The 142,507-nt window shown below is 36.8% G+C and overlaps 13 protein-coding genes and 1 non-coding gene across 21 annotated transcripts; 8 read left to right on the top strand and 6 right to left on the bottom strand.

Annotated features, from left to right (window-relative positions):
* Window positions 1–2,486: 2,486 nt before the first annotated feature.
* LOC121746472 (calcium-dependent protein kinase 17-like) lies at window positions 2,487–4,840 on the top strand. The gene is made up of 7 exons (XM_042140310.1): window positions 2,487–3,429; window positions 3,530–3,682; window positions 3,761–3,876; window positions 3,951–4,118; window positions 4,208–4,335; window positions 4,428–4,527; window positions 4,606–4,840. Exons 1-7 carry the CDS (start codon window positions 2,646–2,648, stop codon window positions 4,705–4,707), a joined length of 1,551 nt encoding a protein of 516 aa, XP_041996244.1. The 5' UTR covers window positions 2,487–2,645; the 3' UTR covers window positions 4,708–4,840.
* Window positions 4,841–5,208: 368 nt separating this feature from the next.
* Window positions 5,209–10,083, bottom strand: LOC121749038 (dihydropyrimidinase-like). The gene is made up of 13 exons (XM_042143653.1): window positions 9,887–10,083; window positions 9,585–9,755; window positions 9,255–9,306; window positions 8,318–8,587; window positions 7,990–8,201; window positions 7,347–7,467; window positions 6,832–6,919; window positions 6,665–6,743; window positions 6,270–6,357; window positions 6,148–6,188; window positions 6,005–6,057; window positions 5,762–5,918; window positions 5,209–5,658 (listed from the first exon to the last, which is right to left on the bottom strand). The coding sequence occupies exons 1-13, from the start codon at window positions 9,980–9,982 to the stop codon at window positions 5,464–5,466; spliced, it is 1,623 nt and encodes a 540-aa protein (XP_041999587.1). The 5' UTR covers window positions 9,983–10,083; the 3' UTR covers window positions 5,209–5,463.
* Window positions 10,084–13,459: 3,376 nt separating this feature from the next.
* Window positions 13,460–13,544, bottom strand: TRNAM-CAU. Its single transcript is given in 2 exon segments — window positions 13,460–13,495; window positions 13,507–13,544. It is a non-coding gene; the product is annotated as a tRNA-Met (tRNA).
* Window positions 13,545–16,858: 3,314 nt separating this feature from the next.
* Window positions 16,859–17,959, bottom strand: LOC121747462. The gene is made up of 2 exons (XM_042141496.1): window positions 17,885–17,959; window positions 16,859–17,657 (listed from the first exon to the last, which is right to left on the bottom strand). The coding sequence occupies exons 1-2, from the start codon at window positions 17,938–17,940 to the stop codon at window positions 17,051–17,053; spliced, it is 663 nt and encodes a 220-aa protein (XP_041997430.1). The 5' UTR covers window positions 17,941–17,959; the 3' UTR covers window positions 16,859–17,050.
* Window positions 17,960–25,213: 7,254 nt separating this feature from the next.
* Window positions 25,214–26,532, top strand: LOC121747585. The gene is made up of 2 exons (XM_042141659.1): window positions 25,214–25,353; window positions 25,718–26,532. The coding sequence occupies exons 1-2, from the start codon at window positions 25,304–25,306 to the stop codon at window positions 26,319–26,321; spliced, it is 654 nt and encodes a 217-aa protein (XP_041997593.1). The 5' UTR covers window positions 25,214–25,303; the 3' UTR covers window positions 26,322–26,532.
* Window positions 26,533–37,363: 10,831 nt separating this feature from the next.
* On the top strand, window positions 37,364–38,473 carry LOC121747159. Its single transcript, XM_042141152.1, has 2 exons — window positions 37,364–37,512; window positions 37,621–38,473. Exons 1-2 carry the CDS (start codon window positions 37,466–37,468, stop codon window positions 38,240–38,242), a joined length of 669 nt encoding a protein of 222 aa, XP_041997086.1. The 5' UTR covers window positions 37,364–37,465; the 3' UTR covers window positions 38,243–38,473.
* A 4,331-nt stretch (window positions 38,474–42,804) lies between these two features.
* LOC121747954 (F-box protein At2g32560-like) lies at window positions 42,805–48,374 on the top strand. Of its 4 annotated transcripts, none has more exons than XR_006039389.1 (7): window positions 42,805–44,431; window positions 44,526–44,605; window positions 44,736–44,914; window positions 45,531–45,605; window positions 46,471–46,912; window positions 47,050–47,139; window positions 47,359–48,374. XR_006039389.1 is itself a non-coding variant. In XM_042142133.1 (5 exons), the coding sequence occupies exons 1-5, from the start codon at window positions 43,766–43,768 to the stop codon at window positions 46,656–46,658; spliced, it is 1,188 nt and encodes a 395-aa protein (XP_041998067.1). In that variant the 5' UTR covers window positions 42,805–43,765; the 3' UTR covers window positions 46,659–46,977. The 4 variants fall into 4 exon arrangements, 1 of the variants encoding a protein (XP_041998067.1); XR_006039388.1 differs by having other exon boundaries at window positions 47,288–48,374; XR_006039387.1 differs by having other exon boundaries at window positions 47,050–48,374.
* A 16,642-nt stretch (window positions 48,375–65,016) lies between these two features.
* LOC121746944 (Holliday junction resolvase MOC1, chloroplastic-like) lies at window positions 65,017–68,937 on the top strand. Of its 2 annotated transcripts, none has more exons than XM_042140906.1 (6): window positions 65,017–65,585; window positions 65,993–66,098; window positions 66,508–66,560; window positions 67,372–67,503; window positions 67,727–67,799; window positions 68,526–68,937. In XM_042140906.1, exons 1-6 carry the CDS (start codon window positions 65,154–65,156, stop codon window positions 68,621–68,623), a joined length of 894 nt encoding a protein of 297 aa, XP_041996840.1. In that variant the 5' UTR covers window positions 65,017–65,153; the 3' UTR covers window positions 68,624–68,937. The 2 variants fall into 2 exon arrangements, with proteins under 2 accessions (XP_041996840.1, XP_041996841.1); XM_042140907.1 differs by lacking the exon at window positions 65,017–65,585 and adding an exon at window positions 65,631–65,855.
* Window positions 68,938–70,137: 1,200 nt separating this feature from the next.
* Window positions 70,138–80,513, top strand: LOC121747903 (GDP-mannose transporter GONST1-like). Of its 3 annotated transcripts, none has more exons than XM_042142054.1 (10): window positions 70,138–70,315; window positions 70,875–70,990; window positions 77,169–77,400; window positions 77,529–77,668; window positions 78,415–78,544; window positions 78,893–78,991; window positions 79,510–79,664; window positions 79,769–79,885; window positions 80,109–80,206; window positions 80,291–80,513. In XM_042142054.1, exons 3-10 carry the CDS (start codon window positions 77,179–77,181, stop codon window positions 80,332–80,334), a joined length of 1,005 nt encoding a protein of 334 aa, XP_041997988.1. In that variant the 5' UTR covers window positions 70,138–70,315; window positions 70,875–70,990; window positions 77,169–77,178; the 3' UTR covers window positions 80,335–80,513. The 3 variants fall into 3 exon arrangements, with proteins under 3 accessions (XP_041997988.1, XP_041997987.1, XP_041997985.1); XM_042142053.1 differs by having other exon boundaries at window positions 70,875–70,993; XM_042142051.1 differs by lacking the exons at window positions 70,138–70,315; window positions 70,875–70,990 and adding an exon at window positions 76,054–76,574.
* Window positions 80,514–85,293: 4,780 nt separating this feature from the next.
* Window positions 85,294–90,390, top strand: LOC121748020 (hydroxymethylglutaryl-CoA lyase, mitochondrial-like). 2 transcript variants are annotated; one of them, XM_042142227.1, is made up of 9 exons: window positions 85,294–85,689; window positions 86,862–87,054; window positions 87,242–87,386; window positions 87,755–87,934; window positions 88,081–88,161; window positions 88,244–88,407; window positions 88,754–88,890; window positions 89,568–89,683; window positions 89,917–90,390. In XM_042142227.1, the coding sequence occupies exons 2-9, from the start codon at window positions 86,888–86,890 to the stop codon at window positions 90,160–90,162; spliced, it is 1,236 nt and encodes a 411-aa protein (XP_041998161.1). In that variant the 5' UTR covers window positions 85,294–85,689; window positions 86,862–86,887; the 3' UTR covers window positions 90,163–90,390. The 2 variants fall into 2 exon arrangements, with proteins under 2 accessions (XP_041998161.1, XP_041998163.1); XM_042142229.1 differs by lacking the exon at window positions 85,294–85,689 and adding an exon at window positions 85,886–86,063.
* Window positions 90,391–92,155: 1,765 nt separating this feature from the next.
* On the top strand, window positions 92,156–94,868 carry LOC121748021. Its single transcript, XM_042142230.1, has 6 exons — window positions 92,156–92,307; window positions 92,851–92,901; window positions 92,979–93,021; window positions 94,080–94,120; window positions 94,410–94,469; window positions 94,570–94,868. Exons 1-6 carry the CDS (start codon window positions 92,242–92,244, stop codon window positions 94,627–94,629), a joined length of 321 nt encoding a protein of 106 aa, XP_041998164.1. The 5' UTR covers window positions 92,156–92,241; the 3' UTR covers window positions 94,630–94,868.
* A 232-nt stretch (window positions 94,869–95,100) lies between these two features.
* LOC121747949 (isoleucine--tRNA ligase, cytoplasmic-like) lies at window positions 95,101–99,083 on the bottom strand. Its single transcript, XM_042142122.1, has 2 exons — window positions 98,470–99,083; window positions 95,101–98,325 (listed from the first exon to the last, which is right to left on the bottom strand). Exons 1-2 carry the CDS (start codon window positions 99,001–99,003, stop codon window positions 95,317–95,319), a joined length of 3,543 nt encoding a protein of 1,180 aa, XP_041998056.1. The 5' UTR covers window positions 99,004–99,083; the 3' UTR covers window positions 95,101–95,316.
* A 4,104-nt stretch (window positions 99,084–103,187) lies between these two features.
* Window positions 103,188–124,852, bottom strand: LOC121747601 (proteasome adapter and scaffold protein ECM29-like). Its single transcript, XM_042141670.1, has 35 exons — window positions 124,532–124,852; window positions 123,702–123,869; window positions 123,526–123,615; window positions 123,253–123,389; window positions 123,053–123,143; window positions 122,808–122,890; window positions 122,594–122,700; window positions 121,971–122,123; window positions 120,894–120,958; window positions 119,762–119,849; window positions 119,589–119,667; window positions 119,358–119,466; window positions 119,218–119,277; window positions 118,991–119,109; window positions 115,353–115,731; window positions 115,095–115,279; window positions 114,937–115,009; window positions 113,735–113,885; window positions 113,449–113,618; window positions 112,915–113,262; window positions 112,150–112,317; window positions 111,753–112,046; window positions 111,307–111,483; window positions 109,753–110,016; window positions 109,084–109,182; window positions 108,693–108,877; window positions 108,057–108,392; window positions 106,756–106,909; window positions 106,501–106,611; window positions 105,685–105,852; window positions 105,068–105,158; window positions 104,020–104,181; window positions 103,813–103,925; window positions 103,672–103,731; window positions 103,188–103,568 (listed from the first exon to the last, which is right to left on the bottom strand). Exons 1-35 carry the CDS (start codon window positions 124,733–124,735, stop codon window positions 103,374–103,376), a joined length of 5,436 nt encoding a protein of 1,811 aa, XP_041997604.1. The 5' UTR covers window positions 124,736–124,852; the 3' UTR covers window positions 103,188–103,373.
* Window positions 124,853–132,957: 8,105 nt separating this feature from the next.
* On the bottom strand, window positions 132,958–135,280 carry LOC121746815 (blue copper protein-like). The gene is made up of 2 exons (XM_042140750.1): window positions 135,004–135,280; window positions 132,958–133,657 (listed from the first exon to the last, which is right to left on the bottom strand). Exons 1-2 carry the CDS (start codon window positions 135,179–135,181, stop codon window positions 133,158–133,160), a joined length of 678 nt encoding a protein of 225 aa, XP_041996684.1. The 5' UTR covers window positions 135,182–135,280; the 3' UTR covers window positions 132,958–133,157.
* Window positions 135,281–142,507: the final 7,227 nt, after the last annotated feature.

The raw sequence follows: 142,507 nt of genomic DNA, 5'->3' as shown, positions 1-142,507 counted from the left end.
AGCCCAGCAATAGCCCAGCCATAGCCTAGCCACTGCCACATCATCAGCACTAAAAATCCTCCTGCCACATCATAAATAGCCCAGTCATAGCCTAGCCACATCATAAATAGCCCAGCCACATCAATAGCCACATCACTAATAACAATTATATAAAATGACATAATTAACAATCACACAATATACGGAATTTAATTTACGAGACATATACGGGAAAAGTTTAATAATACTATTAAAATTTAAAAAAGTACAATAATTTAAAAAAAGTACATTAATTTTTTTAAAAAATACATTAATAAAAAAGAGTGACAATTCACTCCTCGTCTCCGTCGTCGTCGCCTCCGTCGCTGTCGCCTCCGTCGCCACCATCGCCGCCGCCACCATCGCCGTCGCCTCCGCCGCCTCCGCCGCCTACGCCGCTGCCGCCGCCACCGGTCTCCCTCCGTATAGCCTCCAACTCGTCCTGCAGGCTCATGAGCAAGGTTTGAAGCACGCTCTTCTCCACGGGATCCGTCGCCACCCGCCTAGACCTCCTGGGTGGATTGGCCAAGGGGGGATGCCGACTAGACCTCCTGGGAAGCCCCGGCGTTCCCTCTCGCCGCCTGCTGAGCGCGCTTGCGCCCAATCGGGCGAGGTCGGCCACCGACCGAACGCGGTGTGGGGAACTCTTGCGTCGTCTCGGGGAGGTCGTGGGAACCTCCGCTGCTGCCGCTGTAATCGTCGGTGTAGTTCAGTCGTTGCTTCTTCGGCCAGCCAGAGTCGACACCTACTCGAAACTTCTCGGACTCGCTCAGTACAAGATAGCAGTTCCAGTAGGTGAAGTCCTTGTATAAACCCTTCAGTGGGAAGGCTTTCTCCGCTATTCTCCTGCAGTCATCCTCCGTTTGGCCACTGCTCATCATGCGGAGTGCGTTGGTGTACAAACCCGAAAATCGGGAGACCGCCGCCCTGATTGGGTTCCAGCCCTTCCGGCAATCCTCCCCGTTGCGGGGCCTCCCCTCCGGGCAAAATCTCTGGTAGGCTGCTGCTATCTTGCCCCACATGTTGACGATCCTTTGCTCGTTCGAAACGAGAGGATCGTCGCAAACACTCACCCACGCCTTGATGAGCGTGACGTTCTCGTCGTCCGTCCACCTCCTCCGTACCTCCTCCTCACCCAGCTGCGACGACTCGCCGACCTTCTTCTTGCCCTTCTTCTTTGGGGCGCCACGCCCCGGCACTGCCCCCCCCCCCCTTGAACTAGAGTCTCCGGAGCTCCGAGAGTATCAAACCCCAACTCATCTAAGGAGAAACTATCAAACCCCAAGGGTGTTTGGGTCGATGTGTGCGAAGACCCAGTCGAAAAATCAAAACTGGGGCGATAGACATCCCCCGCCGTCGCCGGGGACCCCCCCAGGAGTCCCCTGTGTAGCCGGTACGACCCTCGGAGTCCCCTGTGTAGCCGGTACGACCCCCGGAGTCCACTGTGTCGCCGGTACGACCCCCGGAGTCCACTGTGTCTCCGGTGCTCCCCCGGGCATCATCTGCATCCCGGGTACCCACCCCGGTATCGGCGGAAACCCCTCCCGGTGGATTCCCCCCCATTGGGGCCCCGGGCATCATCTGCTGCCACGGGTACATGTTGTAGTACCCGGGCACCTGACCCCATCCACTTCCCACAAGGATCGTCGGAGTTTGTGACACGCTACTCCCGGAACTAGGCTCGTTGTTGAGATCCATTTCCCGTTGTTGATCTTGAACAGAAATTAAGATAGAGAGAGTACTCGTTAAAACAAGTGGTGCGAATGAAAATGACGAGCAAAGCGCGTATATATAGTGTTTCGGAAAAAAAAATTTAATTTTCGCGCTAGGCGGTGCGCTGGGCGATCCGGGCGCTGCAATAGCGCCGAACGGACCGCCCAGCCGACCGCCCAGCGCCACATAACCGCCCAGCGCTGCGCGGTTTCTCTCTCCACTCAGCCGCTGGGCGGCTGCAATAGACCGCCCAGCGAACCGCCCAGCGCCGGCGCTCGGCTGGGCGGTCGCTGGGCGCCTATTGTGGATGGTCTCATACACTGCATCTAAAAAACGTGCGTTATATCGATATACATTTTGCAACTAATTCACTCTCAGTTCAAAAAAGCAGGTTAGGTCACGTAATCAAATTAAAGCATGCCTAATAATCAAGAAATTATTGCAGGTATCAATATCATCTCCATCTTGTAATCAAGAAATTATGCTAATTTGATATTGCCGCCAAGTATGCCAACTTCAAATCCACTTGTAATTAGGAATCCAAATAATGCAAACAAAAAATAGTTATACATGTTACATCTTAAAATCATATATGGGCGGTGATTAGTAATTACTATATTGGGATAGGTAGAGAGATTTATTAATAGTGATTATAATGAGAGGTGGTTAGATAAGAAAAATGAGAGAGAAATTAGAAGCCAAAATGTGGGATGGAGAATAGCCTCCGGAAAAATCGTAGGAAACACAAAAATATTGTGTTGTTAATGAAAAAAATGTAGGGAAAAAGGAGAAAGGGAGAGTTGGTCCTGTAATCTCTCGAGTAACCGTTGCATGCATATGCATATCTCTCAAGAGACCCTTTACCCCCAAAGACTACCTTGTAAGTTTCCCCGTTTATAAAAAGAATTCATACAATGGGCAGCTGCTGCTCCCGGGGCTCCGAAGAAGATGCTCCGGCAGAGCCAAATGCAGAGGGAGCAGCCACCGCCACCGCAGCCACCACCACCCCGCCACGGTCGCAGGGTGCACCCAAGAACGCCCCCGTGGGGCCCGTCCTGGGGCGTCCCATGGAGGACGTCCGCAACGCCTACACCATGGGGAAGGAGCTGGGCCGCGGCCAGTTTGGCGTGACCCACCTCTGCACGGACAAGCACACGGGCGAGCAGTTTGCGTGCAAGACCATCGCCAAGCGCAAGCTGGCCAACAACGAGGACGTGGAGGATGTCCGGAGAGAGGTGCAGATCATGCACCATCTCACCGGCCAGCCCAACATCGTCCAGCTCAAGGGTGCGTACGAGGACAAGCACTCTGTGAACCTCGTCATGGAGCTTTGTGCTGGTGGCGAGCTCTTCGACCGCATCATCTCCAAGGGCCATTACACCGAACGCGCCGCTGCCTCCCTCCTCCGCACCATCGTCCAGATTGTCCACACCTGCCATTCCATGGGGGTCATCCACAGGGATCTCAAGCCCGAAAACTTCCTATTACAGAGCAAGGATGAGGATGCCCCCCTCAAGGCCACCGACTTCGGCCTCTCCGTCTTCTACAAAGAAGGCCAGGTCTTCAAAGACATTGTTGGCAGCGCCTATTACATCGCGCCTGAAGTCCTCAAGCGAAGATACGGCCCTGAGGCCGATATTTGGAGCGTTGGCGTAATGCTCTACATTCTTCTATCCGGAGTTCCCCCTTTCTGGGCAGGTCAACACACAGATCAATTGATAAGATGTCAATACGAAGACATTTGAATGTCAACTACATTTAGTTACAGAATATAATCTCATTATTATATACATTACAGAATCGGAGAATGGAATCTTCAACGCCATTCTACGAAGTCACGTTGATTTCAGCTGCGATCCATGGCCTAACATTTCAAATGGAGCAAAGGACCTAATCAAGAAGATGTTGAACCCAGATCCCAAGCAACGCCTTTCAGCATTCCAAGTGCTAAGTATGTATATATATACACATTCATAATTAAAAATGCTTCTCTTCTCAACTGCGTTGTCGTCGTCTGTCTTATTTCAAGATCATCCGTGGATCAAGGAGGATGGAGAGGCTCCTGATACTCCACTAGACAACGCTGTTCTCGACAGACTCAAGCAGTTCAAAGCCATGAACCAGTTCAAAAAAGTCGCGCTCCGGGTAATCAAAATTGAAGTGTCAAATCATATCTCAATCCTCAAATCTGTGGTGACAAACCTTTCTTGGATGAGCAGGTCATCGCAGGCTGCCTGTCGGAGGAAGAAATCATGGGACTGAAACAGATGTTCAAGGGAATGGATACAGACAACAGCGGAACCATAACACTTGAAGAGTTAAAGAAAGGATTGTCCAAGCAAGGCACAAAGCTGTCTGAATATGAAGTCCAGCAATTGATGGAAGCTGTAAGATTACTACCATGCTACTTGATTTTAATTTGTGTCATCCATCCATCCATCCATCAATCTACACTAATTGCTAATAATGGACACAGGCTGATGCTGATGGTAACGACACCATAGACTACGAAGAATTCATCACAGCAACGATGCACATGAACAGAATGGACAGGGAAGAGCATCTCTACACAGCATTCCAATACTTTGATAAAGACAACAGCGGGTAACGTATCATGTTACGAGACTAGTTTCTTTTTATCATGCGCGAACGACGAAGGGATAAACCTAACACCTCTAAAATTGTATTGCAATAAGGTTCATCACCACAGAAGAGCTGGAGCAGGCTCTCCGTGAATTCGGCATGGATAATGGGAAGGACATAAAAGATCTCATACAAGAAATCGATGCTGATAACGTAACTAAAGCACAAAACCTTCTTCATCATTGAAATGCAAGTAGATAAATTACCTTACCTCATCATGAATATTTGCAGGACGGGCGGATCAACTATGATGAGTTTACGGCCATGATGAGGAAAGGCAATCCAGAGGCAGCAGCGAATCCCAAGAAACGGAGAAACAGCATCTTCAGTTGATAGAGCTATGGAACATGTTGAGCTTAAAAGAGATGAAAAATAATTTTCAACTATATATATAAAGCCTCAAGCACTTTACACAGACTGTTCTACAGAATGGGAGATGATACTAATGGAACATGATCTTTTTTTACGAACTTTTTCTACAACCATTGGTTGAGAGGCAAATAACGTTCCTCACATAGAATAAAAAAAATCCATTTATACACACATATCACACTTGGCTTACGGCTCTCTCTCTAAGTTGAAAATAGAAATGGGGGAAGGGAGAGAGATGTATGTACACATATATATATGCATTTGTTTTTGTATGTATAGTAACCAAAACTATTTTACAGAAGTCCAACTTATTTCTTTTTTAGATAATTACATTAATTTTTGCAGATTCATAATGTTGGTTAATGAAAATTAGGATTGTGTAAAATAACTTCATAATGGCATTAAGAACAGGTTTTTGAAGCCAAGATCCAAATTTTTCATTAACCATCATAAGCCAGTAGATACCTAACAAACTCAAATTAATTCCATCTGCATCTTCAATATCAGAACTTAGGACTGACATTCACAAGCAATCCTGGCAATCCTGACATTCACTCAAACAAAATTACACACATACATTAAACTCTGTATATATAAGCTCTCAACTGCTTCAACAGAAAAAGATTTATGAACATTGTAAATAATGGGAGAGGACTTGTAACTTGTTGCTTAATACTTGTACATAAAAATAAAAGTTTCAAGTGCAGAACCAGAAGCTCAAGTTGTGTGGATGCTGCTTCGCACCACAGGAGCTCGTAGGGAAGATAAATACATGGCGTCCGCTCTTTCCAATCCTTCAAACAAATAGTTGAAAGGCGCCATTTTGATGTATTTTCCCCAGCCAGGAACAGCCTTCAGTTCCTCCTCCTCCCAAACGACCATTCCTCCAGCAATTGTTACTTCCACTTTCCCCTTCAAGAAATTAAGGAAACATTGCTTTTAACAACTTATGTATTCCATAGCTTATAAGGCGCACCCATCATGCAGTCGAGACAGAATTACGAAAAGATTTTACCTTGCCTCTTCTTCCCTCATAGACATTTGTATCTGTTCGATAGTGGTGGGATTTCGCGCTGATCTCAAAGCTTGAATTCGGGTTCAAGACTATTACGTCCGCATCTGACCCAACTAGTATTGCGCCTTTTTTGGGATATATGTTAAAAATTCTGGCACTGAATGGGAGCAAAGGTTACAACTTAAAACTTAAGAGACAATTCACAACTGTTGGAGTTGATTACTGGCGAAAAGTAAAGCATACCACTCTGCGCTCGTCACCTTAACAAATTCAGTGACAGATAGTTTTCCAGATGCCTGAAAGTTCAAGATATATATAAATGCTGAAAGTTCAAGATATATACTGTACTATTAAACTATGAAAAATGGATATAATGGCAAACATACCACCATTATATCCCAAACCAGATGCATTCTCTCCTCAAGACCTGTAGGACAAGGGCGAATCAGATGAAATAGAAAATTATCCATCTTTTAAAATGCACAAGTATTTTAGAAAATGATGGTACCATTGACTCCATTTGGTATTTTTCTAAAATCATCAATACCCATGGCTTTCTGGGTTGAGTTGAAAGTGCAGTGATCTGTTCCGACAAGCTGCAACATGTTTGAGTGATACAATACTTAGGTAGAGTAGAAGAATTAATGACAACTATCAAATCGAAGTGATGATCAGAACCTTTAATAGATGATACAACATCAACATTGAAATCACATAGTATGATTTATTTCAAAAGCAAACTGCAGAGCAGATCCCACAAATATCAAGGTATTCAAATATCTAAATACAAATATTTTTACATATCTTCTTGTGTTTTGCTAGTTGACAATTACCCTTAGTATGCATATCATAATTTAAAGGGTATGCCAAAAGATCAGAAGTCAGATAAGAGAAAAAAATAACCTGTAAAACCCCAGTTGAGAGAGCTGCTTGAAGAGCTTTACTATGTCCAGGTCCTCTAATAGGTGGACTCATGACATACCTGGAACAAAAGGAAATCGAAATGTCATACGATAGAAAGGTGTAGAAAAATATAATCTAATTATTTCTGGAAGAAGGAAAGTTCTTGCTTTGCTGCTGTGTGAAAATCAGAGTCCCATAGGACAGAATCATCCAGTTCTAGTCCTGAAACTACTGGCTCCCCAATAACCTTTTGACCTGCAAGTGTGAAACAAAATAATGTACTATATGTCTCTTTTGTAGATCTGGTGATAATAGAGAGCATGACCAGATCAACAAGAAGGGTGAAGAATGGAAACAGCACAAAATTGAAACTGAATATGAGCACACAGTTTAGCAAAACATGAAAGAGAGCAAAGTGCGCTACAAGATAAGAAAAGACAATCGAAGTATGAGAACCGAACAACTAGGTAAAATTGAATATGTCAGTTTCAGGTAAGGCTGAGAAAAATGACTGGAGTACTGACTTACAAGATGGACTTGATGACTAAATGAGAGTAACCTAAGCTGGATCACGTTTGTAAATAGCTCAGTCAAGAACATTAAGTTTCTCAAGAATTGAACAAACTAGCTGATGATTTCACGTTTGAAAATACAACAGCATTTACATATAAGTTCAACAAACCTGATTTTCGAGCTCTAGCTATTTCTTCCATTGCATCTATGCTCATCACATGGACAACATACAAAGGAGTGTTCACAAAACCAGCCAAACGAATAGCTCGGCTAGTTGCCTCACCTTCTAGCTGCACAGTGGTAAAACGAATCAACTGACTGAGGACAAAATGGAGAAGTTTATTGATGCCCATGAACTAGTAATCAGCCCGACATGTAAAAAGTGATTCAATCTAACACTGTGAACTATTATTAAATGATAGAACAATCTAGCCATAACCTGATGCTAAATAAGTACCACAATCCGAACTCTATAATTTTACTGCTGAATCGGTGAATCTTATTAAAGTTTAATATTAACTTTCAGAGTATCTTTCAATCTCCTCACAACCGCTAGCATGGAAAAATGAAGACTATTAAATGCCTATTGTCATATCAAACTTGTTATGCTACAAGCTACAAGCTACCATCTATGATCTATTTATTTTGAGGAAATCCCTGATAAAATGAATTTCCGGAAAGTAAAATAATGTATATATAGCTTGGAAGAAAACATAATCTTAGCCTCAGAATTTACACTTGGCAAGCTATTCTAAATAAAACCAAAAATATAATACTTGATAGTAGTATAATAAAACCTAAAATGGATTTACCGCTGGTGGCCTTGAAAGTGCATGACCCTCAGGACCTGTAATGCCAAGTTCTATCATTCGTGTTTGTCCTTCAAACACAGCATCTCCATTCTCTGCATGAACCATGGCTAAGGCACCAAGAGCTTTACATTTTTTGAACCCCTCAAGCAGAAGTTCATCACTGATCATTAGAGAACCCTTGTATGCCATGAAAAACTTAAAAGAATTAATTCCTGTACAGTGCAAGAAGAATGAGTTATTCAGTTTATTGAAATAGCACTTGAGTGAGATAACAAATTGTCTTTAATGATTCAAAAGTATAACCGGACATAGGGATAGGGGGGCATACCTTTTTCCTTAACCATTATCTCCATTTCTCTAGAAACAGTGTCATCCCATTTTGTGATTGCCATGTGAAAACCATAATCCATGGCTGACCTTTCTGCCTTCCTTACATAAGCTTCATATCCTGCTGATAAGCTTCCATTCACGGGTATAACAAAATCAATGTGCATTGTGGTTCCACCGGCTAATGCAGCAGCCTGCCCACTGAAGAAGTCATCAATTGTCTCAGTGCCCATGAACTCCATTGCTAAGTGTGTATGTGGATCAATTCCTCCTGGCACCATCAAAGGCGGACATTACAGGGATAATAAAATTACTAGACTTTGTAGACTGTACTAGCCTCATAAATGTCAAAGCTCTTACGTGTCCCAAGCATCCAAAGTTCACAACAAATTTTAAGAACATAATTCATTATTTCTGGTAGAGACAGCTTTATGAGCTACATTATAGAAGAGGGGTGTTGCTTTATGTACTATGATAGCAGTGGTAATGAATTGGGGAGGGAAATCAAAATGGGCATTATACCGATTGATCATGGGGAGTTGTAACATAGATAATGGAATCAGAAACTTTTAGACACCACACCCAATATACCAAGCAACACTAATGGCAATGATTCCCACTTGATTTCATTCTTTAGTATGATCACCTCGCCAAGCACCGCCTAAATAAGGATAACTAATTACATGATTCACACCACCGACTTAAAGGAAAGCAATCTATCCAGCCTTGATCAATCAGGCAGAAAAGCTACTTGTGAACACACACTTGCCGAGCCGGACACTCCCTTAAAACTCACACTAACAGAGCCGGACATTCATTTCTGTATCAGAATATAACTAGCTCCTTGTATGTATATCAATCCTAAACTGCTGAAAAATATTATGTAGATCATCAAAATTCTTTTGGGATACCGTCACAGCTTTCGGTTGCGAATATACCTGGCATGACATACTTGCCAGTAGCATCAATAATCTTAACACCATCTGCAACCTGCAGACCCAGGCATAAACTTTCCTTATGTATTTATAAACATTAAGCTACATATCAGGGAAAACTGAGTTCTAATTAAATCTTCTCAGCCTTCATTATAATTATTCAGCCAACTTATACAGTTAGTCATAAAAACAATCCTTGAACAGTGAAAAGTGAGTTCTAGATTCACTTATGTAAAACAAACTTCTCCAACTATAAAACTAGATACAAATTTAATTTCTATCCATATCAATTTCCAAAATTGAAATCACATGGAGATTTAATGATGCCATTACCACGATATTCTTCTGTACTGCAGCAATGATGCCATCCTCAATATATACATCAGAAACCTCTTTATGGTGAGCGTTCACTACAGTTCCCCCCTTAATCAATATCTTCGACGTAGGCGCAGTAGCAGCAGCTCCACACGCCAATTTGCCATACTCAGCCCCAGCATCACAGAACTACACAATTCAATATCACAGAAAGAAGAAAATCAAAGATAAAAGAAGATAGACACATCAAATTGCAAAACCCCTTCTCTGTTGAAACTTAACTAAGATGATCGGTAGCCAAATTTAAAATCCAAATATACCTGATTGATGGATCCACATAACGGCGAGATGAGTGAAAGGAAGAGGATGATGAGGAGATGGGGTGAAGGAGCTCTTTGAGCAAGAGAAGAGTCCATTTTTGGTTGTTTACGAAACTTGATTTCCGATATGGCAATGGAAATCTGCTACCAGTTTGACTTGTTGAGAATGGCAATCTTCATAGTTTGCTTTTAGTGTAGACTTTTAGCATTTGCGGTTCCTTATTTTTAAAAGGATAAATTGCCCAAAATAGAAATAGGCTGAATTTCATTTTGACTAAAGTTTCATTTTAATCCTTAACATATTGCGATTTTTTTATTTTGGTCCAAAACATTATCTTTTGAATTATTCAGTTCCTCACATTTGAAATCGGATCACATTTAGTCCGAAATGGACGGAACAGTTAAAATGTAACGGTCAACATTTTAAATCGATTTTGACCGGATTAAGAGTTATAATTATGTTTTATTAATGTCTAATATCTAATTAACCTAAAACTTACACGCAAGTTAAACAGAGCAAGAAACAACTACATAAACAGATGAAGATGCTCAAAAAGAAGGAAAAAAAAAAGGTTACTCCATGAAGATAAAAGAAACATTCATTCAAAACAAAAATATACAAATCACAAACTAAAAACTGCCAAACACCATCCATATATTTGATTCCCAACAAATATCTACAAAACCTAATTCACAAACTACCCCTAATCCCTTCACATAGCAACAGCCCTCCTCGCCCTCTTAGACTGCTTCGCCTTCACCGGACTTGCCGCCTTCTTCACAGGCTTTTTCGCCGCTACCTTCTTCACCACCTATGCCTTCCTCTTAGTTCCCACAGCAGCAGCCGCCTTCGATTTTTTTGTGGCAGGTGCAGCAGCTTTCTTCGCAGCAGGCTTCGTCGCCGCCGCCTTCTTTCCGGCATCGGATAACTTGTATGAGGCCTTGATTTTGTTTAATTTCCCCTTCGCAGCAGAATTTTTGAGTTGGAGCCCTAGAATCTTCCTGAAATTGGTCGGTAGAACATATTTGTGCGCGTCTTCCATGTACTTCGCAATCGCGTAAGGGCTCGAACTACGTTGGAATCGCCGGCGAGAACCTGGGTTGAATCGCCGGCGAAATCTAGGGTTCCAAGCGTTCAAAGTGAGAGATTGGGGAGATGGACATGATTGAAGAAAGAAGCCGATTTGTTTTAATTTTGTGAAGAAAGAGGCGTTGATTGGAATTTAAGTGAAGAAAAAACCCTAATCGATTGGAATTTTGTGAAGAAAGAGGTTCGAAGTGTTATGGACGATTGGAATTCAAGGCCGTAGGAATTATAGATTGGATTTTTTTATTTTGATTTTATGTTTTAATTTCATGTTTTATTTTGATTTTATGTTTTATTTTCGATTGGAATGATGTTTTATTTTGATTTTATGTTTTAATTTCATGTTTTAATTTTGATTTTTGTTAAATTATTTTAATTTTAAATTTTTTTAGTTTTAGGTTAATTAGATATTAGACATTAATAAAACATAATTATAACTCTTAATCCGATCAAAATCGATTTAAAATTCGTTGACCGTTACATTTTAACTGTTCCGTCCATTTCAGACTAAATGTGATCCGATTTCAAATGTGAGGGACCGAATAATTCAAAAGATAATGTTTTGGACCAAAATCAAAAAATCGCAATATGTTAAGGACCAAAATGAGACTTTAGTCTTTCATTTTTCATCAGTCTTATTAAAATAGTACTCCATCCGTTCCATGTTAATAGAGATATTTCTTTTCGGCACGGAGTTTAAGAATAGTGTGTTAAATGGATAAAGAAAAAGAGAGGATTACTTTTTGCCAAAAATAGAGACGACCAAATTAACTTGAAACTTCCAAAAATAGAAAAATGACTCTATTAACATGGAACGGAGGGAGTATATATTCAGTGGAAACCTTTTTTTTACTTTATCATTTATGGCCCCACTATCTACTATTATGTCAACAATTTTTTTTTTCTTTCTATCTTAATTTACCAACCACGCGTTAAACCCGTTACCTAATTAGCTTATTTTTATGGGACGAAGGGAGTATATTTTAGCCTATATTTAACGATTCTGTTAAAAAATTATCAGTAAACACCATTTTGACAAGATTAGTAAGTTCAGCATCATTCTAAAGAAAAGAATATATATCGACATTCTTCTCATTTTAAATTTTAATTTCAATGCATTTAAGTTACTAATCTGGTCAAAATGATGTTGATCGTTAATTTTTTTTATATAATCGTTAAATATGAACCAATACTTGCTTAGGACCAATTTAATGTGTACTATGATCAAAGTGTTTTTTTTGGCAAATGTAAACCAATTTTGAACTTTACTCTTTTTATTAATCCTCCAACTTTTATAAATAGCCAATTATATCATAAAATATTACTTAGACAAAACGTTTGACTTATTAAACAACATCGTTTTGTATGGATTTGGGGAAATTATATTTGATGTAATTGACGAAAAATATCATGAAGACAATACGTCTGACTATTTAAATAACGATGTTTTATAAATTAAAAGTAGCTGTTTAGTCTTTGCCTTTGTCTTCATCATCTAGCCTTTGTCCCAAAAAACCCAATAGGTAATAGGAGTGTTAAGTGTGGCACTGCCTCGTTCCACAGTTAACACCCCTATCTATGCATTCGCCTTATACCTTGTTGATTTCTAAACTCAACTACTTAAAAAGTTAAAAATAGCTTTGTTGGAGATGATGAGCAGTTGCATCATCAACTTAAAATTAGTGGTGGATTTTTGGATTAGCATTGAGTAATTCATGGCGAAAAAGCAGCCACATTTACACTACATCAGGAGGGTGGCGTTTTGATTTTTGTGGGTGGCTTTTGATGACTTCCTCATTGAGCATAGAAGCGTCTGACCGTAGCACACGATCTAGTTATGTAACAGATGATTTTTGAGGTATACATGCAAATGGAAATGATTTGAAGGAAAAAAACGACCTTTTTCCGGCACAAAACCAACTATTTTCTTTGATGATTTTGAAATTCTTTTTTGTTTTTTATCCGAAAATTCATATTCAAATTTAAACTGAAAATTGACGGTTTAGATTCAAAACCCTAACCTTAATCACCAAAACCGGCGGGTTTGAATGGAACCAAAATCACTGGTTCTGTGGTTCAACAATTTTAATCGTGGCAAGCTTGACGGGTCGAATACAGTTCAACAGAAAATGGGACCCTAATCGATGGTTTCGCCGATTTTTGAAAGCATGCATGTCTAGCGGCCTCAACTCTAGGATATAAACATTGTCATATAATTATATGATATGCATCCGATTATTTTATCAAAAACTCAATAATGTGCTAGTGATGTCTCGCGGGAAATTTGTTGAAACAATATGGTTATCTTTTTTATTTCTCAAAAATCCCTAATAACTTTAAGTCAAAATTGGAGTATCACACGTGTTTAGGGATAAAGATCAATTAATCTTTTTTATATCAATATCACATTACAATTTATATTAAGTAATATTTTGTTAAGAATGTCAAACATACTACCTTAAAATAAGAATTAAAAAAAATAAAATTGGGGTGAGAGAGGCTCGAACTCTCGACCTCAGGATTACTCAGGAGCTATGAGACCTACGCGCTAGCCAACTGCGCCACCACGCCTATGTTTACATGTTCGATGTATTTGGATATAGTATTTTGCATTTCTTCAATAAATCTCCATATTAATGTATTATTAGTTCAAATCCTAATATAGAAGAACATTAATTGCAAGTTCTTCAAATTTTGCTTCAATAATTTGCATGATCTCTAAGGCCTATAACTAATGTAGCCTTTACAGGGCTGCCAAATGTATTTAACCTATATATTGCGTGTGACGCAAAATGCTTATTTGTTCAAAATACTACGTACAAACATGATTGACTAATTATATCCTGGGTTTTATTTTTTTTTTTACATAAACATCATGTATTATGTGTATAAAATCAGTAATTCAACTTCATACTACGATAAATTCATTAAAAAATCATGTAATTTGAAGACAAATTTTGAAAACAATGTGTATATAAATATGAGTAAAAAGATTAGTTATTGCAATGAAGTTATGATAGATTCATGATTTGGATCAAATATTCTATGATGAAATCTAAAATATCCAGCTAACGGGAGTCACTCGATGCGTGCTCCATGTGAAAATCAAATCGACGGGTTGCACTTTCTATTCTTGTTAAGTGCAATCTATTTTTAAATAGTACCCCATGTATTGGTGTTCAATTTTCTAGATAAAATAATAGACAGATAATTTATACAATTAAGTTATGGGATTATTTAGTAGAAGGGGGTTGACTGTGACTAACTATCACATCATGACTATCCATCTAGGATTAAGTGATGAGCTTCAATCTCATGAACCAATACAAATTTAATCATGAGATATAATCTTGCAAACTGAACTTCCCTATATAGATCAATTTAATCAATATGAAGAAAACTTTGAGCTGAAAATATTGTCAATCAATTTGGGCTATCCAAATTCTAAACTTAAAACTTTTATTTTTAATTTCAGGTAAGTAAACTATATTCAAATAAGTAGTACATGCGATGGGTGCAACAATGAGTTAGAAACTCAATTTCCTTAACCAAAACTTCTAAAGGGGATACATTTGAAATCCAAAAACTCAATGAGATACATTTGAAATCCAAAACCAATAACCATATTGATCTATAGCCAATCAAGACTTGATCGCACCTGAACATATTCTTGAACACAATTTAATTATATTGAAACATCAACAATATGTCAATGACACGTCCATATTTCGTTGTATATGTTTGTTTGTATTTTAATTCATATAAATTTTAGTCCAATTCTAAAAAATAGTGTCGCACAATTTTGAGAAAGGTCACCAGCTCCTGCAAATAAAAAAATCCAACCTTTTCCTTTCAGTGTGAGCAAGTCGCAATTAAGAAATTAATAGATAGTAAGGTTAAATTTTGTGTATATATGGATGGCATTATACTTATTTTAACTACGAATTATTTTAGATTGCAGAATATATCCCCGAATATCATGTTCTAAGAGCAGCCTCATCGTTAAATTGTCTGACGTTGTACATGGTACAATAGTCATGAATCATGATTGGGCTAGCCTCATCGTTATTAATCATTAATAATGGTTGGAATTTAACGAATGATGAATTAATTTTTTTTAATATCACAATCAGATACATATTCAGAACTTTTGAGTTAAAAAATGCAAGTTGTATCATACTCTTAAAATACAAAATAACACTAACATAACAATTATCATGTTACAAAAAACGCTGGAGCATTTAATATTAAAGTCATACGATTCAAAATACAAAATGACACTCTTATTTTGTAACATAACTAAACTAACAATTCATGTTAGATAAAAGTGACTACAACATATCCGCAAAACAAAACAATAAGAAATACGAACTACAGGAAAACAAAGGTGACAAATTAAATTTTAAATTCATAGCAAAGCATTAAATATAATTGAGATAAAAATAAAATTTCAATAAAAAAATGCCAAACTGTCTAAGATCTAAAAAGATAACAGAAATATAAAATACAAACTATCTAATAAACAATTGAGATAATGAATAAAATGCAATAAAAGTGCAAACTATATATTACATAATTTGTACCATCCCATCTGATTCATTTTGTTATTTTGATCATCCCAATTAAAGTGATGCATTTTTTTGTTTTTTTTTTAAAAAAACCAACACTTTTTATTTCTCTTATTTTATTATCTCTCTTATTTTTTTCCATACTATTTATTTTTATTATTTTATTTAACTACTACTACACAACACTTACTAAAATTATGTACCCAAAAAAAGCTCTTCAATTAAGGCGGGACAAAAGAACTAAAAAAACATGGCAAAAGTAGTGAGAATTGAACTTGAGTATTGAAGAATTCAGATGGTAGTGTTCTACCACAAGACCATTAAAAAGATAATTTAAAACATGTTTCTTGATACAACAGAATGAAATGTGATTTTTTTTTATTTGATGGAATGTATGAAGGAATGAAATAAAAACACAAAGAAAACAAAGAAATTATCATTTAATTCATCCTTACCTTAATTCTATATCTATTTAAATTATACTATATCCTCAGATACTAATATTTTATTATTGTACTCCTTATTTCTAAAGTGTACGATTTCACCTCGAAAGAAGATTCCTTAGAAACTACTGTACTTCATATTCAAAGTCACAATCGAACATCCTAATTTTTGGGTAAGAATGAATGAATCGAATAACATCCAATCGCCTTCCATTAAGTTGAAATAATTTCCTTAAATCTCTACATTTAAAACATATCCTATCATGATTCGATGGATTTTATAATAATAGTAGTTGTGATTTTATTGGTGTACTTAGGCACTTGCTTTAGATATTAGTAATTGGTAGTACACATTATATAGAAAGGGTGGATCCGACTTCTATAAGTTGGAAAGTGCTGAGTAAAAAAACGCCATTTTACTTGACTGGGCACCTCCGACTTCTCATCCGCCGCGGCCATCGCTTCTATCTCCGTTTTCGACATCAATTTTACTAGTGCCATAGCTGATTTTTAGTTTTACTAATGTGTCTTCAGTAGTATTTCTTTTTGATCCCCTCTATATTAACTGCACCACTTCATTTTTACCACTTTTAGTAATGAACCTCATACCCCATCAACTCATTCTTACTCAAATTTATAAGCAAAACTCACGTTCTATCAACTTTTTCAATTAACTTTTTATTACATATCTTAAAACTAGCATCTGGTTACAGTGTAACACATAGTGGGAGATGTGAGTACTATTTAATAAAAGAGATATTGGCGTTAAATATCACGAAAACATCCAATAATTATGTTTTTTCTCACAAAATTTAAACTTGACATATAATATCACGAACTTAAATAATTGATAATTTTTCCACTGGCGACAAAATCCGAGCACATTCAATTTGTTATTATATCACATAAGATATGATTATATCTTAAAAATGACAAGAGTTGAATTTTGTATAATAGCTGACAATTACTTTACACTTGATTACACAGCTAAGCAACTAAACCAATTGAATTGAATACAATAAAAACTAACATTACGTATTATAATCATCAATGTTAGGAATTGGAGTCAAGTAGTAGCAGTAACAGTAGCAGTAGGAGAGGGTTGAGTCTGCACGAAAAAGAGAGCACGTGCAGCAGTGACAACATAAATGAGCAGCCCCGACCCCACAAATAAGAGGAGCACCACCACCGCCTGCACCGGCCTTCCGCCGCACGACAGCGACCCCAATTTGACCCTTATGAAATCCACGATCGACAGCGTCAGGAAGGTGCACCCGAGGACCGATCCGACTGCGGAGGCCGAGAGGCAGTACTTGAGGTGGTCCACGTTGATGCTGGCCCTGTGCGGATCGGTGGGGTCCATGCTGTTGCGGAGGTTGATCTGCAGCTTCAAGCTCTGCGCCACCAGCGACGAGAACAGGAAGAAGCTGAACGACACCACTTCGAACACGATCAGCCTCCTCACTGTCTCCCCGCTCGTTATGCACGACGCGCTCCCCACCGTCGTCGCGTTCTCCGGGACGGTCATGGAGAATCCGATGAACAGCGCCATCGTGAAGAGCGAGTTCACGCTCACTATCCCGTCCAGGGCCGTCACGTGGATGCTCGTGTTCTTCCCATTGTCTGCCACGGCCGCGGCCACCGGGGTGCTTTTATTCTCTTGCATTTCCAACCTGAGTGAGGTTGTTGAGTTAGTTTCAGCAGTAAACGCAGACGATGCCGAAAGCATCATTCTAGGGTTTTATTGCCCCTTATTAGAAATAAGAGTTGTTTTTGTTTTGAATTATATTTTTAATTAACTGATCATAATATTTACGTTTTCAAGAAACTAGTATTCATCAATTCAGTCATTCTATGTACGTTTCTACAATTATGTATAGAGAGACTATAGTATGATTACCCATCTGAAGTTGGATCATTGGAGACATGGACGATGGTGAGAGGCCTTTTGCTCATTTTTTGTAACTTAGTAGTATTTCAATTTGGTTATACATTTCAACTTTCAACTATTATTTATATAGGACAAAGTTTGGTGTAGTTTAGGATTGGACAAACATGTCTTTCTTGGAAATCATCATTTTAGAAATAATGACCAAGTCTTAGTCTTTTAAATAAAAGTTACTACTACTTTCTACTTTAGCTTTCGGCATTCTACTGCTTAATTAATTAATTAAACAAATCAGGCATGACTAAATCTCATCTTATTAAACGCGTAGGAATTATGTGCACCAGCACATTGCGCTTAATTTGAACACGTTCCTGCAATTTATGTTATACTATCTCCCTCGTTCCGTGATTAATTGTCCTACTTTAACTTTACCGAGTTTTAAGAAATGCTCCCTCTGTTTGTAATTAATAGTCATAGTTTACTATTTTAGTCTGTTAGGATCCTGATTCACTTTACTATAAATTAAGTAGGATCTATATTCCACTAACTCATTTCACTCACATTATAAAACGTTAGTATATAAAAATTGGCTCACATTACACGGTTTTCCACCTACTTTCTTTTATATTTCTGAAAATTCGTGTCGAACTCTACTGAATTCCTAATCGCTGACAGAGGGAGTATGAAGGAATATTGGTGAGAAAAAGTTAGTGAGATGTAAGTCATCTATTTATTTATGATAAAATATGAGTAAGAGAATAAGTGGAATGTGAAGTTCATTTGTCAAAAATAGGAAAAAGAAAAATGAGACAGTTATTTGTGGACGAATGCATAATAAAATACTACTCGTATGAGACAATTATTTGCGAACAGATGAATTTATTATTTTATTTCAAATTTAAAAGTAATTATGTGAGTAAAGATTTAACATACCTATCAATTTTAGAAAAAAAAATATTGTTCTTGGTGTAAATAAATTTACTTTTAATTATGAGAAGTTCAAGTTCTTGAACCGGTCACCAACTCACATATAGAAAAAAAAAATAGTACTCCCTACGTCCCAAGATAAGCGACTCGCTTCTTTTTTGCCTAATTTTGGAAAAATGATACTATAAAATAGTTAGATTAGAGAGAGGGAGTAAAGTAAGAGAGAGAATTATGTAGATGAGAGTCTTCTCTACATAATTCTTACTCTTACTTTACTTTTTCTCCGCTTCAACTATTTTATACTACTATTATTTTTCCAAAACGAGTGCGAAAAAGAAGCGAGTCGCTTATCTTGGGACAGATGGAGTATTTCCTTTCTTTTTACTATTTTCTCTCTTTCTAATATCGACCAGCTGCACATCAAAATTATTCTCAGCACAATATATTTTTAAATTGAAGTTAGTCAAACTTTCATTTTAATTAACTTGTACTTTCATATATATAAGTCCGTTTCCTCAATTGGCAACTTGCAATTAAGAAATGAGTAAATGAGTAGTCAAGTTTGAATTCTTATGCATATTGATCCGTGCATATCAAAACGAATTTTATGATCTTTCGTGTACATAAATATGACGATAATTTATATTGAAAATGTATCCTTGATGAAATTGCACGTACGTCTCCATTAGAATATAGATATATAGCAAATATAGTAATTTTTGTTAAGACACGAGGGGAGTAGTTAATGTTTAATTGATAAACTAAATTCCGTAATAAATTATATGTTCAAGAATTAATGTTGAAGAACAGCCAAGGCTGACGATGCAAGGCTGGCTTTTAGTGGTTAAACTATATTATTAATTCCATTAATTAATTTGACTTGATAATGAAATCTTTTGTTTTATGATAGTCATGTTTATATTTTGGAAGCGATCGGCTGATTGGGCTTAGTCTCATTATTATCCAGTAATATATACTCCGTACAAAAATATTAAGTGATTATATATATAGAAATGATTGTCATGTTTATTTTCTGGATGTATTCACTCCATCTTTTATTAAGACCAACATGAGTTTTAAGAAATGTTAAAAAAGTTAATAGAAAAATTGGTGGAATATGAATCTCACTTTTATATAAATGTAAGTGAAATGAGTTAGTGGAATATAAGGCCTATTTATCATTTATAATAAAAGTGAAAGTGAACACTTAATGAGGGACGTGCTGAAATACAAAAGTGGACACTTAATGGGGGCGGAGGGAGTACTATTTATTTGAAGAAATAGAAATTTAAAAATTGTATATTCCAATTTTGAATTTATTAATTCTATTAATCAAAATTTGAAATATAATTATATATCATATTTTGGTGTAATAAATTCTTACTACAAAATTTAAAAATATTATACACAATTAATATTAAAGGAGAAAATAAATAATATATGAACATATGATAATAATACATGAGATAAGACCAAAAATAATGGATTATAAAATCTCATACGGATTAAAAGAAGTGGCACCTCAACTTGATTGAACGGGTGGATATTTAAATACACACGAAAATGAAATCTAATACTAGTAATAACAAGATAATATATACACATACAAATAATGTACTTCTTATAGATATAAAGTTTACCGTAACAAACAAAATCTTATCATGATTAGTCAAATAATGAGATGAATCATATATTCAATCTACCAAACTAACATAATTAAATTCTACTACGCATAGTTTGATTATGATATCCAAAATCAAATCTAAGTGGTCAGTGCACTCATTCTTGATATGAACCAACTATAGCAGCAAGCTCATACTTAATTTATTACAATATCAATTAGTAACTAATTGATATGAACCAACTATAGCAGCAAGCTCATACTTAATTTGTATGCAAATGAGCAAAAAGAAAAAAAAAAGTGATTAATATGATGGATTGGAATCAGAAGATCTTGATTACTGACAAATATATATTGGTGTATTTGGGGAAGAATATATCAGTATTAAATATTTAAAACTTTTTGTTATGTGTTGGTTTTCAGATAAAGAACAAATTATTCGAAAGAATAATTTTGTTCGAACCTGGATTTTGAATATTTTAAGGATTCAATGAGAAAATTAAGGGAATCTTGAGATTATGTGATACGATTATTATTATTATTATTATTATTATTATTATTATTATTATTATTATTATTATTATTATTATTATTATTATTATTATTATTATTATTATTATTATTATTTAGTTATTTAATTATGGATTTGCATATCTTTTTCATATCTTTTGTCTTGCTCATTAAGTTAGTATCCACTATTATAAATAGTATACATTGTTAGTCATTTTGATCATTTAAGAAATATCAATTATCCTTCTATTTTATTTTCTCTTACACTCTTTCCTTTCAAACGTGCAAAACGCACAAAACCCTAATTTTGACACCGGATTGATCGACGGGCAAAAGCTCCCGCGACGTTCGACGCAAAATCTACGAGTTAAGGAACTTCAATTGTTAAGGATGAAGTTCCTTAACTCGTAGATTTTGCGTCGAACGTCGCGGGAGCTTTTGCCCGTCGATCAATCCAGCGGCATAATTAGGGTTTTGTGCGTTTTGCACGTTTGAAAGGAAAGAGAGTAAGAGAAAATAAAATAGAAGGATAATTGATATTTCTTGAATGATCAAAATGACTAACAATGTCCACTATTTGTAATAGTGGATACTAACTTAATGAGCAAGACAAAAGATATGAAAAAGATATGCAAATCCATAATTAACTAACTAAATAATAATAATAATAATAATAATAATAATAATAATCGTATCAACTCCCCCACGGTTGAAATCCACCTTGTCCTCAAGGTGGGCACCATGAAGCAACGATGAGTATCGAGGAATCCTCCTGGGTCAAACATACACCGAATAGTTGAGCGTCTCCCTGCATCAATGCGTCCATGAATGCTCAAGCATAGAGTGTCATTTTGCAGAGGAATCAACCGGGCTTCGGCGTCGAGGAAAGTTGATCGATGATTAATACTTGTAACATCACCAACATGCCAAACCACATATACACAGGCAATTACCTTCTTTATATCCTCAATGGAACCATCTTCGTCCTCTTTCAATAAAAAAGAATCAATCTTGTTGCTCAACATTGTAATATCCAACCTGTTATGCTCTACCACATGTATAGGTTCTCGGCAAGTAAAAACAACATTACATGGATCATCTATGTCATCTTTACTACCATAAATTGGTCCACTAACATCAACACTAGAATGAATAACATCGTTTTCCCCTTCATCATTATCAACGACAATTAATTCCATCGAGTCATACCCGAAATTGGAGTCGCATGACAAAGATATTGTGGCTGGTGGAGGCGGGATAGCACCGACAACAGGCAGCGAGCTTCTAGATGGATCGTGATGGAGATCAGCTGGGGCGGCGACGGTCATCTGTGGTATGGGACACGATACCGGCTCCGTGTACATGACACTGGCTATAGGGTCTGGTGGAGGTTGTGTCGCGGCGTGTGGATCGCCCAGGCAGCGTTTGTTTGCATCCATCCGAGACGTCAATTGCTTGACAGTTGTAGTCAAGTGCTCAAGCTGTGAAACCAAGGCAGCCAACTGTAGGTTCGGTTCTAAATTCGGCGTCACCGGATCACGTGCCATGCCGAGAGGCTCTGAACCCGGATATGGCGGTGGTTCCGGTAAATCGAAGCCCGTATAGGGCGGCTGCACAGGCAGCTGGTCAACAGCCCGTTGCTGGTACGCTCCTAGTTGGTAGTAAGGATTCACGGTCGGCTCGTCAATATTAGGATTCGAATGCTGAGGCGGTTGATAAGACTGAGAGTATCCCTGCTGCGTGCACAACCTTGGCGGGTCCCAACAAGAGGGCGGTGGTGGCGAGTACAAATCTGGCTCGTAGGAAGATGGTTGCTGATACGCAGTTTCCTGGCGCAGCCATGGCGGGTCCCAGGAAGTGGGTTGACGGGATTGGTAGGGATGGTGTTGTGGGTGGAGTCTCCCATCCTGTGGATATGGATATGATGGTTGTTGATCTAACGCTCTGTTCGGATGGAGCAGGTGTTGAGATACGGGCTGCCATGAGTGGTAATCCGCCTGCCGGAGTTGATATCCTGTGTAGCTGTACGACATGTAGACAACGATTCGAAGGAAGAGATCACGATGAAAGCACCAATTGTTAACGATGAAGTTCCTTAACTCGTAGATTTTGCGCCGAATGTCGCGGGAGCTTTTGCCCGTCGATCAATCCGGCGTCAAAATTAGGGTTTTGTGCGTTTTGCACGTTTGAAAGGAAAGAGAGTAAGAGAAAATAAAATAGAAGGATAATTGATAGTTCTTGAATGATCAAAATGACTAACAATGTCCACTATTTATAATAGTGGATACTAACTTAATGAGCAAGACAAAAGATATGAAAAAGATATGCAAATCAATAATTAACTAACTTAATAATAATAATAATAATAATAATAATAATAATAATAATAATAATAATAATATCATTATGTATTCCGATAAAGATTTAACTAAATTGTTACTACTATTTGTTTTTCAAGAAATCAAATGGTCATAGTTGGATTCATTACTAGTATTTTTCAAGAAATCAAATGATCATCCAAATCACTTTCAAATTTATTATATACTACTATAAATCATTGACCATTTTTTTTATTAATGTTTTCTTAAATTATAGTAGTACACTAAAATCTAACGGAGCCGTGAAATTTCGGAATATATTCTCATTTTTTTTAATAATTCTTGAATATTTATGTACACGAAAGTTCACAAAATTCATAATTAAATATGTATATATATATGAAATTACCATCATGTGTTAACATCGTTATAGTATTTCTTATTTAATGGATCTTTGAACGGGAATATATTCTCAAATTCAAACAAAATACTTTATTGTCATATTTATGTACACGGAAGTTCATAAAATTCATAATTAAATATGTATACACGCGGAATAAACATAATTATATTTATATTTGTTATGGTCTAAATTTTAGAGCGATTCATAAATTTTATTTGAACTTTAGAAATTGTAGATAATGGTTTCATTCATTAAAGGTTCAAGAGTGTCCCCATTTACACTTCGGTGCTCAACTATGAAAAATCCAAACATTCAAAGAAAAATCTAAATTATATTAATCTGAATTGATTTAAAGATCTGAATTTTGAAAGTAAAAAAAATTCCGATCTGAATCAAAAGTCTGAAAATCTTAACAAATTTTAAAATTTTGATTTGGTTGCGTTTAAAAATTTGGTTTTATTTTTTTTTAAAGGTGATCAATAATGGTTTTCATTATACCTGTGAACCCTTAACCTATTAATTAGAGGAGAAATGTGTTACCAACTAAACTACATTTTCAAATATTTGGTTCTTAGATATTTTGTTTTTTCTTACCCGAAATTGACATGTGCTTGATGACGTGGCGTGGAAATTTGTTATGAAATACCTGATTCAAAATATGGAATTAATCAATTAATAAACTCCTTAAACTTAAAATGTTGTTTTACTCTAAATGGAATATGGAGTTGCCACTACTTCAGAGCTTTGTTTTACATTTTTGAAGGATTGGTTATTTTGCAAATTGTTCCAAAAGATCGAGCCAAATACTACAACTAACCATTCTCATGCATCCACCATTAGGTTGCAATAGTCAATAGTACGTCTATAAAGTGTGTGTGAGTTGACCAAGAGGTAGAGAAGCTAATACCCGAGGCTAAAGGTCACAGGTTCGAGTCCACCTCCGATCGAGCACCAAAAGTGCTCGCAAATTATTGACAATATTTCTAGAACATTGCGAGTGACAATAAAAAGCACATAAAGTTCATATTTAAACACATACACTCAACATATGTATACTATACGTTTGAAAATTTTAATCCTACGTGGCTAGCTGTGAAACCTATGTGACTTAGTTTAAAGTATACTTGAAACGATGTTGTTTCTATGACCTAATTCTCACATTCAACGTTAAATAATGTGTGCCTAATAGGATAAAGTATACCTCGCAGATCTGTCGAGTTTGAAGAATGACCCGTCATGAAAAATTGACACCAATCTATAAGTTTGTGATATTTGAAATCACTTTCAAAGTCAGTGGAAAACACCAAAATTCACCCAAAATTTATAATTTTTAAAACCAATATCGCAATATAAAATAAAAATAACAAAAGTAAATCCCATCCTTTTACTTATAATAAATGGATTTTTTTTTTAACATACAGCTAGCATCAGAAAAGTCCTACACGCCACATTTAGAACTTTTGACATAGAGCCTCATATCATGTAAACTCCAAAAAATAATGTATTACTATTAATATCCCCAACCCATCGTTAATCAGACAAATAATTAAACATATAAAATAAGGCGTGTCACTTCCTTTATATATAGATATGGTACATTAACGGCAGATATCGATCGCATATTTGGTACTATTTGAGAAACAAATACCATCATGAACAAAAGTGGTTCTATCATCTCCTCTGATCCAATTTTATTATACGGGTAACTTTAATTCATTTATATCCTAAATATAAGCATATATTGTGATACTGAATATGGTGCATTTCAAGCGGTAGACGCATGCTGAAAACGCGCTAAAAATACTTTCTGTGTCGTAATGACTTGAAATTCGCATCAATGGATGCTAATTTACTGTTTTTCTGGACTTATTTAATTTTCAAGTTTCGTTTTATTTATTTTTTTAGGTTTTTAGAGTTTTTAGTCGCTTATAAACAATTGTTGTATTTATTTTAAATTCAAATTTTGATTAATAAGATTATATATATTTTTCTAAAAACTACTACTATTTCTCTTATTACTTCCTGGTTCAGTCATTTTTGATACGTTTTTTTTAAATATTACTTAGATTGGAAAGGCAAGAAAATCCCAGCGACGCCGTTGCCACCTCCGTCGACGCATCCGAGAGCGGGAGCAACACGACGAGCATCCACGTGACGGCCCTCGACGGCATCGTGAGCGTGAACTCGCTCTTCACGATGGCGATTTTCATCGGGTTCTCCATGACCGTCCCGGAGAATTCGACCACGGCAACGAGCGCAGCGTGCACCACGAGCGCCGAGACGGTGAGGCGGCTGATCGTGTTCGAAGTGGTCTCATTCAGCTTCTTCCTCTTCTCGTCCCTCGTAGCGCAGAGCTTGAAGCTCCAAATCAACCTCCGCAACAGCATGGACCCCACCGATCCGGACAGGGCCACCATCGACGTGGGCCACCTCAAATACTGCCTCTTCGCCTCCGCCGTCGGATCGGTTATAGGAAGCGCCTTCTTGATGCTGTCGATCGTGGACTTTATAAGGGTGAAGCTGGGCTCGTTTTCTTGCGGTGGAAAGCCGGTTTACGCGGCGGCGACGCTGGTGGTGTTTGTCGGCGCCGGAATGCTGATTTATGTGGTGACTGCTGCTCGTGCTGCTTTCTTTGTGCAAAATAATCAGCCTCTAACAACCAACCCCTGATGCTGATTTTCATAAAACAAAAATACTACTCCCTACGTCTCCTAAAAATAGGAACTTAAGAAAGAAATAGAAAGAAAAGTGTGTTAGTGGAAAACGGCGCATGGTCGTTCTTAGTGTGTTCGGGTTGTTTATAAATATGAAATCCTAAGCATGTATTGTATGATTTCCATGTTTTGGTTCTCGTCTATGTGATTATTTCAATACTGGTTAATTATGTTTTTCTAGAGAATATAATCCGGTAATGGCCCTAACTTCAATGTCTCTTTAACTTGGAGTAGTGAGTTAACATATATAGATAAGAAACTCTAGGGCTAAAACCAATTGGGAGTAGTCCGGGGTGGATCTTGTGTGTTGAATGTTCGTAGAGGCCAACCTCAAGCTTACTATGTGTCTTGTAGGAGTGAGAGGTTGGTGAGTAAAGCCTTGGAGACGTGACCAGCTTATTCTAAGCGAAAAATTCCACGATAAGTGATCAACTACATGTGAGCGTAAAATCAACACGATTCCGATAAATAATGGGAAGCAATTAGAAAGTAGGATTCATATAAACAAACAACCCGAAACGAGGTAAGAACAATCTTTGCCATCATTCATGTTCTCTTATCGTCTTTAGATTACTTTTTGTTTTTTGTACTTTTCCAATTTCAAAACCAAAATAAACTAAATTTACTTGGATAATAGTGTGCAATCCAAGGGATGGTACTTTGAGAGAGGGAGCCCTACATTAGGGATCTTCCAAACAACGCTCTCGAGACACATAAATGCATATGAATCAAATAGTACTAAGTTAATTGGTCTTCGAATGTTATGCTTGGATCATGAGACTATTTTTGTCATTTCCGAGCTTTTACATTCATTAGATTAGCTACTCAATTGAATGCATCTTTACATTGTTATGATATACAAGAGTTGAATAGCAATTGTGTGAATTGAGAGTGGACAACACATTAATCAATATCATCCAATATGAGTGATGTTATGTGTGAAAATATAAATCTTAAAAGCTTTTATGAGATGTGTACTTATACTATATGAAGACTTTGAGCCTAGCATGCTACCTACGGATCATGTGCATTTGGGAGAAGACATGATCTTACCTTGATGATATCTTAGTAACTCTTGAGACCCTAGTTGTTATAGTTCATGGATTGATCAACCACCCAATTGGCATAGAGTCGTTGTTATTCAATTCATAGATTTCTACTCCCATTTGATAGTGATTTTGTTTTTGTTGTTCTTTTGATTTTATTTTTTCCTATTCATTATAGAACCTATCTCCTTTGGTTGTCTATATATCGATCGAGATTTATTCTTAATATTCAGGTCTTGGTACTATAATATTTTATGGATATGATATTATTTAGTGGCTATGTACTACACTAGCCAAATTACACTTGTAAGGTAATTTGCTTGTTAATATTTAAAGTGAGTCAATATGTAAGAACAATTGTTTAGCCGGATGACCCGTCCTGAAAAAATTACACAAATTCTTAAAGTTTGTGATATAATTGACTTTTTTAAGTTGACAGGGAAAATTCATAAAATTGCCTAAGTTGGTGATATAACTGATATTACCCTTAAATTAATATGCACGCACTACTTTATTTAATCCAACAATTACTAATTGGTTACTTATGAGACTAGCCCAATAAGTCAATTCCTTCTAAACGTAAACATGACTTTTATAATTAAGGCGCAAGATTTCAATATCAAAATTTATATAGTAGTATTATTTATTTGAGGTATCATTATCAACTTTTTTTAGCTAAGCAATTTAATGATATCATGCATACAGTGATACAGCTACTAGCTACCATTCTCATATATAATTAAATTGATGAATATACTGTTTGTTTTCGTTGAATAAGTGCATGTACAATTCAGATGAGTAAATTCCACATGAAAAGAAAATTATTTGAGAGGAAAAGATTACCATCACATGAGAGAGTAAGATAAGAAAACATCACACCCTACGAAATATCCCACAAACCAACAAAACGAACGCTACTTCAAGGGGGTCTGAATCATACATTAATTATTTTAATAATTTATATTGTAAAAAGAAAATATACATTTCTGCATAATACAACACATCATGAGTAATATTTATTTGAAACAAAATTGATATTTTTAAAAATTACTTTATATATTTTGAACTTATCATTTATACTATAGTAATAGTCTATCTTAATTTAATAAAGAGTGAACTGCAAAATTGGTATTTAGTAAATGCATGTTGCATATTTGCGGTAGTTCGTGAAAATAATAGCACCAACTTAAGATTTTTGGACAAATAGTAGTATTTTATTTGAGATACTTTTTCACTTTTTAACATCATATCATTCTTATACCTAGTGAATGCATAATGCTTATTCAAAATGATACATAGAAGAATAACATGACCTATGCACAATGATGATGTTGATTTTACTGAATAAAATTGGGATTTCATTTATTTCTGAATGATGAATTACACGCTAATTCCCTCATAATATAGGAGTAGGAGATGTATTTACAATGGAAGAAAATAAAGAAAATAATACTCCTAAAATAGCTGATTCTACAAATCTTCATTATGATCTCTTCATATCTTCTAGATTATTCTGCAGTATATTCAACACTCCCCCTCAAGTCAAGTGACGGGATTCTCGATACTTAACTAGCTAAGAACATTCAGAAAACTTTTGGTGCCCACTGCTTTTGTTAGGATGTTTGCAAGTTGATCTTCAGATTTTACGAACGGGAATGCCACAATTCCAGCTTCGATATTTTTTTAATGAAATGTCAATCAACTTCCACGTGCTTGGTTCTGTCATGTTGAACCGAATTTTCTGAAATACTGATCGTTGCTTTATTGTCGCAAAAGAGTTGACAAGTCTTCTGTGACACCAATTCCAGTTCCTTCATTAGTCTTCTCAACCATAAGACTTCAGTGAATCCACTTTTAATTCCTATGAATTCTGCTTCTGCACTAGATAATGCAACCACCTTTTGTTTCTTGCTATTCCAAGTAACTAAATTTCCATCAACAAAGGTGAAATATCCAACTGTGGATCGTCTATCAATCGGATTTCCTGCCCAATCCGCATCTGTGTAGCCATGAATTTCCAAGTGGTTATTTTTCCTGAACATAATTCCGTGATCAAAGGATCCCTTCAAATATCTCACGATTCTCACTGCTGCCTCAAGATGGTCAACTTGTGGCCGGTGCATGAATTGACTTACCACACTCACATCATATGCTATATCTGGTCTGGTATGTGACAAGTAGATCAATTTCCCAACTAGACGTTGAAATCTTCCGCGATCCGCCAACGGTGCTCCTTCGGTTATCTGAAGGCCATGATTCTGAGCTATGGGAGTTTCTGCAGGCTTGCAGTCTATCATCCCTGACTCTACCAGTAGATCCAAGATGTACTTCTTCTGGTTGATGAAGATGCCTTGTGGTGATCTTAACACTTCAACTCCCAGGAAGTACTTCAGGTTTCCCAAGTCTTTCATCTCGAATTCTGAAGCCAAATTTACTTTCAACCTTTCTATCTCCTCCAAATCATCTCCAGTGATGATCATATCATCCACATAAATTATCAAGCATGTAATTTTTTCTCCATTCCTCTTGGTAAACAGTGTATGATCAGCACAGCTCTGACGGTAGTCATATTTCTTCATCGCCTCCGTGAACCTCCCGAACCAAGCTTTTGGAGATTGCTTGAGTCCATAGAGGGTTTTCTTTAGCTTACATACTTCTCCATTGCCGAATTCTCCTGAAAAACCTGGGGGAACCTCCATATACACTTCTTTCTGTAACACACCATGAAGAAAGACATTGGTCACATCAAGTTGGTGTAGCGGCCAATCCTTGTTTGCTGCGATGGACAATAGGACTCGCATGGTGTTCATCTTTGCTACTGGGGAGAATGTTTCTGAGTAATCTACTCTGTAAGTCTGAGTATGCCCTTTTGCAACAAGATGAGCTTTATACCTTTCAATGCTGCCATCCGGTCTTCGTTTGATTGTGAACACCCACCTACATCTCACTGGTCTCTTTCCTTCAGGAAGTTGGCATTTTTCCCATGTGTTGTTTCGAGCTAATGCTTTCATTTCAAGTTTCATTGCTTCCTTCCAGTGCTTACTCTTCCAAGCTTGCTCCACTGTCTGTCGGATTTCCTTTTCCTCGTAAAGTGCTTCATCGAAGGCTCGAGCCATTTTTGTCAAGTTATCCCTCGCTACACTTCCAACTGAGTATCGAGACCGGGTGTTGTTCTTCTCAGGGGAGTATCGTTTGGATGGGATCCCACGATTACTCCGTGGTGGCAGGATATATCTACCGGTGTCCCCATCTATGCATTTGATTATGTATCACCGGGGTCAGATGTAACAGAATTATCTCCAGGGTTCGTAACATTTACCTCGGATACCGTAGGAGAGTCAGACGTTGCACTTGGTTCCACGGGTGCATATGTAGGTGAGGACTGCTCGGTGACAGTATCCACTGACTCTGGTGGAACCGCAGTGAGAGTATGATTACTTGGAATAGGAAAGGACATAGGTAACCAACTTAACGGGTCAACAGAGTCTTCTAGTTTCTCCCCTTGACTGGTAAGTTGGGTATCATAGAAGAATCCTGATTCCAAAAAATCACAGTTCATAGTTGTAAAAACCTGCCAATTTTTCGGATCATAACACCTATATCCTTGTTGATTTATCTCATACCCCAAGGAAAACATATTTAATTACACATGGGGATAATTTAGAACGCTCATGCTTAGGAATATGGACAAACACAGAACTTCCAAAAACACGAGGAAAGAGGGAAAGGGCTGCAGGTACTTTGGGAAGTGTGGATAATTCAAAGATTGAGGATTTAAGGTTTAGGATCCGGGTAGGAAGACGATTCAACAAATAAACAGATGAGGCTACAGCTTTTGGCCAGAAATATTTGGGGACTTTTGATTCAAGAAGAAGCGCCCTAGTCATTTCTAAGATAACTCTATTTTTTAGCTCGGCAACACAATTTTGTTCGGGGGTATAAGCACAAGATGTTTGATGTATAAGGCTTTTTTCAACAAAAAACTGTTTCATGTGGGTATTAACATATTCCCCCCATTGTCAGATCTGAGAATCTTGATTTTTTACTGAAACTGGGTTTGAATCATGGTGTAAAATTCAGTGAATTTGGAGAAAACGTCAGATTTATTTTTAAGAAAATACACTCATGTCATCCGTGTGCAATCATCAATGAATAAAACAAAATACCTTATTCCGTTACCCCCAACAACAGGAGAAGGACCCCAAACATCATAATGAATTAAAGAAAAAACAGAGCCAACTCTAGTATTACTAGGTTTAAAGGAATGTCTGTGGTTTTTTGCCAAAACACAAGTCTCGCAACTAATAGAATGATGTTTAGCAAAATAAGGAAATAAATTTGCAGGTAACTGAATGATAGATGTCCTAACCGCCTATGCCACAACCATGTCTCCCGTTCTGTAGTTCTGTGAGCCAGCATTGCCCTGCCAGTTTGAGTCACCTCATCCACATAGTATAGCCTGTGGCGTTCAGTGCCACGCCCAATAATCGCTCCCGTCCGGATATCCTGCAGAAAACAAAACTTGGGATGCATCAGAAGCATACAATTGAGTTCCCGGGTAACATGACTGATAGACATCAATTTTTAGGTGAGAGATGGCACATAGAGGCAATTTGACACCTTTAGAGTGGGACATATTTGGACAGTACCAGCACCCTCTACCTTAGATATTTCCCCACTTGCTGTCTCTACATTGGTCCGTCTAGACTTATGTAAACTCACAATATCATTTTTATCATACGTCATTGTATCACTCGCCCCACAATCAAATATCCACTCTTTATCTTTTTTCTAACTAACATCACTCACAACTTGACATGACACAACAATATCAGATTCAAAGTTATTTTCTAACACAGAAAACGATTACTACAAGCAATATCATCGAGTAATTTTTTTATGGGCTTATTCTGCAAATAATCAGGGCTGGAACTACATTTAATCAACTGTGGGGGGCCATTTTCTAAATATGTGCAAGTTTGCAAGGTGGAAGGCAAAACATGGGGTGAATTTAGCAAGTTTTGTAAAGAAGAAGGGTTTGGGACAAAATGCTCAAACCCTTTACCTTCGTGAGATCCGCCATTCACAAATGAAGCTCTAGCCGTTGCCTCCTCTGCACCGGAGATCGTCGCCTACCCAGCCCACCAGCCAGCCGTGCCTAGTGTCTCCTCTTGTCGGTCGCCCACACCTCCGGCGTAGGTGACCTCCTGGTTGCCCGCCGCTTGGTTTTCTCGTCGTGGTTCATTCTCCTACCCGACAACAGCTCGTCCTCTCGCCATTGATTTTCCCTTGTGTCCGTCTTCCCACCACTCCGGGAATCCGACCAGATGGAAGCAAGTCTCCTTAGTGTGTTTGGGCATTCCGTAGTGTGAGCAAATCAATTTCAATTTGTCGATTTTGGTTTTGTTGAAGGTGGGCCCCCGATTGGATGACTGAGATGCTATGTGCGGTGGCGGTGGTGGGAACGCTGACGGTTTTGGGCGGTAGAGTTAGGATGGTGGCGCCGATGAGCCGTCATATCGGACCCCGAAGCCTGACCCGATGCCTGCTGGGTTCAACTTCGGCGTCCAGATGTGCGTTCGGCCTTCTTCCTGTTTCACAATGCCTAAAGCTGACTCGGCGGCCGGCTCCGGCGTCTCCTTTAGCAATTCCCGGCGGAGTCCGTCATAGCGGTCGTCCAATCCCCTCAAAAATTGGTACGACTTCTTGGTCTCATTTTCTTTGTAGTATATAACTGGCCCTTTTTCGCAACATGTATATGGACAGGGCTTGCGGGATTCAATATTCACCCACAAGTCTTGGAGATCCGTCCAGTATTCTTCAAGAGTCTGGTTCCCCTAAACCACTTTGCCCGATTTGGTGTCCAGATCGTACACCTACATCGGATCCACCCGTACTCCAAACGTAGTGACGAGGCTCTCTTTCGTCGTTTGGTGTTGGGAATATTTTGTGATAAGCTGTGGTTCCATGTTTTGGATAATCCACAAAAACACGGTGAAATCTGCGGCTTGCCACTCTTTGAACTTTGGATCGTCATACTTTGGTGGATCCTCCTTCCCTTCGATGTGGTGGAGTTTCTCCCGGCTACCTATGTTGATTCGCATGAGTTTTGACCAGGTTGGGAAGTTGGTTCCATCGAGTTTGATGCATAGATAGATCTGTTCGACAGTTTTGGCCATTTTTTGAGAATGTTTGGGCTACTGACTTGATTTTGGCTAAGGTTTTGTAGGTTGGAGGTAGAGAAATAGGGATGGATGTTTGCCCTGATCTCGGCTGAAAGGTTTGAGAAAGGTATGAACGATGATGAATTTTTTCTGAGTTCGAGATTCCTCTTTTTCTTATTGGGGATCGAAAACTGCTCTGATACCATGTTGATTCTACTGAATTGGGATTTCATTTATTTCTGAATGATGAATTACACGCTAATTCCCTCATTATATAGGAGTAGGAGGATGTAATTACAATGGAAGAATATAAAGAAAATAATACTCCTAAAATAGTTGATTCTATAAATCTTCATTATGATCTCTTCATATCTTCTAGATTATTCTGCAATATATTCAACAGATGACACTAGGAGTGAGTTAGTACAATATACCGTATTGATAATGTCATAATGCATACCATACCGAAAACCGCGGTATGAGAAAATAGCGCACCTATACATCTCTAAAGTGGGTTGTGTATATATTAGATGAAGACCTCTTCAGAAATTTAGTACTAGTTTATTTAAAACTCACATGACTATTTGAATGACTCAGATTATAAATCAATATATATAGAGATGCATATATGTGGTTTTCACCACCCAATAACTTTACTTAACTTGTCCGCCGGGTTGATAAAAAATTTGGGTTAATGCCGTAAAAAAAGATTGCTTATCAAATATAGTTGATTAGCAAAAACTGAAGTTATATGGAAAGACGTGAACTCACTCAATGAAAGTGTTTACCTATATGCACCTCGATTAATGACTAGTAAAGTCATTAAACTCGGTTAAGTCCTCTCTCAAGTGCACTTAACTTGTTGATTAACTTCGAAGTATTATATTAGAGTCTCCTCTCAACAATTCGAAGTTAACTCCTAAATTCCTATGACTCAAGCCCTCCCACATGCAAACGCTTCTCTAGAATGCAAATTGACATGGAGTGGTTAGTTAATTAACATACCCAATTAAATGTTTCTCGATTACAACAATTAGCCAAGGATCAAATGTTGGCTAGGAGTTTTCTTATAGTGCTCATTCTGTAGGTCACTGGTAAAAATAACTCATATTGGGAGTGATCGACGTCCATAGATCGTTGATCAAAGGGTTGCAAGTTGCGGGAACGTTGTTCGTTGTCCGTCGATCAAGCAAGAGAGTTTTCTAACTAGGCGTGAAAGTAAAAAGACATAAAGATAAAAGATAATCAAAGTTGTTGAATTAAGTTGTAGCCGGCTCACATGTGTAAAATGAGTTGAAAATGAGAGGCCTGACTAAAATTTAACCAATCACTTTTTTCTCAGTCAAAAAATAGTGATGGCTCGCATTAGTCATATTAGTAATTTCTCCTTAATTATAATGTCGATTGAGTTAATTTAATTATACCCGCCAATAAATTATTCGTCAAAACATTAAACTTCCTTATTGAATGAGACATTATCAGGAATCTGATAATTATTTATTATTCTCATTATTTTTAAATCTCAAGATTTAACTTCTAGTCCTGCATTTTGAACACTAAAGTACCAAGAACAAATAGGATTATCTTTATTTATAACAAGTGGAAATATATAGAGCAAACATGATTAGATAAATTAATTCAAGAAACAAAATTGAAAAGTAGCTCCAGAACTGAAAGTCCGTATTCATCAAATTTCAACAAATACGACCAACATCATCATTAAAATCAACGGTTTTTTAACCAAATGGATTAATTCTATATTTTAGGATCAAAGAATCTAAAATCCATATTATTGGTTCCCAAAAATGAATATTAACGATTAACTGATGAATAATAAGATTTCAAAGCTATTGGCTATGCCTAATCCACATAGTTAATACTATAACCAAAACTTACAGTATTAACATATAAATTAGAAATAACTAATAATCAAATATTAATCAATCATTATAGTCAATATCAGAATTTATCTTCGCCGACAAGGCCTAGCTTAATTGTCAAAGTTTCAACACCAGTAGAGTACTTTCTTAAGTCTTAATTAACATTAATATTACATGTACGTTATATTTCCAATATTGTGGTGTAGTTATCCAAAACACCTAGAGAAAATGTAGCAAGGAATTCTAGATGCCATATTTATTTCATCTTCTAGAAATAATTAAGTAACATCATTTTCGTACGATATAAAAAATGAAATATCTACGGACATTTTTTTAGTCAATTAAAAATATTAATATTTGTTCCTAAATAGTATATGGAGTATCATATACACATAAAAAAACGTTTTTAATCTTGGTGTCTCAACTCAAAGTAAAAGACGTTAACGAAAGTGTTAATGAAAAACAAAAGATAATTAAGATCTAATGGATAATTGTATTATATCCTCAACTTAAGGGTTTTTTTTTTTTTGCATCCTAGTTCGATTTTGATCATTTTTAAAAAAAATTCAACATAGAGTATCTTTAATTTTGATGTTAGGACAATCATAACTCAGAAAATTGCTGCAATTTAGTTTGTGTTGTGAATTTACGCGCTTCAATGGATTCAATATAACATTCTAAACATGAGATAAAATAGTCCAACAAGGGGACAATAATTCGAGATAATTTCTATCTTGATTTGGCAACTTTAATATATAATATATTATCATGCACCTGTAATGTCAGACTTGGCTGCGCGCTCTTCAATTAGGCGTAAATATGGAATTTCTTACAGAATTTGGATTGTTACTAAGTTGAATGTACCTATCTCGCGTGAATATATTGTACAATTTGAAAATGATATTTTGTCGATTTACATACATTAAAGTTCATCAAAACCATAATTTATCGTGTACACGCTTAAATCTGAATGATGAAACATAATTTAATTACTAAACTCTCATAATTTAATTACTAAGAGTTTTAATCAATAATTGGGGTTTCATGCCATTCGGTACATGAGAAGTGTTATGCTACATTACGTGATCATTATATGTGACTCTTGTTTACGGCAAGTTTAGTGTTATTTATTTTATTTTATACATTTAATTTGTATAAAATTTATTATTTGATCTTTTTATTCATATAAATTACATAAATATTTTGTTTTTTTATTTATAATGTGAAGTAGCAGAAAAACGAATCCACCAAGCTCTAATCTTTATGTATTGTAAATTTTATGACATGATCAATAATAAATTTATAGGTATTGGCATTAAAATAAATATATAAAATAAACAAATAAAAATAATAAGGAGTGAACAATAATTATGATCGTAAACCATGTTCATAAAAGATATGCAACATAATATTACTTAGTCATTAGTGCATAGTTATATCTCAAACCTCAATCATTAGATTAAAAAATATTGAAGGATGAGATTGGGTTTTAAAATTTTCGAATTCCGAAAAAAAAGAAGTCATTTTAATTAAAACAAATTGGAACGAGCTTTAAATGACCTTTATGTTTTGAAAATAACCAAAACGCGCTTGAAATGATCTTCGTGCTTTTATGATTCATTCAATCTCATCTTTCCATTTCTTGATCTTATAATTTAGATTTGATATCTAAGTATGCATTAAGATTTGGTCCATCCAATCGTTTGCTCATAGCAACAAACAAGTCCAATAGAGCATTAATCCCATGAGGGGACCATAATTTTATATAAATGTAGATGTTGGAAATGATGTTAGACTAATGACTTCATTTTACATTTTATTTTATTGAACTAGTTGCCTATAAAATAATTGAGAGAATTGAATGCTGAGGTTAAAAATGTCCAAATATTGACTTGGTCAGTCCTAAATGAATTATTCACACCATAATAAGAAAACCTCCTTATATATAGTCACACCATAAATTCCATCAAATTATATTATACACATATTTGGTAGTATTTCTGAAACAAAATGATGAAGAGGCGACCTTCTAACATCGCCCCTCTCTCTTCTCCAGGGTAATAATAATATTTCTTTCCTTACTCATTTTTAGAAATATTGATGGCGTCTCCGTTAGTATTTCTAATTTAGTAAAATACTAAATACTGCTATTATGGTGCATTCAGATTAGAAATGCAAGACAACAAAATGGGAGCAGCGACGACGACGACGACAACAGCAGCAGCAACAACAACAACAGGAGGGAAGAACACGAGCATCCACGTGACGGCCCTGGATGGGATAGTGAGCGTGAACTCGCTCTTCACGATGGCGCTGTTCATCGGATTCTCCATGACCGTCCCGGAGAACGCGACGACGGTGGGGAGCGCGTCGTGCATAACGAGCGGAGAGACAGTGAGGAGGCTGATAGTGTTCGAAGTGGTGTCGTTCAGCTTCTTCCTGTTCTCGTCGCTGGTGGCGCAGAGCTTGAAGCTGCAGATCAACCTCCGCAACAGCATGGACCCCACCGATCCGCACAGGGCCAGCATCAACGTGGACCACCTCAAGTACTGCCTCTCGGCCTCCGCAGTCGGATCGGTCCTCGGGTGCACCTTCCTGACGCTGTCGATCGTGGATTTCATAAGGGTCAAATTGGGGTCGCTGTCGTGCGGCGGAAGGCCGGTGCAGGCGGTGGTGGTGCTCCTCTTATTTGTGGGGTCGGGGCTGCTCATTTATGTTGTCACTGCTGCACGTGCTCTCTTTTTCGTGCAGACTCAACCACCAACTCCTCAGCAGACTCAGACCTAGCAAGTAGTAGTAAATTTATATTACTGATTTATATCTAATTATTCTATTTTATTAGTATTATAATTTTTAAAATAGAGGAGGAGTCCTATATCTTCGAATATCTCCAAATATAGATACAGGATTGATTTTAAGTTTTAATTTCATGTTTCCCTTTTGTGCCTTGTGATTATATTAATTGTTTTGGAAATAATGAGCAGTAGCCATTAATGAAAATGTTCGTTGCAAGACTTACTTTAATTTAGTACTCTCTTTCTCCCATTAAATATGAAACGTTTATTTTTTGATATCGTGTTTTATAATATGGTATTGTTTTGTAAGTTAATGAAGACAGAATAAGTAGAGATAATGATATTTCCATTTCAAGGAACATTTTAATTTTTTAAATAAAGCAACCCAAAAAGGAAAAGTTTCATTTTTATTGGGACTCTCACCAAATATAAAAAATACTACTACTATATAAGAAAAGTCAAACTGGAGCTCCTAACACATAAACTTCAGGCGTGTTCGTGTTGGGTTTTTGTGTCATATCAAAAATTGTCAACCCTACCGTTAATGTTAGTGCGTTACAATACAATTTAGCTTGGCACGGTACGATAACAACCTGAATGACATACTACTATATTTTTAAAATATAAACATCATTCTCTCCAAATAATTCACATATTTAAGACTGCATGAAATCTGTACCAAATAAAAAATATTTCACTTAAAATGAAATAGAGCTAGTATAACAAAAATGGGTACCTAAGCTATTACACATAAAGTCTAAAATATCCTTAAAGGGAATTGAAGGCATTTCGAACCTAAAAAAATAAAAGATAAAGTGAAAAATGATCTCACGTGTAGTTTATAATTATATATTGACAATCTAGGCCTATTATGGGCTTGTCGATTTGGATATAAAAGGTTCGACTAACTTAGCATGAACTAGGAATGACCCATTTCCTTATCGGGTCACAAATCTCAATTCATTCCACCGGGGTCTTAATAATATTAATATCAACTGTCTCAGAAATTACAAATTCTTAATTACAGTATATACATATAGATAGATAGATATTTTCTTACCTAAAATATTTGGCTGAACTCATCACTTTCTTATTACAAAGAAAATCAATCAACCATTTAAGATAATCATTACTAATTCAACTAAAAAAATTAATCAGTTATTATCCGTTAAAGTTGCGAAGTTTAATTGAATTCTGACATCTCTTGTGAAATTAAAAATAAACGAAAAAAAGACATAAACATCGATGATTTTCTTTAATGTGTATGTACATTTGTACATATTTATGTTTTATTGTTCTAGATAGTCATTTTTTTACTTAGCATTTTAGACTCCCGGCCAAATTAAATCTAAGAGCATCCGCAGCGGTGCTCTCCCCGCAAGGACGGCGTCCTTGCCGCTGGCGCGGCAACCCCCTGTCCGCTGCTGTGCTCTTGCCGCTAGCACGGCGCTGCTCGATGCATCGAGCACGTCTGTGCCGCTGAGCAGGGCGACGTGGCGCGTTTCTATTGGTCGTTGATACCAAAAAATAAAAAATATATATTTTCAGATTTCCAAAAATATAGCCGTTTCATTACCGTTTTTCTGATATTTTAAAAAAAATTTAATCCCAAAATCATCTATAAATAGACACATTCATCAGGCCATCCGCAACGCTGTCACTTATCCGTCCCTTAAATTACTATTCATGGGCCCCACTATACTTTTTTACTTCATCTCTTAACTAAGGAACGGAACCTGCAACCCTCCGTCCCTTAACCGCCCCTTAAATTACTATTCATTCAATTTCATTTTTATTTTTATTTCCAACCAAATTCAATTAAAAAAACACCCTTCATTAAAAATAAAATAAAATTACAACATAAAATAAAAATACAACTTAAAATTCAAAAAAATAAAAAAAATACTTAATTAAAATCCTAAAAAATAAAAATAACATAATTTAAAATACAATTTTAAAGAAAATAAAAAAAAAAACTACTCCGCCGGCGAATCATCCCCCGAAGGCGGTGGAGGTGCACTGAAGCCGTGGTTTGTACCCCTCCGGCGTCGACGAACCCTGGGTCCCCGGCGTCGACGAACCGGAACCACCACCGATGACATTGTACATGTCCCCCTAGTAGTCGAACGCGTTGATGTCGAACCCGCCGGAGCCGCCACCGCCAGAGTTTCCGTCGCCAGACATTTTGTGATGAGAGGTTAGATGAAAATTGGAGAGGAAATGGAGATGATTTGGGAAGAATAGATGTGTATTTGTGTGTGAAATGAGGATGAATTATGAGTATTTATAGAGTAAAAAAGTAAAAAAAAATTGAAAAAACGGTAATATAACGGTAATATTACCGTTTTTCATTTTTTAATTTTTTTTATTTAATTCAAATTTTTTTTAAAAAAATGAATTATTGCGTCAGCGTGACGATGCCCACTCGCGGGCCGGCGAGTGGGCGTCACGCATGGCGCCGGAGCGCACCACGTCGCCTCGGCGCGTGGCGAGACGTCTCGCCATTCGTCACGGCGGGACGGAACGGGCTGGGGACGAGATGGGGCGCTGCAACGCGTCACGCCGTCGTCTCGTCCCTTCGTGACGGAATACGGGCCACCCGCGTGACGCGTTACGGGTGGCCTCATCCATTTGGGAGAAATTCGGCTACGAGTAGTGAGTTTTTTTAACTTTATGAATTTAATTAACTTTTAATTTTTAGGATTTAAATTATGTAAATTTTAATTTTTTTTGTAATTTGTAATAGTATTTCGGGGTTTTTTAATGCATTTTAATATTGTGGAAATGTTTTTATTTAAATTGAATAATAGAACGGTGGGACCCTTGAGCATGTCCTTGCGGAAGAACATGGATGTGGGTGTTGTGCTCTTAGGAAAGATGAGAGAGTAAAAAAGTAATAATAAAAGTGGGTACGGGCCCACAAGAGCACGGATGGAGATGCTCTAATATGACATTTTGATGTCATTACTTATTAGGGTTGGTACGTGAACTTGACCGTTTAATTCACGAGTTTCATTAATACATAATCTTAAAAAAAATCACATGCAAAAGACGTATCTTTTACACATGATCGTTTAATAACCGAGTTTTCACTAAGACCATCAACAACTGATGTCTCTACTCTTACCATAACTCCCTAGCTCTTACATCATTGTTTCCTTCAATGTCTTCTATCGCCTGAGTCCAGAGCCTTTATTCTAGCGGCAAAGAGCTTAGATATTATAGCATGAGGTACCGAGTTCGAGTCCTCTTGATGACATCAGTTGTAATTTCCTCCTATCCATATTATATGAGTTTATTTGTAATTTCCTCCCTTGTATAGGAGTTAATTTTTAAAAAAAAATGTCTTCTATCGCCTGAATAATAGTAGTAATCGGTCCCAAGCCAATTGGTGATGGCAGTTTTTATCCTAAGCTAATTCGGCTCTAGCGGCGGCTGCAATCGCAATCATGGATTTTTAACCACTCCCACAAAAGGCCTACACAAACCAGAAAGTAGCTTTGAATTATGATCATGATTCATGACACCCACCACACGTACAACACAATCACACTACAATATTGTAGGCAGCCAAATTAGAGGAGAAAACAAAGATGTGTGTATATTATAATCTTACAAATGTTTAATAATTCCGCGAGATTTCACATTATTTGTCTAAGTTAAGATTAATAGGCAGTGGGGGCAATTCAATATGTTTCCCTTCTTTTGCCACGTTTCACACTACTACTACTACTACTACTTTTCAAGGTTTTATGCACATAAAAGTGACTCCAAATGTTATCCATCTTTCATCTTCAAACTTTGCTACATTTCTTTCCTGCAACTAATTATTAATAATAATTAGGAACCCAATAATAGCCCCCCCTTTATGGAAAGCCAAAAATTGTGGAAATAGGAAGCTTACTCCACATAGGATAGGATGATGACATCCTATAATGGATCCCATAATGAATTAGTACTCCTTATTAAACTTCATCAAAATCAATATGTGAAACATCGCACGTATCATGTTAAGCTAATGGAGTACTAGTCTTCTCTAGTGTAATGCAATTTCATTCTCAAATTAAATGTGTCTATGTTAAACTACATATTTCTATACATTTTTCAAAAAATTAAACAATATAGTATCAAGTACCAACAGAGAGTATGTTCATTGAGTGTGTAACTTCTTACTTCTCATTTAAAATGATAATGCAATTTTTTATTCAATATGATCCAAAGAAAATAAAAACTCATGAATTGTTATTAGACAACTTAGATAGTCTATTATCACAATAATTCAATGAGCATTTTTGTGTTAATGTTTAAAAAAGATCTTGATCGTATTTGTATTTAATTACGTTGACATGAATGAGAACCACAAAATCACCTATGCTTATCAATATTACAATTATTTCATTTTCCTACCCAAACAAAATTAATTTGATGAGACCCATTAATCAACTCTTCCAAGAATTTCGCATGAAGTCTATTATTATTATTATTATTATTATTATTATTATTATTATCTCTAGTTTTTCTTCTCCTTATATAAGCAACGGCGGCCCGAAGTTTACGCCACTCTGCTGGCCGTCCATTGGCCCGAAAATTTGCTCCAAGCCTTACGTCAAGATCAGATTCCCATTTTAACTGCTAAAACTATAAAGATTACTTTTTTATTTCAGTTTTCCCTCTTTTGTTTCCATTCTGCAATTTGCACCTCTCCGTTTTCTGCATTCAAAGCTCCAACACAGACAGACAGAGAGAGAGAGAGAGGAGAGAGAGAGAGGAGAGAGGGGTTTCTGTGGGTGGGAGAGGAAGCCCGAGAATCAAAAGCTCCTCTTTCTTCTTTCACCCATCTTGGAATACCCAGAAAGTCTCTCTGATCTCTCTTTTCTTCGTAATATCTGTGCAATTGCTGAATCCGTTACGGTTATACTTAATCCATTTTTTCTTTAATTTGCAAATTCACAGCCATCTTTATTTATTTATTGCTGGAATTTGTGATCCTTGGATTCTGGTTTTTCAGCATTCTTCTTTTTTAAGTTTCATATCTGAAGCTTGTGATAGATCTGCTAACCTGATAACGATAGATTCTATTTGCTTTTTACACTTTACAATTGTCACAACAACTTAGTTAGTTTTAACCTTTTTCGTATTCTCCTGTTTTCCCAAAGATTATTACTGCCAAGATTTGATTTTTAGTGGTGTCTTGAAATCGAATTCTTGATACAGTGACATATACCCATCTTGAAAAGAAATTGGACGAGGCCCACAATTGAGGTTTGGTGGCCTTCGTCTGAGACAGTATGAACTCATTCTTGATGTAGATTCGGAGATCCCTTTTCCTCCTTTTTTAACAAGGAGTGGGTGAAGAAGAGGTTTATATATATATATATATAATTATATATATACATTTTCTTTACTAGACTCATTTGCTTTCCCGTATTGGTTGGTCTAAGAAGAGGTTTATAATATATATAAATATTATCCATATTTATATACCTGTGTGATTGGAGTCTAGATCCTCTTTGCCATGTTGTTCTTCCTGTTCACCTGCTGCTTCTCTTTCGTCTTCTTCTATAAGTCACTTGCCATCAAGCCACTCCCACCATGGGCTCATGGGATGCGGCTGCTATCTCTCTGTTTTTGGAAAGATTTTTCATTTTTGTGGTTGATCAAGTTGGTTAAGAGCACCATTTTTGGTGTGATTTCCTCACTTTTAGCTTCAAGAGTGTCACCTAGGAAGAAGAACTCTAGTGTGGAGAGCGTTGAGGTGGCATGGGAGATGTCTGTCTTGGACTTGCCTGACCTTGTGTTAGAGACCATTCTTGAGAAGCTCCCGCCGGAGGGGCTTTGCAGGATGGCAACTGTGTGTGTTTCTTTGAGAGAGAGGTGCATAAGTGATCACTTGTGGGAGAAGCACATGAAAAACAAATGGTCTAAAATTGTTGGCCCTTCTGCATATAGGGAGTGGCAATTGTATATTGCTGCGGGACAAGGTCTGGCCTTTTCGAACCAAGGCAAACAGAATAGCCTTGCTGGCTATCTAACTCATCTATGGCCAATTGTGTTAATCCGGTCCAGTTTTAGCAGTGGTACCAAGAAGAGGAACTTCCCTCCAGTTGATTCCCTCATGTCTTGGTATACTGCGCTCGAGTCTGGCAAGTTTTGGTTCCCTGCGCAAGTCTACAACCGTGAGGTATGGATGTTAGTCGATTTCTTGTTTAACACCTTTGGTGGAGAGATGATGAGGTTTGCTAGTAATGAAGTGTATGTTTGGGGATGATTTGCAGAATGGCCATGTTGGATTTATGCTATCATGCTATGATGCTGAGCTTTCCTATGATAAGAAAACCAACACTTTCCAGGCCAGGTAACCATAGATATGTTTGCAAACTAAGCACAAATTTCACATATTTAATTAAATTTTGGCATTTAACTGACTTAGGGATTCTATTGTTATTCTTTATATTGTTAATGTGTGTCTAGTTGTTGATGAGCAGATATCCGCCACATGGAAGGAGAGCAAGTCCAACAGAAAGCGGTATAACATGGGATAGGCTTAGAGCTCCCCCTGTCGACACTTCTCCACATGATCTTCATGAATCTGATTGTTTACATGAGTTAAAGCCTGGGAATCATGTTGAAATTCAATGGAGAAGAAACAAAGAATTTCCATATGGTATTTTTCATACTATACCTCAATAATACTGTTCTTTAATTTGATTTTAGTTGTATCACACATCCACTCTATTTATGTACATTAATGAGCTATGTGTGTGCTTGTAGCAAGATAAATCCAACCTTTTTCCCTTTCTTCTCGAATGCTGTTAACAGCCTTCTCCATTTTCTTAAAGTGAGGAAATAGGCGAGGCATTTAATTGATATGGAATGGTCAATATCTTTCAAGCAAACTTCATAAAAGAAAGACTGACATGTTCACAAGATCAAGAACTGAAAAAGCAAGTGCATTTTTATTCTATAAAAGATCCATTCCTTAAATGGATTGTAATTGACTTGTTCCTAACGATCTTGGCATCTAAACTTATTTTGTCAACCCTTCGAATTTTCAACACTTTTATTGAGACTGAGATTGCGATTCGTGTAGCCACTATACCACTTTTTTAAAATGGAAGGTCAATAATATTGGTTCTTGTTCAATAGAAAAATTTGTCAACATTGGCAGGTTTATCCTTTAGTTTTCAGAGAAGTTCCATTGGATTGGATCTCTTCTTAATATATGACCAGATCCATTGTGTACTTAAATCCACTGTTACTGATGTCTTAACTATATACAGGTTGGTGGTATGGTGTTGTAGGCCACTTGGAAACATGTGATGGGAACCCCAATTACTGCCACTGTCATGAAAGTGGTGAGTTGCTTCTATGTATTCCATGAAGAAGTTGTCATTTTATGTGATGCCATACATCATGATAGCAATTGAGGATCCAATCAAAATTAGACAAACTTGAGGGGGCAGTGGCTGGTTATCGTCAGTTTTGCTGACCTTAACCACTTTGTAATGAAGTGTTTGTTTGAATTTAGGAATGTGGTCATACCTTTATCATGATAATATATTATCCACTGTAAGTAGGCCCTATCTCGACTCCCATTTTTTCAACATGCGGGTCTACCTATTAGTCCATCCAAAAGACCTGCATATAGTTTGTCGTAGTCTCACCCAACAAGTCCATAAATGCTGCCTGCTTAAGTGGCTCTTTTACTTTAACTCGGGGACGGCCTTCCAAGATATGTATAAAACTCTTTTACCACTGGTACATTCCAGGTTATCTATATCTGCATGTGTTTGCTTCTTTTAATTGCTTGATTTCTTCTTAATATATAGCGCTTGAAACCCTTATGCGATCTATATTGTAGTATGAAAAGTCTTGAAGCTTTACAAGTAAAAGTAGCCTCAGATATATATATATATATATATATATATATATATATATATATATGCTGCACTCTTCATTTTTAATATTTTTAATTGTATTGTGTCCATTTTTGATAGTGGTAGGAAGTGCATGAATGAATGCCTTAGTGGTGGGTGATGACATTTTAGCAATGAGGGCTTGTCTATATTTTCTGGCTTTTCTGGGGGAGTAGGGAGCACACAAGGCTCTCCAAAAAAATCTTCTTTATATATTGTTCCTGTTGTCTTATATCCGTGGTAGTGATTTCATCCTGCTTGTTTTGACCTAAGGTTCTTTTTAATAATGACATTTGTGCTGCAGACACTGTGGTGCTGGAGTTCAACCAGTACAATCGCGGTTCACGTTGGAGAACAACAAACGTAGATAGGAAAAACCATAGGGAAGAGGGGAATGAGGCCGATGGATTTTATGGTGGGATCCGGAAACTCTGCAGCAATGAAGAGATATCGACATGGAAGAAGATCTGGCCTACTGAAGTATTGGAGTAGGAGACCTGATTTTCAGCACTCGGATGTGGTTTTTTGCTAAGTAGCTCGGTCCAAAACTGGACCAATTTCCCCCCCCTTCTATTTCATACGAAATAGTTTGATCACAACTGTGCATATCACCTCCATTTGATTACAGATAAATGTCTGATAAAAGGCCACAACGCTAAGCTTGTTTAGGCTCCTTGTAGGAAGCCTTAATTTCATTAGGGACTCAAATGTGCATCAAGATCATAAACACTGAAGCATTGGCAAATGTAATTTGAATGGTGTATATTATTCCATTGTCATTTATATATTCGAGATGCTAGTTTTTTTACAAGGGAAATCTCAGATTCTCAGGAAATTATAACTCTCCATGTAAAGTCTAAAATTTATTGATTATCTGGTATAGTGAAGGAGAAAGCCTGATGATGGGCTTCTTAAGCTAAGCAAAATGCGGCGGAGGGCTTGTATGGTACAACAGCCATCTTTGCGTTAGCAGGTATCGTCTTCTTGGTATTATTACCATGGCCATTTCCTTTAAATCTGAAGCTCAATCTGCCAAAATAACTGAAGTTGTGCGCTTCTGTGCTCATCTTTGTCTGCTTTGATCCACTGTGTCCTCTTCCAAATGATGCATACTTCACTAGCAATCCTTTGAGTTTCTGGACTTTACTTGCCTCTACGTTTCCACGTCTCTTTCCCACGTGATTTGCTGCAGGCGAAGGAGGCTTATCCGACCCACTCAGAGGTCTAACTCGTTGTCTGAAGAGTAACCTGCTTGGGCTCTTCGGGCTGAGCCCATGCCTGCTCTGGTCGCGGACCCATCTTGCATATGCTGAGCCCTTGAAGTCCAGTGGTCCGCTGAAGCTTGATGCAAGTGCTGGCGCTGGCATTGGCTCCACGAGGCTGTTTCCACGCAAAAGATCTGGACTGTGACTCTGAGCATCATTATCATGAGTGACAGTGGTTGAGCTTCTGGAGAAAGCCCTGAACGGTGAGTATGATCGTGAGCTCCTGTGGTGGCTGTTCCGTCCTCTCTTTTCCTCCCGCACCTTCTCCAGCGCCACCATGAAAGGGTCAAAATCATCGTTCCGTGAACTCTTCCGTGCAAACGGGATCCTGCACACCGTTGCTGGAGACCTAGGCGACGACAGAGCAGACTTGTGCAGCCTTGGAGGGGGCTTGAGGGGCATGACTACGCCATTGAGGGGCAGCTCGAGGGGCATCACTAGGCCATTGAGGAAGAGCTCATCAGCAAACGCCATGGCAGGGAGCGAATCCCCACGTTCGTGGCCACGATCACCACTCACCGGCGACTCCCTCTCACCGCTAAACCTCTTGCTGGTTCCAAACTCGAACTCATCAACTCTCGAGCTCAGATTGTCACCACCGGCCTTGATCATGGCCCGTTGGGGGCTGGCTGGGGCGCTGTAGTAGAACTCCATGCTGTGGCCATTTGGGCTACTTGGAGCAGTCATATAGAGGCAAGGTGCATCATTTTTGAATTCCATATTCCTATTTTTTTGTTTAAATAATGTTGGGAGTGGCAGAAAATAAGAAGTGCTTTTTCCTCACAACATGAGAATTAGTGGAGTTTTTTAGCAAAGTGTGCTGTGATTGTGCTGTGTTGTGCTACTGAATTTAAGGAGTTTTTTGTTTGACTCCTTGCTTGTATAATGAGGAATCAAAAGTAGAGGAAAAATGGGAATTATATACTTGTTTGTGTCTGTTCAACCAAGGGCCAAAAATGTATTCCAAAAGTAAACATCATTTTCACAAATGGGGTGTGACATTGAGAATTTTCAACCCATGGGCTAGATGCATTGTATTAATTTAATACTCCCTCCGTTCCAACTTAATTGTTACTCTTTGAGTGGGCACATATATTAAGAAATGTAAAGAAAAGTTGGTTGGAAAAGTTAGTGAAATGTGAGACACATTCTTTTATATTAGTTTTATAATAAAATGTGAGCAGAGTGAGTTAGTGGAATGTGAAACCTACTTAGCATTTATGGTAAAAATGAAGTGTGACAATTAAGTTAAGACGGAGTGAAATGGAAAAGAGTGACAATTAAGTTGGTACGTGGTGAATATTTTCCTGAGTTTATCCACTTAAATCAATTCATCCGTGTGTAGCACTCTCATCATGTGACATATATTACTTTGTCATTTCTAAACCTAATTACCCTATGCTATGGTCATGGGCGAATCTAGCCTATTAGGTGGTGGGGCAAATGCCCCTCCTCAATTCTTGTTGACTTTATAAATTTGTTATAAATTTTTAAATATATATTATAAATTGGACTTATTGCCCTTGCTCAAATATAAATTTTTTTCCTATATATATCATTTTGCCTTTCTTACAATAAAATCCTGGATATGCCCCTGGCTATGGTTTATGATTAGTCAATCTTGAGCATTGTGTTTTATTTATTTAATTGTTGCTATACCGTTACCATTTATTTTTACACTATCAACGTGTGTATTTCCGATCTATTGTGGGGCTCAGCTATTATACAATCTAGATTTATCGTATGAAATTCGTTCTAATAAAATATTATGAATTCACTACTATGAAGTTAATATAATGAATGAATTTGCTATAAAGGTGAATTCGAACTTTCAATTTGAACGTCATATAACAAATTTAATCGTTTTAAGTGATGGTGAATTGGCCTTAGGATGCAAATAATTACTAGGTGAACAAATTACTTGACTTATTTTCTTAAACTATATGAGTATATGACCTTATCTTTGTCTTCCGAGATAAATTTGTACAAGATATTATATTCCTTGATTCTTGCCGTGTTATTTTCATGCAGCAAATAATGCCAATTTTAAGCAATATTTCGACTTTCTCGTTGCTTAGTTGATGTTTCACATTAAATATTTATCGTATTTTAGTTTTTTTAATTTGAAGCTTTGGTTTCATTAAACTTATGAAATCCAAGATTAAACAAGGACAATACGGAGTATTATTAATGAAACGTATTTTCAAATTTTCTTTTTTGGATTGAAGCTAGGACGAAAATAGGTAAATTGAGAAAGTATATTTATCATTTTCTCATAAAGATAGATGTAACTTTTTGAAAAGATATAATAGGCATTTAAATCATGAATGTTGATCAAATTTTGGTCTATCTCATGATCACTAAAATTAGAATATTGAATTACAAAGTTTTAAATTTTCTCAGTTGTCTCATCTATATACAAATCGACGTCTTTTGGTGATGAAAAACGACAATATATCAATAAAATAAGAAGAGAAATAAACAAAATAGAAGAATGCAACAGAAAAACTAGTTATTTTAGCGAAACACGTCGTTTTGAACAATACTGAAATAAGATATTTTGTACATAGTTGGGACAATTGAAAAATCTTGAAACTTGTTGATTTAATATTTCAATATCAAAGGTATTTGATGATTTAAATAATTATAATCCCTTTTAAAAATAGTGAATTCCATTGGAGTAAGACAAACTAGAAAATATCCAACAACTACCCTCCCTACCCTTGGATCTGTATCGAGTCCATTAACAAAATTTCAGCAACACATTCCAGATCAAAATTTGTCACATATAGTTAATAAAGTAGTAGTATACAAAAACTAGCATATCCAAACTCAAATTACAAAACGCACTCTAACACTGATCTCTTCACATTACAATTTTCATCAGCTACCCATCATTCTCTTCCATATGGGGTAGTCCTTTTTTTGTTCTAGTCTAAAATTAACATTCCATAAGTGTATTGAACTTTTTTTGTTTAGAGTTTGGGAGAGACGCATAAGCACAGGGACGGAGACACCGGTGGCCAAGCCACCGCTTCAGCGGGGGCTTGGCCGGAACCAGACCCAGACCCCCCCCCCCCCTATGCAGCCGCATTTCGCCCGATCTCCGCCCCGGCTTTGGATGGCCTGAAATTTGATATAGAAGAAGAGTAGAAGAATATCAAGAAGAAGAAGAAGAAGAAGAAGAAGAAGAAGAAGAAGAACTATCCCTAATTGAAGAAGACGACGCAGTGTAATTGGGTTTTCAAGTGGATCCCTAATTTTATTTTATTGGACTTTAAGTTGGGCCTTTATATTTTATTGGTATGTAATTTTATTTGATAATGAAAAAAATAATGTAGCCCTAATTGAAGCCCAAATCTAAAATTACAATAGTGGCTCTTCTCTTTCTAAAACCAGAACAGAGGCAGCGAATTATAGCATAGCTTTGGAGTCGGACTGTCGAACAGAGACAGCAAATTACAGCATGTATTTTCCAGAAAATCAAAGGTTTGATTCTTGATTGACGTTTGGATGAATGATATCTTAGTTGTATATACTGAGAGGGAAATTTTTAACAAAATTGAAAATGAGGACATCCTTCGACGGTTTCAAGAAATGGCGACACGTCGAAAAAAGTTATCATCTAGAATCTCGTAAAAAATTGTAAAGACATTTTATTTGAGTTGAATATTTTATTATAATAATAATTATTCTTATTATTATTTTTAATTTTTTTGAATTTCAGCACCGGCTTATTTGAAAGTCTAGTTCCGTCCCTGCATGAGCATCATGCGTCTCCTTTTAATGAAACGCATGACGCTCATGCGTCTTTCAGTTTTTTGATTTTTTTAACGACGCATGACGGCAATGCGTCTTAGAGAGAGACGCATGTCCCTCATGCGTCTTTTGTTTTTTTTAATTTTACTGACGACGCATGACTGTCATGCGTCTTAGGGAGAGACGCATGAGGCTCAAATGATCAGATCATAGTACTTGACACAAAATTGTCTTCACAATCACAAAATCAAACAAGCTATGAAGTCTCAAATAATAAACAGTACAATGACACCACCACAATGCCTATATTGCTCTCGTTGGAAGCTGTGGTGCAGCCTTGTGTTTGTTCAACAGCTTCACGCCTTATCGTTGTCTGCTGCTCTTATCGTTGTTAGTTATCTGGATACGAGGGAGCTGCCAAACAAAGAAGTCACTACATTTTGCATACTTATATTTGAAAACAACCAATCTCATTCTACCATGAAAGGAGTGAAGGGGTTGGTAGCGGAAGCGTGCGTTCTAACGGATCACATAAAACTGATCTATTTAGCACAAATTCTGTTCGCGTAATTATCACATGTATCAAGCTCATAACTTGAATTTTAAACATGCTTTAGTACAAATAATCCCTAAAACATGCATGCTACGGAGTTAGCCAATTTACCTTGTTGATTCACTTAAGGATCGAAGATGGCTTGCTTCTTCTCCACGTGAAGATCTTGAGAACTCGACCTCAGATCTTCTGACTGGTGTCCCGGACTGTAGACTGATATTTGTGTGGGCAAATCTCACCAGTGTACTAGGACTTGAATAACGAAGACAGAAATCCGCTCAACAGAGGGGGACGAAAATTATAATGTGGAAAAGTTGTTTTTTTCCTGTCTCCTTTATTCTCATATTTATATTAAGTCACATATTGTGCTCAGCTAGAGATCTAAGGAAGAATTTGGACATGGCCTCACCCAATTAGCTTTTTCCTAATTAAATTGAACCCACAATTTAATATAAGCTTATATTGGAATATTACAAGCAGCCACTACAGAAGTAATATTGCATTGCCTATCCAAATCCAAAATTACAAGTATTCCGGGCTTCCTTTTATTTGTTTAATTTTTTCCCGCACTTAAGATAGAAACATCCATTAATTAATCAATGTCTGCTATGGACTTAATTAATTTACATATTTTAATCTCCAAGAGTGGATGACTTAGCAAGAAACTCTTATTTATTATTCATAGAGTAATCAAACTCCAACTAGCTAGGTTCCGAATAATAAAACCTTGTTTCGAGCTCCTCTTGTGGATGTTATCAAACGAGACTCTCCTCGCGCACGATTCAACATAATAGCAATCCTAGCACCGCCAGATAATGATCACCACTACTCAATGTACCTGGATCGTTGGGTGACGAAAAACCCACACATTTGGTAAGTCAAAGTAGTAGATACTCAATATCGTATGCTCAATGCTAACGTACATTGATTAAGAAATTAATTATCAAGACCTCGTCTTTCAGTAGATAGCATAAAGACTCGTCTTGCTGTTAGATCCATTTAGTGCTATACCACACCAAAGTCGTCTTATTTCAATAAGGCTTAGAAATAATCAGACTGACATTGAAACCTTTCACGATAGGTAGTCTAGGCCTATCTAGGTTATGAAATTCATATTTTTCTTTGTTCAGAACTGACCGCGTACCTTAAATTGAGCGCAGCCCACAACCGGTCTACTAAAACAAAGACTTAGACTTTGTTATGTTCGCTTATACATTTAAATATGCAATGAACATCCATTAAATGTAAAACATAACAACATTACGACAAAAATAATCTGTTGCATTCATTGGAAAATAATAATTAGAGTTTTACAGTATTCAATAACTCGAAAGGTGATTTCTAGTATACAAACCTTAACAATCTCCCACTTATACTCAAAACAGCTTTCGAGTATACAAAATAGTAGTGCGCACGTCTAAATTTCTCCCACTTATACTGAAAGCGAGTTAAGGTCTTGAACGAGTCGAACTCCTATCCCTTCTACGTGGCCCTCGAACGGTTTCACCGCCAATGCCTTTGTAAAGGGATCTGCCATGTTGTTCTCTGACGCAATCTTGACCACTTGTATGTCTCCTCTCTGCACTATATCCCTGATGATATGATACTTCTGCTCTATGTGTTTGCTCGCTTTGTGAGCTCTTGGTTCTTTCGAATTTGCCACAGCACCAAAATTGTCACAATAAACGGTGATGCTCTTGGGCATATTCGTAACAACGCCTAAATCCATAAGGAAGTTCTTGAGCCATACTGCCTCTTTTGCAGCCTCCGAAGCGGCCACATACTCGGCTTCCATGGTTGAGTCCGCGATGCATTTCTGCTTCACACTCTTCCAAATTACGGCTCCACCTCCTAAGGTGAACACATATCCTGAAGTAGATTTTCTCGTGTCCTAATCAGCTTGAAAATCTTGCCATCATGCCAACAGCAAAGCAAATATCAGGTCTCGTACAAAGCATAGCATACATGAGACTTCCAACTGTCGAAGCATATGGAATCCTTCTTATTGCTTGTATCTCAGACGGCGTTTTGGGGCACATCTCTTGAGATAGATGGATGCCATGTCTAAAAGGTAAGAAACCATTCTTGGCTTCCTGCATGCTAAAATGACTAAGTATTGTGTTGATGTAAGGTTCTTGAGATAAGCACAACATCTTCTTTTCTCGATTCCAAAGAACCTTGATCCCGAGGATGTGTCCAGCGTCTCTCATATCCTTCATCTCGAACTGGTTTGACAACCAAGTTCGTACTGATGACAACATCTTTTAATTGTTTCCAATTAGAAGAATGTCATCTACATATAAAACTAAGAACACTACATTCCCCTTTTCAACCTTCTTATACACGTAGCTTTCACTCGAGCATTTTTTGAATCCAAACTTGCGAACAGTTTGATCAAAACACTGGTTCCACGATCTAGATGCCTGCTTAAGGTCATAGATAACCTTCTTAAGCTTCCAAACCATGTGTTCTTTGCCCTTTATGGCATATCCTTTGGGTTGTTCTATGTAGATGGTCTCCTCAAGACCGCCGTTAAGAAACGCAGTCTTAACGTCCATCTGCCATACATCCCAATCCATATAAGCTGCTATAGACAATAGTATCCGGATCGATTTGAGCATGGCCACTGGGGAGAAAGTCTCATCGTAATCGACACATTCCTTTTGGGTATACCCCTTAGCCACTAGTCTTGCCTTAAAGACTTTAACTCGTCCATCGGGTCCACGTTTACGTTTATATATCCACTTACTCCCAATGGCATTACAACCCTCGGGTAAGACGGACAAATCATAGACGTCTTTGTCTATCATAGATTGTAGTTCCGAATCCATTGCTTTCACCCATTCGCAATGATCGACATCTGCCAGCGCCTCCGCAAAGTTCCAGGGATCCAATACATTGCTGTCCGAGGAGTGATCTATGGATTCCCCAAAACCAATGTATCTTTCGGGCTCATGCGAGACCCTCCCACTGCGGCGCGGCACTACAATGCTTGGAGTAGAAGTTGAAGTTTCGGGAATTGTTTGTACACTTGATACTTGTTCTTGGTTAATGGAACTTGTGACAGAAGTTAGCTCTTCAAGAGCCACTTCACTGCTGAGTGTATGATTCATTACATAGTCTTCCTCTAAGAATGTGGCGTGAGTGCTCACAATAACTTTCTTATCTCGGAGACTAAAGAATTCATAAGCTTTCGTCCCTCTGGGGTACCCTATAAACAAACATACCTCCGTCCTTGATCCTAGCTTAGTTGGATCCTTTTCAAATACATGAGCCGGGCAACCCCAAATCTTGAGATGTGCTAGATTGGGCTTGCGCCTAGTCCACAACTCATAAGGAGTAGTAGGTACGGATTTTGATGGTAAATTGTCTAATATATGGCAGAAAGCAAGGCATGTCCCCAAAACGAAGTAGGTAGCCGTGCATAACTCATCATCGATCGGACCATGTTTAACAAGGTCATGTTCCTTCTTTCAGCCACGCCGTTCTGCTGGGGCGTGCCCGGCGCAGTCAATTGGGATTGGATTCCCGACTCCGATAAGTAGTCCAAAAACTCGGCACTGAGGTATTCGCCTCCATGATCAGATCGCAAGCATTTGATACTCTTACCATGATACTTCTCCACTTGAGCCTTAAAGTTCTTGAACTTGTCAAAATACTCTGACTTGTGGGTCATCAAATAGACGTATCCAATTTTCGAGAAGTAATCAATGAATGTGATGAAGTATCGAAAACCACCTCTTGCTTCAGTAGACATTGGTCCACATACATCGGAATGAACGAGCTCAAGTACTTCCTTGGCCCTTAGCCTGAAAAGGCCTCTTGGTCAACTTGCCTTCTAAGCATGACTCACTTATGAAAAGGTTCCTCCTCTGGACCTTTAATAAGATCTTGTTGAGCAAGAGAATTGATCCTCCTTTCATTGGCATGACCAAGTCTAAGGTGCCATAAGTACGTTTCGTTCATTGAACTTGAAGGTTCCTTTCGTTTCTTTGAAATTTTTGATGTTGTATTGAGTTCTGATTTGCGATTATTAAACTGTGTAGATGTGATTGTGTACAGATCGTTTTCCATGATACCACGACAGATATAAGAACCATCTTTCTTAATAACGCAGTTGTCATTAAAAGAAATCGAATATCCATAAAAAACTAATTTAGAAACTGAAATTAAATTTCTTCTAAAAGAAGGTATCAATAAAACATTTTTTAAAATAAAAAATATATCACTACTAAAGCGCAAATAAACGTCTCCCACTGCAACGGCCGCCACTTTTGTAGCGTCGCCCAGCTGGACTTCGATCTCAAGATCATTTAGCCGTCTTGTCACCTGCATTAAGTCAGGATCAAAACAAATATGATCAGTGGCTCCTGTGTCAATAACCCAAGTGCAAGTAGACGTCGATGCCAAACATGACTCGACTACTAAAGCTTGGTGCATACCTGTAGCCTTGCCCTTTTTAGGACAGTCTGGTTTCCAATGCTCCTTTTCCCCACACTTGAAATACTTCCTCGTGGGCTTCTTGTTAGCCCTCTTCTTCTTCTTTCCCTTATCCATCTTGGCCGCTTCTGAGTTCGGTGCCTTCCTTTTTCCTTTTCTAGGCCTAACGGCAGAGGAACGAGGTGCCGAAGTCATCATGGCCGCCTTAGCCTGGACCATAAGGTCCTCTGCCGACTGAAGTTCAGTAAACAGCTCTGCCAAGGTATAGTTCTTTTGTTCATCTCGAAATTGAGTTTGAACTACTGGAAGCTAGGGGGAAAACTCTAAATGATAATAGTCACTTGGGACTCGGTATCGATCGTCCCTCCCAAGACCTCAATCTGGTTGAGGTTGCTCATCATCTCGAGGACATTGTCCCTCACAGAAGTGTCTTCCTTCATTGTCTTCGACATGATACTCTGAAAGGCTTGAGATTTAGCAGTTCGATTCTGAGTACCAAAAAGATTCTTGAGATTCTGCATGATCTCGGCGGCTGTTTCCATGGCAGAATGCTGATGCTTGAGTACTGAAGACATACAGGCCAACATGTAGCACTTAGCCATCTCATTCGCCTTATGCCACCGTCTGTGTGCATCTTTGACTCCTGCCGCAGCATTAGCCGCCGGCACTAGAGGTCGCGGGGTTGTGAGTACAAAGATGTACTCATTTGCTGTAAGAACGATGTCCAAGTTTTGTTTCCATTCTATGTAATTTTGGCCCTCGAGTTTGTTTTCTTTAAGAATTGCAGAAAGAGGATTGAATGATATCTTGACGATTTGATTTTGCACTACAAAACAAAGTATTTACTATTTGTCATAAACTTATGTAAGATGTTTGATCAGATTAACCATAAAACTTTTCAAAATCTTACAACTGTAAAATTAAAATTTTGTATCCAGAGGAAGTCAATACGCATTAAAATCTTACAATTTTACTGGTCACAATCATCGACGAATAGTCCAGAGACCACAGAGTGGCAAGACCGCCTAATGTTGCCTAAGCAAGACCATCGAATTTAGCATTACAGAGTCTCATTCCTACAACACACTCCTATAACAATGCTCATGTGCTGCTAACAAGATCAAGCTATCCCATAAATCATATGTGAACTTCTGAATCTCGCAGTTTCTTAGGATTATTGTCCCCACAGAGCAGGTGACGATAATATTGGAAACCACATTCTAGTTCATACTATTTATATTTGAGAAGTCCGCCCTCATGAACTCGCTATTTCTTAGGATTATTGTCCCCACAAAGCAGGTGGCAATAATAGTAGAAAAAAACTTCATAAATTGCAGACCAATTGATGGAGACCATATACAAACATTGAGTTCGTAATTACAGCTTAGATATTTTGGTTATGGTTTTTCTTTAATTATCCTTAGCCTTGAGGCACATTAAGGCTTAATTAAATTCTATTGGTATTTAATATGCTGGATAATTAAATCTTTTGTTCATTATTGGTATCTTCCTTTAGGAAAGTAATGTTCTAGAATTTAATTCTTATTCATGTCTACTATAAGATATATCTAAAATAATTAAGTTATTTAATTCTTAATAAGACATGAAAAATTAAATTCAAATTATTTCGATGTTCAAGATTAGGAAGAGAAGATTTATATTTTAATGTATTCATACATATATATCCTTATTAGGGTTCTAGATATATAAATATTAGGAAACTATTAAATTATTCTCATTCATATCATCTATGAATAAAATAATATTATTTATTACCATAGATATAGATAAAAATAAAAATATTCCTAAAATCTAGGTAAATCTTCCAAAAAGATTTTATTTCCATTAAATAATGATATTTTAATGATATCTTTTAATTAAAAATTAAATAATCATTAAAATAATCTTTCATCGTTATCTCATCGCACGAGGTTCGCACGAATGATGAATGACGAAAATCCGACGAGTTCGTCGTCGGATCACGACGCACATGGCGTCTCGGCCAGCAGCGCATGCTCTCGGCCGCCCCGCTTGAACACCGGCTCGTCGGTGTCTTGGCAGCTCTCGGCCAGCGAGACACGCATAGGCGCTTCAGCTCTCGGCCAGCCGCTGATTCCGTCTCGGTGTCCTGGCACGTCAGGTGCCGCGATTCTCAGCCAGCAGCGTGCACTACGGTGGCGCTGCTCTCGACCAGGCGCGAAGACCCGTCTCGGCCACTATCCATCCGCCGCTCCCACTGGCTCAGCCAGCGTCGCGCCTTAGGGTGCGTCGCTCTCGGCCTTGTCTGGGGCGGACGGTCGGTACCTTCCGCCTAGGGTTGGGGTTCGGCGTCTCGGTGTTTCGGTGCGTTCTCGGGTGAACTTCCGCACCGCACCATCCTCCATGCGTCGAGCTTGGTGCGGGTGCCGCCTAGGGTTTGGTCTCGGTAGGCGGCGCGCACGAGCCCATGCTCGTTTGCGCGTCACCCCGTGACCTATGATCCCTCGGCTCCCACTATTTCGACTGCCCTTTCTCAATCGCGCGTGGTGCAATCCGTCTCGGTGCGAGCGTCGACGGATCGCACGTCTCGTACGATTGAAAAATTCAAGTTCTTTGATTCGATTGTTCTTGAGTTCAATATGTATAAAATTAAACAAAAACTAACAAGAACATGCTTCGTAATCAAATAACACATGCATACATGAATTTCGCGAAATTTAAATCCAAATAATCAGAGCCAAAACTGGCTTTGATACCAAATGAAAGGGTTGGTAGCGGAAGCGTGCGTTCAAACGGATCACATAAAACTGATCTATTTAGCAGATTATTTAGACAAATTCTGTTCGCGTAATTATCACATGTATCATGCTCATAACTTGAATTTTAAACATGCTTTAGTACAAATAATCCCTAAAACATGCATACTACGGAGTTAGCCAATTTACCTTGTTGATTCACTTAAGAATCGAAGATGGCTTGATTCTTCTCCACGTGAAGATATTGAGAACTCGACCTCGGATCTTCTGACTGGTGTCCCGAACTGTAGACTGATATTTGTGTGGGCAAATCTCACCAGTGTACTAGGACTTGAATAACGAAGACAGAAATCTGCTCACGGAAGGAGAACAATTTTCGATTCTCTCTCTAAACAGAGGGGGACGAAAATTATGATGTGGAAAAGTTGTTTTTTTTTCTGTCTCCTTTATTCTCCTAATTATATTAAGTCACATATTGGGTCCAGTCAGAGATCTAAGGAATAATTTGGACATGGCCTCACCCAATTAGCTTTTTCCTAATTAAATTGAACCCACAATTTAATATAAGCTTATATTGGAATATTACAAGCAGTCACTACAGAAGTTATATTGCACTGCTTTTCCAAATCCGAAATTACAAGTATTCCGGGTTTCTTTTATTTGTTTAATTCATTTCCCGCGCTTAAGATAGAAACATCCATTAATTAATCAATGTCTGCTATGGACTTAATTAATCATCATATTTTAATATCCAAGAGCAGACTTAGCAAGAAACTCTTATTTATTTTTCATAGGGTAATCAAACTCCAACTAGCTAGGTTACGAATAATAAAACCTTGTTTCGAGCTCCTCTTGTGGATGTTATCAAACGAGACTCTCCTTGCGCACGATTAACTTAATAGCAATCCTAGTACCGCCAGATAATGATCACCACTACCTAATATACCTGGGTCGTTGGGTGATGAAAAACCCGCACCTTTGGTAAGTCAAAGTAGTAGATACTCAATATCGTATGCTCAATGCTAACGTACATTGATTAAGAAATTAATTATCAAGACCTCGTCTTTCAGTAGATAGCATAAAGACTCGTCTTGTTGTTAGATCCATTCAGTGTTATACCACACCAACGTCATCTTATTTCAATAAGGCTTAGAAATAATCGGACTGACATTGAAACCTTTTACGATAGATAGTCTAGGCCTATCTAGGTTGTGAAATTCATATTTTTCTTTGTTCAGAACTGACCGCGTACCTTAAATTGAGCGCAGCCCACAACCGGTCTACTAAAACAAAGACTTAGACTTTGTTATGTTCGCTTATACATTTAAATATGCAATGAACATCCATTAAATGTAAAACATAACAACATTATGACAAATAATCTGTTGCATTCATTGGAAAATAATTATTAGAGTTTTACAGTATTCAATCACTCGAAAGGTGATTTCTAGTATACAAACCCTAACAAGGAGAAATATGCATAATAAACATACCTGTTCCTTGAAGATGAAAGTCGTTACTTATACGACGATGGAGTGTATTTCGACGCTTCAATCCCCTTATTCTTCATCGTTGACAATCTCTTGTACACTTTGCTCATGATCTTCCCAACCCCGCCGCGTGATGAACCCTCCGCAACTGGTCGAGGTTGGACATGGATGTTCTGAACAACATCTTCTTCCTCATTTTCCTCTTCTCTGTCATCTTTTTCTTCTTCTCCTTCATCATCTTCTTCTTCAACTTGTACAGGAGGCACAAACTGATAATTTTGGAAGAATGAATCGACTGATTCCAATCTGGCTCAGGCTGGCTTGGAGAATATAGGGGACGGTCCCACTGTAATTGAGACTCATGCGCCGGATATGAAGACCACTGAGGTGGGTCATGCTCTGGATTCATCGGCTCTGGTACTACGTAATCGGGATGGGGCTGCGACAACCTAAACTGCTTAGTGAAACCGTGTCCCCCAGTCCGAACACCAGGCACTCCACGACGCCGTGGAACTACTTGTGGTTGATAAGGCATAACCACATCTTGATGTTAAGAAACCGGATACTCCATGACATCAGCGTTGTTCGTAGACTGGAGGACATTCCTAGCAATTTCTCGAATATGGCGCATTCTTGGGTCCATTTCGTCTTCAGTAGTTAAATGGAAAACCTGTTGAAAACCCTCAACTTAGACAAAAAAAATGATACAAATATCAATACGAAACAATCTATAACACATGAAAGTATATAGTTTAATATAACAAACTTACAAATAGTCTCATCGAAGAAGCCGACTCGTTCATCCCAGCAGTTGACCGTACCCCAGGCTGAGCAGGTATGTCATTGTAATCTTGTTATACCACACCATATACCCCGGGCTCATAGGAATATTCATGGACATCGGTGTGGTGTCTTCGGCAGCCTGGAACCTTTCATACCTCAGGTCCCACTCCCCAATGTTGAACTGATGCGTGTTTTCCCAATTGTTACCCTTCTTACCACGGCGGTCATTTTTGCCCAAATGATCGGCATTTTTTAGCATCCTGTCTACAAGTCGAGGAATATCCTGGTACTGGTTAAACTGTCGCCGCACTTGTCCAGCCTCGTGTGCCTCGACATAGGCCCAACACACCAAGTACGTGTCGCACAAGAAGCATCCATTCACGTCACTGCAGTAGTCAGACAGTATGCAATGTGCCTATGGCGTCCACAGAAACTACAAACCAGCAATGCAAACACCAAATTAACTTCATAATAAATTCATAAATTAAGTCAACATTAAAATAATATTCACCTGCTCAGGTCTAATCAGTGATATTTGATCACGGTAACGCGCAACCGAGTATCTAGGAGCATTTCCTATCTGCGTTGTTCCTTTCCACCTATAAATAAAATTGATGTAAAAAAATAACCCAAGATGCATAAATAAATAAATATTTAGATATATATCTGGCGCCACATGGCGTATATGGCTCGTGCACGAGTGCTACTATGAACGAAGGCCTCAATGTGGGCATTCTTTCCCACGCCCATAGATGCAGAAGCATCATAGGCCCGCCCAACTCTTTCCTCTTATCCATGGAAGCCTCGCACAGATAATGATACAGGTAGGACAAAGCCGCACTTCCCCAGCTAATAGTCTGCACCTCGTCCGGATCCTCGAATGCGTTCAACCACATAAAAGGTACCTTACACCCCGTGGTGTCTGGTAGAATGAGACCTCCTAACAAAATTAGGGCATGGATACTTGCCCTTTGGATGTATACATATGTAGGTAGGTCATCACCCAAATATAGACGAGTCTGGTTGATTAGAGCGGTCATCAGCAAACCGCCGTGCTTTGTCTATGTGGATGTATCCGGTATCCATCCCAACAAATCACGACACTTGCTAGGCCAATCAGGATATCCGACATGATGGTCATGCAACCGTCCGCTCTCAAGCCCCTAATGGCTTGCACATCTTCCAATGTCACCGTCGCCTCTCCGATCGGTAGATGGAAAGTGTGTGTCTCTGGCCTCCAACGCTCAATCAAAGCAGTGATCAGCTCATTGTCGACCTTTATCGACTTCCCACAATCCATCACGCCTTTGAAACCAAAGGCGTCAAGCCAATACCTCACATCCTTGTGAATGTCGACATCCCATGTCTTGCTTTCTGTCCGGTGATCTTTGAAAACTTGTATTGTGTCATCTTTCAGTAGTTTATTTGAAAGGTGCTTTTTCTGCAGATATAGCACGGACGGGTCTTCGGGTCCATATAATCTAATAACATATTCACAAAACAACAATTACAAACTCACATTTACAATACAAATAACATATACATTCAAATTCATTATCAAAACAACAAAACATTATAAACCAAATGATTCACTACTAATCCATTGAATACTATATATTAGAAACTCCAATTCATCACAATGCATGCTTTATATGGCCTAATTTACATATAACTACTAAATTAGAAGGTTAAATTACAAGATACATTTCAACCCCTACTCTATTCTCCAATAGCAACCAAAATCGCAACACCAAGCATCTCAAACATATCCAAAACTATACAATTGAATGAATTTCACTAATAAAATCCATTACAACTAACTAAACAACAAAACAAATAAGGGAGGAATGTTGAAAGATTGAAGGAAATTTACCGGAATATGATGGGAAATCGCAAAGAAATCGTCTCTCTCCCGTCTGCTATGCGTCTCTCTCGCGGCTGCTATGTTTCTGCCCTTTCTGCCTCTGTCTTCTCGCGTTTGGATGGTATGCGAATTAGAGACGCATGAGCCTCATGCGTCTCTCCCTAAGACGCATGACGCTTATGCGTCGTCCAATAAAAAAAAAATTAGAGACGCATGAGGGACATGCGTCTCTCTCTAAGACGCATTATCGTCATGCGACATTAAAAAAAATCAAAAAAATTGAAAGACGCATGAGCGTCATGCGTCTTTGTGTAAGACGCATCACCGTGATGCGTTTCATTTAAAGGAGACGCATGACCCTCAAGCGTCTCTCCCAAAGCCGGAACAAAAAAAAGTCCAGTACACTTATGGAATGTTAATTGTAGTCTAGAACAAGAAAAGAATTACCCCCTTCCATCTCTATCACCCAATTCAAACGAAACATTTCAACTCAGAAATTCACAGAAACAACTCATAATAAACAAAAAACTAAAAACCTGAATCAATTAGTACCTTCTCCAGTTCAGGTTGGATCACCTCCATGAATAAGAAACGTCTTGATCACACGGTGAAAAATAGTGTTGTAGTAGTAGCCTTCAAGGCACAGCTGCACGAAGCTGCGGACGGCCTTCGGCGCCTCCTTTGGCCATAGCTCGATGTCGTCAATAACACCTTCCAACACTTAGACCGGAGGCAGTGAAGTAGGGTGGAAGTGGGTCTAGAGTAAGGGAAAGAGGTGCTCTAGAGTGGTGGTAGAAATTTTGACTGATTTTTTATTCAAATTTGAGGTAGGTATAATAGCATCTCCAATGGAGGCTAGCGGATAGGCTAGCCGATCGCGGGCGCTAGCCGATCCGCTAGCCTCCATTGCGACAATTTAGGCTAGCCGATCGGCGAGCTCTAGCCGATTTGCGGGCGCTAGCCGATCCGCTAGCCGCCATTGTAGGCTCGGAATCGGCAAGCCGATTTTTTTTTAATTATGTATTTTTTTTATAATTTACTTTTTTTAATTTAAATAAAATTATTGTATTTTTCCGTATCTGTGTCGTAAATTTAATTCTGCATTTGCGTGATTGTAATTTTTAATTATGTAATTCCGTAATTCGTGTGTGGAAGAGGGGTTTTTTTAATTATGTAATTTTTTTAATGTACTTTTTAAAATTTAAATGAAATTATTGAATTTTTCCGTATCTGTGTCATAAATTTAATTCCGCATTTTTAATTATTTGTTTTTTATAATTTTATTTATTGTGGCTAGCCTATTGCCAGCCTATTGCTTGTCTTGTTGCTTGTCCTGATGATGTGGCAGGAGGAGTTTTAGTCCTGATGATGTGGTAGGAGGAGTTTGTGGCTAGCCTATGACTGACATATTTACCATTGTGGATGCTCTAATAATAAGAAAAAAGAAGAGTAAAAAAAACATAAATTTCTTATTCTGAAACCAAATATCTCTAATATTTTCAATTTAACCCGTTCACTTTGTAAGATAAGTAAAGAATTGGAGTGAAAATTGGGGGATTACATCTGTTCAGTGTCCCATATTTATTTATGGGAAGCCCGAGTATTGACGTCTGGCCCGCACTATTCATCTTAGATATAGCGTTTTCCAAATCTTGAGAATGAGGTGGTATTTATTTCTGTCTCAAAGGCTGGATCCCAGAATTGATTGCAAAGTTACCATTTTAGCCTCATTATTTTGGACTCCCTACTACTGAATGAGTACAGTGGGGGCTTTTTGGTCTGCTCATAAAGGAGGCAAAAATCATTAATTTTTTTTAAATCAAAACATGGCTTATATCTTATATACCGAGCATTAGTTTTGGATTTGAATTATGTGGGACCCCTCACCCTTAATTCTAGCATGTTTTAATTCTCGTCTTTTCATATCAAACAAAGTGAACAAGCCCTCGATTAGTATATTTCAAAAACCGAAACTGTTGATTTGATTTCACACCCCTACATGGTTGGGAATGGGATAAAGTAATCCCATAATTTCCCTAACACATAATCCTTAAAAACGATAGTACGTGATACGTGAAGAGAAGCAGGCAGGCTATGGATGATTGCGATTAGGAATAGCATTTCAATCTTACGCATATTGAATGGAACTATGGAAGCAGCACTCACATTCCCTCCAAAACCCCAATTTTTTATGTCCCCATCCTTCCCCTTCAGACCACCTCCGCCACTCCTCTTCTGCTTCACTCCCGCCGCCTCCAGACTCCTCGCCAACTCCGCCACCACCACCCAAGACCTGGAAACACTAACAGTTCCGGAGCCATCCACCTCTAAAAAATCTAGGGCTAAAAAGGTGCTTATTGATGCCCAACAGCTTAAATTGAACTGGTTGGAATCCCTCTCTTGCCCTAGGCCCCAAAATGATGGAATTCAGCCTCCTCCCGACTCCGGCCCGGGAAATGCGTGGGTTGTCGGAGTCGACCCGGATCTCAGCGGAGCGTTAGCCGTTTTGAAGCCCGACAATTCCGCCCAGGTGATGTATATTCTCTCTATTTCTTCAACTGAAGATGTACACCGTGCTTTCAAAGTTGTACTATTGTTGTCTCGTGATGGAAAGTTTCCACTTTTAATTCATCTGCTGCAAATCAAGACTGCTGTATTAATCCCTGTGTTACTACTGCCAACGTTTTCAAATACTTATTATTACATTTGTGATGGTTTACATATCCAGTACTTATAGCTATGCACTCGTAGTATGCAACTGTTGATGGAGAGTAGGCACTGGTTTAGACATTTGAGAAAGGTTATTTCTTGACTTGTCTCAGACTCTCATGCATTCTACATCATTACTTCAAGTAAAAGAAGATGTCTCGGTCATTGTTATTAAGACCGTTCGCCATTAATGCATATTGATTTTCAGTTCACTCGTCTTTCTTGTAGGTGTATGATTCTCCCCACTTGAAAGTACTCGTTGGCAATAGAGTACGGAAACGTCTGGATCTTAAGTCTATTATTCAATTGCTTCAAAAAGTTGATGCTCCAATTGGTACGTTTACACTGCATAAGGGATTTATAAGCTTATCTATTTTATTGGTCTGATTAAAACAAATAAGTATTAAGTGCATGTTTTTCGGCTAGAAAATCACTAACATAAAAAGATTATGGGTTTCTGAAAAGTCTTCCTTCCTATCTTTCATTAAAATGAATATTCAGTCGTTTATTTCCATATCATCATTGATTCAACTTTTGTCTTGTCCTGGGCATGAGTTGCTAGAGCTGAGCATGGAGGGTACAATTATGGGTAGAAGATGTATTTCTTATGTAATCACAATCTCAATCTCTGATATTTATATTGAGATGTGATAAAGATTATAATAAGCTATGTGTCTTCTCTCTTTTAAATCTTAAATTTTGACCTACAATGGTCCCTATTTCTGTTTTCGCTTTCACTTCAGGAACCACTGTGTACATAGAGCAATCAATTCCATATCCTCAAGATGGTAAGCAGGTTAGATTCTTTCTACTAGAGTCTATGGTTTTTCCTGAAATGAATCGTGTACTTTTCTCACTTTATGGTTTCATTGTTCGGATCTTGCTATTCTGATGGCTTTTCTTATGTAGATCCCAATCAGCACTTCATGATTTGTGTAACTGCCCAACTTGTGTTTTATTTCATAATTTTGTCCAATAGATGCTGATTGGTAATATATCTTCATATAATTTTGGCTTTCTTGATTTTGCAAGTGCTGGTTGTGATATGTAGTTCTACACATAATTTCCTAGATAATGCAGTAGTGATGTCCTTATTGTCTGTTCTGGCTCTTGAGCACATGCAAACCAAAATACTGACATTGGTAGATCCTGTTTGGATGATCCTCGGTCTAATGACCAAGCTATTTTTGAACTGTATGATTTTTTTTACAGCTCTGGCTTTTGATTAGGCACTAACTTGATCGTGTGCTACCGGAAAAACATTGTAGCATGTCTAAATTTTTTATGCTACCATTAGCAATTGTAACACTAAAATCTGATATTCCTGAATTTAAGAGGTAAGCATATTTGCTGGTTAAGTTCCACCAAGGGTGTCCTAATATTGCCCTAGGTTCAATGTCTCTAAATCAAACTCAACTTCTACAAAGCACAGTAGCATGTTTGCTTTTAATCAGATCAAGGGGTGCAAGTGCAACTCTGCCATGTGTCATGCCTTTTCAATAACTAAGAAATTATATTTATTATTTTGTATTTCCTGACATCAACTTATATTAGATTTGTTGCTTTTGGCATCGATTTCTAAAGCATACCTTCTTTTACGACTTAAGGGATGGTGGAGTGGAGGATTTGGATATGGTCTGTGGCTAGGAGTCCTGGTTGCCTCAGGATATTCTGTTGTTCCAGTTCCAGCGTCACTATGGAAGAATGGGTTTAAACTTACAGGAAGTCGCTCTAGCAAGGTGCACCTGATCTCTGTGAAATTCATGATATATATTACCCACATTTTGGCTCGGATAACAACTCCATTTTGTCACATATTGCATTGCAAATTTAATATTTTTGCATGTGATGACATTCTGAGCATTTGGCCTTCCACTTAAATTTAACAGTTACCTAGAACTCTACAATATTCAGAAAATGAAAGAAATTAAAAAATTTATCATCTATTGCTTTTTGCAACAGGATGAGAGCAGAGAGCTTGCCACCACTCTATTTCCCTCAATGAGTCCCCTCTTGAAAAGGAAGAAAGATCATGGTTAGTGCACCAAATGAAAATCGTGCTCTCTGCTCTTAGAGTAGGATTATTTTTTGTGTCAGCAATGATGTTATTATTCTATGGGTTTATGCTGGTACTCGATCTGTCTTTAGAGTAATGATTATGGCAAATTTTTTATATTTCGGATGTTAATTGAATATGGAGGAAAATATGAGAAGAAGGCCAGCATTCAAAATCAGTGGTTTCTGGTTTGTTGTGTGATTGCCTGATTATTGACCTAAGTTAAAGGACTGGGACTTAGTTATAGATATCCCCAATAATCAATGAAAGGTATCGGTGTCATAATCTTATAGCATCAGCCAAGATTTTTCGTTTGAAGCTAAAACCCCTGTGGGGGGACTTTATGAGTTACTGCTTATCATATCTTTTTGTGACCAATTGGAAGCACTTGGTAGTTGTATTGATGACTCTAAAGTCACCCGGTTGTGCTTCCCAATCAGCAGGGCTGTAATCAAGTAACCCGTACAAACTGCTAAACACAAGGGACCACTATCTGAATACTTTTCCTGTTAAGAAACAAATTTCCATAAAAGAAAAACATCAGATGGTAATGACTTAAGATAGAGAACAAGGAGCCTAGTAAAATTAGGCCCGTAGACTACTATACTAAGCGAAACCCTATTGTTACAGTTTTTCGAAGAGGATCCCAATACTTATCATTGCCTACCTAGCCTTCTCTATGCTCTTAATTTGTGGATCCTGCAGGCCGTGCAGAAGCTTTGCTAATTGCTGCACATGGTAAAGGGCTGAAAGTGGATATTGGCTCTGACTCTCAATGCATATTGGAAGATTCTGTGCCTTAGAATGACGACAATCATCTCCTTAGGCATTTTTCTGTGGCGCCACACATCTGTCTGCTGATTTGCTAATTATATATTTGGAGTACATTGGTAACTGGCAGGTAGTATGATCAAATGGAGATTATTAGGGAAGACATTGATAATTCTTTAGAGAGCATGTAGTGATGTTTTAGCACAACTAATATCCACCTCCGGTGGAAAGGGGACGTGCAAAACTCGATTGCCTAAAAATTTTTATTGCAAGAAACTAGATCTCCCTCCATGCATATAATGAATGCTGGCTCTTTTTGTTTCTTATTTCCATTCTCAAGGTAAAACCTTTCTTGTTCATTCAAGTATATCTTTTTCCCCTTCTAATGATGAGGAAAATCCACAGTTGCTGTTTGAGGAGCACATTGAGTAGATTCAAATACCCCCTTTTATTGAAATTGGGTGTTTTCCTGCATTTTGTGTGTATCTTTTCAAATGGTACTATTCCAATGTGAGTTTTTTGTACATGGTTGACTTAATCTTCTGAGTTTTTTGTAAGTACATGGTTGACTTAATCTTCAATGAGTTTTTTGTACATGTTGACTAAATCTTGGTTGTTGAATTGGATGGCTACCAAAGTTTTGATGGATACGAATTATATTTTATGGATATAATAAAAGGTGGAGCTATCAAATTAAAGTTATATTTATTGTGTCAAAAAGATGGAGCTATCATATTGCGACACAGCTATCATGCCTAACAAAATTGCTGTTAAGAAGCCATCAAATTATAAGAAAAAGACAGATAGTTATTGGGATAATTTATTTTGTAAAATTAAATTTTAAAAATTAATTAAAAAAAACTTATGTGGGCTGCCACATTATGGCTGTTTTAGTTTAGCATCATTTATAAATATGTTAATGTTTGGGATATTTCCATGTGATGACCTTAGTAAATAATGACAGCATTTCTGTTATAGGAGTATATGCTAAGTGAGAACTTTATGATTGCAAATTAACTTTCTTTTAAGATAAATTGATTGCAAAATTTGCTAGAAAAAAGAGTCAATAAGACTTCATTATTCTGTAGCTTCTTTTTTATATGCGTGGCTTCATTTGTGATGTTGCCTAATTTTATTGCTCAATCAAGCAAATACATGATTGATTTAATTGAATAATAGACAAAAATACTTTAATTAAAGCATTTGGGAATCAAATAAAACAAACGCAAGCATCGAATTTGAATCTAAAGAGCCCTTTATGTAATGGCTAATATGGAAATAATTAAATTATATTCACAAAGTTCTGTAGCATTTAGGCAAGAAAATAAATGCCTCAATTATGGGGGATGGCGGGAAAAACATAATCATTTTTTTATAAATTATGGAATCATAATACATAAATAATCCTTCAATATTTATGTTTTTATTTCATTTATTTGGACCAAATTAACGTAATTTTTTGTAAAACTATTCATCGTGGAAAAGTAGTTTCCTATACAGTAAATTTGCAGCAACAAAATGTACTTTAAATAGTTTTTGTAATGTTGAAAAAGTGAGAGAAAAGGGAAGGACTTCTCACTCGTTTGTGCGCCTTTGACTCTACATATCTCTGCATCTCTCTTCATATTTAATTTATACTCATGCCGAAATGCCTTCTCTCGTCATGAAATAGCAGCTGAGTAGAAAAAGATTCAATCTTTCGCAAAGAAAATCAAGCTCTTTAGGTTAGTTTAAGTAATTTAATCGCAATCTTTGTTTTGATTTTTGAACGTGAAGTGAGATGCAATTATTGTTTTTTCTTAATTGGGATTTGCCTGAGACAAAATCAAGATGGCATCCTAGCTTTTCTGTGTAGTTTGATTTGTTCATATTTTCTTTCATTAGCTGATTTGAAGTCCGTATGTTTCATGGGTATATTGTGAATGAAGTTCGTATTGGTGATATGGGTAGAATCAATACATGTTTTTTGTTGGAAATGCTGTTCAGTATTTCCTCATAAAACATTTTTCTAATACCTGCACAAAATCTTATGCACAATCATCGTTGTAAATCAATTTATTGGACCCATCCTGATACAAGATTTTTGGTGAACTTTCTCAATTTGGAAACCATTAAATTCAATGTGGTTTGATGAGAATGTCACTGTATAGAATTATTAGTTCCTATGATGCTTACTTGGTTAATGTAGTTATAGGGTTCTTTGTCTGTGGCTCCAGTCAATCTCGGATGGTATAATTTACAATGACCCCTGGTGTTGATACTATCTAATTTTCGTTTATGTAGAACATTACCAAAAGGTGCTTCTCTGGACTCACCCGATTGTTTTTTCAAGTTCTACAATAAGCCTAAAGCCCATCGAGTGTCTAACTGTCGCGTCCTGTGGAGGGAGTTATAGCCAGGTGGTATGATTTTCTACTAGGAACCCCGAATCCCTTATTGCTGCTTTTATCTTGTAGTACTATGTTTTAGGAACATGTACATTTTTGTTCCCCTGCGCATTCATGAAGGACTTTATAGCATTGGTTGATGTCATCTGCATTTATAATAATTACTCTCTTCTTGAAAAGGATGTAGTTGCTAGATCTTTGAAGACTCTAAGTGTTAATGTTGATAAATCTTGATTACGGTTGAAGCTTCAAGCATTTATTATCTGCTTAACTAGTACATTTCTGGCATGGAAGAGTTCTTGCAGGCTCCTTGCTTCTCTACAGTCGAGTTGATATTCAAATCAAATTTAGTTATTCATCTAACCTTTTAAGAAATTATGAAAAGCTCTGTGAGTGTAATTCAAAATAAATTTTTGTCATAGTTGAAACAGTAGCCTTTTTTATGCTTGAATATCTTCCTTCAATGCTGAACATCTTGCTTTGTTCTTGTGATTATTAAATGCCCCTTCTCTATATCTAGTTAGCATTTGAACAGATTGTAGGATTTTCGTCATATAGAAAAATCATGAAAACCTCCTGTTCTACTGAATATTTTGGTCATTTGGTTTCATTTTTAAGTATGGATGATGCACTTGAGATCCTGCCCAAGCATAACCTTTATTTTTATTTATTTATTTTTTTACTGGCTGCTCACTTTTACTGCTCTTCTTAGTCTATCTTGCAACAACAATATAATGGGATTTGATAGAAATTTTTGTGCTGAAATATTTGAAGCTGTTGGAGTTGGTGAATTAGGAATCTGCTGATAGTCAAATACGGTGATGATGAATGTAATGCAGCTTAATTTAGTAGGGTGTTTCCGGCAGGTGCAAATCAATTTGGGGGATTCATGATTGGTTGGCAACTTTGTTTTGTAGATTATGAGATTTGACAACATAAGTCTGATGTCAATGTAGTTACCTGGATTATGGTGCATTGTTCACTTGCAGTCTAGACATAAGAAAAAAAAACTAAATTCCATCAAAAATTGATATGCTCTAACTTGCTCTCTGTGTCCGAATGACCTTATGGGGAAAATCAAAATAACAGACGCTGCTTTGCATGGAAGGAGCCCTGTATCGCTCTTTGATATTGCCATGTGGAAAAGCCGAATATGACCTGTTTATAAATTCAGAAATTGAGTATAGATTGGTGTCTACTTTGATAAATTTCTGTGTGTTTATCCATGCTTCTGGAGCTTTGAAATGTTAGCTTTAATTCTTGATTTTCTTACTTGTGAAGTATTGAGAATTCTATCTACTTTCAGTGGATTATGATTCTCGCTTATGGAGTTCACTGCTTGGTTAAAGCTGCCACTGCACTATTATGAAACTTTAATCAATTGAATAAAAGGCAAGGCTAAGGCTGATTTCATTTCTTATAACGATAGCAGTAATTGAAATGTGCTGCTTATTTTCAGATCTTGTCACGCACGCGTTTTCTAATGATAGACATTTTCTAATGATAGAAAACACGATTGATCGCGACTAGGGGAGGATTAAAGAAGCGGGGAAGAAAGGGGAGAACAACCCAAATCGACCATAGCTCGAAACAAATGGAAATAACTCGAATAAAATCAAAGTATCTCAACAATACACGAACTCAAAAGAAACAATATTAAGCGGAAGCATTTCGAGAGTAGAATAATGCTATGTATGAAGACACAACATATTCTAGACATTTGATAGACATTCTTCACTTTTATGCTCAACATCCACCGCGCTCGTCGCAGCTCAACCTGCACATTTTTAAAAAGAAATGCAGGCCTGAGTACTTGATGCACTCAGTGGACAAATGTCAAAACAATTTTATAAAAACAGTTATATCATGCCACCATTGAGTGACCTCGGGGTTTTAACTTGAAAAAGCCCGAGACACTAAAAATATCTCCAACACAAACTTTCAACTCATCCTCAAATCCTTTTTCCTCATCATTTCAAAACACAACCATTTCTCCTTGATTTATTTAAGAAACTGTCATATCTGTTCTTTAGGGTGCCGTGTAAGGGGCCACTTTCCACGAGCACGAAAATCGGCCAACCCGTTCGATGACTCACGGTCCTCATCGTGTACACTAGTCCGAGTAGGGACGCACCCTTGCTAGGACCCGAATTCGATTAAACTCATAGTAGGGACTCACTCCCCACTAAATAATCATCATCTCAACAACCTCAACATCAACATCAACATCAACATCAACATCAACATCCTGTGAACGAGAATGTGGCCACAAACTCGATCACTAAACCTAATGTGAATCTTAGGAATTCAAGACACATATGTTTGCCCCGGACTTGCTCTTGTAAATATTTCAATAACCCAAACAAATCCAACAAGAAATGAAACAATAAAAATGATGGAAAAGGGAGAAGGTGAATGTGTTATGATTTAGATAGATGCTTGGAACCTATGGACCTTCTACAAAACAATGAAGACAGCCCAAGACAACTTTCACCAAAACAAGAGTCTAATGGCTCCACAAAACTAGCAACACAAGAACTAGAATTGCATACCTTAACATTCAACCTAAGCCCGACAATAGATTGGAATGCAACCACAATAGATTTTGATAAATCTTCAAAAATGAAGATGGGTGCTCACAAATGGAGTCTTTGTTCTTACAATATCATTCAAAAACTGATGACAAAAACCCTAGACATGTGTATTTATACTAGGAGTGAAAAAGGAGCAAAATAAAACAATTCTTGGTCACAAAAACACATCCTGGATAAAAAGGCCCGATCGGGCGTTTCCCTAGGCTCATTTCGCCCGCCCGAGCGAAGTTACTGGACAAAAATTGATCTCTCGACAAAACGCCCAATCGGGCGTTTTGCATGAGGAAAAACGCTTGCCCGCGCGTTTCGTTCTGCATTGCGCGACTTTAGTCAAACGGCCATATCTCCACGATTGTGGTCTTGAATCAGCATTTGGACACCGTCTCAGTAGGCATATTGACGTTTAAACAGACCTCCACATTCGGCTTGACTCATTGTCATGTCTCCACCCTCTTCAGGCCCCAATCAACCCATGGCCGTCGACATCGTTGTATTCTATGATTGTGAATACATGGATTCACATCAAGACTGGCCGACCCAAAAGACGGCTCACGATCCCCATTGGTGTACACTAGCCAGAGTAGGGGCTCACTCCCTAGTCAGATCCAAATTCGATTTCAATAGGTCTAGTAGGGACAACTCCCTTGCTAAACAAACAGGCATTTCTCCAAAATAAAAACATGGCATGACATACCCTTTGCAAACTTTATTTTTCCTCAAAAACATATTTAAAACATAAATCATTTTTCTGTCAAGGTCGAGCATCATCATATCACATCCACAAAGTCGAGCAATTCACAACCACTCAAAAACTATCACTTTCACAACCAATTCACAACATATGACAATCACTTTCACACCTTAAACACATATATCACATCGTCATGGAATGAAATAATACTTGGCAATCACACTTAGAAAGCAATTCATCACTTTAAAAGATGCTCAAATCGGATATAATAAATTGCAAGCTCTTGAAAATAATTTAGTTCGAAAGCCCACCTCGACTGCTTAAAGGTGTCGCACTTGAGAATTTCCTCTTTCCGGATTAGAGTCTCACGGAACAATTTCCTTTAGATAAATAAAATAATAACACAACAATCAGCGCGAGAAAACTACTAATTAGAATGCATGCACCCTCATTAAAGTCTTTTATCTCGTTTCTCGATTTTCGCATATTTTCGAATATTCGGCGGCCGCCCAAGGCATCGCATGAGACGCCAGTCGGCCGCTTACGCCCATAATTCCTCCGTTGGCTCCTCGTATTTCCCTCCACGATATCGAATTAAAATCCCAAAATTATTTAAGCACATAAATTACCATCGAAATTATTTTCCCTCGAAAATATATTTATTTCGGACTTAGGATAAATTATTCGTACTTCAAATTATTCGAGAGCTAATTAAATAATTTCCCATGATTAATTTATCATCCCAAGAATCAAATTAATTATTTACTTAGCCCAACTTAAATAAATCCTCCAATTTAATTATAAGGCCCAAATAATTTTAAAATAACAAAGGCTCAAATCTGGAAAAAAAAACAAATGGCCCACTTAAACTCCTCCCTCCTTCACGCCCCAAACTTCCTCTCTCTCTATCTCTGGGTTTTTTCTATTTTTGTGCTAGAAGAAAGATAGGATTCCTCGTTTGTTCTAGAGTTTTTTTTTGTTCCGGGTTTGGGAGAGACGCATGACCCTCATGCGTCTCTTTTTAATGAGACGCATGACGATTATGCGTCCTTTATAGAGACGCATGAGGGTCATGCGTCTATCTTTTTTTTTCGTTTTTTTAACGACGCATGAGGGTCATGCGTCTTAAAGAGAGATGCATCTGCCTTGGGTAGAATATTTAAGGAAACCGATTCGTTTGTTCCGCATTTCTTTGGGTAGAATATTTTCATATAGAATTGGGTCTATTTAATCGATAGGAGATTGGGCTAACGAGTTATTGTTAAGAAATATGTGGATGTGCTGCGAATTTTAAAAATGCTTGGGCTGGAAATTAATTATTTTTGCTGGGATTTATTTATTTATTTAATTCCTGAGCTGATTAATTAATTTATGAAGTTTTCTTTTTTCAGAATAATTAAAATAAAGAAGTTAATTAATGAAATGGATAACGCACTTAATTAAATTTCCTGACTTGATTAAATTTTAGGGTCGTGTCGTCGTCGCCCGCAAATAATTTTTTAATTATTTCCATAAACAACTCATGAGGGTCATGCACGCAAGTTTTGTCTTCCTCTCTTTCTCTCGCGTATTCTGCCTATTCTGCCTTGGGCACTGATTTAAGCAAGTTAGAGACGCATGACGCTCATGCGTCTCTCCTTAAGACGCATGACGGTCATACGTCTCTCCCTAAGACGCATGACGGTCATGCGTCGTTGGTGAAATTTAAAAAAAAAAGATGACGCATGAGGGAGATGCGTCTTTTTTTAAGACGCATGACCCTCATGCGTCGTTAAAAAATCACGGAAAAAAAATAGAGACGCATGACCCTCATGCGTCTTTATGAAAGACGCATAATTGTCATGCGTCTCATTAAAAGGAGACGCATGAAGGTCATGCGTCTCTCCCAAATCCGGAAAAAAAAGTCCAGTACAAACGGGGAATGATAGTTGTGGTCTAGCACAAAAATAGAAAAAACCCCTCTATCTCTCCGATTCTCTTCGCCCAAAACGGGCAGGTCCAGAATGTCCGTCGCCGTCTCCAATTCCGCCAGAGCTGTCGGTCGTCTTCAGCGTCCAGCCACCGCCGCCAATCCTACGGAAGAGCTGCTGCTGTCTCGCCGGGCGGACGCTGCTGTCGCCGCTGCACAGAGTCGTCGCTGCAGTTCGCATCTGCTCCGTCTGCACAGAGCCGTCGGCTGCTGTTCGCCGCTGCTCCGTCGGTGGTCGTGCAGCCCCGAAACATCACCGCAGCCCCCGATTCGTCCCGAAACCAACCCGAGCAGCCCCGAAACCAACCCGATTTCAACCGAACAGATCGGTTCTCATTCAAAGTATGCTTCTTTTCGTTTTTAGTTATCAATTTCACCGTGATGGGTGTTCGATTATTGGAGTTTGATTGGTGACACTTGTTGATTGCATTATGTGGGAAGGGTGTAGGATGATATGTCGTGAATAGAATGCTAAAAATTCATGCTTTAAAATTGGGTAGAAATTATACCTTGGACAGATTTCGAAAGACAACCGGTAGCTCTCTCTCACGAATTTGGTTCCCAATTTCTTGAATTGAAGTTGTGAAGAAGAGGTCTTGGTTTTCTTGCTGCAGAGAACGAGTAGAATAGGAAAATAAACTGAATTGGAGATTTAAAATATAGGGAGGGGTGGTTTGGATGTGAGAGAGATTTGGGGAGAGAGAACGGTTTTTCCAACGTGTGTTGAGGGGAAGGATTCGAATTCTTCATCTTTTTTTTATATATATATTTTTGATTAATTTGGATTTGTTTTATATTTATTTGCGGATCACAGGACGAGGAAAATCTGTGTAGAATCTTTAATAAATTTTGAATTATCGACTTCATGACCAACAGGAAAATATTTAATTAGATTAGTTTAATTTTTTTTTTCTCTTTTTTTACGGGATATTACAGATCTTTTGGGATGAAGACTCACAGTTCTAATCATGAGATTGATATGGAGAGCGGGAGATTGGTAGAGGACAAAGAACGACCTTTACGAAGTAAGAGAGTAATTACAATACATAATCAGGCCCTGTTGTCTGGTTTCGCATACTGTATCTCATCATGCAGCATGATACTGGTGAACAAGTATGTCCTCTCCAGTTATGACTTTAATGCTGGAATATCTTTGATGCTCTACCAGGTTATCTTCTATATAACACTTTTTTAACCCAAATAAATTTTGGATATAAGTATCATACACTGACATAATTCAGTTAATTGAAGACATTATTTTCCTGTGCTAAAAATAAATTTCACCAATGCTTGCAGAATCTTGTCTCTGTAATCATTGTTTCCATCTTAAGCCTCCTCGGCGTAGTTAAGACCGAACCACTTACCTGGAGATTAATCAAAGTCTGGCTGCCGGTCAATGTAATTTTTGTTGGGATGCTAGTCACAAGTATGTTTAGGTACTCTTTTCCATATTTTATTTGTTTTATGTAAATTGTGCAGTGGCAAGTTTCAACTGTTTTTCTATCATTGACTAACAGTATTTACCTTTAGTTCTGGTGCTTGCTTCTGTGTTTATATTACTAACATATGCAGTTGTTTCGAGTTATAAAATTTTTGTTGATTCTTCATTGGCTTAGAATATTTTTGTAATGCTAATCGTGTAAACTTTGCTGGGATTTATACTATGTAGCCTCTAATATTAGTGAATTGACCACCTTGATGTCTGTTGCCTCCTCATTATTCATACTCCATAGCATGATGTGTTGGTGACCTTCCCATACATGTTCACCTTTTCCCAATATTCTAATTTCTACCTTGAGCATAGTAGACTAGGATTTCCCCTTTTCCACGAGCATCACCTTTTCTTTCTAATCTGTGAATGCCCTGGTCACTAATATGGAAATATAAAGAAAAAACAAAACAAAAAAACGACTTTGTGGAAGGTTTGTACCTCTGTCACTTGATTAATATGTTACAGAAGAAGTTCTATAGAATATTTTCTAAAATGTTGAAAATTCTTGTGCAAAAACTCTCATTTGGGTTTTGCGTTCCCTTTGTTTTATCGAATGTCACCCCAATTTTGCTAGCGTAACTGCATGATTTCCAACAATAATATCTTGTTCATCATTTCTAGTCCTTCACACAAATTTTCCAAAGTTGCTCTTGTTCCTTTAAATTTGTCTAACATATACTTTTTTCGCAGTCTACGATACATAAACGTGGCCATGGTCACAGTTCTGAAGAATGTAACCAATGTGATAACCGCTGTAGGTGAAATGTATATGTTCAACAAGCACCATGACAACAGAGTTTGGGCATCTCTTTTTATAATGGTAAGTCATGTGTAAAAGATATTAATAGATGGTGTCTCTTAACTGCAAATATTCCATTTAGTAAGTGTAGATTACTCCCCATATCATGTGAAAGTTTGTTAGGGCCTACCGTACTAAAAATCTGGTTTCTACGGAATGGCATTTATTCTTTTAGTTGATGACAGCGGAGTTTTTGAAGGACCATATCTTCCATCATCTGACAATGTTGGAACTAGATAATTGCCCTTTTTTACCTCTCTGGAATGTCTAAGATAACCAAGAAACAACGTCCCCTAACTGAAAACATTTACGTAGGGTTAAACTTGTGATGGGTTGAATCATCTGTTACTATCCTTTCTTGTTATGCAGATAATCTCAGCAATATCAGGAGGAATCACGGATCTCTCATTTCATGCTATTGGATACACATGGCAGTTTATCAACTGTTTCTTGACAGCATCATACTCTGTAAGTAAATGCTTGCCTGTCAATTCGTGATGAGTGATGATGCTCAGCTATGAAATGCTATCTCTAGTATTAATATCCTGTGACCTTCTCTGTGTTATGGTCTTCTAGCCACAGTAACCCGTCTTTATTTCATGATTGACACGTTTTGATTTCTTGAATTTTGTTTGGTTTAGACCCAATCTTTTTCTAGCATATCGGGTTGTGGGACTATAAATAGATTTTCATTTACCAAGGATCAAAATTACGCTCGTACTCATATCCATGTTGATTCATTACTGTTTTATGTATCACCATCATGGATTATATTCTCCTAATTACATAAACTCGTCTATATTTCTAGACTTGTAGTCTAAGTTTAAGAGTGACTATATAGGGTAATGTGTGCCCTTGATTTGTGGTATAAAAGATATTTATCAGCACTTGTTCTTGCATCTCCGTGTTCATATAATTATCTTTGAAATGCAATAGTATCTTCTGCTTATAGCCTATGGTTGCTGATTATGTTCTTTTTTGCACAGTTGACGTTGCGGCGGGTCATGGATACTGCAAAGCAAGTCACTAATTCTGGAGAGTTGAATGAGTTCTCAATGGTCTTGCTAAACAATACCCTCTCCTTGCCCCTAGGAGTTTTGCTCGTTTTTGTTTTCAACGAGGTCGATTATCTTTTGCAAACGTGAGTAACAATTTCTGGTATATTAATCCACAAATGAGTTGAATAATTTGCTGTTGATCTGTGCTCAACTTGTTTTATTTAATTTCTTTTATTGGCAATTGCAGACCACTATTGAGATTGCCCACATTCTGGCTGGTGATGACTTTCAGCGGATTTCTGGGTTTGGCGATCAGCTTCACGTCGATGTGGTTTCTCCATCAAACAGGAGCTACTACTTACAGGTAATCTCTTGAAGTTTCCCTTTTCTCAGCCTTGTGTAGCTGAAGAAATACCGACTTGGATATTGTTTCCTCGTTCGTACTAGACTGTAACTACTGTAGTTTCCTTAACCTTGTGTTGAAACTGTTTCTTTGATAGACCATGTAAATGTTTTTGCACGTCCTAGTTAAGCAATCGGGCTTTTCTGTCCGTAGTCTTGTTGCTAATCCGTTTGATGTCATGCAGCCTCGTTGGGTCGTTGAACAAGATACCCCTTTCTATTGCTGGAATCTTCATCTTCAAAGTCCCAACAAGTTTAGAGAACTCTGCAAGCATTTTCTTCGGTAACTTTTTATCTATCCTTAGCACTAAAATCTTTACCTTGACTATGTTTTTTTTACAATTATTTCCCTGTGTGTTTATTGCAGGGTTGTTGGCTGGAGTGCTTTTCGCAAGAGCCAAAATGCGTTAAGTGTTTAGATCTCATTTTTTGAAGGATCCAATTCTTTATTGTGAGGATGAGATATTGTAATCTTGGTAATGTAGTTGTAACATTTCCCGAAAGAAAGAGGAAAAGTAAAAAAGACTATGTAGAAGAGTTTTCAATTCATTTAAAAAAATCCAATTCTAGAATTTAAAATTTGTTAAAAATTTGACTAATCAAATGTGTGTGTTTTTAAAAATTTGTATGATAGATAACTTAGGATCTTGATTATTTGAATTTACAGTAGGTTTCCCGATGTCTCAGCATAAAGTTGGTTGCAAAAACTTAGAATTGATGAAATATCTTTCGTTTGTTTTGATGGCTAGTTAAGGATTGTTTAATTTTCATAATTGAGAATATGATTAAGTACTTCATATTTATAGCGTCACTAATCTCTAACTATTTGGGTTATGACATCACAGACTCTTAACAAAAAAAAATAGCGCTAGATGGCTCTAACGTTTAATAATCGCGAATGCAATGTTTGTAGCCACTTTTTGAATGAAAATGTCCAAATGGCTTGAAGGACATTTTTGGTAATCTCTAAATTCGCTGACATATGATGTCTGTTAGAATTTTGTTAGCAACTTCTTATGTGATTTTCTAATAATTTTTTGTACTTACATTATTAAAGTTTTATCGTTATTTGCACAAACAAAAAAACTTCTTATATCCATCTATTTCTAGTTAGTGGTAACAATATACTCCCCGTCCGAAGATGACTTACTTTTCTTTTAGTTTGCCCCAACCAAGATGACTTATTACTAAAAATGGACATACATTTATCTCTACTCTATTCACTATCTCATACTTTAGTCTTTCCACTCAACACACAAAATTAAATTGCATAAATTCCGTGCCATTCAAAGAAGGGATCATCTTCCTTGGAACGGATGGAGTATTAGTTATATCATGCATGAAATTCAATGAGAAATAACAAAAATTAAGGAAAAATTAAGTTATTATGCAATAAAATCTGAATGAATAATACACAGAATGAAAAGTATTTCACATTTAATTAAATGATATAGTAATTATTTTCTTAAAAACACTGACATTTAAAATATTATTTCATTATATATTATCGGACTAATTTGTTACTCTAAGCCTAACTTTAAGACGATTTTTATGATTGATATTTTATTGAGAATTTTAATTTAGCTCAAACTGAAATTTTTTAGCATCATATGAATATTCAATCTTAGATATAAATTTGCACAGTTTCTTGTCATTCATGATAAAATTGAAACATGAGTATATATTTTAAAAATATCCAAGCATGTGATATTAGCTATTTAGACCTTGAAGAATTTTTTATTAATAATAGTATTTGAAATTAAGAGAATGTAAATTTATAAATTAATACCACAAAATTATGATATTTTCATAATAAATAAAATTGATCCGTAAAATCAAGGTAAAAAAATAAAGAAAAATTAGGGGAAATAGAAACACAGAAAAATACAAGAGTTTTATAAGGAAGAAAGGGTCTCATTCATGTAGATAATGATGAATCTGTGATTATAAAAGTATTAGAAAGTGTAAATAATTACAAAATTTTAATTGCATATGAAATATCAGAACTTATTAGGAAATTACTCCCTCCGTCCCACAATAATTGTCACTCTTATTATGGGCATGAGTTTTAAGAAATGTAAAGAAAAGTTGGTTGGAAAAGTTAGTGGAATATATAACCCACTTTTTTTAATTGGTTTTATAAAAAAATGTGAGTGGAGTGAGTTAGTAGAATGTGGATATACTTACCATTTACGGTAAAAATGAAGTGTGACAAATATTGTGGGACGGGCCGAAATGAAAAAGAATGATAATTATTGTGGGACGGAGGGAGTATATAAGAAGTTGTTGACAAAAATGTGGCAAAAATCATATGTCAGCAATATAATGGAGTGACAAAAATGCTCTTATAGGGTCCGAGGTTGTTTTAGTCCGAAAAAATATCATTCGTGATTATATTAAACGTTAAAGTCCTCTGGCGCTATTTTTATTTATTAGGGGTATGTGGTATCACAACCCAGAATGTTAGGGATTAATAATGCAGTTTACTCTTATTACTATTATGATTTTTTCGATTCTATCTCTTGAGATATGAATCAAACAAGATCACTTAAATCATTTAAACAGGATCACTTAAATCATTTAAACAGGATCACTTAATCATAAATTTATCAAGGAGTTTAGCATATTTCAAAGTTTCGATGTGTTTTATTAATTGTAAACAACGAGCTGAAAATTATGTTAATCACCGCTTTTTCCGCAACAACTTTAATAAACATGAGGTGATTATAAATTTATAATTAGGATTGTTAATAGGGTTAGCTCATCGGATTTCTGGTCGATTCTCTTTAGGCAGTGAGTTAATTGAATGTGGACTAATTAGGTTGTGATTTTATATGATCGTAATATTCAACTCTAATCCTAAATGTTTGGTTTCGGGGCTGGCCAGTGGACTAATCAGACTGCTACCGATAAAATTAACATATGATTAATCTATTATAATGAAAATTAGTTATATTTATAGGATTTAAAACATTTAATTATGACAATTTTTAGATATATGTTTAACTCAAATGTAACTAAATCCTAATTTAAAATTTTATAAATAAATAAATATTAAACATATTCTCATAACTTTAAAACATATTTTAGAAATAGAATATTAATTAATATGAATTTTATAATTAATTAATTATTATATTAATAAAATCTAACATAAATATATATTAAATATAAAATTGGAATTTTTTTATTAGTTATTTATATTATAAAATAATTAATGAAATATCGAATTATGTGTTAAACATGAAGAAATAATACACAGAAGTTATATTTAGGCCCACCCATCAGATTTCAGATATGGTCCTCTTGGATGCATGTTAATCGGGTACGGATTAATCGAGTTTTAATTTTATCGAATTGAAAATTTTCAACTCTAACCCTCGAAATTTAACAAAATTCGGGTCGGCCCACGAGTTGTGGACTGCAATAAAATCCCTAATTATAATAAGATTTTTTTGATAAATTTATTTACCCAATGACACTGCTAATTGCTTTTTTTATGTGGTCTCCTTCTTTAATAAGTAATTGTGTTACACATGAATACTAGTAGTATAGTCTGTATATAAGTGGTTAATATTGAGGCAATTAAAATTATTTCCAAAAACGCAATAATTTAGAAGAAATAAAAAAGTAAAGGTTGGTAGAAGAGGTAAGTCGTATATTATTGATTCCACCCAATTCCAGCTAGGTTGGTTCGGTGACACTACAGTAGCCACAATAAAAATAACATACCTAATTTAATTATATTTGTGGCCTCAAATATTACTAATACACTGATATTTTGTGAGGCAGTGATTTCAAAGGGGCCACTCTATTAATTTGTTTTTTTTTGGCGTATATAGTCTACCTCCCAAAAAAGCTTCGAGAATCTCCATGTTCTTGGAATTCTTCAATCCCTAGGCTAATGGGGACAGAATCGATGAATGGAAGGAAAATATTCACAACATAATAATTTCATTGATAATAGTATGCGTAAATAATACTCCCTCTGTCCCAAACTACTTGTACTTATTTTCTTTCTGGGCGTCCCAAGTTATTTGCACTCTTTCCATTTTTAGTAAAAATTATCACCTACAACCGCAATTGTTGACTTTGCTATACACTCATTCCTTAATCTCCGTGCCGAAAAGAAAATGTGCGAGTAGTCCGGGACGGAGAGAGTACTTCTTCAAAAACTCTAAAGCAGTTATGATTTAATTCTTTGTATGGATATTCATAGAATAATAAGTCACGGCTAATCACCTCCTATTAAATAATCTTACCATTTAATCATAGATCTTACTTTATACTACTACTATTTTATCTAGTATATTAAAACTAGTCTACTGAACTTTTTGTCAAATACACTACAAAAAATATGCAAATTTGTATTATTTCTGAAATTTCTATTTTTAAAAGATTTACTACTAGTATAATATGATAAAACACATATTTTAAGTAATTTACAAATTCATTTTACATTACGTCCCCATGTCTCCCGTGTGGGGACATGGAGGCGAAAAAAGGAAAGAGAGGGATGGGGTTTCTCTCGCTTTTGACATAGTGGGCCCCCAGTGGGAGGCTCGCACGACGGGCTATTAGCTCAGTGGATTTATGGATGGAATCAAATATGCAGTATTTACAGACAAAAGTATTCGGTTATTGGGGAAAAATCTGAAACATCTTAGTAGCCAGAGGAAAAGAAAGCAAAAGCGATTCCCGTAGTAGCGGCGAGCGAAACGGGAGCAGCCTAAACCGTGAAAACGGGGTTGTGGGAGAGCAATACAAGTGTCGTGCTGCTAGGCGAAGCAGTCTGAATGTTGCACCCTAGATGGCGAAAGTATTGGATGTTGGAGGGAATTAGAAAGTGAATATAATTCTTGTTCAACCTCAATTAGTTTGAAGCCTTTTGGAAATGACCCAAAAACAAATCTGTGCAGACTTGACCCAAAGCGGATAATATCAGAGTCCAATCCGAACAAGTCGTATCAAAACCTAGGTTGCAGGTCGGGCCCAGTATGACCAAAAGGACAATCCGAACAAGTGGTATCAGAGCCCAAGTTGCATAGGTGGGCCCAGAATGACTCAAGTTCGAGTTAGACTCGTAATGTCTCAATGTGTCGATTGTGTCTGTCTGTTCCCGATGTGATCTCGGTTTGACAATAAACCTATAACTACATGAAAATGATTTTGTTTTCGACCATTGCATCAACTTTAAGTAAAGTACATACTCCGTTTGATATCGCTTAGCATAATGGGATATATACAAAGTAGTGGAGTAATAATAATACATAAAAAGAAAGATAAAGAGAACCGCTAATAAATAAAATTAAATAAAAAAGGTTTAAAAAATGAATAATTTATGAAGGTGGGAAATTGACCAACTTCCAACTGAAAACCACCTACCAACCAACCTTCCCACAATCCCCCTCTCTCTCTCTCTAGAATCCTAGTGCTGGCAAGCCATTGCATTCAGTTGAAGTCCCAATTGCAAGAAATTCATAATTCCAGCACCTAGAAAACCCTAAATCGCAATCAACTCAATCAAAATCACGCGCACATATCAACAACTGCACTTTATCTTTTTATTGTGCATTTATTCTATACAGAATTCTCCGTCACGTTTGTGCGGTGCCTTGTTCGCTATTCTGTCCCTTACGCACCAACCAATCGCATTTTTCGGCTTTGCTCTAACTTATTTAGGGAAAAGGGCTGTTTGCAAGGTTTTTCTGAATTCTTCGTTTCCGATTTCAGAAACCTGCAGGTTTCCCCTTTTTTTGATTCTAGGTATTGGTTTCTTTTCCATGAACTATTTGTTTTTTCTGTTTTACACATGGATGCAAACAATTTTTGTTTGTTGCTCGAATTTTGAAAATTATATCTTCTGATGGAGATAACACATGTTTTTCGGTGAAAAGGGAACGGGAATTGAGGTTCATTTGACCTTGATTGTTGTTTTTCGCGCTTGAGATGACTGGAGAAGGATTGGATATAGGAGTAAGAGATTTTGATTTGAAGAGGGAGGTTTTAGAGATTCATTAGAGAATTTAGAGTACTCTTTGGATGAATGTTCAGGGTGATCAGCATGATTATCTCAAATGAGAGTTAAAATTGCAAAAGTTATCTACTTTTTTAAGGTTGAAGAGGTGACATTTGTTAAGGTTGGGCCCATTTGGAGTTATAAGCTTTGCCATTTCCGGAATAGATTCAGAACTGTTGCAGAGTTTTGTTGCTTTGTTTGATTGGTAGTTTATGGAATTGGCACATGCATATTACCTGCCCACATTTTTTCATCTTGCTAATTCATGGAGGATAACAGCAGTTGAATATGGCATTATCAAGTTGCAATTTGATATTTCCTTCATTCCAACAGGGTCACTATCTGATAAGTAGTGGTACATGTTATCATGTGAAATTTATGTAAATTAAGCAGCAGAGAGTACTTCATTTCAACCTAATGTAAAGTTATTACGGATAAACTTAGGACTGGTTGTGGGATGAAAAGAAGCAAGGGTAGTTGACAAATTTTCTGCTCCACTTTCTTCGTATTCCTAGGCTCCTTATAACTATAAACTTCTGAGTCTGTAAAGCAGAAGTTCTGGAGTCCCATTACTAAGAGCTTTTCAAACATTTTTACTCTACATATGTTCACATAAGTCTCTGGTCTCATGATCTTTACAAATGCTTTAACTATTTTACTTTCTTGATTATTTGTAAGTTCTTCTTGAAGTAAACTAAACATAGAATATTGGTCCTGATATGACTACTCACTAATTTTCCTTCAAATCAGGGTATCTTAGATTTTTGGCTATAACAATGCGTTTATGATTCTCCATGCATCGCTAATGAATTGTTGCCAGCTTCTATCTATTTATATTTAATGCATCAGTAATAGACTTTTGCCAGCTTATAGGCCTTGAATTATTCTGAAAGCAAGCTATTTCTTCTTGTTATTCCAGTTACTGCTGCAATCACTTGCACACCAATGTCAAGTTTGGAGGAGCCTCTTGGTCTTGACAAGCTCCCAGCTTTGAGCAACATTGACCAAGTTTATAGGTTCTCATCCGGTGCATGCAGACCTGTCCCAGAAGATATGGGAATGGGAAACTGCTGGATTGAAGGGAGGAGTTGCAGCTCATCTAATAGCTGCAAGTAGGTGAAATTTCATCTGGGAATGGTTTTCTGCTTCTATGTGTGCCTTTCTTCATTGTTATTGGCCTTGTTTGTTTATCACTTTTCTTTCAGAATAAGAAATCACAAGATCAAGTGAATTGTGGTGATAACCGCTTTTAAGACGTGACTTTAACGTGCACACCAATTTGTCTGCTTTTATTTTCAGTGAAGATTTTGGAGAGTACGAACAAGAGCATGTTACATGGAGAAGACATAAAAGAAACTTGTTTCAGAGGACTTCAAGTCTAGGTAGAGGTTCGGTGGTCTGTAGAAACATGAGTGAAAATGACACCGGGGAATCAAAATACAAGGTAATCAATTCAGCTAAAAGTTTTTCCAAGTCCTCAAAGTAATTATTAGTTTTGACTTTTGAGCTCTGGATATTACATTAATTAGAGAAAACATAATTGCAGATATCATGTAAAATATGATCCTCATAAAATCTTCTATCGAACAGTTTTTTTGGAACAGCTTTTGTGATCTTCTTTCCTGTGTATATCACCATGTCTGCATTGGGTTAACCGTTAACAAGGATTGTTGTTTTGCTCTTTCGATAAAGATTTTCTTGACTCTCCCCCAAGGAGCATTTTGTGAAGTCCTTGTCAGTTTATAATGTAGCATCATATTTATGTGGATTTACTATGATATCCTTTAAGCAACAAATTTTTGGCTACTGTAGTTTTTCAAGTGTGTGCCGAAACATGTGAAGATAGTCGAAGTTGGCCCCAGGGACGGGCTACAAAATGAGAAAACAGTTGTCCCAACATCTGTCAAAATCAAATTGATCCGCAAATTGGTTGCGTCTGGATTGGCTGTTGTTGAGGCTACAAGTTTTGTTTCACCCAAGTGGGTACCTCAGGTACTAATTTGTTTTGAAGCCATTCTCTCCTGTTTGTTCTCATTATCTCACATTTGTGGCCTTGAATACTACAGCATCTATGAGCTGGCATAGAGTAAAGTTTTTTGTTCTTTCATCTGTTTAATTCCCTATATTTGCTTAACTAGCTGGCAGATGCAAAGGATGTGATGGAAGCAATTCAGAATTTGGAAGGAGTTAGATTGCCTGTTCTGACTCCCAATATTAAGGTGGGTATTAGTTGCAATCAAAATTTTTCCTGCCATTTCTTTATGACGGAATGAGAATTAACATTTCATAACAATTTCATAGGGCTTTGAAGCTGCTGTTGCAGCAGGTGCAAAAGAAGTCGCTGTATTTGCATCAGCTTCTGAGTCATTCTCAAAATCAAATATTAATTGCAGTATTGAAGAGAGCTTGCTTCGCTATCGTGCTGTAACTTCTGCTGCCAAAAAACTTTCGATTCCTGTGCGCGGGTATGATATGTTCGACCACCCCCCACCTTCAGAACTCAATTCTTCTTCTTAGAACTTAAATAGGAGAAAAGTTCAAATTTCAAATTTTCTGAGGAGTCACGAGATAACTTGTGATTCAAGTTTTTTGCATGGACTTGATATCAACAACTGCTCGGACAAATTAACTGACGCTACACACATGATGCAATATTTATTCAACCTTTGAAAACTGTGGAACATCATGAAAGCTCTGTTAAATGATAAATTGTTTTTCAGAAATCTTGGTAAACACTTGTTGGAGAAGACAAACATTCTTCACAATCTTAATTTGAGTTTGGTTGACAATATTTATGTAAACCTTCAACAGGTATGTGTCTTGTGTTGTTGGCTGCCCAGTAGAAGGAAATATATCACCATCAAAAGTTGCATATGTAGCGAAGGAACTTCATAATATGGGCTGTTTTGAGATATCTCTTGGAGATACAGTTGGAGTTGCTACACCAGGTAACGGAGTTTCTTCTAGTTGTTGTTTCTTTTTTTTTTTGGTGAATTTAGATACATAATCTTTCTTCCTCATGATGCAACTTGTAGTTGCTACATTTGCTGGAACAGCCAAATAAACAAACATGTAGTACATGTTTGTTGGATCTTGTTAACATCTAAGGTTTTTTTGTGAATAAGTTAGGCAAATAAACTCCCCTGAGTAGATGTTGAGGGGTTTCATTGTTGCACTTATCCCCTTTTATGTCAGTGAGCTATTGCTTTAATTATGCGAATATACCTCCACGTGTCTGTGTATGTAATGCATGAATATGTAAGTATGCCTGTATACACTAATACAGTGATACATATATATCCGTGTGTGTCTATTTATATAAAAATTTATAAATGTTCTTATGTGTTCCGTATGTGTGTGTGCACACTTCAGAAAATAGAGTTAATATTACATTTAGTTAAAAGAAAATTTCCCCGAGTCTGGGTGTTTCAATGTTTACTATCATACGTCATAAAATAAAAAATGTTTACCATTCTTGTAAACTTGGACTCATTTAGCTTGTGATTTTGTTCTGGACAATAAAGGTCATAAGAAAATTGCTTGACATTCTTGAATGTCTCTCTGTAATTTTAGTCTCCCTGATTTCTTGTTCTCTTGGAGACATCTAAAGGTTATTTTGGCATAGGTACTGTACTTCCTATGCTGGAGGCTGTGATGGCTGTTGTGCCTGTCGAGAAGCTTGCTGTCCATTTCCATGACACATATGGACAGTCTCTACCTAATATTCTGTTATCCCTCCAAGTGAGTAACTTCTCTCTAATCTTGTATGGTGCAATCTCGGTCTAGTTCATTGCCTACCACCATAACTGCACCGCACTTCCTCTTTGAAATCTACTAGAACTGAATATTGAGTTCTAGTAGATTTCAAAGTGAGCGAGAGTGCAGAGGCAAAAAAATATCCTCTGCAGTCTCCAAGATAGAAAATGTTGGATGAATGAGTTATACGAGGTTGTTGACGGATTAGTCCTTGATAGATGGGAATCAGCACAGTGGATTCATCTGTTTCGGGTCTGGGAGGATGCCCCTATGCCAAGGGAGCTTCGGGAAATGTTGCGACTGAGGATGTGGTGTACATGCTTAATGGTCTTGGTGTGAAGACCAATGTTGACATGGGGAAGCTCTTGTCAGCAGGCGAGTATATCAGCCTGTTTTTAGGGCGTCCATTGGGCTCCAAGACAGCGATTGCAATCAGCCGCAGAGATTCGAGAGAGTGCTGCTGATCATTCATATATTTAGTAGGGTATACAATGTATACTACCATCATTTATAAGACGAGGGAAGGAATCCAATTGTTGAGACACTTCTCATAGTAGTATTCAAGGTTTTGAAAAGTGATGAATGGACATGTAATCTCATAAATGCACTGTTATCATTAATATTATCTAGAGGCTCAAAATTACTCTGGTTTGGTGGAATGTTATGCAATTTTGTGTCACTTTACTGCGAAATACTCCCTTCATCCCATAAAAGATGTTTAACTTTCCTTTTTAGGTTGTCCTACTAAAGATGTCACTTTTTTATTTTTAGAAAAAATTTTCTCTCACAATAATATAAATATTATATTTTCTCTTTCCACTAACACACAAAATAAAACCTCCTAAAATCTCGTGTCGTCCCATAAGTGTGACATCTTTGTGGGATGAAGGGAGTATATTGCTAAGCAATATCGAAACTGCCCTGACCCTTTTGAAGAAAAAAAGAAATAAGATTGCGATTGGTATGGGATTGACCCATTGTTTAGTAGTATCATAAAAATATTTATATGCATAATTATTCTCAAATTAATAACTTGAATTCTGTAACTAAAGTAGATATTTAAAATTTTACTTGGGAGTAATATATAGTAATTGTTAATATATAGTAATTGTAAAACTAAATACACACCGTGCGCACACGCAGAGAATAAACACGAGACATACAATATAAACAAAGAATTTGATACTCCCTCCATCCTAAATAAGATGACCCCTTTCTTGGGCGGCACATGATTTTATGCAACTTTATTTTGTTTATTAAGTGGAGAGAGTTAAGTAAAAGATAGAGAATAAAGTAGAGATAAAAAGATATTTTCAATTTTAGTAATGAGTATGGGTGTGCATTCGGGTTTCGGTTCGGTTTTTTGCCCAAATCGAACCGAAACCGAAAAACCGAATTTAGGCTAAAATCAAAACCGAAAACCGAAAAACCGAAATCCGAAAAACCCAAAACTGAACTAAAAAAACCGAACTAAAACCGAAAAACCGAGAACCAAACTGCAATCATACAATTTTACACAACATTTATCAAAGAAATCATCAATTTTACACAACATCTATATAACTGAATAATGAAATCATAGCATTTTACATTGCAGTGAACATACAATTCCTAATTTCCTATCAAACAACAATCATACAATTTTGCATTACAATGAACATTCAATTTCATCAAATACAGAAACATAAATACATACAAAAAAATTATATCAGATAGCGCTTATCTTTTTCTCGAGGCGTGTCGTGGATGGGTGTGTAAGGCTGGAGACGATGGCGTGAATCTAGAGCTGAAGGCGTGGAGGAGCGACGGAGTGGGTGGAAGGGTGGAGGAGCGACGGGCTGGAGCTATCGTGGGTCTTCCGAAGGCGACGACGACCGGCGTGGATGGTTGGATGCTGGAGGGCGGGTGGACAGTACAGTGGTGACTGCTTGGAGTGGAGGTGGAGAGATTAGGTTTAGAGAATAGAGGAGGCACAAGCGGTTGAGTGAAAGTAGGGTTAGTTTTTAGGATTTTATATTCAGTTACAATTAAATAATAGTAATATATATATATATATATATATAAAATATAAATAAATAAATAAATTCGGTTATTCGATTATTCTGTCTTTTAATGTACTCCCTCCGTCCCGCACTACTCGCACGTATTTCCTTTTTGGGCGTCCCAAGTTACTTGCACTCTTTCCATTTTTAGTAAAAATTTTCACCTACAGCCGTCATTTTTGACTTTCCTATATACTCATTCCTTAATCTCCGTGCCGAAAAGGAAATGAGCGAGTAGCTCGGGACGGAGGGAGTATTAGTTTTATAATAAGACGTGAGTAAAAATAAGTCAGTGGAATGAATGTCTACTACTAAAAATGGTAAAAAGTGAAATCTGACAAATTTTATAGGACTGGACGTAAATGAAAAATGTGACAAAATTTCCCGGAGAGAGAGTATAATTAGCCCTCAAAATTAGCGTGGAAAATAAAGAGGGGAGGAGCAGTGCAACCGGGAATCTCATACAAATTGAGAATTGCTTCTGCGAAAATTCGAATTCCGATGGACGAGAATGAATTCCGGCAGCTCCTCGAGCTCTTCCCAATCGTCCGATCTACCGATTATTGCGTATCTCTCTCTCTCTCTCTCTCTCTCTCTCACACACACACACACACACACACACTTGTAGCTGAATATATTTTGATTGTGATCTGTTAGAAGATAGAATGAGTAGAGCCTTCTCTTGAATTCCTTTACACTACTGTGCTTCCTTTTTTTTCTTTTGTTTATTTTCCTAAATTGGACTTTTTTTCTACTTTTCTTATGCCTCATTGTTGAAGCTTTTATCATGTGTTTCTCTGTTTATTTTGGGTGAGCTCGAAGTTCATTTAGTGCGTAGATAGTTATTTATAAGACGGCATTCCATTTTAGTGTTTGGTTCCTGGATATCAGTTTAATTCAGTCTGTTGTTATGCGTAGCCGCAAATTGATATGAGCTTTTCTAAACATTTCCAATGATTAAATTAAAAGGTTCCATGAACTGTAGATATCCAGTTTAATTTTAGGAACATTGTGCATTTTATGGGCTGCAAGGGTAATGTGCAAGTGCACCTTCTATATTCCTTTTCAATATTTTGGACCTGTGGATGCTTAGCGAAGTTATGTTTTCAGGCTGCTTCGGAATTTTCAAGCCAATTATCTGGACCTGCTCCGAGTCAGGAGGTACTGCATAGGTTTTTTGGCACGGTGCTGTTACGCTTGCTTCATCACTGTTTTCTAACATCTGGATATTTTCTCAGTTGAAGGAACGGCAAGATGGATGTAGTACTGAGGATAATAATGGTGAGGCATTCCGACTTATTGGTAGAGAAACTCTTGTTGGTTTTATAGTTCTCAAACTATCACTCTCATACATCCTATGGTAGCCAATGTTGAATATGTGGGATCTGATAGTTTCATAGTAATAACACAAATGTCTGACCCTTCAACTTTAAACTAATTCTGGATTTAAATATTAGAGATTAAATACCATATAACACTCTAATGCACAAATCTGGTAGCTAATTTGGTTAGGAACTTTATTAATTAAGAAGTAGAGTATTAAACTAATGGTGAAGGACATCTATAATCAATGAATATGTTCAAAAATGAAAAAAAAATTAGCCAAGTACTAATCCTTCTCTACCTCTCGATGTAATATTTATATTAGAGGAAAAGATATATAAAAGCATGTGAATGGTTGTCCTTTATCAGTCCTTTTTAGGGGTTTCTCAGTCTTTTCAATATAGAGAAGGGATAGATGGAAACCAGATATTCTGTATCATAGGTATGTATATCTAATTCCTATACATATTTTGAAGCTGCAATCACGTGACTGAGATTGTCTTATTGTCTATCTCCATTCCTAAAGCCCTTAAAGCATAAACTTGACTCACTATATAAAGTGTTGTTTCGGTCACCTTAACCTGACTTCAATCTTTGTGGTCTTTCAGTTACAAAGATCCTATCCTGTTCTAGCACTGTCTTTATGACTAACTTTACTCTAAGAGATTAAATACTGGAACTCTCTTGATTGAGCTAGCATTAAAGTTTTGTGGGAGAGCTGATCCGTTGAGTAGGTACTAGCTCACTGATCTTGATTGATGCTAATTGGACAACATTGTGGTTCATTGGGGAATTATCTCCTTAAATTCATCCATTCCATACCATGTCAGATCTTGCCTATCTGCGTGGAATGTGGATTGGGATAAAACAAATAGTATCAATTTTAGCCCTATCCCTATAAAACAATTCAGTGTGGAAAACTGTATAAATAATGCCATTGGCAGATGTTGACTTAGAGTGTTTCTGTTAAAGAATAGTGACTGATCAATCATCTTTGTGTTGATTTGCAACCACAGAAGCATTTTGGGGAAAACTAAAGGCGGCTGCTGAGAAGAAGGTATATGTTGTGTTTTCACTGTCTTGTGAATGATGCCAATAGTTTTGTGTTCTTTTTAAGTACTTTTTTGACTAGTTTTGGGTCTAGTTACTTTTTTTCTGGAAAACCTCTTGGCAGCTTAATAGTGTATTTGTTTAATAAAAGTGTGCTTCATGTATCTATATAAGCATTGGAAAATTTTGAAGTCGTCTTGCCTGCCATTTTTATCTTCTAAGAGATGAAGATTAATCATATTCTAACAAAGGTTCGAAAGAACAGATTATATATATTTGCAATGTCCATTTCTTAGGTGGGTGCAGCTGATGCAGAAAGATTTTGCAAGGCATTTCAACAAGTTTATAAGAAACTAGTAAGTAAAGTAAAAATTGATTCTTCACTTTTGCTACCTTGAATCCAAGTGTGTGGATTATTAACAGTTGTTCACCCAAAATTCTTTCATTCTACAACAGGTTTATGAAGAATTAACAACAGATGCTGCTAAGACAATAATGAATTCAAGGACTTCCTGAGGAACAAGAGAAGAAGTATAAGCAAATTGATGCTTCATACTATCGTTATGTCAGCATGCAGTAGTACACATAATTCTGCCATAGGCTTTAGACTTTGGATCCAAACTGATGATTGAGGAAATTGTGCTGCTTTTGTGACATCAATTGCCATTTCTATCTTTGTTCATTGATCGCATATTTATTGTATTATTATTAATATTAGTATTATATATATTGCCATGGATGTTCTGAATTTTTAATCTATATGGTTTTGTTTATGTATTATATATATGCATTTGGTCCATTAAGATAATAGCTTTGGCCTTTTATCTTCTGTTGGCAAAATCGGGAGACGTTTATGGTACAATAATGACTGAAAAAATGAAAAGTAGAAACCGAATTGGAAATAAATATATGGGTGCAAATGTGAAAAAATGTTTAAGCTTTGTTCATATTTAAGACTGGTATGTATATTAAGTTGTGAGCATCATGTAAACAAAAAACAAAGGAATGCAAAATCACATATATGGAGCATGTTTAAATCCTTAGATCAACTGCTTATCCCACCCTCTAAAGCGTCTACAAATGATGCCCTTACTATAAACCAACAAGAAGAAACAAAGGCAAATGCAAAAACATGAGTATTAAAAAACGATAGTGCTAACAAAAATAAATCTGACAATCCAAAAAAAGATGAAACACTGGAAATCACAGGCTCCCTTTCTTGCTTGAGACGCAGTCACCAACGGTCAAGAACACATGTTCACCCAACACCAAAGTCACCGGGGGCAGATCTTCAATGCAACCAACCTTCACCTTGCCCTTTCCATGTTGAAATTCTGTCTTCAAATTATGATGATCCCTCGCCAACAAGTATGCCTGCAATCCCTGTGCGAATTTGGTGCTTCCACCATACAATGCAGCAATGGCATCCGAGTTGAATACAAGCGCTGGCCTTGCTAGAATGATCGTGAAGGAGAGGTTTGATATCCCATGGTAACTCTCTTCAGCAAGGACCACATCATGGGGAGGAAGCAAAGAATGTGGCAGCAATGGCGACCCAAGCACGCCTGTGATGTATGCATCCTGCGACTCTACAATTTCTCGAGACGCTGTTTCATCCTTATCCAATGACTTGAAGAAGACCTCTACCATGTCAGTGGGTTCAAGTGCAGCTTTCTTCCGCAGTTTCTGGATCCGGTTCACAATCTCACGAGCAACTCCGGCTTCATACAAAGACTCATCACTGCGCAAGTCCAATACCACCAAGACATCACCATCTCCTTTAGCATCCATATCTTCAGCCTTTACATTAGCAGGAGGCTTGAACTCTCTAGTTATCTTGATATCACTGAGCTTCAAAACATGTGTTTTTATAGTGATCTCTCCCGCTCTTTCAAAAGCCAAGATATCTTCTGTTGACATTGCCTTCACTGCCTTTGCGATCTCACCCATAGATTTTCCAAGCCTTTTCCCCAGCACACTGAAATCAGGCTCTGCACGCAGCGTGGCATACTTAAGAGTGTCGTTGCATGGTACCAAAGACTTCACATTTAGCTCCTCAAGCACATATTCCCTCAGCTTTTTATCAATATCATCCAAGAAGTCTGCGTCAGGGTGAACTATCACCATCTCCTTTAGTGGCGTCTTGAGAGGCTTGTTATGGTGCTCGCGGATGATACGTGCAAGCTCAATGATTTTCATCATTCGGTTCACACTCTCTTCAATCCGTTCTCCTCTCTTTCCTTCTACTTCAGGGAAACTGCAAAAGTGAATGCTTTCTTCAGATGCACCGGTTGCTTTCCTCAGATTCTTATAAAGAACCTCAGTGAAGAATGGTGTGAATGGCGCCATGGATTTACATGCTGTGAGAAGAACATAATAAAGAGTCGAAAGGGCAACTCTGCAATCTTCTTCCCCAGTACGACCTTTCAGCCTCTTCCGATTGAATCGAACATATATATTTGTCAAGTTGTTCAAAAACTCCACAAGATAAGGAACCACCGTGTAGAGTTTATAAAGATCCATTTCTTGCCTTACAAAATGGACTAAACTCTGCGTAGCAGAATTAATCCATTGGTCAAGGACATTCGAGGAATTATGAAGGATGGACTGATCAACAGGTGTGAATGGTGCGAGTCCCTCCACTTCAAGTCTTTTAGCATTTTGCACAAGGAACCTATAAGCATTATACCATGGTAGGAAGACATCTTTTACCACACCATACACCCCCTCCTTCTTAAAACGCAACGGTTCAGCACGAACAACTGGAGAGTTTATAATGTAGAGTCGTAATGCATCAGCTCCGTAGTCATTTATCACTTCAGATGGTGGAGGATAATTTTTTAATCTCTTACTCATCTTCTTCCCATCCTCAGCCAGCACAAGCCCATTACAAATAAGGTTTTTGAAAGCGTGTCTTCCAAAAAGTGCAGTGGAGAGAACCATGAGAGTATAAAACCATCCACGAGTTTGATCCAGACCCTCGGCTACAAAATCTCCCGGAAAATTGTTCTCAAATAGTTCCACATTCTCAAATGGATAGTGGATATGAGCGTAAGGCATTGATCCACTCTCAAACCAACAATCAAAGACATCCTCCACCCGGCGAAGAACACCAAATTTTGAACCGCGGCTTGAAGGGATAGTAATATGATCAATTTTATGACGATGCAAGTCGGTCACCTTCTCACCAGAAAGTGTTTCCAGCTTTTCAATGGAATCCATGACGACAATCTCTTCACCATCTTCACTGATCCACAAAGGAAGAGGCGTGCCCCAAAACCTACTTCGGCTGACTGCCCAATCTCTAGCATTCTCAAGCCAGTTGTGGAAACGTTTTTCTTTAACAAAGTTAGGCACCCATCTAGTCTTCTCGTTATTCTCCAGCAACTGGTCCTTAATCTTTTCCACTGCCACAAACCAGCTGGGCACTGCTCTGTAGATGAGGGGAGTATCAGATCTCCAACAATAGGGATAGTTGTGAGTAAAGCTTCCAGTTTTTACAAGCCTGCCCTTCTCCTTCACAGCCTGAATGATGTCTTTATCTGCATCCTTCACATACCGGCCGTGAAATTCAACAACTCTTTCAGTGAAACGTCCATCATCGTCCACTGCTACGACCAGGTTTTCCCCCTTGGTGATTATGCCATTTCCAAGACAGACTCGGTAATCATCTTCACCAAATGCAGGAGCGCAGTGAACAATTCCAGTACCGCTATCATCAGTGACATAATTATCTGCCACTACCTTAAACGCCACATCAGAGTAGTCACTGAAGTAATTGAATAAAGGGACATACTTCTTTCCAACGAGAGAAGCACCGCTAAACTTATCCAATATTTCATATGTTTCAACATTCTTAGCTTTGCCACCAGACGCCTTGGGCTTTGAATTCGAATTCTCAGCAGCAACATCGGGCACACTCTTCTTCCCTTTTTCAACAGGAAGCTCCGATAATCTAGATTCAGCAACCACGTAGACTTTGCCATTAAACTTGTTCCGGACCTTAACATAAGTAAAACCAGCATTGACGCAGAGTGCAAGATTACTAGGCAGTGTCCATGGCGTCGTTGTCCACGCAACAAATGAGGCAGCATCAGCGTCATCCACCACAGGAAAAGCCACCATTATCTCGGGGTCAGGAACCTCCTTATAATTGGAATTGGCTTCAAAATTTGATAGCGGAGTTTTACAGCCAGTACTGTAAGGCATGACCTGCACAATAACATCCGAAAAATTTATCCAAAAACAGCAACATAATAAGAATCAAATGTCTAAGTAGAGTAGTTCCTCAATCCAAAATAGAGAAGTACAATAAGATCAATATAGAACTCAATATAGAAGGTGTTAATACATTACCTTGAATCCTCTGTAAACAAGGTCCTTCTTAAACAACTGCGCAAATCCCCACCATACACTCTCCATGAATTTCAAATCCATAGTTTTATAATCATTCCTAAAATCAATCCACCTCCCCATTCTGACCACAGTCTTCTCCCACTCGCCGACATACCTCTGCACAATCCCCCGGCACTCTTCGTTGTAATTCCCAATCCCCATCTTGAGAATATCTTCTCTGCTCTTAATCCCCAATTTCTGATCAATCTCATGCTCCACCGGCAACCCGTGGCAATCCCAGCCGAATCTCCGGGTGACGTGATGCCCCGTCATGGACTGGTAGCGAGTGACGATGTCCTTGATTGTTCCGGCGAGAATGTGGCCGTAGTGGGGGAGGCCGGTGGCGAAGGGAGGGCCGTCGTAGAAGACATACTCGGGAAATGATTTGGTGCGGTCGAGCTGGGTTTGGAAGGCGTCGATATCGTCCCACCATGAGAGGATCTTCTCTTCCTCGGAGGGGAACGAGAAGTCCTTTCCTTCACAGACGTCCTCCATTATGGATGATCGCCGCCGCCGTGATTGGGCGTTGCTCTTAGGGTTAGGGTTTTGGACTGAGGAGAGAATAATACATTACTTTAGTTGGATGATAAATTAAAACAAAACAGTAAAGTTGACCATATTTTACCATTCATACGTAGGGCTCGTTTGTTATCCATGTTAGGCATAGATACTCCACCCTATTTACCCTAACTTCTCTGTTTGGTTTCCATGTTAGCTATCTCATAGACCCGGTCCTTACATCTCATAACCCGACTCCATCGTGGATATGACGAGCCAAAACAGAGATAACTCTGTCTCCACTCCACCATGCGATAGGGAGGAGTAATTGTGTTTGAAGATTTCAAATTTCACCCAATTTACTTCAATACCCCGTTCTATGATTTCACATCCATACTTTACTCCACATTCTACCACCAATTGCTATTCACGGCGGCGTTTCGTGCGGTGTCTTGAGTGAAAACGGCTAGTCGTCGTTGTTGGATTGAATCGCTTGTGTTCAATTGAGTCATTTGGGGGCAGTGGGTTTGGTATTCAAACCGCAGTTTCGTATTTAGGTAGATTGCAGTCCAACAGTCTAAGCCATAGCTTGCGCCGACGATCAATGTCCGACAACGACGCAACTAAGCAGGTAAGTTCCGCATTTATCAGATGTCGTACAGAACTTCGTAATAGAATATAGAGCCGTAATGGCCTATAGGATTTGTGGCTCAACTTATGTTGTATGATTTTTGTTTACAGCTCCTTTGACTTCAATGTAGCTGTTGTGTATGACGAAATAGAAGTCTTATTATTTTGTGGTAACTGTTAATTGACATTGGAGTTCATTGTAGATCCATTGTCCTTCTCAATTGTTTGTACGAACTGTCCAAATGTGTGTTGTTCTTAGTGATATGGGGTTATAGTTGGCTTCTTGTTGCAGAACATATCTTATACTTTGCGGCTTTGTCAAATATGTCAACGCAATTGATATATGCATTGACAATAAGTTTGTTTTAATGATTCAGCTGCGAGGTAAATGTTCGATGTTATTATGTAGTGCTGTTTTAAGCAATTTGACTAAGCTGTGCTTATACTTGGGAAATGTAGGTGGCTAGAAATGAACCAATCGAGCTATTGATCTTACTTGAGGAAATACTAAGAAATCATCGGACAAACATGCTTCTCGTCACAATGATTATCAACCTGGGCAGTTCCACCGCACGGAAAAGGAAACGGGGGGGAAGATTCACCCCAGAGGTAATGATTGAAGCCATTCCGGCTCATGTAAAGCAGCTGGATAGGCTTGTCCGGCTTTCTAACCGTTCCTGCGTAGACAATTTGCGGATGGATAGAAACACGTTTGGTAGATTGTGTCGCATCTTACGTGACCGTGCTGGATTAGTAGATCAAAAATTTGTCACCGTTGAGGAACAAGTTGCTATGTTTTTGTCCATTTTAGCTCACCACAAAAAGACTCGGGTTGTAGGACACGATTTCATGCGTTCATCTGAAACAGTGTCTAAATACACACATATGGTGCTCCGTGGGGTACTTACTTTGCATGATATTTTTTTGGTGAAGCCGGAACCTGTTGGTGATGACTGTGTGGATTCCAGATGGAAGTGGTTTAAGGAATGTGTTGTTCTTGTCCGGTATATTATAATTTATACCCACTGAACTTTGGTATGATGTCTCAACCATATACACTGTATGTAGGGCTGTCTTGGAGCTCTAGACGGAACATACATACACGTACGCGTGCCGATTGGTGACGCACCTCGTTATCGTAATAGAAAAGGACAGATATCCACAAATACACTTTCTGTATGCGATCGCCAACTTAGGTTCGTGTATGTTCTGCCAGGATGGGAGGGTTCAGCTGGTGATTCGCGCATATTACGTGATGCCATTATCCGGCCGCTCGGACTTAAAGTACCCAAAGGTAAAAAATAGTGCTATTAGCCGGCTGGCTGTGTACTCACCTTCTCACATTTGTTCTACGTTGCAGATTGCTATTACTTATGCGATAATGCATATGCAAACAGCGAGGGCTTCATCACTCCGTACAAAGTTGTTCGCTACCATTTGAAGGAATGGGGTCATGGCAGCCAGGCACCGCAAACAAGAGAGGAATTGTTCAATCTGAGGCATTCTAAAGCTCGGAATGTTATTGAGCGTTCATTTGCAGTACTTAAGATGCGTTGGGGAATACTTCGCAGTCCAAGCTTCTATCCTATTGAGGTCCAAACGGGTTTGATCATCGCCTGATTCTTGCTCCATAACTTTATACGCACTCATATGGAGATGGATCCGTATGACGAATTGGTAGGAGAACACGAAGAAGAGGGGTATGGAAGTGATCACGATGATACTGTCGTGCCCACTATAACTACGGTCGCGCCAACACCATTGTGGACGAAGAAGAGGGACGACCTTGCTACTGCAATGTGGGCTAATGGAACAAATATTTGATTGCTGCGGCTGCGATTATTATATTTACACATCACTTTGTATACTTAGCATTGAACTATGTAATAACATACCTATGATAGCTGCAACCCAAAACAAAGATAACTCGTTTACCTATCAAATGGCTGCGAATTCGCTCAACATTCATCAAACACTACGCGCATGATTAATTGGCAACAAAGCAATTGACAGCACCCTAAACTAAACCCATTGCCGAAATGGAAACATCTGTGATTTCTCAGCGGCGACGAATTCGTCATTGTACAATCGCACACCCGACAGACTTACCTGATATTTACGCGTGGGTTGAACTTCAGACGAACCCTATGGCTCCACAATTCGCTCCGTCGAATTCACAAATTAGGGGATATATGAAATTTGGGGGGGCGGACTCTAGGGTTCACGAAGGATTTGAGTTCACCGCCAAAAAATGAGAATGAGGGTACTTTAGGTAATAAGGAATTTAACCGAGGATAAATTCGGGTATCAGATTTTGTATCTATACTTTCGATGCGGCTTACCAAACGGATTATTGAAAGGGTGTTGATTTGGGTCTGTACAACCAAACACACAGCAAAGATTACTATCCCAAACGCCAAACCTGCTATTGGAGGTTACTATCTCCTAACGTATGTTGGGCCAACATGGACACCAAACAGACCCGTATAGTACTCATTTTGGGTGTTTGGAGTAAAGTAAAACCGACTTCATTTATCTATGGAAATACCAAAATATGATGAGATAGAATTGTGAAAATTACAAAAAACTACAAATGTAAAACAAAGAAAAGAAAAGTGATTTATGGAGATTTATTATTTTATATTGAGTACTTGAGTCATTGTGATAGCCGTTTCTCTAGGGATTTGTACAATGATCTTGTGATAAAATGCAAATTTATAGTAGTATATTGTATAAACTCTAAACTATGATTTGGATCGTTAAAAAATGTCAATAGATAATAAAATAATAGCAATAAAAAAAGTTAACACAGTGTCAGTACAATATCAACACAGTTCCAACTGTTACATTGTGTTGAACTGTTGACATTTTCTAACCGTTCAGATCATAGTTTAGAGTTTATACAATATTTAGAATTTGTATTTGATCACATCCCTTCATCCTTGATCTATATATATTGATTATACCGGATCTTGTAAAGTCAACTCAAAAACTAAATCAACATGCAGTTCAAAAATCAAAATTTGATTAGTGTATGTTAAATAAATCAATCATCATATATTAAATATACAAAAGATCATTTTAGTTCGCTTTTAGTTCATTTTAGGAAAGATAACTTATAACGAACAAAAAATGACATTCATATTTTTAAAATTTGAATTTTTTAAAATAACTAAAAACAAACTGAAAATGACATCTGAATTGTCTAAAAATGACCATTATGCATCTGCAATAAGACAGAGAGTCTATATATGTGAGTCTCTATTACAATTTATAAATAATTTCTAATGGAGGTTCGAAATTTATGTGGTCATTAACATGCATTTTAATTTGTTTTGATTTAACTGTAATAACTACATGTAAATAAATACGTATATAACTTTCAGTGACATTATTTTCATTTGTTTAAAAGGAACAACGAGAAGACTCGACAAAATATACTAAAACAAGGAAATGAAAGTAGAACAAGTACTATGAATTATGTTCATTTCAAATGGTTTGTTAAAGACTCCAATCATCAAAATTTTAATCTGAATGCAACTGAAACGAAGTTAGCATCGTAAAATATGATATTGGTGTTCATTTCGAAGCTGTGTATATATTGTTATTCAGGAGAATATGTCTGCTACAAACTAACAATAATAAACCATTGGGTAAATTTACTCTGTTTCTTGAAGTGAATGCAGCAAGTGTGGTGGTACAACTTTATTGAAAAGAGAAGATATAGGGAAAAAAAATTAAGGTGAGGGTTTTACATCATCTTTTAAGATTTGGATGCATTTCTTCAACAAAGACTTGGCCTCCTCGTTCTTTTCGATTTGAGAAAGTTCAACGAGCTCACTCATAAACTCCGGCTCAGTCCACTGGGCAGGCGGAGCTGCCCTGAACTTGTTCGTTAACTCCAAAAGACATTCAGCACATGCTAAATGAACCTGAAATCCATTCACCAATACTCGCATCAAATATTCAAATTCAGGCACCAATAATAGTATGCATTTAAAGAAAATGAAGGATAACTGGAGAGTATTATCACACCTGCCCAATTTTTACCGTGCGCAGGGACTTAAGTAGTTCGGGCGAAAGAGTATAAAATAACTGCAAATATTAAGATGCCACATTAGAGCCCCATATATATGTTCTACGGTGTACTTATAGAACTATGGAACCAGATATTACCTCATGAATAAAAGCAGTTATGCTGGCTTGCAAGGCACCATCTTGTGAGTTGTTCAAACTACTATGCAGCTTTGAACTAAGCTCTTTACTAAAAGAAAAGGCTGACAATTTAACTGCCCAATACGTGAAAGGAGATGCGGTGTGAATATGATCAGATTTGATAAGGAGGAGAAATTAGGTGACAGTAAGTGAAGACAAGACACCTACCTGCCCAAGAGAATTTAGGTGAGAGAGATAATAAACATAAATCTATGAAGTTCTTCTGTTGTTTGATGATATCGGCGGTGGTGGCTACATGGATGCAAGCAGTAATGCAATTCAATATTTTTTCTTGTAAAGAAGTTGGTGAAGTATCTGGTTCATCTGCATCTGCAAAAAGAGTGACCCAATGCATCACATTCACAATAGAATATGACTTAAATAATACAAATGTGGCCAATAACTCAAACGTCTATCTAATTATCAATGTTTCTAGGAAAGGGAAAATCTCCTTTGCTCTCTTAACTGATATAACATTAGTGAGCATCGATTCCTAATTTGAGTGCATCACCTGCTGGAAAGAATATGGCACACGATTTCTATTGATAGTTTACTATTTACCAGATTGGTTTCACATTACTACTTTAAATCTGGCTAATGGGAGTAAAGGCAAAAACTGGTCCTAAACATATGTCCATTTTACGATTTTGGTCATATACTTTATCATTTGAATTTTTGCATCCTGAACATTTCAACTCGGATCAGAATTGGTCCTACACTAACACTTCCGTCAATTTTTAAATGGTTTTAACCCGATTTTGATGGTTTTAACAGTCTCATTCGGGTTAAACCGTTTAAAAATCAGTCAAAATCGGGTTAAAACTGCTTAAAAATTGACGGAATTGTTAGTGTAGGACCAATTGTGATCCGAGTTGAAATGTTCAGGATGCAAAAATTCAAAAGATAAAGTATATGACCAAAATCATAAAATGAGCATATATTCATGTCCAGTTTTGGCCTTTAGTCTTTTAATTATCAATCTAGAAGCAGAACAGAAGGGGCAGCATATAAATTATCCTCTAGAACCATGGGAAGTTTCTAACATAATAAAAATAAGGAGATAAAGATAGGATCTAGATAATAGTATGATGGAGTCGCAGATGTAATTTTGACACAAAGAAAAAGCAAGGATAAAGCATTGATAATAACATTTGATGCTCGCTTCTCATTTTAAGAGGGATTTTTAGGACCTGGATTTCAGATTGAATTATGGTACCTGATTTGGCCACAGTGAGCGAATTGCCCATCTCCAGCAAAGATGGAATAACCATGTTAAAGAACTGAGACTTTTTGAATGCCTTGATAACCTAAAATTGATATGATAAAAGAAATAAGATTTAAGCCTATGAGTCTGACAAAATATGATATCTTTTTTTTTTTTTTAATTTTTTTTTAATTTTTTTTTTCTTTTTTTTTCTGCACGGATTTTAATGCATTATTAACAAAATATGATATCTTAACTATCTGCTTTTGATCAGAATGCTTCACATGATTCGGAATCTGTATTCATTTTTGTAGCCAAATAGTGAATTTGCTAAACCCCTTTTCAGAAAATCATTTATGGGCACTAGCAGAGTTTGCTTTTGCAACTTCATGGCTTTTATTCCATATACCGTGTTGCTTTTATTCAATTTCTGGTCTTTGGCTAAAAGGGTCAAGTGGTTTACTGCTATTTGTTCATGCTATAGAAAGAAAAGTAAAAGAACTGACTTCAAGTCTTCAACACTGATGGCAGGTATGTTATGATTTACCGTCATCCAACATGCACGAAAGAAAAACTTGTGGAGCGGCCAAATGTCAAGGTAACAAGTGCATAGAGTTATGGAGGTATACCCTCTCAAGAGCGCCAAAAGCTGCTTCCCTATATTTTTGTGCTTTCTTTGTGCATGCAGAAGATATAAGGCTCAATATAGCATTAGGAGCATCAGGATTGGATGCTGAAATCGCTTCATGGCATGAAGAACAAAGACCTGACAATGCATCTAACATAACCTCTTTTCCCTGTAATGTACAGAAACATATAATCATTATTTACATATAAAAAAATATATATAGACAGATAACTGGCGTACTAATATTTTATAGCTGTAGCACAAGAGATGAGAGTCAGCAAACCTGGGTTTGAAAAAGTTAGATGTGAAGTAGCATATTATATTTCAGAATATTATTGACAGATGACTGACTAGCTCTAAGATAGTTTTTTTTGTGACTTCAAAACAATTGGGAGCAAAGCTGTGCGCTCCTAGAAGAAGAGGTTACACCACTGTCTCCAGGCCTTCAATTCCAGATAAAGTCAATGTATTTAAGGGGTTTTCAATATCGGGAATTCCACTCTTTGCTCAATATGACCCCCAATAGTCCACTATATACATTCTTCTTAGGCTTTACTCCTCTCTAATGGGTTAATTTGATTTATCTTACCGCTTGCCAGAGAAAGGTATCCTAGTTGCATCATTTAGTCATTTAGAAAGAGCTTTCAAGTTTTAACTTAAATTTGTAGCCTCTAAAAAAATTATGTTTCGTGTACCCCGTTATCACGAGTGACTTTAAATCTTCATATTCTAATTTTATTTGCATTTTCCATTTGCAAGCATAACCAATTAATCTTTCAAAATTGGAGGATAAGTACTGTTACAAAAATATAAATACCTCCCATAAACGCCCAGGAATTTCCTTCATCAAAGAGGTCAATAAAATACTATGATGTGAAGATAGTGATTCACCAAGGACTTCGCTGAGCTTACAGATTCCCAATGATGCCTGCACATTCAAAAGATGCATTTGATCGAATCCGACTTTTAAGTGAATTAACATTAGGAAGAATAGTGTGACCACTTGGGATAACTTTGCTTATGTGGTTAAAAAATAAGAAGCTTCACTAAGGAGACGAGAAACTAGACATGCCTTCTTTTTACTTGCCCACGAAGACGACATGATTCCTTCATTAATAAGATCAACAACTTCTCCCAAGAAAAGTTGAAGAGTAATCCTTTCGTTGCTCATATTTTCGTCCCATAAGTCTTCGTACAAACTAGAAATAGTCTTGTCATCTTCAAATCTGCAAAAGACAACAAGGATATGTTTTAAACATAGGTATTGTTAACAAGAAGATAAAAAGCAGAAAACTGAATTTCAAGTTGATAAGCACCAAATGACGGAAGTTATGGATTTCTAACAGGCTTCAACAAATAGAAGCATTGATATTATCCCAGATGCTGAAAAGCCTATGAATCAAATATTTTTAATCACTATTTCCTTAAAATGATGATTACATAAGAAGAATAAAAATGTGTCATGTGCTAATAACCCTAGCACAGAAGCCACGAATAATGCATTATGTGCTAAATGCTGATAAGAAAATTGTTACAAATTACCCAAACAGGTGCAGTACATGTTAAAAAAAATTACAAATTATTGCTCCAAACAATGTTACAGATACATACTACAAGCTTTTATTACAATTGACTATTCTGAAAAAAAATTGTTCATTTTTCGAATAACTGATGATTATCCGTATCAGACACTTCGAAGTTCATTGCCTAAAAGTTTATAGTTTCAAAAGATAGGCCTCAGTAGAAAAATAAGTGTTATGATCAGTCAACACGAGACATGTAAAAGTCAAGAATACAGATATGATATAGATTCCTGTGAATTTCAAGATATATACCAGGAACAAAAATACACCAGCGCCTCAAATAAAAACTCACTTTTCCATTTCATAATTACACAGGATGACAAAATAGTAATGCCTTGTTTCTTCTACAAATTTTCACTTTCAATTCCCAATTTTAAACAACTCTATCTGCTCAGCAATTTCAGCTACAAATTGAAGACTGGAAAAAATGAATCTACCTTAGCGGCAGCGCAACATTGTAGCAAAGATTTATAAATATGCTCTTCCAGTCTTTCCATTATATCATTCTATGCATGCAATTCATCTCTTAAAGCATAAGCGTTATACTTTATATTAGCAGCAACTAAAAAATGCATATAATCCCTGACATCTCCAATGTACACCATTAATTTCCAAGTCATGTTTACATAAACATGCAGATGCATTGTTTGTAAGGGTAAAAATTGAATGGGATAACTGGGAGGCCTCAGCAAAATGCATGGCAAGCAATATAGCCAGCTTTACTTTTAACCAAAGAGAATCAGGTTTACATCATAATTGTAAAGTAACACAAAAAAGTGGTTGACATTACCTTGAAACAAAAATAACTGGAACTATAATGGCTTGATATCCATTTAACGTATCAGCAGCTGTGGATGCATAACTTTTCAATAGGATTGCACATGCAATCTGATCATTCCTATCACCAGAATGCAAACGTGCAGTATCTTCAATCAATTTCTGGGCCTGAGAAGGAGCTGCATACTTCATAACAATTGCACAAGCACTTGCAAAGGCGCGTCTTGACGAAGCACTTCTTTCATCCTTAACAACTGAAAGTAAAAGCCTCAATAGCGTACTAGTGAACGGCTTGATGTCAAGACCAACTTTTTGAACTAGCTGGCTGATAAAGTTAGCTACACCAACCCTGAAAACAGTAGTAAATAGGATATGTAGTATTAGAAGACAGAATGACAGTCCTTGGTTACTAGATCGAAGTACTAAACAATCATTTCAAACTATGAACTAATTATAGAAGCACTGACTTGAGAATTCAGATCCCATTAGATTCAAAATTTAGTTCTATACATTCATGTGAAACTTTAACCTAATGACACCAAACTTCTAAAAGTATCTCAGGAACAAATAAACAAAAAATAGGTTGAATATTATGCAACATGTATGGCTATCGGAGCCTTATACGAATGTATACGTATTTGTAAAATACCTAGTGTTCAAGCCAATGCCAGACCGGACCATCTGGGAAAGACGAGGAACCAATAATTCTAGAGAATGGGAATCAACGGCGTCTATGCAGAATTCAAGAGTTTCCCACATTGGAGATCCTCTGGCAATTGAAATCCTCAAGTTTTCTAGTTTTTCAGTCTTTATACCCACATTTTCGGCATGCATCTAGTAGACAGAAAGAAAATATGTGTTAATAAAGTAGGGGGAAACAGTAAGAGAATCAATAAACAGCAACAATGTAATAACATCTAGATTATTGATCAGTATTCAGTAAAATCAACAAATGCAGTAAAGGGAAAAGGAAACAGAATTGCAAATAAGTGTACGGGTAAATGTCACAATTTGAGTGATCACAACATAAGTTGCCAGACCTCTACATAATTCATTCCTTGATCTTCAAGGCTAGACAGGCTTTCCAGCATGCAACAAACCAGATCACTCAAGTACGGCCGAATTGCAATTCCTGCACCCTACAAATGTCAATAAAAAAGTTAGCAACCGTGGGCAGGAAAATAGGTTATGAGAATGCATCTATATTGTGTCCTTACTATTAAAATACAAGAAGATCACTTAGCCACCAGAGGAAGATGTAAAATTTAAAATTTGATCACGCTTATACAATTTTGTGAGAAAGCTCAAAGAGAACACAAACAAGGATACTATCATCATACAAAATTTTGGAGCAGGAAATTACCATAACCAGATAGATATCACTACTGTAAAAAACATGGGCATAAAATAGGAAACCATCGGCAGAACTAAAGGACATACTCGCATACATGGTAAAAGGCGTCATAGAGACCTTTTAAAATATAGGACTTAGGAGTTTGGAGTTCATTAGATTGTTGTGAAGTATGGTAACAAAACCTCCCATGATAAAAACTTGGATGACATGCGAGATGTCATAATATACAGATGATAATATAAAAACTGAAGAGAGGAATTCAGGAACCCCTTAGGTGTTTTCATATATTTAAGTGAAATGAGAGCCACCAAGAGAATTTTAACAAATTTAGCTGTTTTAGAGCTACATGGTTTACCTTTGCAAGCTTCGTAACCATACCAATGGAAGCCTTACGAATATTGTCAACCTTGCTCATTATGCCTTCTGTCAACAACAAAGGCAGAACTATAGCCATCGTCTGTCTCGATTCTGGAACTGGTGTGAGGGAAACATCGCATAACCTCCCAGTTAATGATGAAACAGCACGGAACAATCTGTCACCCGCATTTCTGACAGTTTCTTTTATGTCATCCATAGCCCGAAACGCAGCTATCCATATACTTTTCAAATGTTTCTCAACCTATGACAACAGCAGAGAAATCCATAAGAGAACAGTCTTATCACATCCCTCATGATAGCACATTCTAAACTAGTTGACAGTTATATAAGATGTGAAACCAGAAAATATTATGAAAACAATGCATTAGGCAGGAAATAGAAAAGAAACTCATTCCAGCTAATACTGATCCTAGGGAACCTGAGTTGCAGTTGGTGACTATTAAAACAGTCTAATGAAAAGGCCAGCTACATGTCACTTATATATCATGGACACATTATTCATGGCATAAAGAAGTGGGAACAACTGGGGAAAATATAGATTTCAAGTATGCTGATACTTTGTCTGACCATGAATCCTAAACAGTAAAGAGCTTTGCAAATTAATTTCCCCGTTTCAATAATCAAACTAATATTTATGACATGATATCAAAACTGGCATTCTTCCTTACACTTTTGTGGAAATTAAGCAATTGCCTAACCTATTTGCAGTATTTAATTTTAATCAAGGGTTAATCATATAAGAGAGGATACCTAGATTATAGATTCAAAATAAAATTCATACGCCTATCACTGCATGAGCCATGTCAATACTTTTCTTCTTCCACGCTGATGTTATTAGCTAAAAAAGTGTCTAAATACATTGTACTCATTATGCACCGTACATCTCTAAGTCTAAGCTTCTATTATTATCTCTTGGTTAGGCCTGGATACGTTCTTAGGCATTTTCCCAAATTTTGAGAAGGGAAAACTACCAAAAGGATGTGCAGGCTTCTAGCAACAAAGGCTCACAAGTCACAGGTTACAAACTATCAAAATGCTTTTGAATCACTCAACTTCATTGAGTGTGCAACATGACTAGGTATATGTGTCTGTGTTCTACTCTGTTATTCAAAGAAATAAATATATTAGAAACAAATGGAGAAACATAAATGCTGCTTTTGTTCTTCGTATTCACAAACACAAAATATGTCCAGAAAGTCATTGCTTTTGGATGGTGAAGTTGTGTTATTCCTCTTCTATGGTGCATCTGTTTTGATATATGGAAGCTAGAAGCCGACAAAACTAAAACAGAAAATCAGAAAACTAGAGTTTCAGGAGTCAATACTACATATTTCAAACCAAAGAACTAGGTATCACAAGGGAAAACAGAATCAGGAAGAAATGACTTCAACAAATTAACAATGCAGGACATGATTAACCCTACCAGTAGGCCGGAAACTACTCTCACTGATTTCTAGGTGATTAAAGAAATACTGCTCCCACTTCCCGAATATAAATAAAAAAAATGGTATAAGGATATATAGACAGAAACCTGGTCAAATTTTCGTCCCTGGAGTACATCTGCAAGAGCAAGACAAGAAGCCTCTCTGGACCGCCAGAGCCTAGACCCGCATTGTATTAACAGATCGTCAAAAATAAGGTCCAGATTTTCATCAATTGCTTTTTTTGAATCTGCTATCAATGATTTCCAGATGTGTGACATTGCATCCTTATAAGCAAACAAACCAAATGCAGTTAGTCAGTGTAAAAACAAAAGGGAGAGGGACTAATGTTTCATTTCATACACCAACGGAAAAGAAAGAGAAAATTCAGTAGCAAAGATTAGGGGCAACATGGAACAATGAAACCAGAAGCCGTAGAATTATTAGGTAAAGAGTATCAGATCCAAAAAATTCCAATGATAAAATTTGAAACTGAATCATACTCAGCACATTGACAAGCCAAGTGTTTGTACATAGAGCAATGAGAGATTAGCACCTGGACATTCTTCTCAGGATCATACTGATAGCGAATAAGTCTAGGAATCAATGCACTGAGGTAAGGTTGTAAGGCATCCCCTGCAAGCTTAGCTATTTTAGAAAACCCAAAAGCAGCACCTCGTTTTGAATTAAGGGAAGCCTGGTAATTGGCTAAATCCATGAATTTATAAATCAGGTCAGGTTGTCCCATCTCGTTAGCGAGATTACAAAGCTCCTTGTAAGTGCTCAGTTTTCCTCCAGTAGGGCTTTCACCAAAGGCACCTTCTTGGAACACTTCAGTGTCCTCAACCAGCTGAAAATTATAACAATAAGAACATCTAAGAAAACAATGTAGGAAACTACATTACAAAATAAGTATTATCATGATAAAGGATCACAAAGCCATGTATACTGACCTTTACAGCTCTCTTCCTCTTCCCGGAGCCAGTTAAAGTTCCAACAAGTGCATTAACCAAATTTTTCTTCGTAGAATCATCACCAAGTTCATAAACAATACTCAGGCCCTGAGATGCCAACTCTTGAGTAAGTTCATTCTGCTCACCGATAAGGTGTGAAAATGCTTCCTGTATTACAGAAACACTTTTCAGTAATTCAGAGAGCTAACAGTGCAAATTTTTCTTCTCGGAAACATTTCAGCACAGTAATACGACATATCTCACTACAAAATATATTGCATTAAATCAGATGTGAATTTATAACAGTCCATATACTTATGAATTCTTATACCAAACACATATATTTGCAGGGAAATGCATTTGATTAAGCTTATCAGCTGAAAAAGAGAGAGAAGAGGAGAAGGTAGAATCATCTGTTTATTTTATATTTTTCAATTATTCTAAGAATCAATTGAAGAATACTGGTCCCTTGTTTGGCGCCAATTTTTAGACCTTATTAGTAGAGACAGAGGTAAAACATACCAAGAAAGACAAGCTCTTCAAAATCATGGCTAGAATAAGAAAGCACATGAAGTGCCAACATTATGCAACAAAACAACGAAGAACTTAGGCATCTATTGCAATTCCATCTCTGGTAAAGCATAAGAAGCACTCTGGTGGAGATGAATTTCAGCAACACTGCCAATTGCAACTTATTTCATCCATTGCCAGAGGAAGAAGAATCAAACTCCTTCTCAAACTCTAAACAAGTGTTAGAGTACAAACCTGGATATCTGGAAGCAATTTCTGGATGCTTGCATGATGGCCGCAATATATTGTAAGTGATAGTAACCACACAGTTCCAGCACAGCGCTCCTCTTTTCTGTTGCTGTACAGAAGGACATCAAATAGTTTTCTGGTAATAGCATCTCTAACTGCAACATGGTAATCTTCATTGTTTTGAAATTCCTCTGAAGGGGGCCTTGGCAGAGATGAGGATGTATCTCCCATTAAAAAATTAGAACTCATGGATAATGAAGAATAATTAGTTCTGAGAATCACATCAATAGTGACAGGAACACCTCCCCACATGAATGAAAGAGCTTCTCCAGCAGCAAATAATGTATCTTCAACCTGTTAAAAAATTTAAAAAGCCAAAATATAGTTTAATTTTCAAAGAATTGTTCATCTCATTAAGTAAAACCTAAAGAAGTCTATGCTATAAGTTCCTTATAAATAAAAATCTTCCAAGGGAGACAAGATCACAGAATGCAAGGACGGACACTGATCGTCTAATAATCATCGAAACGGGTCACCTACCTTCGACCGGGAAAGGCTGAAAATCAGATCAAGAGCAATAGTTAGATGTGATGAAGATGATTCTTTTGCGCACATGTGCCCCAAAGCGATCACAGTTTTTTGCACTGCTTTGATATCATCACCAGCAAGCAGTTTGCTTAATTTTTTTTGCAAGAGGGTCCAAGTTGAAACTGCAGAGTTATAAGGAAAATTGGTAATTATCACCTCTAAACGATTTTGAATTACTCAAGAAGTTGCACCAAATGCCAAAAAAACCATGAAAATTTAAACAGCACAATTACTTCACCTTCAGCAGAGTCAATAACCAGTGGAGGCAGTGGGGTGCAGATTCCAATATGTCCCAGAGCTTGCATCGCCACAGAAGCTAATGTGGAGGTCTCGTTATTAACTAAATCGACCAAACATTTCAATACACTGTGAAGCACTGAATTGGAGATCTGGTGAGAACAAAAAAGGACATAGAATAAGATCAATGGTGAAGGAAATAAAGCAAATATGTAGCTAACAAATTGTGATGAATTTCACATTGCAGCAAATTACCAACCGGGGCTCTTCATGAAGTTACAAATAAAAATTACTAATTTTATAGCATCTTCATCTGAATTTACTTTCAGAAATTTGTCACAAGCAAACCATGTAATATTTTTACACTAAAACTAACTGAACCAATGTCAAATAGCATGACTGAAAGAGGAATGAATGGCACATGGAAGCTTATGGCGGTCGACCAAAAAACCACCACAAAGTTATGGCGGTCGGCATGGTGGGATATGACGATCGACAAATGAATAAATAAAACATTATTAATATATTCATACTAATATGAAATATAAAAAGCAAAAAATTCGAAAATGAAGAATATAAAGAATTTGTAGGCATAATGAAAGCACTCAAGTTTAAAGCAATGAAAATTGGCCATGTTCTGCAGTCAGCATGCCGTCAAATTTTCTCCAGATTCAGGTTCTACATGTAAACAGGTTTCCTAATCTCATTTTTGAAGCATATGATGCAGTATCACAGTATTACCAACAGTGAACAAGCTCACATTTACTTGTCACTAGCGTCTTGCTTATCCGTATCATTTCAAGCAAGTTGGGAGACCAAATCAACTAAACAGAAAACAAAAGAAAGCAAGAACACTTTCACTCTATACTGCTGATTGTAAGATGAATAATCGCATGAGACCTAAGAACAGAATAGCAAGACCACAGCACTATAATAAAGTCTAAAACCATATATACCAACAGTATAGAGACATGAAGATCCAAGAAAGAAAGCAAGAATACTTTTCACTCTATACTGTTGATTGTAAGAGGAATAACCGCGCGAGGCCTAAGAACAGAATAGCAACAGTATGGAGACATGAAAATTCTACTTACTAAGACCTGTAAATAGTGCTAACCATATTCATAGATATCCACTGTGTTCTATATATGAGATATATATAAATGCCTCTCCCTCTGCTCTTTAGAAAGATGAACAACTTACAGGAGGAGCTCTCAACAAGCAGTTTGCTGTAACATATCCTAAAGCACATAGCTGGCCATGTTGTGCTTCAAACCTTTGGATCCCAAAAAGTCAATGATAATGAGATAATGGCAGATAGAGACCATGAGAACTTCAAGGTGAAAGACACTGAGACAAACCTCAATTTTTGTGTTCCACTAATTGAAGACGTCAATTCGCTAATAAGTTCAGTAGCAGCAGAAATAGGAAGGGAAGAGGATGTCATTCCTAGTAAACGTGCCATAGACTCACGAGTATCATAGTCCAAATGACTGAGATATTGTTTAAGCCATGAAACTTTTTCAGCATAGCGAGACGCAATCATCTGTCATGAGAAAAAGTAATCAGAGAGTAAAACCAAGTTATTCATTTTGTAAAAAACCCATTTGATCATCTACCTGGGGGAACTGAGATCCCAAAGTAATGAGAGCCTTGGAAGCTGAAGCATGCAATTCAACAGAACCTTCATATGTCATAGCATTTTCCAGCAATAAACAGAGTCTCTCTACTGAGTTTATGAACCCGGAGTCATCAGATAAGCTAGGTTGAGCAGCTTCTGTCTCAAAGCACTTCAACAGAAACTTCACCATAACCACATAAGTCTTGGACTGGAAAAGAAGCTTTGTATCTCCAACACTAGTAGAATGTAAGATCATTGGCTGCTGCTCTAGGATACAAGCCAGCATGTTTGAAAGTTTGGGATACTCAATTGAGATGCTTTGCAACACTGAGTTCCTTAATTTATCACCAGGAAATAACCCTTCCAGTGCCATTTCTCTGCGAAAAAGCGCAAATTTATAGTATTATAAGAATAAGACAGCACTTTAAACTTCAAATAAACAAAGATAGCTTAAATTTGAGGAGGCACATAAGTTGTACAATACGATTTCTAATTTCCAACTTTGCATATCTTTTCACCTTGCCATTTAAACTTCTTTATGTACTCCCTCTGTCCCACTCAAGATGTCCATATTCTTGAGTGACACGGGATTTTATGAGGAGTTGTTAGGTGGAGTAAGTAGAGAGAAAAAGGTAATTGAATATTTTAATGAAGAGAGATGAGAGAGGGATTTATTTTCAAATATAGAAAGTGGCAATCTTGAGTGGGACAAACTAAAAGGAAAGGTGGACATCTTGAGTGTGACGGAGGGAGTAGTTAGTTTTGGACAGGTTACATTCAAACTTCGCAGCATTTATAAAATGCTCACAAGAGCTGCTGAACGTGATCTTCTTGGCCAATATGCTTAACTTATAGAATAATTTATCTCTCCTCTTTCCATATGTAATAAAGTTTGGTTAAATGGGGTGATTATTCAGTTGGATTCTGTTCTAACCGAACCAAATTGACCGGTTAACCGAATAAAAAACTCCCCAAATCCATGAACAGAACCGCACTGAATTGACATTCGGTTAATAAAATAACTGACCAATTAGAACTAGTAGTTCACTCGGGTAACCACTAGAACTGAACAAAGTGCAGCCCAAAGCAGAACGGTATGTATGAACATGTCATGCTTAAGGTTAATAAATACCACACATGAGGACATGGTTCTCTTCAATTTGCGATGTGGGAAATAAAGTTATTTCATCTTCGATAAACCAATTTGTTTCTTTGTTCTCATGCAGAAATTAGTAGTAGTAATTAAATATTTGTCGATTTTATTTTCTAGTAAGAATTCGATTATGTTATTACAAAAAAAATTGATTCTTACGAATTTCTTGAGCTTTAAATCTGCCAGCAACTTGAATCAAACAATAGAAAAGAGAATAAATACTCTTTGTGATTGTACACCAAACAAACTAAATTTTATAATCATTCTTTTTCCTTTCGTCAACCAAACACTTCATTAGTACAGTTATATATAATATATCTATTGATTTTGGTAAAAAACTGAAAAATTAACTTGATATATACATTGATGAAAAATCTATTGGAATATATACATTCTTTAGTACAGTTCCCCATATATATGCTTAAGCTCACAGGTTGCTTGGGATTATTCTATTTCCACAAAACTTTCAGTAAATACAAGAATTTCAATACCTTCCCAATGAGCATCCAACATTGATTTTGGATACAAAATAAGAGATGAGCTACATCTATAAAATTCTAGTGATTAAGTAATATAACCGTGTATTTCTCGGCCTGATGGGTTAAGATTAGATATCTGCCACAGAAAAATGCCATGGTATTTAATAACACTGCTAGTATTCAATTTATTTTTGGGAATTTTAATATTCGGTTTAACTAATCACCGATAACTGATCGCTTTCGATACTAATAACTGAGACCGAACCGAAATTGCAATTTTCCGTTTTTGGTTAGTTCATAACCGGTTAATTTCGGTCCGGTTATTGTTCAACTGATATCTGGAAAACCGAATTATTACCGTCCTAATAGGAACGAAAAATCCACCTACTGACCAGAAATAGGAGAACGCTATGTTGAACACTTGAACTTCAACTCTGCCATACATCATTAAGTGATTCTTCAGCCTCATGGACAACTCTCCTATTTCTCTAAAATCAAAACGGACCAACAAAATGATAGAGCCAAGGGTAATCTTTACTAAGAGAAAAGTGATTTACACCAGAAAAATATTTGAACTCAATGAGAATTGAGAACATATTGAGCCTAAGGTAGAAATTCCTGCTCAGCAGATTACCGGTAGCTCTGATTAACTCTTCCTAACCCTAAATAACAACTATCATCATATTTAAATACTAACTAATCCTACTGACTTATGACAGTCCAATACAAGACTGGCTGTAAAAGCAACCTATGAGCTTAAGTGTAACTTAATTAGATAAAATAACAATTAAATAACTCCATGGTGTTTCGTAACACAAAATGTATGGACAAGGATTCTGATACAAATCCCACATCAGTTCCACACGATAAGTGTGGAATGGCATATAATAGGAAGTCAACCATTTACCTATGACCATGATTTTGTGTAAAGTTAGGTTCCCTATCTTATATGCTTATCAGATTCTCTAATAATCTGCCCTTTCTGCTAAAACCATAGGCCAAACACCAAAGAATATAGACTTCTTCCTGAACTAGGTAGGGCCCAACACATTAGTTCCTTCTGCACTCTACCCAGCAGATGAAAAGGAAAAAATTATAAAAATGTGAAATTGATCCTTTCAGCACCTCTTACAAATGAACCAATTAGGAGATAGATGTAAGGATATATTAGCTGAACTTATGTGAATAACTTATCTTCCCAAAAGTCCCAGTGACTCCCTCCAATGACCTCAATTAATTTGAGATAATCAGTGTATATTTTTTAGATGAACTTTGATGGGCTCTAAAGTGGTTCTTGTAGCCAACCATGCTCCCATTTATCTCATGAAGACCGTATTTTCTTACCACAAAGAAATCATTTCAACGTGAGAAATCGAGCAACATATACTTAATGCCTCATTCCTTGTTGAGATATCACCAATTCCTATACCACCATTTAAATTACCGTATTGTGTGCCAAATATTCTGCAATTTCAGAAAGCTAAACTTTCATACATATTCGCAGGTTTTTAGGTGTTCAGTGTTCGAGGAAAAGACTTTGGGATGATAAATAAACATGGGCTTTTTATGATACCTTATAAATTAAGAAGAAACACAGAAAATTGAGTCAGTTTAGAGTTTTAGTAGAAGACTGGCATTTTAAAGAAATATCTTCTAAGGTGCCATTCAGTTGCAATGACTCATTATCATATGATTATCCATCTACGATTAAGTTGTGAGATTATTTTAGTTGGAAGGGGGTGGCTATGACTCATTATCATATGATTATACATCTAGGATTAAGTTGTGAGATTCAATCTCATGAACCAAACATAATACATATTCAATCATGAGATATAATCATTCTAACTGAACAGGCCCTAAGAAGATAATTCAAACATTCCAATAATACTGTTACAAGGATCACTAATTTGTGACTAGAACTAATTAACTAAAAAAGAAAAAGTCTTGGTCTGCTGTTTAAACATAGATTGCCTGAAACCAACTCTGAGTAAAGCAAGTTACCTTATGTCCAATTTTGGGTCTGCTGCTCCAAGCATACAAATAAACCTGCTTGGACAATGCTTTAAATCAAATAAGGATGTCGCCCATCTTACAGCGCAAAACCGAACTTCACTTTGTTCCTTGTGAAAAGACGAAGATAAGTTGAGCTTAACCAATTATGCAAAACCACCTAAATAAGAGGACAATAGATGAATAGGCCTTGTCAACAAGCATAGCAATGGATTTACCACTTGAGAATTTTGCAACAGCAGTGACTCCACATCCTTTAACACCTTTGGGGGAGCATCCTGAAACCAAAAAAGTCACCATCAACATGCAAGACGAGAAATGCAGGTTAAAATATTAAGACAACAAAGTGTTTTTATACCTTATATGCAACAGAAAGGGAAGCTGTTGCTTCCTGAACAATCAAGCGGAGATACTGTCCCTCAAGCTTCAGAGCATCAAACAGTCGAACTGCCACATCAATTTTCTCCCTACCAGTGATAACAATAAAGAAGCGCTGAACTTATCGAATCCACATCACAAGGCTGTACCAGATGGACAGTTACCCTCCCAAGTCCCACCCACCCAAAAAATAACAGGAAAAAAAATATACCTGAAGAGTTGGGGCATGCGTTGTGAAAGCAATCCAATTGCTTGGAAACAAAAACTTCTAGTCTCTCTAGCAACAGCATCTGAAATGAGATGACAAAATTATGGCGACAACAGTGTAATTCAGAAGCCTAATTAAAGACACCATAATTTTTCAACAAGATCAGAGGAACTGACCAGATTCCAGAGACGAGACGTTATCAAGAGTTTTTAAAATTCCAGTTAATATTATAGGACCCATAAGCTTCAATTGTTCCATTCTAGCCTGCAAGGATGGTGGAAGAGGTTACAATTATGGATCCAGCAGTAAGAGCATGGATTTATATACACATAAGCTAAAAGGCAAGCTGCATAGAAAATTCAGCATACAAGAAGACAAGATCCAACAACTGATCCATTAATTGACATGGTTTGCAAAGATACATACTGAAAAAGTTATAGGGGGGAATGCATATAAGATTTTCAAGGGCATTGAGAAAATTAAGCACTTTCTCAAAACAATATATAAAAGTAATGCATAACCATTGAATCAGACTATATTTTGATTGTCAAACGGTAATCAATCAACCCCATTCCACTTGCACACTTCCTCTCAGTAAAATTAACTAATACTACAAACTATAACAAGTGTTATGATGCTGAAAATGATAGAGAGTTGAACAACAATAGATATCCCAAACATATTACAAGGGAGCCTATTGAACATTTTGAATCTTTGATAAACATAAGGATTTTTAGGGTCAGAAAATGGACAAGTACTTAGAATGACAATCACAAATCATAGCTGAAATGCATCCAAACTTTAGAGGATGGGTAGGAAAAATGACAGAACAAGATTTCCTACCATCCTATGATAATTTCACAAGAGGTACTGTTATTACAGAATAATACTACATTTGTTCCCTAAATCATTGCCCATTCTTTTCAGCGAGGGTTCTAACAAATATTAGGTAGGTCTGTAGATGAATGGAAAAATGGGCCCACATTTATTATAAGGGTATTGTATTTCACTGGGAATATTAGGTAAGTGTGTGGGTCATGCTTGGTAAATTGATAAAGTGAAGAGAAGTAAAGGGTAGTGGTGGGGTAGTTACCACAAATGGAATGGACAATATTATGGGGGACAGACTAGAATGACAAAATGAGCAGTGTTTTATGGGACGTAGGGAGTATGACTGATTGATAGCATGTTACTAACTATTACTATGCCTAAATAACAATTCCATGTATACATCCTGCTTGAAGATATAAAGGATGAACATGTATACTACGTGAATCCCAATCAGAGATATTATTGTTCACTACTTACATGTTTGAAGACCCAAACTGTAAACTCCATACCCAACTGCTTCAACCTGGACGTGGCATCAACCCCTGAGTAATGCCAAAATATAGAATCAAAATTTCCAGTGATTCAGTAAAAGAAACTAAACGGCTGACAAAGTGTGACTTGCGATGAGTGTCAGAGTATATTTATTTGCATGAAAGTTTTTAAAACCTTTTTTGGTGATAAGAAACCAAGTAATTGGTAGGTTAGAAATGAAAGTTACAACAAGGGAACAAAATATCCACTCCAGAACCTGCCAAAGGCTGAACAAAAAACTCAGGAAGGGGACAAACATCAATCTCTTAGCAAAACAGAAACAAGCAGGTCCAAAATGTCATTATGCTTCTGAACTCAAGTAAACACCATAAGCTTCCCGGGAACAATGGCTCTCAAACGCACCTTGCACTCAATATCCTAAAGGAACATGTTCGATTTCTCAAAATGACAAAATGTATTTGAAAGTGCATTAGGGTACGCCCAAACAAGCCTAAGGCCCTAACTTCAGTCAGTCAGAACCTTGGAATTCTAATAATGTAAGCAACACACAGAAAGTAGCCGGTAATGTCTACTTATGACTAATTAAGTGGGAGAGAACGGACTAATTTAGTTTCAGACAATCACATCCATAACAGAAGGATTTAATGAATCAATCCTAATAAAATGCCCAACCCATATTATCAATATAGAACTCTATTTCTTCAATCAGCTTAAGTGTTAAGAGCCCTGGGATTTATGCATTCTCCAATCTCACTATGAAGCATTCAGATTCTAAGAGATGTTTAAGATAATTTAGAACAAGAGGTTGGATAATAAAAGTAAGAAGCATACTTTTCACCCGCCCAGAAATTAAATCCCATGTCAATATACCAGAGAAGTGAATGAGCAAAGTATTGAGTAGAACTTTCATGAAACCGTATAGGTTTTATTTGAGAACATCCGTCAAAAAAAATATGGTACTATAAAACTACCAGGCAGTACACCACATATATGATAACCGGACATTACTTCATGATGCCTTCACAATTAATATTATAGCATATTACATAGTTTCCAGCTTACCAAATATGCACCCGAAAATGCATTGCAAAGTTGAGGGGAAGCTGTTTGCTGCAGTAATTGATCTGCAAAAAATAGACATCAGTCTCACTCTCAGGGCTAGATTTCCAGGATTTGCTTTGGAATCTGGAGCAATGTTCTCAGAGCCAGTGGTTCCTACATTTCATGAAACAAAAACTGGTTTTACAATAAAGCAGCTTGGCATTTACAAATGGAGGTCCAAATAAAGTGCAACCTCAAAACTTAAAGAACTAAATCAACACAGGTGACTTCGAAAAAACAAAGGGTTCGCGTAAATGCTACTTCAAAAATTAAAATATTTCCTAAAGCAAATTGGATTTTATCTTCAACTATTTTCACCCAATTCAAGAAATACATTGTTCGTGAAGTGGATCTAGAAGTTGAAAAACACATGAGGCGCACTGTAAATGAGAATAAAATATGTAGCATCAGAGAATCGTATGTATACAGCACAAGTTCAAAAACTTCCACATATATAGAGCGAGTATGAACTATGTTACGATCTAAACCTAAAATAAAAGGATATACTTACATTACAAAGTCTTATACAAAAGTAGAGAAATATACAAGGAAACATAAATACAAATAAACTTGTCAATACGCACCATTAAATAATAGAAATAATTTGTTGATCAGATTTTGGTCATCTAAATTCACAGCAGATGCATTCTTCTTCAAGAGCTCCTCCCCCTTCTTAATAACAGGTTCATGACTGTTGGAAAGCAAACCCCAAAACACATGCACCATATTATATAAAGTTCTAAAAGATTTAAAAAACTGGTCTGCATTTTTTATTTTAAATATTCAACTAATTGGTACCTGTCCGTGCAAGCAGCTATATAGATAGGATAACCTAGTTCAGATTGAAGTTCCAAAGCTTCAATTATATTAAGCATTCCTGTCTATAGAATACAAATAGTCAATTGCTTGTGATATTTAATAAAGGCAAAAGCAAGGATATCACATCTGACATTCAAAGTGCTGGTCAAAGTACATGTAATAGACAACACTTTTTTATTGGATATATGATAACTAGTGAGCATTTGATGTTTGACACTTCCCACCTTTCTATTGCGTAGCTTATCATAATCAAGGGGGTCATTTCCAGTAACACGTCGAAATTGAATAGTTGAAAGCCCAGCTGGGCGTCCTCCGCTGCAAAGGAAGCCATCAACATTACTTTTTCGGTTATATGTAAAGACCATTCACATTGTGAAAAGTGAGAATATGCATTCAGGGAAAAGATATTGTATAATAATCCAACCTCTGAGAAGATGGCTGATACAAAATTGTATGAAGACAAAACTCAAGAAATATCTCAAGGTCCTTAGAACCTACTAAGGCCTTATACTGTCCCAGAATCGCATCACTGACTTGAGATGTATGGCATTCGCCAATAACCTAAATTAAAGATTGTCAGTCACCAAAGGCAGCAAATATACCTTTGCTATGATCTTCAAGAATAATACTTGCACAACGGTACAATAAAAGAACATGTATTTCAAAATAAGAAAATAACAAAAGGCAGCAAATATACCTTTGCCATGATCTTAAGTAATATATCCTGGTGTTGGGAAGGCAGCTTAGAGATGTTGGTTAAAAATACCGGAGCTAGTAGTTGCTTTTCCTGCAGTTTCATGGTTAGGCCATATAAATGTTTAATATCTTCAGTCTTCACTTAAGAAGGTCAAATACTCAATAACAAAGACATACCTCCTTCTGCACACGGTCAATTGCCATCTCTATATAGACAATGCAAAAGTTTCTAACCATAGGAGCAGAACTAGATTCCATGTACAATTTCCATAAATCAGACAGAGGTAGGCCAATTGTTGCCTGATGCTTCACTCTCTTGTTCACGTGACTGAGGATTTCCATAACCTAATAATAATATGGGGAGAAGTCACATATAGAAACTGACAGTTACAGAAGTAAAAGTGTAAATGCACAGCTGAGGAAATCGCATGCAACCAACCAATGATTAATATTAATCCCAACTCCATTTCTCAAGGAAACATTACCAAGTAATCAAAGATGATAAGGTGCACCAGTCTGCACTGAGATTGTAACTTATACCTCGCAGATGTGTGTGTATCCCCTCTCAACTCTCAAGAGAAAGTATAAGAAGTTTGCTGTTCGAGAGCATGATTAATACAGAAATGTCACGAGAAATTCAAGGAAACTGTAACTAGGAAACCCAAGCCACCACAGATGAATTTCGACAACATTTCTGCTGCCAGAGTAATGCAGCAGAAAACCGATGAAACACGAACCATCCATCAACTAAACTTCCAATCGAAATTCAGCTATCCAGAAATCAACACGATCGCTAAAGCCATACTCAGATGAACTTTTCAATTATAGAAGTCCAGACAAGTACACGGATTACATTAATTTTCCATTATACACGCATAACTATAAAAGTTCAAACAATAAAAAATCCATGTTGGAAGAAACTCCAATTGAACAATTCCTGATAGGGCACAATAAGCAAGTGAGGAATTGAGTGATAGGTAAAGCGTATAGAGGGGAAGAGAGAATACTTTATTGCGGAGAGGAGCGGAAGCAGAGGAAAGGGCAGCAATGGAGAGGGGGAGAATCTTAGCGAGCAAGTCTTGGAGCTTAGAATCGTCGCATAGCGCCAGACGCGTGAGCATTCTGTCGAGGAGGTCCTCCTTCTCGTCATCGGACTTTCCTGAGAGTGCCGAGGACCAGGCGCCGGCGCCGGAGGTGGAAAGGCCCGCCATATTGAATGAACAGTGTGCCTTACTTCTCAAGACTAATTCGTGTGTAGTCGAGAATCAAAATCGGAGTACTCCACCTTTGAATGCGAGACCAGACCTTTATTACCACATCACCCTAATTGTTGTAGTATTGGTTTTTTTTTCTCCCTAAATTACTAAATTCTTAATACAAATAAATGATTCAAAACTCTCAAAAAATCTTTAAAAAATGAGTGAGCTATACATATAGGTCCCCTTATATGCACAACACCTCCTTAGTGTAACTAGAGACTAAATTTTGATCATTAGATTTAAATTTTGATGGCTAGGATTAAAGCTAATACATCTTAATTCCGTCATTCATCCAGTCAATTAATTAGTTCAGCCAAGGGACAGTATAGTCATTTTGTATATGAGTCAAACCTTGTAAAGTTATTATGCGTAAGGTAAAACAAAAAAAACCTCACTTTCTTCTCCCACAATGCGGCGCTGTACTCCAATCATCTTCAAGAATCGATTCTTCTGTCTTCCTTCTCAACCCTAGCTATCTGTCGATTCTCACCATGGTAGGCACAAGCGGGCCAAGTGTTGCATCCTTTTTTTGGTATCAAAGTAATAACCACACAACGAACTCCAATCGATCACTACCTCCATGATTTGATGCAACTTAACCCAAAATCAAAGACACAAATTGATAGAACAAACGAATAGGAACTGCATTGATGATGAGTATTACAAAAATGGAACATCAAATGTAAATGGAACAAGAGATACAATGATAGGAGAACTAAAACCACTCAAGGAAGAAGGATAAAAAGAACACGACACATTCAACGGAGAATCACCGGATCACCAGATTCTCACGATGACCACAGCTCGCAAGCTCACACAATTCTCATGACTCTATTGAAGAAGAGAGTCTCTGCATTTATACCCAATTTGTTTCCCTTCTCTCTCCTTTGCATTTAGACCCCTCAACTTTCATTCTCTTTCATTTTCTGTTTAGGCTGATGTGGCCCTCCAGTTGGCATATCAATTAAGTCAATTGAGTTGAGCTTCTTTTCCCCTCTTTAATTTGTGACCGTAACAATCCATCCCCCTTAAGATTCCTTGTCCGCAAGGAATCATGGAGACAAGCCTCTTGACCTTCTTTACCATTGGCCTAGGGAACCAATCGAACAACCACTCCCATGAAAGGTAATGACCTTGCACAACCAACAACCTCTTCAAGCACAAGACTCGTTCCCTCTCACCAGCTGCCTCGCTCGCTGATCTGATCTGTCCATTGCTCCTAACCGAAGCCTCCAGCAAACGAACCACTGATCTCTCTCGTATCCACCTTAACACTATCATCAATACATCAAATGCTATTATCAGCAAGCATTTGTGTGTCAGTCTCATTGTAGATTCACCCGTCTCCAGCTCTTTAGCCAAGCTCTGCCAACATACTCCGTAAGCTTCATCTTCCCCCATAAGCCATGCAATTGTGATCGTATCAACACTCCCCCCAGTGAGCTTCCTTGTCCTCAAGGAAGGAAGGAAACAAGTCATTGTCAGCAAGAATAGAACGAAATGTAAGCATCCTAAATGGAAGGTACGAATAAGGGAGCTCTCAAGCCATGGTCCCGTCTTCGTCCAGAATCTGATACGGACCAAAATCCACAAGGGCTTGAGCTGAAAATTATAACGAAACAAGTGATCAACTTTAACAAATAGTGTCTCTAATTTCTCCACTCGTTCTAGTCCTTCATCAATATAAAATCTCCCTTGACACACAGTGATTGCACAGTGATCCCAATTGCTCCAACTGTTTTATACCTTCATCAATACAGAGACATCTATCAAATGACATATCTCCATGCAATGGATCTTCCTCTCTTTTACCACCATGTTTCTTGCCTACTAAAATTCCAATTTCTAAGATGAAAATATCTCTATCATCTTTTCCATCTTGCTCCGGCACCTGCACATCCTTCGGTGTAAATGTTTTTCTTTCAAAACCATAGGACAATGAACTAACATCCTCTGTGGAAATCCTTTGAGAGTCATTTAAATATGCAGGAACTTTAACTACTGCTCTAGTAATCTTGTCACTCAAAAATCTTAATGCATCATCTACAAATTGTATCCCTTCTCCCAACTCTTGTGTAAGGGTAGAAATTAGGTCTCCTAGTTCCACCCCCTTCGTTTTCATCTTCACCTTAGGCCTCGGAAACCAATTGAGCAGCCACGACAGTGACAAACAATAACCGGCTGAGATAGGTAAAACCACAGTTAGCTTCCTCACCGTGGCATTTTTTCGAGCATGAGATAGGCATTCAATTCTCTGGAGTTGATTCTGCTCTAATTCCATGCCCTTCTTCACCTGGCCATGGTCAATTTTTCCACCACCAGCCTCTGCATCAAGACAAAATTGCAATGAAAATTTGCTATAGTTCCCAAACTCTTCAAAATTACCAATAACATCCTTCCTTAACATCATCGATTCTTCCTCCACAACACCACTAAGTTGCTCAACTACACCACCTATGGAATCCATTCCATGTCTAGAAGAATCAGTATCAAATATCTCAGATAAATAATCCTGACTGAAAATTGATGTCACCAATGAAATACTTGCTTCCAACTTGCTTGCACATCTCCACAATAATCCCAGACTGACACTATTACAACGGTGACTGAATTTGGAGTAGAATTCAACACAATCAACCCTACACTTCATCTTCACCTTGGGCTTATGATCACATTCCAACAGCCACTTCGATGCAAAATTACAATAAACTGGTGTAGGCAAACTTACAACAAGCTCTTTCAGTTGAGCATTTTCTCGAGCAGGTGGTAGAATGAGGATTCCTTGATTTTGTGCTCCAAATTCCACCGATTCCTTCCTAGAGTTCTCCACCCTTAGGTAGTCCTTTGATTCTAGCGATGAGCTCAAAACGTAAGGCTCCGAATCAATGTCGTTCACCTTCTCCAAATTACAGTTGTGCGGTAAAGGTATGGATAGCTCCAGCTCCTCTGTTTTCTGCCGTGGAGTCAGCACTACCTCCAATGGATGATGATCAGTGATGTTGCAACTCAAGAACAAATCCCCAATAGGCTCTCCTTCTTTCTCATGCGATTCATGGCTATCGGCGTGTTCTTCTGTCGTTGCTGTTGATCGTTGCACAATCCATTCTCCATCGTGAGATTCAAGGCTGACAATCCCTGCCCTTCGACTTGGGGCAGAGGTACGAACGTATGAGATTCAAGGCTGACAATCCCTGTTCTTCAGTGTCCGCCATCCGCTGGTGAAATCGAGCCTCCGATTGTTGCCGGCTCGCCTCGTACTGCAGATCTACTTCTTCCACAGGTGATTCAAAGTTGAATTCCTTATCTGCCACTGCAACTTCTCCAGTCGGCTTTGGAACAGTCATATTTCGGAGTTGTTGCATCATTTTCTCCCATCGAGCCTCGAATTGTTGTGATTCCAGCTTCCGTTGCCCCCATCGACTCTCCCACTCCAATTCTCTCTTCTCCGGCTCTGCCAATGGCATCAGCGACATCATTGTCCGAGGAACGTTAGCTCTAGATACCACTTGTTGCATCCTTTTTTCGGTATCAGAGTAATAACCACACAACGAACTCCAATCGATCACCACCTCCATGATTTGATGCAACTTAACCCAAAATCAAAGACACAAATCGATAGAACAAACGAATAGGAACTGCATTGATGATGAGTATTACACAAATGTAACTTCAATTGTAAATGGAACAAGAGATACAATGATAGGAGAACTAAAACCACTCAAGGAAGAAGGATAAAATGAACACGATACATTCAACGGAGAATCACCGGATCACCGGATTCTCACGATGACCACAGCTCACAAGCTCACACAATTCTCATGGCTCTGTTGAAGAAGAGAGTCTCTGCATTTATACCCAATTTGTTTCCCTTCTCGCTCCTTTGCATTTAGACCCCTCAACTTTCCTTCTCTCTAATTTTCTGTTTAGGCTGATGTGGCCCTCCAGCTGGCATATCAATTAAGTCAATTGAGTTGAGCTTCTTTTCCCTTGTTTAATTTGTGACCATAACACCAAGTTGAACGGTATTTGTTGTGTTCTACGACTTTAACAATCTACGAATTTAACGATATTAATCTTTTAAATTTTAGTTGTAGATAAGCGGGATGTTGCTTTCTTGAACTGCATCTGTGCTGGTGATTTCAGTGCATATGTTAATTTAGACCATCAAATTTTTTTTAGAAAGCACGTTTTTTCCAATTAGTCCACTGCATATGTTAATTTAGTTCAGCTTCTATGCATTTTCATTCACGTTTTTCTTCAACTTGGTTCCCCATCATTCAATTGGAAAAACTATACCGGGACGTCCTCCTAAAATCAGAACGAGGTCTACCCCGAAGCCGATCGAACCAGACCTTTCGGGTGAGCTAACCACAATCCTGGCATTTATTTTTTGTTCACTATTTTTCATTTAATTGAGATGATTAATGTTTTGTTTTTCATTCAAACTTGGACTGTATGTTGTTATAAATTATGTATGATTCGAAGTGGTTCCGTAAGAAGATGAAATTTTATGAGTTCAAGAAAGTACAATATTGGTTGAATTTATTGGTAGAATTATTTTGGACTGATATAACTGAATTTATATAATTATAAGATGAAGTCTGGTAAACATAATTAGTTTCTAATGTGATTACATTGTTGTAAAACTGTAGTGATTTCAGGACAAGATAGAATGAATTTACTTTGGATGAAGTTGTGTATATTGGTTTGGTCAAAGCAGATTCAGTTGAATATAAAATCTTTCCTTATTGCAATGAATTTGTTAAGTGTTATGATGAATAAAGTAATATATTAGATGATGTAATTTGGTATGCTTTATCTGGACATTTTATATTTGTCGTGAGTACTATTTTTATTTGGGTGTATAAATTTGTTTCATCCTAAGTTTGAAATGTATTTTGATTGCTGAATAAATTGAAGTGATTTCAAGACAAGATGAATAAATTATTTCGTTGGTTGAAGTTATTGTGTATATTGGATTTTTCATTGTAGATTCAGTTGAACCTAAATCATCATAGTATGCACTATGTGTATTATGTAATGAAGTAAGTTTTTATGATGTCATGAAGTGGGTGTTGGTTCAAATTTTTACAGCTACATTTATAAAATTTGTATTTTTGTGTGTTTAGCAATTTTTTTTGAAACTTTGAGTGTGTAAATTTGCTTCATCATAAATTTCTAATGTGATTACATTGATGTACAAGCTGTAGTGATTTCAGGACAAGATGAATGAATTATTACGTTGGATGATGTTATGTATATTGGTTTTGACAAAGTAGATTCAATTGATCATAAAATCTTTTCTTATTGCAATGAACTTATTAAGTGCTATGATGAACAAACTTATATATAGATGATGTAATTTGGTATGCTTTATCTAGACATTTTGTATTTGTCGTCAGTACTGTTTTTATCTGGGTGTATAAATTATTTTCATCTTAAGTTTGAAATGTATTTTGATTGCTGAATAAATTAAAGTGATTTCGGGGCAAGATGAATAAATTATTTCGTTTGATGAAGTTATGTATATTGGATTTTTCATTGTTGATTCAGAAAACAGTCATGAATGCCTCAACAACAAGCGCATCACAACAAGATACTACGAACCGGCAAACAAATACAATGATCTTGAGGTTGAAAAGATGATAGTGGATTCCCTAAAGAAGAAGTAATGTAATACTTCGTTAATGTTTTGGATTTGAGATACGACCGTACTCTTGAAAGTGACGCTACATTGCCACGGATTTTACTTATGTTCATAATTTGTGTACAGATATTTAACCCAGTTAAAGATTGGTTTCATTAGGTATTGCTCTAGCAAAATTTATTTGAGTCACATTCAATCACATAGTCAATACATATTTGAAATACTTCACCAAGGACACAGATTTACATCATTGGAGCACAAGTTTGTTTCATATATTATGGTAATTTTTAAAGGACTAAAAATTGTATAAAAATAAAAAAAGGACATATTTTATCATTGAAGTACAACTGCAACAATAAACACATTCATAGCAATTCAAATTTATTTTTATGATAACTATATGGAGTGACATCTTTTAGTTCATTATTTAAAATATTAGGTTCACCAAGAACATGCAGAAACTTCATCACATATTGGAAAAAAAATCATAAAATAATTCCGATACAGTGCACATCAAACAAATACGAAAAAATGAAGTACAACAATTTTTATAAAATTCCTCTTTCAATGTCAATCCAGAGAATGAAATTTTAATATAACAGGCATACTGGATTGCATAAATACTTCATTGTGTATCTAAAATCGTTCATCACAATTACAATTAAGTTCAACTACGTAAAAAAATAAATCAGTTCAACAACGGGGAAATCACATCGAGGCGTAATGGCATAATTGATCTTGAATTACTTTTTTTCTGCTTCTCCTTTATCTCGTCGCAATTCCTTGAATCATGACTACCAACCTTGCCACAATTGGCACATTTACGACCAGGATTCACACTCATCTTCATAGTTTTCTCAAGGTGTGAAACATACATGTCTTCGTGACAATCATAACAATCATTTTGGAAATCTCAAATTTCCAGACCACACGAATTTTTTTAGGGTTTAAGCTATGTCACTTCGTTCACATCATACACACAGAAATTTATAAAACAAACAAAATCATTGAATTATTTTAATACATTAATGAATTTACTAACCGGGATCGTCTGATTCTTCGGAGGAAGAATCAAATATTGGCAGAAGCATGTCCATTTGTGAGACTCTGATTAATCTATGCAGAAGCGTGTCAATTCGATGCTTCATATGGAAAATCAGTTGTCTGCGAAGGATTGCTCGATGCATCGATTGACGTACTTTGGGAGATCAAGGTATAAAGTTATGAAGATTAAAACACGATATTGGATTTGGTGTTGGAATGGAATTGGATATTTAATTGAGAATAAGAGATTGCACTTTCATTGTATAAAAATCTTTACCATATTTACGTGGCTTTAATTATGGAAGAACAAATAACTACCAAAGTAGGAATTACAAAATAATCCCCAAATGATTTTTGAATTATTTAATAGAAATATGTAATATTTGATATTATTTGCTTGAATTAATTATGACCACAAGATTATAAACCAGGGTGGACAAGATTCAGTCTCTAGTTCGGTCTTTAAAATTAGTTCGACATTAAATACAATCCAAATAGTTATTAATTCAACAGTTACTTTAGAATTTTTGTAGCCTTTTTATTACTACTTCCTTCATCCCTTATTAAGTGGGGCATTACTTTTCAATACGAGTTTTAAAAAAGTAGAGTTTTGTTAGTTAAGTATAGAAAATAAAGTAAGATAGATAAAAAAAAGTAGAGAGAAAAAAAGTAAAAGAAATGATGTCAAAAAAGGAAATGACTTACTTAGTTTGAAACATTTCAAAAAAAAATGTAAATCAATTAACAAGGCAAAGGAGTACCAAATAATCACATTTATGGTACCAAAGTTAATTTTTGGGCCCAAAATGCCTTGAAGGTCTAGAAGACATTTTTGGACTTTTCATTCAAAGTATAAATATGATATTTTTTTCATATTTAATACTTGAAATGATATTTTAAAAGTTATAAATTTATCCAACATAAATAACTAAAAAATTATGTCTTTATTTTTGTCAAATCATCTCTCTTTCATTTCTTCTTTTTTCCTTTGTTATTTCTTATCTGGTACCACGTAAAATTAAAATAAGAGGAAAAAACTAATAGTAATGTTTAAGATAATTGATTGTACAGATTAAAATTGACTAACTAGGAATATTCAATTTTAATAAAAATAATACTTTATGCCTTGTTTATTCATACACGAGGAGTTGAAAAATATTTGTAACTAATTTTGCACGAAAATGAGATGAAAATTATTTATTTATTTGTTTTGGAAAAATTTATAATATAAATTTGAAATATCATTTTAAGTATTCAAACATGAAGAAAATATCATATTTAGATGGAAAGTCCAGGTTGACCGATCTCCAGAGCTCAACCTTAGCATAAATGATTACTTGGACTCGACGACCGTCAAGCGTACTCTTGAGTATGGTACGCTTATCGAAGTTCCTACTAATTCAAGATTGATAGTTGAAATTGAACAAATAGATTCCTACTACTACATTTGATTTTTGCGATTCACAGTAATGGAGAAAACATATCAAAGAACCAACATATTTTATTACTTGCATATTGAAAAATGCAAATGCATCTCATTTTATTCCAGCATGTAATAAATAAAACCAAATATCAACTATATGATCACCTCTAAAATACACACCTTAATTATACAACACAACACAACACCCCCTCTAAAAAGGTAGAATTAATTATACAAACCAATAATAAACAAACAAAAAATCAACAACACAACACAAAAAAGCCAAACACAATAACCAATCCATGTAACCAAACCCCAAACAAGTTGGAAAAAGCCAACAATGGAATAGAACCAGAGGCCTCATCTTGATTATCATCGCTAGTATCCTTAGGATTATCGAAATTGGAGGGAACCAAGGTGTCCGGCACCGACTCATCGTCCCCGGATTGCGGGCCGACTGGTCCCGGGGAGGTGTCGTCGGGTCGTAGGCTCGGGGGCAGGCCCTGCCCGTATGTGACATTGATTTGGAAGCGCTGGCCGTTGAGGCATTGCTCCCCGTCGTAGTCGCTCGAGAAGAAATACGTCATCCCGACTTTCGTGAGCGGGACTGCCACGGAAACCGGCTGCGGCGCGGTGGCGGAAGGGTCCGCCGCCGACCACTCGATGGTGTCGTTGTCGAGGGCGTTGTCGTAGTCGCAGAGCTTGTATGTTGTGAAGTTGTAAGTCTGGATTACTGTGTGGTTGTTGTCCGTGTTGAAAACTGCATTTGTTTTATAATATTAAATATGAACAAAAAATATTCTTTAAAAATAAAAAAAATCAATCACGATTAAGTAAAATAATACCTAATAGATTCAATCATTCGCACAATTACAAAATAAAAATGTCAAGTGAAAAGTTGGTAGTAACATATGGGTAAAATTGCTAAATTTTGAACCGATCCTTTGACAGCTTTGTTTATCTATGGTCCAAAGTTCAAACTATATGATAAGCTTAAACTCCTATATGTCTTATATCGTCTTAGAATAGTGAGAAAAAAAAATAACTATTGTATTACTGAATAACTGAACATGGAAATATTTTTAGATTGTTTTAGTTCATACGAGGGATAGAACACGGAGTGTCGAAGATAATTTTTAATGATTGAATGACCCATTTCACATAGCAAATGAACTCTTTCACATTATATGCATGTAAAAAGTCTAAAAATGAATTAAACGCTTACATGGAATGATTTTAAAATGACATCTGTATTTCCTTTCTCGTATGAACTAAATTGGTCTAAAAATGACATTTATATTTAATCATTTAATTATATAATAAGATTTACTTGAGCATAGATAACAACCCTGTATTTTAAACTAGAAAATAATTGAAAAGATAAATAAAATTTCAACTAGAGATAATTAAGATTTACTTGAGCATAGATAACAACCCTAAATTAAGTCTTTGACCTTGTACTTAACAGAATTAAATTTTCCATTTTAATAGTAAAACTTGGAATCAGTAGTTGCCCAAAATGCAAGACAGCCCCCCATGACTGCACATGAGATGCTCTTTACTAAAAAGTGAATCAACAGTAACATAGTATAGTACGAACATGCCCCAAAAATACTACTCTAACTAAATACAGCTGTCAGAACATCATCAAATCTTTTTTGGACATTACATCTGACCTGCCGCCAACTGTTCATCTCTCCCTCTTCCCATGATTGGTTACTTTGTGCTAGAATGTTATCGTAATTAACTAATATTATCCCAATCATTACACCATAATTAAACTCAATTACACTACCCTAAATCGTAAACTAATGAAGTTGCTAAGAAAAGCTAAGCATACATTTACTCAAGTATCGCACTTTTGATCTCAAATGTGGCAATTCCTAACATCTACTATTATACATAAAATATCTTTGCCAATTTTTCACTTTTGAAAATATTATACGTACGAATTAGTTGATAGTAATTAAGTAGCAGAGAGGGACAGTATTACTAAATGCTCAATTAAATGTAGGAATAAGTAACAAATTAGTAGTAATAAAGATGAAAATGGAGTGGCCATAAATGAATTATGGTATGATGTGAAGAAGATAGAGAGAGAATTACTGAGGAAGTCGCCGAGGGAGAAGTTCTTGCCGGCGGTCCAGTTGCGGTAGTCGACTTTGGGGTTTTCGAGGAGGTCGTACCAGCCAAGAGAGTCGCCGACGGTATAGTTTTGGTAGGCATCAACATATAGAGAGGAAGAGATGATGAAGAAGGAGATCAAACCACTCTTGTTTCCCATTTTCTTTGCTAGCTTTAGTTAGTACTATCCCTCTCTCAATATATATTCCTCTCTCAAAAGTCAAATTAATGGACTCTCTCTCTCTCTCTCTCTCTCTCATGTATATAATGAGTTGGTGAGTGTAAACTTTGCCTTTAATTAATTAGATGGATGGTTATTAATGTAGTACTATAACCTACAGAGTGGGACTCTTTAACTATTATTTATTCTCTCTATATCTTGGATCATATGGAAATATTATTATTTAACTAAATATATAAATGTTTCTAATACTTAATTATCGATTTAAACATGTATTGAGATTTTTTGCATCTAAACAGATTTAAGAAGATTGCATTATTATTCCCCATTTTCATTAATTTTAATAAAGAAAATTTCATTTCTTCAATCCTTGAAAATATGGGGGATATTAGTATATTAAGAATGGACAAAAGGATGAAAAAGAAAGAGATAAGATAACAAAAATAAACCAAGATTATTCTTTTTTCTCATCTTTTCCTTTTTGTATCGAATAAGATAGAATATTTTAGTGAATCGAGGTATAAGATTAGGAACTTTCAAATTAATTTTACCATATCTTCACTAATTTCAAAGTATTAATCCAATCATTTTTTCAGAAGTATACTTTTAAGTGGAATCAATCAAGCGGGGACTAAATTAGGACACATTTAATTTTCTCAATATTTTTTTTTTTGGTTTCTAACTATAACCTCAAATGCTTTTGATCATTTTAAAGCTTATTTTTAGTTTACATCTACAGATTTTAGAGCCCCTTGGCTGAGCTGAACAAGATATAATTGGATTTTCGTGTTGATTAAAGTTCAATATAAAACAAAATAGTAAGAAACTAAAGAAAGACAACTAATAACAGAAAACATATGTAATTTTGGCCTTTTCTCATCAACTAGGCCTTCGATAAGTATATGAGAATATCTATCTTACCTGATTATTAATTATGATTATCAAATTTAATTAATACTATAATTAGAGCAAATGATCTTACACTTGATGGATGGAATATTGGTTGGCTGACAGTGACGGTGGGCGGTCAGTGAAACGCGGCAAATGGTTAGTTTTTGAGGGGATTAAGGTAATTAAAGCTGCAATCATATAGCATAAAGCAATTTGGTTAACTATATAATGTTTACTAATATTATTAATAATTCAAAGCAATTTTGTTAACTATATAATGTTTACTAATATTATTGAAATGTTTACTAATATTATTAATAATTCAAAGCAATTTTGTTAACTATATAATGTTTACTAATATTATTAATAATTCAATTCACGAAGGGATAATATAAGTAGTTTCTTGAAAAAATAAAAGGGAAGGAAGCAAAAAGAGGTTGGGGTGTCGGTGGACATGTGATGTGATGAATGACGACCCCTCTCTCTATTTTAATTTATTTGCTTAAACACCTGTCCATTATTTCGTAATATCATATTATCACAGTATAAGTTGCTTTAATTATATTTATATCCCCACTCATGTTCTGCAAATAAGATTTCCTTATTTCTCGCACATATTATATTCATTAATTATCATACATAATTTGTTGGACATCCAAATTTATAGCTTATGATATAGTTACAGATGTTGTGATGAGACGACAATGCCGAAAAGGTTTTCTGTGTCAGACTGATTTGAAATTCGCATGTTGCTTGCGAATCAAGTTGAGGAATTGAGATATCCCTATACCATGTATGCCGGATTGTGAACATTTGACATTATTTAAAAGAAAAAAAGATAATTTATTATGTTTCTGGGCTTATTTTTAAATTTCGGTTTTTTCTTATTATTAACCAGTTCAATAATTTTTTGAATCCGAGCATGCATCGGCAAGAAATAAATGACGATTTTTTTTTGCGTTTTGCCTTTTCCTCTCAGATCTCAGTTCAGTACTGTTTAGTAAAGCTGCACTTGTATTTATTTTTTATAACTAAGTTTTTTGTCTTTATATTCAATATTCGTTTATGTATAAACGAATGAGAATAATACTATCATCACCATCTCCAAGAATATATACTCCATCTTTATTTACAGTAGAATGTATACTCCGTCTCCTATCATCTATATTGATTATTTTAGTGTAATTGGATTAACTTGATTGATCAATATTATCATAATGAAACATTATATAAGTTTGGAAGTGCGGAGCGTACGCTTGTTTGAATTCATTATGATTATACGGGTTCGGGGGCAGCGCCCCCGAGTTGCGGGGTCCAAGGGAGAGAGCCCCTGACTGGGAAATTTTTTATTTCCAATTAAAGTTGATGTGTAGAAAATTCATCCGAAAATATAATTTCTGATAGTCGAAGGACTGATTTGCAATTTTCGAAATTCCTTAAAAGCTGTTAAAACCAGTTAAGAAATGGAAGAGACGCAATGCTTCGTGAAGAGACGCGATGTTTCGTTTCAGACCTCTTCTTATTGATCTTTTTCGGTTCAAGGTGTTATAGCAGAACCAACATACGAAACTTCTAAACCTGAATTGTATCCGATCAAATATTGGTAGAACCACCAAATTGATTTGATCGGAAAGTGTTATTCACGCCTTTCAGAATATCCCGTTGTTCACGATTCAGTAAATCTCCCTAACAATCTACTCTATTTTATAGCAAATGAATATTACAGAATATTCTTATTCGTTTGTTTAGTGACATCTAAAACTCAAGTAAAACTGATTTTATATAGAACATTGAGTGAAGCTATTTTTTGGGGATTAAAAATATTCCTCCATAGGAAAATAAGTACTAGTATATAGTATATAATATTAGAAATTAGTGAAATTAAAAAAGTTGTTGCTGCAAAGGTGGCCTCATAGTCGGCAAGGCGTTGAAAGTATTTGTTTATATCACATAATATGAATTCTATAGCATTACAAAGCACAACCAATCACCTAAGATTTATTTGACACAGACATGTCATCTTCTTTGAATTTGCTAGTTTATAGATATTGCACTTCTCCAAACAAAAGTATTATTGGCAACATGTGGAAAATGTGGGAGACCTTTGATGTGGCCAAGACCTTTGACCTTTCATCTTAGGTAACCCTCAAATACATAAAAAGATACCTTGATTGCAAGGCCTTTTAAGTGCTTTCTCTAGCCTATAAATAGACTTGATCTTGGAGTAGAAAAGAACACCGCAACAAAATCGTTCTCTCTTCTCTCAAGCTCTCTACATCATAGTGTGCATCTTAGGAGCATCGCATAGCTCGATTCTCGGAACTCCATCAAGTTCGCTGGTTCCTAGCGGGTTTGAGGTGCTTCTACACGCTAGGAGGAAGTCGTTTAATCTTTGGGGACAATACGCCATTCTGTGAGCACTAGCTGGGGCGTAATTTGTCTTGCGGAAAAAAGGCTTTCCTCGACTCGACTTATAGTTCGGTTTGTTTATTATTTCCGTTGTAATTTTCATTCCACTTTTTGTTGTCAATTTCCTTTCTATTATAATAGTTAGAGTACCGCCTGTACACAGCTTGCGAAATTTATCCCATTATTTGTAACAAGTAATTACACGGGACAGTCATGAATTAGTCATAAACATACAACAATGGAATAAACTTTGTTAAGCATACATATATACACGAAATGCAAGCCAACATGCATACTTTTCATAGTCGATAAAATGTGAGTTTTAAACATTACAATCTACAATCAATCTCAGCTGCACTTGCAAACACATCATTAGAGCACAAGAATGAAGAGAAATACTTCACATCATTAGAGCACAAGAATGAAGAGAAATACTTCGCTTTGTCCAACTCAAAATGTCCATTCTTTTTTAGTTTATCTCACTCTATATGTCCACTTTCTATTTTTGAAAATAAATTCCTCTCATCTCTCTCCTTATTAAAATATTCAACTGCGAGTACTTTTTTCTATTTACTTACTCCATCTAACAACTACTTCTAAAATCTCGTATCACTAAAAAATGTGGACATCTTGAGTGGGATGGAGGTAATACCTGTCGCATACCTCAACTTTGATGGGAAATATGAAGTTGGAGGGAGTTTAGTTAAAACTTCTAGAACAAGAACGCCACTTTCAACCGAGAGCAAGAAAAGCATGCTCCAATCAAGCTTTTATGAGAGCTATTTTCTTCATGCGTTGGTAGTTGTTTCTTCGTGATTTTTCCAAATAATCCTATCCTTTTGTGATCTCTTGGTTGCTTGTATCGTTTCAATTAAGGATCACCATTTTGCCCATGGATTTAGGCATTACTGCCAAACCACGTAAACAAATTGGGTTATTGATTGTTTCTTTACAAGGGAGATGTTGAGTCAGATCAAAAGTAAGGGATAGAGTTCGAGATGAATGCTTAGACGACACCCGCTATGATAGGTATACAGAAAGATGAATTTGTCTTTGGGGTAATGGTAATGAGGTTTTGGCGGATGTAGGATTTTGGTACTGAGGGTCCACAAGAAAATAGTCTTATTTTTCCGTTTTCGTCCGTCCAAAAAAAAGTCTTTATCTTTCCATTTTTGTTCTTAACCAAAATGGATAGTCACTCCCAAATTATCATTCACTTTTTAAGTAATATTGTAGATAAATGAATTAACTATGAGAAAATCTAAAAAAACAATAGTTATGAAAATCAATAAATCCACAAAACTCAGTCCACAAGAAAATAGTCTTATTTTTCCATTTTCGTTCGTCCAAAAAAATAGTCTTATCTTTCCATTTTCATTCGTCTAAAAAAATAGTCTAATCTTTCCATTTTTGTTCGTTAACCAAAATGGATAGTCACTCCAAAATTATCATCCACAAAACTGGGGACTGTGGGTTTCGATCCCATATTTTCCTAATTCCTAGTCCGCTTTTGTAACCAACTGAGCTAGCGACTGAATTTGTAATGTATTAGTTGAAACTCAAATGTTTGGGGTGCCAAGGAAACCCCAAACCTCAGCGTAGGTCCGCCTTTGTGTAAGGTGATCTACGAATTGGGTTGCCACACACTAGCTCAGACAACGAGTTCTTTAGTTTATAACAAAGTATTGGTTGAACTGAATTCTACTTCTCATTTGTAATGTACTCCCTCCGTCCGCTAAAATCATCTCATTTTGCCATTTTTGTCCGTCCACCAATAAATATTTCATTTACTTTTCTACTACTTTTGGTAATGGATCTCACTATCCACTATCTTTATCTCACTCACATTTTATTATAAAAACAAGTATATGAAAGTATGAACCACCTTCCACTAGTATTGCATTTTTTAAAGTCTGTATCCGGTTGGGAGTCGTTTGAAATTTAAAATCGAGTATTTAGCATCCGACGACTTTGTCTGTTAATATTATCGCGGATTTCCAATGTTCTCAACCATTTAGGTTTAAATGTGCGAAGCCGTTCTTAGCTGCACGTCTGTTCTTTAAAATTCCATCACAATTAAAATTCAAATCCTGATCGGAGACTCAACCGGACAAATAGAGTAGCAACAACCCCTGAATAGAGATATTTTCCGATCACAACAATGATGAAATCCAGCCGCATCAAAACAGAGGGATAATCAGTACCTTGCATTGAACCTGAACCTCCGGTATGACTTAACCTTGAATAATCAAATAACAAGTTATGCATATAATATGGAGATGAATTAAGTTAATTAATGAGCTTGGTTGTTTTAATTTGATTGTTTAGTTTGAACTTGAGAGATAATTTAGGATATTTTATGTGAACTAAAAATTATATAAAGGTCATGTATTCATGTAATAATTGGTTTCACTCACATGAGTAACAAAGTGTCCACCTACTGTTCTTTCATATTATTTAATGTTCTTGTGGCTCGTCTTGTTTACAATCATTTTAACTGTTACAGGTTGGGTTTAATTGGATGAAAGTAGGCTGGTTTAACTGGATGAAACCTACCTTGATGACTATACATGACACATTAAGTCATACAATAGAGTGAGTTTGGCCGATAGGTTGATGTCGGTGTTAAATCTAAAGATAAAGAAATGAGCAAGTTCTGTTTAAGTGTCATTGGTAGGCTATTGAATGTGAAGCAGTCAATGTCAACCAATGCTATACATGATTTCCTTGCCCAACAGATAGATGGCAAATCTATACCAAGGTTGTTCTCTATTGGTGGGTAGATTGTTAAATTCACTTCAAAAGTATATGTAATGATAACTGAACTCAAATATGGAACACGAAAGATTGACCTGACTGAAAGTCCACCTGAAGATGGGATTTTATATCAGCATTTCGATGGTATATATCTAGCATAATAATGGTACAAAACAAGTTTAAGGATAAAGGGTTTGGAACTGAATCTAGCACATATTTGAAGGTGGCAAACTTGATTATAGTTCACGCAGTACTCCTTGGGCTTGGATAAAATTCAACGAGGCTATGGCTGTGGAATTTAATTGAGGATGAAGAGGCATGAGAGAACTTCCCTTGGGATTTGTTTTGTTATAATGTTTGAGCAAATATATTACCAACTCAAGTACAAAAATTAAAGAAAACCCAAAATACCACTTGAAAGGCGTTGTGTGGGCTTTGAAGTTATGGTTCATTGAACTTATACCAGATTTGACCGAGTTCTGGGCATTGAAAACCTCTGAAAGTGCACTTCCACGCTGTGAGAGGTGGAACGGGATATTAGATGAGAGTCATGACTATACAACTTTCTATGACAATATGAATGTACATTTAATATAAATGATTTCAGTTTAACTTTAACGTAATATAGATATTACATATTTAAAACATTATAACGCAGCTAAGGATATTAGATTTAATTCCATCGGATGAAGAAGAGTCAGCTGATTATATGAGATCATTATAGGATGCTAATGTTGATGATAAGGTTTAGGTGATGTGTATTGGTGGTGATCGGGCAGGTAAAAGTAAGAAACAGAAACGAGTTTGTTGTAAACACGGAGAACCTTGTGAAAGGGGCACCAATGAGCTTAACAGAGATAAAAATAGGCACACCCGTGAGCTCAACAGTGATAAATATAAGACGGATGAATGCTAGAACATAATAGTACTGGCCAACCTACGTTTGTCATTGAAAAACGTGCCAGAGTTTTGATCTAATGAGTGGCTGTCTAATTTTGTAAATCATATCAACTATTATATTACTAGTACGATGAAACATGTTTAAATTATAATTTTTGACTACTTTAATCTTTTTCGCAAAGCATAGATGCGGTAAGAATGTTATTCAATTATGAGTGGGATATGGAGGAGTTGAATAAGTTTATTGTTAGTCTATTCCAAACGGTAAAATTTTAATATAGTTAACTTATTCTAATGCTTATATCCAAGAAAATTTGTGCTTATTCTATAATATTGGGTAAAATAAAT

Source organism: Salvia splendens, chromosome 9, assembly GCF_004379255.2.
Source record: "Salvia splendens isolate huo1 chromosome 9, SspV2, whole genome shotgun sequence".
NCBI classification, from domain to species: Eukaryota; Viridiplantae; Streptophyta; class Magnoliopsida; order Lamiales; family Lamiaceae; genus Salvia; species Salvia splendens.
The sequence above is the reverse complement of the archived record's forward strand: the minus strand, read 5'-3'. Positions and strand labels throughout refer to the sequence as shown.

Bases quoted from the DNA above. Each gene is read 5' to 3' on its own strand.
- LOC121746472 (XM_042140310.1), top strand. From the start codon at position 2,646: ATGGGCAGCTGCTGCTCCCGGGGCTCCGAAGAAGATGCTCCGGCAGAG. The intron at 4,119-4,207 runs GTAAGATTACTA...TAATGGACACAG, and splicing joins TCCAGCAATTGATGGAAGCT to GCTGATGCTGATGGTAACGA. The intron at 4,528-4,605 runs GTAACTAAAGCA...GAATATTTGCAG, and splicing joins AAGAAATCGATGCTGATAAC to GACGGGCGGATCAACTATGA.
- LOC121749038 (XM_042143653.1), bottom strand. From the start codon at position 9,982: ATGGACTCTTCTCTTGCTCAAAGAGCTCCTTCACCCCATCTCCTCATC. The intron at 6,920-7,346 runs GTTTGTTGAACT...TCACACTTGCAG, and splicing joins AGCTAGAGCTCGAAAATCAG to GTCAAAAGGTTATTGGGGAG. The intron at 6,744-6,831 runs GCAAGAACTTTC...CTTTTGTTCCAG, and splicing joins GATTTTCACACAGCAGCAAA to GTATGTCATGAGTCCACCTA.
- LOC121747462 (XM_042141496.1), bottom strand. From the start codon at position 17,940: ATGAGCAAAAGGCCTCTCACCATCGTCCATGTCTCCAATGATCCAACT. The intron at 17,658-17,884 runs GTAATCATACTA...AACCTCACTCAG, and splicing joins AATGATCCAACTTCAGATGG to GTTGGAAATGCAAGAGAATA.
- LOC121747585 (XM_042141659.1), top strand. From the start codon at position 25,304: ATGAACAAAAGTGGTTCTATCATCTCCTCTGATCCAATTTTATTATAC. The intron at 25,354-25,717 runs GTAACTTTAATT...AATATTACTTAG, and splicing joins GATCCAATTTTATTATACGG to ATTGGAAAGGCAAGAAAATC.
- LOC121747159 (XM_042141152.1), top strand. From the start codon at position 37,466: ATGATGAAGAGGCGACCTTCTAACATCGCCCCTCTCTCTTCTCCAGG. The intron at 37,513-37,620 runs GTAATAATAATA...TGGTGCATTCAG, and splicing joins GCCCCTCTCTCTTCTCCAGG to ATTAGAAATGCAAGACAACA.
- LOC121747954 (XM_042142133.1), top strand. From the start codon at position 43,766: ATGTTGTTCTTCCTGTTCACCTGCTGCTTCTCTTTCGTCTTCTTCTAT. The intron at 44,915-45,530 runs GTATTTTTCATA...AACTATATACAG, and splicing joins AAACAAAGAATTTCCATATG to GTTGGTGGTATGGTGTTGTA. The intron at 45,606-46,470 runs GTGAGTTGCTTC...TTTGTGCTGCAG, and splicing joins CTGCCACTGTCATGAAAGTG to ACACTGTGGTGCTGGAGTTC.
- LOC121746944 (XM_042140906.1), top strand. From the start codon at position 65,154: ATGATTGCGATTAGGAATAGCATTTCAATCTTACGCATATTGAATGGA. The intron at 66,099-66,507 runs GTACGTTTACAC...CTTTCACTTCAG, and splicing joins AAAAGTTGATGCTCCAATTG to GAACCACTGTGTACATAGAG. The intron at 66,561-67,371 runs GTTAGATTCTTT...TTACGACTTAAG, and splicing joins ATCCTCAAGATGGTAAGCAG to GGATGGTGGAGTGGAGGATT.
- LOC121747903 (XM_042142051.1), top strand. From the start codon at position 76,267: ATGTCCGTCGCCGTCTCCAATTCCGCCAGAGCTGTCGGTCGTCTTCAG. The intron at 76,575-77,168 runs GTATGCTTCTTT...GGGATATTACAG, and splicing joins CAGATCGGTTCTCATTCAAA to ATCTTTTGGGATGAAGACTC. The intron at 77,669-78,414 runs GTACTCTTTTCC...CTTTTTTCGCAG, and splicing joins CTAGTCACAAGTATGTTTAG to TCTACGATACATAAACGTGG.
- LOC121748020 (XM_042142227.1), top strand. From the start codon at position 86,888: ATGTCAAGTTTGGAGGAGCCTCTTGGTCTTGACAAGCTCCCAGCTTTG. The intron at 87,387-87,754 runs GTAATCAATTCA...TGGCTACTGTAG, and splicing joins CCGGGGAATCAAAATACAAG to TTTTTCAAGTGTGTGCCGAA. The intron at 89,684-89,916 runs GTGAGTAACTTC...AGTCCTTGATAG, and splicing joins ATATTCTGTTATCCCTCCAA to ATGGGAATCAGCACAGTGGA.
- LOC121748021 (XM_042142230.1), top strand. From the start codon at position 92,242: ATGGACGAGAATGAATTCCGGCAGCTCCTCGAGCTCTTCCCAATCGTC. The intron at 92,902-92,978 runs GTACTGCATAGG...ATATTTTCTCAG, and splicing joins GACCTGCTCCGAGTCAGGAG to TTGAAGGAACGGCAAGATGG. The intron at 93,022-94,079 runs GTGAGGCATTCC...TTGCAACCACAG, and splicing joins TAGTACTGAGGATAATAATG to AAGCATTTTGGGGAAAACTA.
- LOC121747949 (XM_042142122.1), bottom strand. From the start codon at position 99,003: ATGGAGGACGTCTGTGAAGGAAAGGACTTCTCGTTCCCCTCCGAGGAA. The intron at 98,326-98,469 runs GTAATGTATTAA...GTTATTGTGCAG, and splicing joins TTGTTTACAGAGGATTCAAG to GTCATGCCTTACAGTACTGG.
- LOC121747601 (XM_042141670.1), bottom strand. From the start codon at position 124,735: ATGGCGGGCCTTTCCACCTCCGGCGCCGGCGCCTGGTCCTCGGCACTC. The intron at 115,010-115,094 runs GTTTGTCTCAGT...TGGGATCCAAAG, and splicing joins AGTGGAACACAAAAATTGAG to GTTTGAAGCACAACATGGCC. The intron at 104,182-105,067 runs GTACCATAATTC...CTCTTTTTGCAG, and splicing joins GCTCACTGTGGCCAAATCAG to ATGCAGATGAACCAGATACT.
- LOC121746815 (XM_042140750.1), bottom strand. From the start codon at position 135,181: ATGGGAAACAAGAGTGGTTTGATCTCCTTCTTCATCATCTCTTCCTCT. The intron at 133,658-135,003 runs GTAATTCTCTCT...AAACAAATGCAG, and splicing joins CTCCCTCGGCGACTTCCTCA to TTTTCAACACGGACAACAAC.